The sequence below is a fragment of the Triturus cristatus genome, chromosome 4_1 (assembly GCF_964204655.1).
Source record: "Triturus cristatus chromosome 4_1, aTriCri1.1, whole genome shotgun sequence".
Classification (NCBI taxonomy): domain Eukaryota; kingdom Metazoa; phylum Chordata; class Amphibia; order Caudata; family Salamandridae; genus Triturus; species Triturus cristatus.
This window is the reverse complement of record NC_140585.1, coordinates 128,520,671-128,664,849: the sequence shown is the minus strand read 5'-3', so window position 1 is coordinate 128,664,849 and position 144,179 is coordinate 128,520,671. Positions and strand designations below refer to the sequence as shown.

The window sequence follows — 144,179 nt, the reverse complement described above, 5'->3', positions numbered from 1 at the left end:
TTTTACCCCTACACTATCCAACATTTACCTTAAATGCAATGTAATGGTATGCGTTGTAATGGTATGCGTTGTAAAGGTATAATGTGATGGAATGGAATGCGTTGTAAATGTAGTTTTAAAACATTTGTTGTAGTGGCATGCAATGTAAATGTAGGCGTTGTATATGATGTTGCGATGTAAAAACTGTGTTGTAAAGGCATGCGTTGTAAATGTTTGCATTGTAACATCATACATTCCTTTATTGAGCATTTTGACATCTATCTTTTTCAGTAAACTTGGCTGGTGGATCCCCTCTACTGTATAGGCTACCTAAACTATCGTATTCCAGCTATCAGTGGGGAAAAGGCTGACCTTCAGGGGGTTTGACAATCTGGGTTCGTCAAGCAAATGGCTTCGTTATCCAGGCACTCCAGACTCAAGAGGAAGGACATTCTTGAAATTAGGCTGAAGTGGGGTCAGCAAAGTATTATTGACATTTATAATGTCTATGTGAGAGGATCAAAGGGTAAAACGTCAGAAGTTTTAGCGGCTCTCGATGATTTAATAGACCTATATTCCTGGGATTCCCAAGTCCTAATTGCGGGAGACTTTAATTCGTCCTTTGAGCCTCTTGGTCGACAAATGGAATATCTCTCAGAAAGACATGGGGCTAACACATTTAATAATAGCAACAGTGCTAGCCGCATAGACTATCTACTAATCAACTTACAGCTATGGCAAGCTCTTAGCGATATGGTTGTGAGGGAACGTTTAGAGAGCGACCATAATCCCATATGTGCGATCTTTGATCTATTGCCACAGAGGGAACTTACACAGGCAGGTAGCAAACTGCTTACTCTTGACGTGGTCCACTTAAACGATATGAGATGACTAAAATGGGTTAACATTCTAGAGAAGCCTGATGCTCTAGCTACTATTACCAAGGATATTGACTGTGCAATAGTTGAGCTAGAGGATTGTGGGGCCAATTCCGTGGTTTCTGAGCTCATAACTTTTACTCATGATAACTTTTTTGCCCAGTTATGCACTCACTTCGTTAGGCAATGTACGGCTAAGGGCACTGAACTAAAAAAGGCGTGCCAGTGGTTCAGTGAGGAATGTAGAGTGGCGCGTGGATCCCTAGGGGATGCGATTAAAGTAGGGGAGCACAGCAAAGTACGGCTATTAAGGCAAACATACAGTAGAGCCCAGGAAAAGGCCAAGAAAGTATGGGACGAAAATAGATGGCAGGACCTCAGACTGGCATGTGCCAATAAAATTTCCAAGCAGTTCTGGAACATAGTAAAGTGGGACAGGGGTGACCAGCCATTACCGCCGCAAAATCATGTAACCCAGGACCAATGGGTCATCCATTTTAAACTTTAATATGCCCGTAGCTTAGATGAGGGTGTTATCAAGGCATGGTTTTTGATGAGGCTGATGTCAGCATCGCCCTAGGAGCAGTAATTGGTGGAAAGGCACTGGGCCTTGACAGTGTCCCGGCCAATATATTTCTTTATGACAAGACCAAATGGTGCCGGTACATAGTGCTGCTGGCTAATGCAATCGCCCAGGTTGCACCAGTCCCAGATACCTGGAAAGGGGCCGAGATATCCCCGCTTTTAAAAAAGGGGATAAATCTCACCCCCAAAACTATAAGCCTATCAGACTAATGGATTCTCTGCAAAAGACAATGGGGCGGTTAATTATAAACAATGTCCAGGATTGGATAGACGAGCAGGGTATTATATCCCCACTGCAGGCCTGCTTTCGGGCACACACCAGTACTATCGACCAGGTATTTCGATTCATCTTGTTATATTGGAAGACGGTGGTCCTAGACAAGGGCAGCTTGTATGCTGCCTTTGTGGAACTCAAGTCAGCTTTTGACCTTGTCCCCCGTAGCAAATTATGGAGATGGGGATGTGCCCCAAACTGTTAACCCTCATTGCTAGACTTCATGAGGGCAATTATGCCCAAATTCGATGGGGTGCACAGGGTAAAGTCACAAATCCTTTTCCCATATAGAAAGGTGTGCGCCAAGGTTTCAGTTTCAGTTTATTTTATTTTGCAGAGTTACTTAAAACCATTGCATTGCGTGCATGAAATAAAACCATATGTAAAATATTAATTCGCAATAATAAAATTTCATTACAATTAAAATATAAAACACTTCTGTTGCTTACAAGTTAAAAAATTCAGATTTAGACATGCAAGAGCAGCCAATATAAGTTGACCAGTCAGTGCAGCGATTGTTACTCCCCCTGAGAAAATTGATAATCTAAAGTCTCCTGTGCCCCAAAAAAGCTTTAGTGACAGTTTGGCATTTTTGCTCTGGCTGCTTCAAGAAATCTGACTAGTCTGGAGTTCAATTGAGGTGATGCCGGTTCGAAGCAAGCCAAAACTGCTTGCCTTCTTGTCCGAATTCCCCTTTGATTAAAGGGGAGTTTTAGCAGTTGCTTCCTTTCTTGGAGCATCTCTGTGCAAGAACAAATGGTGTGGATGATGTCGCCCTGGTGGTTTTGGTACAAACTGCATACTGTATAAGTCTGCACCCTTTTCCATGGTGGAAGATGCTGCGTTCATGGTATCACTCCGAGTCGTAGCTTTAGGAATTTTAATTTCTGTGCTTTTGGATAGCCCAGGTTAAAATATTGTTGCGGGGCTAGAAACTTGTAAGAATTCAGCGTCATCCAGGCATGTGCTCTGGCTGAAAAAGCAGCTTTATCCTCCACCAGTGACATTTATTTTCAGCAACTTCCAGCCTAATTTCTTCATAGTTGAATGATGGCACTGTGTATACCATAGGGGCGATAAGCCTGTGTTTGCCAGTGCCTCCTGAAGATACAATCTTGAGGGCAAATTCTCCCTCTGTTTTAGATCTTGCCACAGGAAGTAGTTTAATGAGTTAGAGGTTGATGTTTTAATTTTATTCCAACAGTTGATGTATGCTCCATATCTGGCCCAGGTTTGCTTTAACAGGCCAAACTCCAGTCGAAGTTGCGCCGGGGGAAGTATAGTTCGGGAGGCTAAACATAGTTCTGTATGCTTTTATAAGTGTTTTTTCCAAAAGATTGGTATTGCTCCCTCGCAGATCTTCACTACCATAGGTGATTGTAGGTAGAATTTTGGCCTGTGCTACCATTAAAAGAGGGCTCAACGTAGGGCCCAATTGTTTGGCTGATAAACCTTTCATGGTTAAGGCAAGGATCATCCCTTTCCTTTTGATCTCTTCTTGTTGGTGGGAAAATGATCCTTCTTTATCTAAGTAGACACCCAGATACTTATAAGCCTCCGCTGATTCAATATGTGTGCCGCCCAGGTGCCATAGGCAGCTCTTTTTTCGTTTGCTGTCAATTGTCATGGTCCTGGCTTTGTTTAAGTATATTGTCAGGCTATTTTCTTCTGCGTAGACCTGCAGACAGTTAAGAAGATGTTGCAAGCCAACTACCGTATGGCTAAGCAGGACTACGTCATCCGCGTATAGTAAGTTGGACAAAGTGGTACACCCAAGTTTGGGCACGTGAGAGTTACATGTGTTAATTGTCTGTGGTAAGTCTGCCATATATAAGTTTAATAAAATAGGGGCCAGCACGCAGCCCTGTTTAAGTCCTTTTGTTGTTTTTCCTTTTCTCGAGAGATGAGACCCTGATCCTAATTTCACCTGTACCCAGGTATCGGTATGTAAAAGCATTATCATTGATAAAAGGGTGTTTGGGATGCCCCATCCGGCTAGCTTATTCCACAGTATAGACCTCTCCACGTTTTCAAATGTGGCGCTAAAGTCAATAAAACAGACATGCAGCTGTGTTTTCCTAAATTTTGTTGTGTCCATTATCAACGAGATTGCCAGGAGGTTGGATATCGTGCCAGAGTTTTTTCGGAAGCCTGTCTGATTTAGCAGGATTATTTCATTATTTTCTGCCCAGGTTGGTAGTTCGTCTAGCAGTGTTCCCGCAAAATGTTTGGCCTCATTATCGATCAGTGCCACTAACCAATAATTGGCTGGCAAGGCCTTGCTGCCACTTTTGTGGATCGGAATAATCATTGAACCTTTCCAGGAGTCTGGAATGTTGCCCAGTCGTCTTACTTCCAGAAATAGTGGATGGAGATTTTTTGCCCATTCTTCCGGCCTTTGTTTAAACACTGCAGGCGGTATTCCATTCGGCGCCCGGCACTCCTTCCTTTCTTCCCTTCCTGATCTGTTTCTTGATTGTTAGATGCTCAGTGCCGTTTGACCTTTCCTACTGATGATGGATTAAAACAGGAGATTTGGATGTGTCACTTGCCATTGGTCGGGTAGCAGCGGAGCAGTCAGGGAGATTGTTGATGCCTCTTTCCCTTCTTCCGAAGTTGATATAATGTCCATCCGAGTCTGCTCTACTTTGCTTCAGTTTGGGCAGACTATTGCTTTGACTGTTAAAGTGGGAGTTTAAGTAGCTTGCCCAGGTTTCCTCCAAAATGTTGGAAGTAAGTCCCCCATGATGCGGGTGAATAATTGTGTTTACTGATTTCCAGAAGCAATCGCTGGCGTTATGCTTTAAATTGTGCAAGAGTTTTGCCTAGTCCTGTTCGTAGTTATTGCTAATGTTCCATTTCAGCTTATTTAGTTGAGTTCTTTGTTGCCGCAGGGATGAGAGGAGCAGTATATTCCCTGGATCGTGACGCAGAGATCTTATGGAGCCATTTATCATTCTCTTAAGGGCTTTTATTTGCGATTTTTTTCGCCTTGGCTATCTTTTTCTCTTGTGCAGGAACAGAAAACTCCTCTTTTTATGTCTGCAGCCTTTAAGTTGCTGAGGTTAATGGTGAAGCATTCCCAGGTTTGTATCAGGTTCTTTTCGAGCGGTTGTGCGAGTTAAAGATTGATTGCTGTGTCTCTTAAGGACTCTATGCTTTCTGTGGTGTACTTGATCCTCTTATAATTCATCGTATAGCTTTGCCTAAATGTGGAGCAGGATGAATGCTAGACGGAGCAGTTGCCGCTAAAATAGTCTCTTGTGGACGATGATCGCTGTCCCCTTTGTCGCCCATTCTGAAGCCTGAAAACAGCGAGAGACTAACAAACGTATAGTCTAAAAGCGAGCTTGTTAGTTCAGTGTAGTAGCTTGCCACTGGAGGAGTATCACCGACTGTTCTTCTGTGAAGGGCCCTAAGATTTAGATGCTCTAATTTTTCCGAAAGGAATCTGTTTTCCCTGTTAGGCCTCCCGTGCGTAAAGGTTCCTTGTGTTGGTATGTTTTAGTTTGAGGATTGGAGGCGAACTTCCTTTACTTTGGATGATCCCATTAGATATTGATTCAAATCCCCCGACAATATAAGGTTTGGAATTTATGCGCTGCTTAGAAAAGAAGTTATTTGATCGGTTAGCATTGCTGAATCACTTGCTGTCCGTTTTGGGTGGATATATGCGTTAAAAAAAGTTACTTTGTTTTGTGCCCCTGCCAGGGAGAGAGTAAGTTTGACTGCTAAAGCTTCATCTGTTTCTGGGCCGATTACCACCGCTGTTGGTATGGATATTGTTGAGATGTAGGTTGCCAGCCCCCCTGTAGAATGGCCCATTTTGCTAGCTCTAATGGCTGGACAATCAAAGCAGAGAAACCCGTGTATGTGTAGTGGTTCCATGAGACATGTTTCCTGTAGCATAATAATATTAAAGCTATTAAGATATTGCAGGAATTCTGGTTCTTGAATTTTCAAAGCTAAGCCATTAACATTCAAAGAGCAGAGACGTATCGCGCATTCTTTTTGTCTATTGTTGCCGGCGTCTAGATGGTTATGATGTCATTGAGTTGCTGTGGCAACGTTTATAGTTCTTATAATTGGGTCAGCATGCCAGGAGTTGCGTCCTCGTGAAATTTCAGCCCTAGGAGATCCATGTTGTGCGCCTTGATTGAAAGCCCTTCGTGGCGCAGAGTAGCCAGGTGCCCCTCTTAATACAGAAGTTGAGGGCCTTGAACAGTCCTTGGTACCTGTCCTTGGGCTTGAGTTTGATAGCGGAGCTGGATAAGCCGGAGGATGGTAGGGGGTGACTTGGATGCCCCAGTCTTTAAAGGTAAGGTGGTGATTTAATACTCTCTGGGCTATTGAATCTGTTTTCCACAATGCCCTTGTTATTTCTGGCTTGGCTGGATTATCTGGTGTAAGAAACTCTATTGCGAGTAAGTCTGTTGTGTTCAGGTCTGCTAGAGTGGGTATGGTCCAAAGTAATTTTAGAAAGTTGCCCCTGTTCAGCAAATCGTGACGTCCTTTTGAAATGTACTCTGGTTTGAGCAATGTGTACCGCAGGGCAGGTGGCAAATCATTTGGGGGATGAGTGGTGATTTCGAGTGGCCCCGTCCATTTGGCTGCGGGGTTTTGTTGTGTAAGCCGATGAGGCTCGTTCTGATCCAATTGCACGACTGCTCTTCTGGAATTAGGATCTATTTCCATATTTATTATTGAAGTTAAAGTTCAGGGTTGGCTCTGTTGTTGCCAGGGTTGAGAAGCCTGAGGCGGTTGGTCCGGGGCTGTCCTCACTTGCTTCTCTTCCCTTGAGGTTGCCACTGTCTGGGTTTTACAGAACATTCTCGATGTTGTTTGGTCATTTCTAGCTGGAGGAACAGTAGAGACTTGCCCAGTTTCTTGCGGGGTAGTCTCCCGGTTGCTATCATTTGCTAGGGCTGTAATTTTTTGATGATCAACGAGCCCAGCGGGCCAGTTTGAGTTGGATCTGGTGGTTTGTAGCGGAGGTTCGAGAGCTGAACTGGTGGCGGCTTTGACCCTTTCAGACCCAGGGGCCACCTCAACTTGCTTCAAAATCCTATCCCCTGTTCCTGCTGGAGGCCCTCCAAGGTTGTGGGAACAGGAGGGTGCTGCTGTGTCTTGACGGTTGTTAATTTGAGCCAGATCATTATCTTAAATGTCCCCCTCTTTTGATGCGATGATTGAATTAGGGCATTGTTTGTTGAAAATTGAATAGGTGGCTGCTTGGTTGAGAAGGAGTAATTTATGATTGCGACCTTTTCTTTTCAGCTGGCGACGTTGTTTGGCGTTAGTTTTTGTCTCAGTTGGAGTGACTAAAGCTGTCTTAGACGGATCGCCGCTGCCGATGATACCCACTCTTTGTTGTGTATCGGTTTTAGTGCCTTTACAGAACTGCTTGGAGTTACTGTCAGCTATTGGGAGTGCAGTGGAGCCGTCAGTGGAGCGACTAGCGCTGGTGGAGCAGGTTGATTTTTTCTTCAGCTCATTGAGCACGGTGGAAAGCATAGTCGGAAGGGTTGTCAGCTTGTCCACCATCTGGCTGCACCCGCAATGAATGTATGTCTCTGTTTGTGCCCTTCGTATTAGTGCATTGAGATCCCCCAGTTTTTCATCAATCCCTGAAGTAAATAATGCCAGAGTGTTTAGTAAAGAGATCTGTATATCCATCATGTCTGATTGCTATTGTAGCGCCTCCACTGACCGTGCATGGTTTTTAGGAGGGAGGCGCAAGCGCTCCTGTCATGCGGGTTTGGGTCCCCCCGCACCTTACGGCCCACTTTCTTCTTACCCCACGAGGGCTGATTGTCCGCTGAAGGCGGATGCAGGTGCTTCAACTCCTCCGTGAAAGGTCCTCACTGTTGGTCTAAAGAATATGCTGCCAGCATGTCCTCCCATTCTTGTGTTCCTAAATAGGATAAGGCAGCCCTTCCTTCGTCCTGCTTTGGAGATGTTAGATTAGCTGGTGGGGGCGTCGTCATAGGACTGACTTGGCTAATGGGGCTGAGTTTGCACTCAACTGTATTAACCATGTTGCCACTAGGTGAGTTTAGATCCTGGGGTCCATTGGCGAATCCTTCGGCTGTTCATAGGGAGTGATGTTTAGTCAGCTTATCTTCTAGGCTAGATGAATCTGGCCAGGCCTGCTTGCTCCGGTTGGTCTGTTGTTCTTTTTCCTTTGACAATGAATGGCCTACTCCTGTTAAAGTCGGCAGTACTTGCGCAGTCTGAAGTTCTCCTGATGTTGTAATTGGAGTTGATTCAGTTATTGAGTTGGCTGCAGTTATTGAATGCTGAGCTTCTGCTTGCAGAGATATATGAGGTCCTAGAGAGCTTATTGGTAAGACAGAACGTGATTGGATTCCTCCAGGGGATAGCGAGTCTCCTGTGAACAGCTCTTTCTGCGCCTTACGCTGCGCCGTAGGGCTGACTTAGGGACTAGTTGAAGGGGATTCAGCTGCTGAATTATTCTGGGTGTTACTCTTTGTTGTTTTATTCTGAGGAACTTCATTGATATATTCCACTGTCAATGATGTAGTTATAGTGATGCAGCGGTAATTTCACGGTAATTTCTCAATGCAAAACCTAATCTACCTCTCTTTACCGCTGTAAAGATGTTGGACCCTTGACACCATGTATTACCTTCAGGAGACTTTATATAAACATGAAAAATCAAAATTGCAATTAATATTTAAGCCAATAAAGAGAGTTGTGAGTATTTTAAAGAGTTAGTCAAATATCAATCAGGTTACAGAATTTGGAAATTAGGAAAATAGCATTAATACAGAACATATTTCAGTCTGCATATAAGCATCACATGTAGAAAAGAAAAATGTGGCGCAAAATGTCAGTCAAAACTCTTAAAGAGTTTCTAAGAAAAGAGTGAGGCCTGCAAGGCTAATCAATAATTAATAATGGCAAAAAATTCCCATAAAGAGAAATAAATTGTAGTGATGACACGATGTGGTATTTGTCCAATTCTTTATTACAGCGATAGAGATGAAACAGGCAAGCGCCAGGTAGCACGGCTTCCAGCGCCAGGCACCACCTCCGACTGAGTGCCTGAGGTTGGAACCCTTAGAATACAATGGCGTGTTTCATCTCTTGCACTACTCACGAGACATAAAGGAATACAACATCATGTACACATGAAATGTGCATCAAATAACAATTACAGGATAAAGGCAACAATAAGTGCAACACAACACATCCCCCTCCTTGGAACGGTAAAAAGGTAGGGTCACTTAAAAAGGAGTGAACGGAATGTAAGGGGAAGGTGTACGGGTACAAAAGAGAAAAGGGAAAAGAAAAAGGTGAATTAAATAGGGATATATGAGAACTAATATTAATAGTCAAACATATTAAGTTCCATCACATATTCTTTTAACCTTGCAGGAAGAACTCTCTTCCTCTTGTTATTGTCTTTCACAACCGAGCTAGAATTGTAGGTTCAACAACCTGTTTATCGTCATTGTCAGTACAGGAAGACCCTTCCCCCCTCTTCGAAGAAAAAGTAGAAGTGCCAGTGGTGACGTTAGTGGTGGGAGGATTAGAGTCATTTGTAATACCATGATGAATGACTTCAGAAGGTCGGTATACTTCAGAGCCCAAATGAGAATGTAAAGCACTATTTTCAAAGTAATCTTCCACCCAATCAGAATTTGAGGGACATTCATACTTCTGTTTGTTTTCTATACCATGATGATTAAAATCAATAGCAACATTTTTAAGGTTCCATACTCTACTATCCTTGAGTCTAATTGAATTTCGCAAAACATCTACCACTTGTTGTGGTGTTTCAAATTTACTTTCACCTTTAGGAATTTTAACTGTTTTTTTTTATGCGAACCCAGTCCCCCACCTTAATAGAAACTTCTTTTGTGCCATGACGTGCATCATAATATTCTTTGCTCTTAGTTTGTACCAATTCTAAATCCTTCCTCACATCATTAGGGGACCACTGTTGCACTTTGCCTTTCATAAGCCAATCGGGGTTGAATTTACAGTTGTGGTCTGTGTAGTGATCCTGTAAGCCCACACTGCCTTCTGTATTTCCAGTTTCCAATCTAATCCTTTACTCATAGCTTCTTGAACTATACCTTTAAGCACCCTATTGAAATGTTCCACAGTGCCATTTCCACTTGGATTATATAACGATGAAGTTTTGTGTTTCACCCCACATTTTCCAAAATAGTCCTTGTCCATGTTTGACAAAAATTGTACACCATTGTCACTCAACACACATACTGGTAACCCTTCCCACACAAATATTTTGTCCAAAAATGTTAAGACTACTTCGGTGTTCACATTTTCTACAATTTCAACAATGGGCCATTTAGTGAAAAGATCAATGGCTACTAGGCCATACTCCTTTGAATCCCCCACAGGTCCAAAAATGTCAACCGCAATCGTCTCCCAAGGAATACTAGGAATTAACCCCTCCCTCATCGGAGGTTTCAATGTTTTTAAAGACTTATCAGCAGAGCAGCAAACTGAGCACTCTCTCACAAAACTTTCCACATCTTTATCGATTCCCGGCCACCAAAATATGTCTTTAACAATGAATTTAGTCCTAATGATCCCAAAGTGGCCTTCATGACACAATTGTAGCACTTTATTGCGTAAGGTCTTAGGAGGAATGATCCTGTCACCCCTCATTAATACGTCATTCTCTAGAGACAATTCCATATGAATGTCCCAAAAAACGTTTAAAAACGCACTAATGTTGTTTTTCCTAGGCCACCCTTTGCAGATGTGATTGGAAACCATTTCTAAATCATTGTCCTTATGTTGTTCATCAAGCCATTCAGCTTTAGTGATGGCTGGTGTGGGGAACAACCTTTACAACGCAACTTTTACAACACACTACCATTACAACGAAACTGTTACAACGCGAGTGCATTGACAACGCAGGACATTACAAAGCAAGTCTTTACATCGACTTGCACTAGATGGCGTGTTAACATTAAAAATAGTGTAGTTTACTATCCCAATACCTTCCCTACTGTTACGTGGACTGGAGTTGGAATAGTAAATTACACTTTTTTAATGTTAGCACGCCATTTAGTGCAAGTCGATGTAAAGACTTGCGTTGTAATGTCCTGCGTTGTCAATGCACTCGCGTTGTAAAACTTTTGTTGTAACAGCATGCATTGTAACAGCATGCATTGTAACGTCATACATCCGTGGTCTGCCCGAGTCATGGATATAGGCTATGCTGAAATTTCCCCAGGGGTCGTCCTCACATTCTTCCAAAGGAATGGGTAACCTAGACAAGCAATCAGCAACCACATTGTCTTTGCCTGGTACATAAATTATGTTGTGAATATTCTCTTTCATCCTCATGGATATCCTAGCCAACCTTGCTGAAGCCCCAACACTGTCTTCAGTGGTCAGAATGCGTACTAAGGGTCGATGGTCTGTGCGAACAACCACAAGCTTGCCACACACAAAAGCACGAAAATGCTCTAGGCCCCAAGCACAAGCCAGTGCTTCCCTTTCAATAATAGGGTACTTGCTTTCAGTAGGGGATAAGGCTCTCAAAGCAAATAGAATTATTTTTTCCTTACCATCTCTTCCTTTTTGTGAAAGGCTTGCGCCCAATCCTTTGTCACTAGCATCAATAGTTAACAAGCACTCTAAAGTGGGGTCAAAGCTACTCAGAGCACTCACATGTTGTAAATCTCCCTTCATCAAGGTAAATTCTTTCTCACAGTCATCCGACCAATCAAACTTTACGTTCTTCTTAAGAAGAGAACGTATATTGTAAATTTTGGCTGCAAAATTTGGTACGAATTTAGCACAATATTCTGCCATACCTAGGAAAGATCTAACTTCCTCTTTAGATGTAGGAGCGGGTGATCTAAGAATAGTGTTTACAAGTGAAGGTTTTGGTTGGACCCCCTCTTCACTTATGATGTGTCCCAGGTATGAAACACTTCTTTGTGCGAATTTACATTTGGAGAGTTCAACAGTCAACCCAGCCAACTGTAGTGTCCTCAGTACTTTGTCTAAAACCAAATCATGGTGCTCTTTCCCTCCCGCGGCTATTAAAATATCATCTTGAAAAAAACGTACGTCCTTCATTTCACCAAAAAGCTTATGCATCAAGCACTGAAATACGCCAGCGGCCGATGCAAGGCCAAAAGGGATATGCTTGAACTGGTAACACCCAAAAGGCATGATAAAAGCTGTAAGCTTCCTTGACTCTGGTTCAAGCATAACTTGATGATAAGCTGTGGAAAGGTCTATGGTGGAAAACCAGGTTGTGCCCCTTAAGAAGGAGACCATTTCATTAATTCTTGGCAGAGGGAATCTCTCAATAGCAATGTTATTATTGAGATGGCGCAAGTCAATACATAAACGGATCTTTCCGTTGGGATTCCGTGCGACCACAACTGGAGAAATCCATTCTGAAGTGTCAATCTCTTCGATCACCCCTTTCGTTAATAAACCTTGTAGTTCTTTGTTCACTTCAACCCTTATTAACATAGGAATATTCCAGACCTTATACACTTTCGGTTCCACATTTTTTTAAGTACAATTCTGTGTTCGAATCCCATGAGTGCCCCTAAATCTTTCCCAAAAACCCCTGGAAATGTATTCATTAAGGCTGCTCCTACTTTGGCTGTCTCATCCATTATAAGCACTTTTTCCTCATTATTAGGATCCAGTATGATGTGCACATTTTTCTGATCAAACCAGCCCAGGAAAGAAGGTCCGAGTTTGGCAACATATAGTTTACCTCTGGCCGACCTTCCTTTGAACAGAAAGGTGAGCCATCTGAACCCCAACATATCTCTCTTTTCTCCAGTAAAACTTACCGGGTTTATTTATGTCAGGAGTTTCCAAATGGTTCCCAATTTTGCCCACACATCTTGTGTTCCATACTTCCTCATTTACAATAGTGTATGGTGAGCCTGAGTCTGCGTAGACATTTACCATCACACCACCTAACGATACTTTGCATATAGGTTTACCTTTCAACGAATCCTCACTAACGTTCAAAAGATAATTTCCCTGTAAATTCTTAATGCAACCGTCCTCAACCTCATGGTCCGCCACTGTGCCCTCCTCATCATTACATACATACTTTACATTGTTCCTCCTACGGCACATTTTTCTAAAATTACCCATAAGGCCACATATAACACATTTCTTTTTTTAGAGCAGGGCATAGTTTGCTAAACGCTAAGTGTTCTTTGCTGTCACATCGATAGCATCTTCTCTCTTCTGCTTTCATGTCTCTACTTGTATTCCAATGGGGTTGACTAACCCAACGTCCCGAACTTTGTTGAGTGTGGGTTTTATTTTGTAATTTAAAAACGCCCCTAGCAGCTTTTACAGTTTCTTTCCCTGATTCTTTGACTACAGTTGCGCATCTTCCCGACATTTCTGACTTCCTCATAATAGCTAAAACATCCTCAAGTGGTGCATCTCCATTCACCCATAAGCGATCTTGTATAGGTGAATTGTTATTATGCATGACTAATTGATCACGTATCAAGTCATCGTGTAAATCTCCAAATTTGCAGTCTATTGCTAATTTCTTCAGATTGTCCAGCCACTCATCTACCATTTCTTCCTTATTTTGCTTCCTCTGGAAAAATTTATGTCTTATAACTCCAATGCATACTTTAGAAGCAAAATATCTATCCATGTCATTGAGTGCGCATTGAAAAACGTCTAAAGCAGCATCTGTAATTTTTGTCATACGGGAATATGTCTTTAACCCAATAGGGCCTAGTGAGTGGAGACGTATTCTTTTTTTTTGTTCTGGTTTCATTTTTCCAGCCTCATCTATAGCACAAATATAATTCACAAAATATTCTTGCCATTCTAACCATACTATGTTTGGTTGAGAACCCACAGCCCAAAAGGGATGGGGGGAACTGATTGTAAATTATAGTTGTGCCATATTTTGCTCTGACCCTACAGCACCCTGATCTCCTTCATCCATAAGTAAGAAGGTTCAATATGTCATGAAATTGTCCAAGCAAGGAAAATTACTCAGAATGCACCAGAATGTAATAGAGTAGAAGAGAAGAGAGAAAAAAAATATATATATATTAAACTTCAGTCAATTACTGTGGTCGTGTCATGACTCTCTCACCTGTTTCAATTTATTACTTCATAATAAAATGCTTCTAATTACAGTCCCGTGTTGTAAGACTTGTATTCAAGCTCCGACCCCGTTACGAGCTTGACAACCTCTTGTTTGTCATCCGATGGAAACCGAAGGCTTCAAAAATGGCCGCTACACAAGGTCACGCAGCGTGACCTTGCGTGATGATAGCACCTCGTTCTCGGTGAAGTTGCGCATGCTCTGTGACGTGATTCGGGTCTCGCGTCTATGTTGGAACACTACCGCTGCTTAGAAGATGCAGCTGATGGCGGTTCCCCCCAACGGTCATGCTTGCAATCTTAAGGTATTCATATAAGATTATAATATCTCATCCAGGTTTTCAATTCAGTGGTTTCCGCGCTGATTTATTTTTAAATCCTCCGCGCGTTAGTTGAATTCAGCCATTACTCCTTCACTTTCCGATAATATAATGCACAAAAATGACGAGTCTGCCAATAGTCGTTTTGTTGATCAATGGTTAGTTTCTTTAGTCGTCGCCAATTGTAGTGATGACACGATGTGGTATTTGTCCAAGTCTTTATTACAGAGATAGAGAGGAAACAGGCAAGCGACAGGTAGCACGGCTTCCAGCTCCAGGCACCAACTCCAACTGAGTGCCTGAGGTTGGGACACTTAGAATACAATGGCGTGTTCCATCTCTCGCACTACTCATGAGACATAAAGGAATACAACATCATGTACACATGAAATGTGCATCAAATAACAATTACAGGAAAAAGGTAACAATAAATGCAACCCAACATAAATGAATAAGACAAATACATCTTTTTCAAAACTAATTAATTCTATCTGTTGCTCTCTCTGCCTTGATCTGATCAATCTGCCTGTCTGTGCTTAGGAGCAAGACAGCCCGCCCTTCACAAGTCCACAGAGGAATGTGATCTGCCTTGCCAAAAATATGACGTGCAAGGACTTTTCTGAAAAAAATATGAGCAAGAACCCCCACCTCCCTCTGTCTCTCCTTGGACGCAATCTCCACCCAGACTGCACCCACACCCATGATGTTCGCGTACCTAATCCCTTTGATGTCTGGCCTCATCTGCTGCCTCTCCTCTCCCCTAAAGCTAAGGCTTAAGGCTTAAGCAAACACACCGCCTATGGGGTCATTATTTATACTCTAATTCTTGGCAGACTACCCTAATAATTGTTGCATTTTTCAGTAAAGCTAGCACTGTGATTGGTTACCATAGATGACATGAGGGTCTCACCATCCTGTTATCATTGCAAATCCGGTTTTACCAAAAGAAGCGTTATTGATTTATTATACGTTTTAGCAACCTTTACTAGGAAAAATGTTTCAAACCAGTTTCCTGCTTTCTGTGACATCGCACGCAGGAAGGACACATTCCACAAACACTGATACATTGGCACAGTTACAAGAATGTACAGTTCATGGTGACCTTGAACCAGGTCTTCACTCGAGGCACTTGGCAGTATGTAGCTGGTTCTGCCCATGCTCTCTCATGCAATACAAGTCACAGCCTTGCTGAATCCACAGGCAGCCATTTTATGGTGGGCCCATAGACAAAAACAAACATAAAACAGTATTAATTTTTATGTAAATACACCCATTCGGTTTACCTCCCCATATTAATACCCTGTATAAATGATTACCTAGCAAAAGCTATTAATTTAAAGCAGCTTTTCTTAATATGTGTGCACAACATGCAAAAATGTGCAATGTACAACATAGCATACAACATGCACTAGTGCAAATTTCAAAGCGCACACACTTAATAAACACTCATAGCAACATGCTCTAATGTTTTACATAGCTTTTCATGCAAAAAGCGTGTGCCCTTGTGTAGTGATGGTGCATGGTTGTAGGAGAGTAGGATCTGCCTCTTATGTTGCCCCTACTTTTTCTGATGTTTACACTGGTTTCTGGCTATAGTCTGGCTAGGTCCCTGCTAATCAGGGCCCCAGCCTCTCTGTTCTCTCTAAACAACATGGTGTGCATATTAGGTGCACTAGTGATTGGATACTGTGGTGCCTTATGAGTCCCTAGTATATGGTACCTTAGGTACCAAGGGCATAGGTACTTCACAGGCCTACCAGGGGCTGAAGCATGTATTATGCCACCCCTGAGAAGCAGACTAAATCTGACACCACAGACCTGCTACTGCAGCCTGAGTGAGGTGGTGCTAGCACTCTTCACTGAGATATATTTTCACTATATCTCTCCTACACTCACATTTAAACCTATCAGTCACCCCTAAGGCAGGCCCTATCAATCCTGAGGGCAAGGTGCTTTGTTTCCATGTGAGGGGGTGCCTCTGCCTGAGCAGGGCCCCTCTGCAGCTCTCAGAGTCCATTCTCTGGGGCTGTTTGTGAATGCGGTCAAACCATATACTCTTAAGTGCATTATAACCTCGCGGTAAATGTTAACTTTGGAATGGCTGCATCAAAACATTTTGTGTTTAGTGTCAAACGCTTTGGAATCATACCCCCACACCAGTAACTGGTGTGGGAGTATGATCCCACCCTTCTAGAGGGATAGACATGTACCTACTGTGGAAACACGGTAGAATCCTGAAGAGCCCTGGCAACACAAAATGGATGCCACCAGTCACAGTCACTGGGCTGCCCTCCTACTGATGACCGAAACTCGCAGTGGAGGAAGCCCAACAATAGGTATCCTGTCACAGGGAGGTGTGACCACCTCCCAGACAGGGTTCAGTGTATTGGGGCTGGGTGGGTGCACTCCTAGAGTGCTTTGAAGTCCTGTACTGGGGGAGCAGGAGGCTCCTCTGTGCATGCACCAGTTCAAACCGGCTCAGGGGCTACGTGCCCTTGCTCTGGCGCGAAATTGGACAAAGGGAAGTGGGTGTAACCAACCACTCCCCTGACCCTCCCATAGGTGGGGTCATAGAGCTAGTCCCTCCCTTCCTTCCAGTATAAGTTAGGGAACCCTTGCCATCCCCTGGACGACGCTCTGAAGACGAATCCCGGACCTTCGATGTTCCACTACCTCTGGAAGACTGAAGAATCTCCCTTGGAGTCAAGGAGTGACTCCCCTGCTTGGCAGGCACCAAAAACTGCAATCCACGGTCGCAAACTCCACCGCTCCCGCCGGAGCCCGAAGTCCCTGCAGCCCAGGAAGAGGATTTCCTGACTTCTCCAAGGCTATCGTGAGTCCCCAGCGACGCTGGGGCAAGTGGACCCCACGAGTGACGAGGAACCGCAATCCCTGGGTACCGTGCACTATCTTCGAGGGCAACCCCTTCACGACGTTCTATGAACCTGTGCATTGGGGCACGTGTGGTCCAAGCCTCTAGCAGGGATCCCTCCAAAGATCAGAGGCCTACCCCATCCTGAGTGATCGTGGGCCCCTGTTGAGTGGATCCTCCTGAGGTGTCTTTGCGATCCCTTGCCAGCTGGCTTGTGGGTCCCCCGAAGACTTTCCTACAATTCCAAAGGGTTGCCCTGGTTGCTCCAGGTCTGCCCTGACTTACCCTCACTGGGTGAGTCTCCCAGACCTTGCTGATCTGCACCGCTGACTTTTTGTCCTTTCCACGAGACTTGCTGTTACCAAGGCTTGTTGGCTCTAATCTGGTCACTGACACCACAGTAAGCTGCAGACTTCGTGGGACACGCCGAATCCAGCTCCTGGTTGTCGTCGACACCTCCTGGACCTCGTGGCTGAAGAGTCAAGACACCTGTGAACTACCTGAAAACACCCGACAACTGTGGGCATCCATCTTCCTTGCCCCGGGTCACTGCCAAGTGGCTTTGAACATTGTCCCCTCTGCTTTCAGGTCTTCCTTCTTCTGAATCCAGGCTTGGATTCCACTGGACACTTCTTCTGTCTTCACAAGCAGCAAGTCTTCATTGGCTCCCATTGAAAAGGACGCCGCGACCCGACACCAAAAGACACCTATGCGGCTTCCCTGGGTGAGGTAACTCCAGCACTACGGTGCTCCTGTGGGTGTTGGCTCTAGAACTACTTACCCTGTAAGTGACTTGCTTGTAGCCTCTCCCGAAGTACCCTTAAACTCTTAATTTCCAACAGCGACTTGCGCCATTGAAGTCAATGGGGATTCGTGGCTGTGTTAACACACTGCATGCGTCCCTCGTGGGTCCTTTACTTGCCTGCTTTGGGTGGTTTCGGGAGGCTCCAACGCTTCTGAAGGCCCTAGGCCCTGTCCCTTTGCAAGTTGTTATCTCTAAGTCTCTTTTTTTGTATATGGTCTGGTACGCCCCTAGGGCCCCAGCCATATTTGTGCTTAATTTATTGTGAAACGTTGTTTTGTGCATATGTTCCTGACTTCTAATCTCATAAAGAGATTAGTAGAGAGTTGTTTAGAAATAAACACCTATATATTTGATATATATACCTGTGTGGTGTCCTTTCATTTGGTAATTCAGGAGGTTATGTGGTAAAACAAGCTGCTTTACATTCCTTCCAAGACTTAGCCTGAAGGCTGCTCTCCACAGATACCACTAGGATAGCTTTCTTTAAAGGTTGTCTTAAACCTACTACCATAAGAGTTGAATTGTACTGGTGCAAGGTGTCCACTTTAACTAGTGAACAGCATATACCAGGCCAACTTCTCACAATGGTTAATTAACACACATTAGAAAAAGATGTGTTATGAACTGAATATACATGGTCTAAATATGCAACAAAGCCAAAGTCTCTTGAGACAGGGAAGAGGGAGTGTAATTTACAAGGGAAAGAAGCTGGGAAGAGAGAACACATTCAGTTATTATTTTCACAGCTAAAGAGGAGTTTTCTCTACACTGCAAAAACACATGCAAATTCATCACAAGCATTTCAGACTGACTAGGCCTCATTTCATGTTTCATGTGCCATGTGTTTTCCACTTGCACCAAAATATGCGTCATTTTACATGCAGTCTGTCTGAAGCACAAAAATAAAGCAATGCCTAATCTCAATGAAATCTAGCTCTATCAATAGGTGTAGATGAAGATGAGGATGTTGTTGAAATCTCAGTGGATTGGGCCGAAGCTTGAGAATGGACTTGTGCTGTAATTTGCTGTTTCCGCTGTCCGCCAATGTCTTTTATGAAACTGAAGTTTGTATAAATTTTAGGTTGAATTAGGGGGCTTTAGGTTTCTCTCTCAACGACCCGCCAGCAATGGGTCACCTTCTGTCGAGATTGGAGCAAGTTCGTCACTGATCTGATCTTATCTGATCTGTGGAGGGACCAGTCTTGTCCTTTTTTCTGTGCCCTGAAGTCTTAGGACTGCTGATCTCCCGTACTCGGCCTGACCTCATGTCATGCAGCGGATACCTGGGCGAGCTGGGCAGGGTTGGAAGTGAAAATGAGGTGGAACAGTTCACAGTGCGAGTGCTTTATGCTGCTTTATCTGTTGGTGGCCAGCTCTCCCCCTGCACTCCGCTTCCTCCAAGGAGGCAGCTCTTTAGGCCTATTCAGGACTGGGCCAATCGGTGTCTGTCCCCAATTATCCATGCCTTGCTCCTGTTCCGATCAGAACATAAATCTACTGCGCCTTATCGAGACTTGGTCACTCAGATGGTTGTAATGGTGCCGAGATGCTTGTTCTCGCCCAGATGGAGCGGCTCCTGTGGTCTCGATGAGCCTTGTGCCTTGGGGCACATTCTGAACGCGTTCTAACTTTGAGTGGATGAAGCACCTGCGCACCAGTGAGAGGTACCGGACCTGATATAATGTTTGGCATCCTAGAGATCAGCACTATGTGCGCCAACCTTGGCGAAACATTCGAAAATATCGGAGCGAGCTACAAGAAACTGCATTTCCCAGAATGCCAGGGGTGAACCTTGCCTGAGAGGTCAGTGGTGTGCTCCCACATCCTGTTGGCTATTTAAAGTACTCCCGTGAGTCATGGAGCTGACGAGCTCGTGGATGAAGCACCTGCGCTCCAGTAAGAGGTACCGGACCTGATATAATGTTTGGCAGCCTACTCAGCAAACCCCAAAATACAAGACTGTATTCTCTACTGATGACGGTTAATAAACCAGAAACATGTGTCTATAGATCAGCACTATCTGTGCCAACCTTGGCGAAACACTCGAAAATATGGGAGCGAGCTACAAGAGACTGCATTTCCCAGAATGCCAGGGGCGAACCTTGCCTGAGAGGTCAGTGGTGTGCTCCCACATCCTGTTAACTTTGAGCAGGTCCCAAGACCCTCAAGCAGGCCTGGCGTAGTGGGTCTTTGTCTAGGGACTGTCAGGAGTAGTTGCTGTCGTTGTCACTGTTTCAGGGGGGTTGGTAATCATGGCTCCTGCCGCTGTTGTGCTGCTCCCGCTGCTCTAGCTGCTGCTGGGATGGCTGTTTCGGCTCCTGTTGGATGGACCTTGCGGCCGCTGCACAGAGGCCCTCCCAACCACAGCAGCCTCTCACTCAGCAGCCTCTAGCAGCCTCTTGCCACCACTGGCACCCCCACGCTGGAGCTTGCGGCTGCTGCGGGGAAAGGAACAACCCTCACCACTACTGCCACCTCTCACCGCTGCTAGGTGGGTGACGCGGCTCCTGCCGCTGCGGGGATGGATTTTTGCGGCTTTTCGTGGCTGCTCCCGCTGCGGGGAGTCTGCGGGGAGCCTGACACGGCTACTGTGGCTGCCGAGCTGTTCCCGCGGCTCCTGCCGCTATGCGGTGCCTGCCACTGCCGCTACTCTTGCAGGGTGCCCCCCACCGCTGCCGGGCTGCTCCCGCGGCTTCTTGCAGCTGCTGTGGTGCCGGGCTGCTCCCGCAGTCTCTTTCCGGGAGAGGAGAGGATGGAAAGCAGGTCGACTGAAAGGCTAGTAGGCTAGTAGGCTGGATGGTAGGCTGGCGGGGGAGCTGCGGCGGCGGGGGAGCTGCGGGAGAACTGTCCTCAGTGCCGCTGCTCCACCTTCACTGCCCGTGCCTACACCGTCTGCTACCTGCTGCTCCGCTCAACTTCACTCGCCTCCGCTCTTGTCGTCTGAGGCTGAGGCTCGAGCTTGGGCAGGCAATCCCGCCGGTCCCGCTGGTGCCGATGCTGGGGCCAATGCTGGTGCCGGGGTTCGGGAGCCTAACCGCGCCTGCACCTGCCGCCCGCTTGTCCGCTCCGCTCCACTCCTTCGCTGCCCTTCTCTCGCTGCTCTCGCCTGGGAAGCCTGGTTGCTCCAAGGTTGTGTAATGGCACCCACACTATTTTCTCTGTTTATCAATGGGATTGCAAAATTTCTGGAGTCTACTCCTACTGATGCCCCAGCCCTAACAGGTGTAAAAGTCCCGTTCGCGGATGACATGTTAACTATCTCAAAAACGTCTAACTGTCTCCAGCGAGCTTTGCTACTTTTTGAGGAGTTCTGTTGTTTATGGGGCTTGGAAATTAACATGTCAAAAACTAAATTTATGTCTTTTAATCCACATACAGCATTTAGAGGAGGCATAGTGTTGAACAAATGGCCCCTGGAACAAGTCAATGACTTTACATATTTGGGGGTTATTATGCAGAGGGACTTGATGTGGAGGCGACAGCTTGACATGGCCACGTTGAAGCACCGGCAACTAGCTGGAGCTTTGCAAACTGAGTTCAACACCTCTCTCACAAAACCAGTTAATCCGGAGCTGCAAATATATAACAAGAGAGTGGTCAGCTCCGCCCTCTATGGGGCTGAGCTTTGGGTGCATGAGAATGTGTCCAAGTTAACTGCAGCAGAAAATAGGTTCCTACATAAGATCATCAACCTCCCGCAAAGCACCCCAGTGCGCCCACTGCTTTATGATCTAGGCAGGAAAGGTCTGGCCGACATAGCGAGACTGCGTCCACTACTCTATTGGCGGAGAATCTGGTGTACACCAGAATTGGAAACCTATGCTGCAGGCCTCAAGGACCTAATTAGAGCAGACCGCTTTAACAAAATAAAATGGTTGCAGGAGGTCAGAGCCTTCCTAATAAGTATAAGCATGGTATCACTAAGGGAGAATCCAGCAGATATCCCATTCCCCTCCAAGGTGAACCTTAAATTAAAGTATTGGGAATGGGTCACCCAAAATGCTTATGGGAATATCGGCACGTCTTCACTCAAGGGAAGATTCCTTGAAGTTAAATCAGTCCCAAGCTTGGAACAGTACTGGGAAACAATAACTAAGTCGCACGATCGGAAGTTATACTTCCAATTCAGAGTGGGCTCACTACCAGTAAGATCATGAATTTAGAGGCTAACCCAAGAGCCTACTCGGTGCTGTATCGGGGGCGGAAACCAGACTGAGTATTATGGAGAAGATCCCCTTCCTCAATGGAACCTGACAATTGCTGGTTGACATACTTTTCAGCCGCTTGGACAAGAAAGGAAGGAGAGAGATAGGCCTATAGTTCGCTGGCTTAGTAGGCTCAAGAGAGTGCTGTTTTAGCAAAGGGACAACAGAGGCCTGTTTCCAGTTGAGAGGTACCTGGACTACCTAAAAGGAACTGTTGAGCAATTCCTTACGTACAGGAACAAGTTCCATGATACCACGCTCCAGGACACTAGGGGTATCCGGATCAAGAGGAGAGCCCGGCTTGATAGAGGACATGAACCCCTTTAACTCACTCTCCTCGATAGGTTTGAACTGGTGTAGGCCATTGCTTTCATTAGATGGCTTGAACCACGTGTCGCAAAGGCGGACACTTCCAGCTGCCTCCGAAAAGGAGGAGTATTTGGTGTCAAGTTTGGTAGGAAAGAAGTCTGCCAGTGTGTGGCAGCTCTCCTTAGATGATGGTGTTACTCGATCCAGCCATGTTGAAGCTTTAACAATAGAGAAGATCTCTTTGGAAGAGTTTGGAGCCATCTCGATTTTGTTGCATAAAATTCATAGCATAAAATTCACGCTGCGCTTGCCTGATGTGACCATGATAGATTTTTAGAGCAGATCGATACGCCTCTTACTGGCCTGATCAACAGATCTATGCCATATGCGATCACAGCACGTGCGGCTTTTTTTGGGCAAGGCCAGCTCCTCATTAAACCAATCAGCAGCGGGGCTGGTTCTACGGGCACTTTTTTCTACCACTGGTGTGATGGAGTCAAGTGCTCTAAAGATCCAGGGGCAGATTTACAAGCCCCTTGCGCCACTTTTGCGTCATTTGTCCGATGTTAATAATTATGCAAAAGTGGCGCAAGGGGCTTGTAAATCTGCACCCCAGTCTTCAACCTGATTGTGAGCTCTGGTGGGGCAGCTATCAAGTATAGGTCAGTTTGCAGCCAGTGTTGCAGTAAAAAACAATGAGGCAACCTTAGCCCATCTCTGAGTTGTCGACTTATCTCCAGAAGGAACTTTGGGGGAGAAGTTATAAGGGATCCAAAAGGGGATGGTACTATGATTGGACCTAACCAGTGGCAGGGGAGACCAACCTCTACTTCTGCTGTGTAGAAGCATCGAGTCTCTCCCCCTGCTTTACTGAACAATGAACCCAGGAGATGGAGAACACAGAAGAAGGGGCTGATAAACTGGGAATTAGCTTAACAGAGGGATAAGAACTGTTGAAAGTTGTAGATGCTGCATCTAGCAGGTGTCAGTCATCTGCAGTCATCCTGCAGATGACAGACACCTCCCCCCTGCTCCCTGCACAAAGGAGCCTCCTGGGCACCACACGAGGTCCAATGTCAAGAAAAGACAGAGAGTAAAAACGGATGACTGGTCTCACATCCGTTGGCTTCGGGGACACATTGCCTAAATTATTGATTATGTTGGATATTAAATTGCATGAATCAATGTTTGTTTTCCCTACCTGCACACCTACGGTAACAGCAGCCATTACACTGAACCCCTCATTCAGCTTTACGAAAAGCCCGGGAAGAAGCTGCATCTTACAGAACTTTATCTACTTTTGGAAGAACTAAAGACTCAGGTGTTTCACCTGCCATGGACGGAAGTAGGCCTGGAAGGTGCCCACACTCCTTTCAGAGCCATGGGCGGGTATTCTAGTGGCAGACAATCCACCTCACCTCGAGATGATGCCTCAGCCTTCCTTCTCTCTAAAAATATGTTGTACTCTTGGAACGTTTCAACATGATTTAACATACCAGTTAAATCCATAAAATATACAATTAATGGAAACTCACAATTACAGGTTAGAACGTATTCTTTTACTCCAATCTATCAATAGCTTCATAGTTTCAGCATGTGCTGCAGGGTCACCCCGGAGATATTTGTTTCTGCATTTTTGCCAAACCCGTTTTTGCTGGCTATGGAACTCTTCCTACTTTACCCTGTGAACCTATGATGACGTGCTTGTGCTCCTCCTTTCAACATGGAAAAACTGGCACACTCCAGGCTGCCACATTTAACTTTCTATTAAGTGTCTTGTATACTGTACCAAGGTGTACCCAGAGCCTGTAAGTTAAATGCCACAAGTGAACTGCAGCACCCATTTTGCCATCCAGTACAGTAAACATTTCTGAAGGCTGCCACCAGTACAGTGATGCTGTAAACATTACTGCAGGCTGCCACCAGTACAGTGACACTGTAAACATTTCTGAAGGCTGCCACCAGTACAGTGACACTGTAAACATTACTGCAGGCTGCCACCAGTAACGTGACACTGTAAACATTTCTGAAGGCTGCCACCAGTACAGTGACACTGTAAACATTACTGCAGGCTGCCACCAGTACAGTGACACTGTAAACATTTTTGAAGGCTGCCACCAGTACAGTGACACTGTAAACATTACTGCAGGCATGTCATCAGTACAGTGGCATTGTAAACATTACTGCAGGCTGCAATCCATAACAGTGACAATGTAAACAGGAATGAGGCTGTCACCAGTAGCCTGAAAATGTAAACAGTACTGCAGGCTGACACAAGCACATTGACATTGTAAACATTACTGTAGGCTGCCATCCAGAACAGTGACAATGTAAACAATATTGCAGACCTGCCACCACAAGCCTGACCATGTAAACCTTACTTCACGCTGCCACCTATAGCCTGACTATGTAAACATTACTGCAGGCATGTCAGCAGTAGCTGACAATGTAAACATTACTGCAGTCCTGACATTTGTACAGTGGCAATATAAGCATGACTACAGGTCTGCTACCTGTACAGTGACAATGTAAACATTACTGTAGGCCTGCCATCCAGTAGTCTGACAATGTAAACATTACTCAAAGCCTGCCACCCATAGCCTGAAAATGTAAGCAGTACTGCAGGCCTGCTACCAGTACAGTGACAATGTAAACTTTACTGCAGGCTGCCACCAGTACAGTGACAATGTAAACATTACTGCAGGCTGCCATCAGTACAGTTACTAAAGGCTGCCATTCAGCAGAGTGGCAATGTAAACATTACTGCAGGCTGCTGCCAGTAGCATGGCAATGTAATCATTACTGCAGGATTGCTATCAGTACATTGACACCGCAAACATTTCTGCAGGCCTGACACCACTACAGTGGTAATGTAAAGGTTACTACAGGCCTGCCACCAGTAGCCTGACAAAGTAAACATTGCTGCAGGCCTGCAACCAGTACATTGACAATGAAAACATTACTGCAGGCTGCCGCCAGAACAATGACAATGTAAACACTACTACAGGCCTGCCACCAGTACAGTGACAATGTGAACATTACTGCAGGCTGCCGCCAGTACAGTGACAATGTAAACATTAATGCAGGCCTGTCACCAGTACAGTGACAATGTAAACATTACTACAGACCTGCTACCAGTAGCCTGACAACGTAAACATCGCTGCAGGCCTGACACCAGTACAGTGACAATGTAAACATTACTGCAGGCTGCTGCCAGTACAGTGACAATGTAAACATCACTTCAGGCCTGTCACCAGTACAGTGACAATGTAAACATTACTGCAGACCTCCTACCTGTAGCCTGAAAACAAAAACATTGCTGCAGGCCTGACACCAGTACAGTGGCAATGTAAACGTTACTACAGGCCTGCCACCTGTAGCCTGACAAAGTAAACATTGCTGCTGGGCGGCCACCAGTACAGTGACAATGTAAACATTACTGCAGGCTGTCACCAGTACAATGACAATGTAAACATTACTGCAGGCTGCCGCCAGTACAATGACAATGTAAACATTACTACAGGCCTGTCATCAGTACAGTGACAATGTAAACATTACTGCAGACATGCTACAAGTAGCCTGGCAATGTAAACATTACTGCAGGCTGCCACCAGTACAGTGACATTGTAAACATTACTGCAGGCTGCCATCCAGAACAGTGACAATGTAAACATCACTGCAGGCAGCCGCCAGTAGCCTCCATGAGGCCACTGGTACAGGGACAATGTAAATGTTACTGCAGGTCAGAAACATGTCTGGTGGTGGCAGGCTGGCTAAGACTACTCAGACATCTTAGGATACAGTGAAGGCATCATGGAGCTAGGAAACTCATAGTGCTAAGTATCCAGCCCCTGTGCTCTCTATGGCTTCCCTATGCCCTTACAATACCCATGAATGGACTCAGATATTGTACGGTCATATCTGCTCATGCAGATATGTCCACATACGGGATATAGTGCACTCTGCCATAGGGATGCAAGGCCTGCAGTAGTGGTGACTTACCTACACCTCATGCAGTGGCTGTGTGCCATGTTGATTCCTCAGATTTCTCTGTATCAAGACACGCAGCTTGCAATGACAGTTTGCATGGTCTTGGTGAGGGGTCTCTGGGGTGGCACAATTTGCGCTTCAGCCCCAGAGGACCCGCTTGAGTACCAATGCCCTAGGTACCAGGGATACCACTTACTAGAGACTTACAGGAGTTGCTGAAGTTGTGCCAAACGTGGTACAGTTTTAGGGAAAGAACACTGGTGCAGGAAAACCTGGTTAGGAGTGAACCAGTAGACCACAGTCAAAGTGGCATCAAAAACAGTCAAAAAGTGGGGAGGGTACTGCAACAAGAACCCAGTTTCCCACACAGCTCTTTTCTCAGCTAGCGCACACCACATCGAGGGCTGTGTGGTGTCAACTCTTCTCTCAGCTAGCACACTCTATATTAAGGGCTACGTGGTGGAAGCTCCTCTCTCATGTAGCACACACTATATCGAGGGCTGTGCTGTGACAGCTCTTCTCTCAGCTAGCGCACACTACATTGACAGTTGCACGGTGGCGGCTCTTCTCCCAGCTAGCACGCGCTACATTGAGGGCTGTGTGATGTCTGCTATTCTCGCAGCTAATACGCACACTACATCTAGAGCTGTGTGGTGGCATCACTTCTCTCAGCTAGTGTACACTACTTTGCGTGCTGCGGGGTGGCAGCTCAATTCTCCTGTAGTGAACACTATTTTGGGGGCTGTGCAGTGGCAGCTCTCCTCTCTCAGCTGGCAATCACTGCATTTAGGGTAGCATGGTAGCAACTCTTCTCTCAGCCTGTGCACACTACATCTAGAGCTGTGTAGTGGCAACTCTTGTATCAGCTAGCACACACTTCATAGAGAGCTCCCTGGTGGATCTCTTCTCTCAGGTAGCGTACACTTCACTGAGAGCTGCATGGTAGCAACTCTTCACTCAGCTAGCACACACTACATCTAGGGACCGGTCTTTTTCTTTCTGTTTCCTGCTCTTGTTACTAATCCCAACAGGCAGCTCTGTGGGTTGGGCACTGGTCTACGGCCAGTTATGTGCAGGCTTATTAATTCCCAATATTTCATCATCATATTCCTGAGGTGCCCTTTTTATACCCTGGAGTCCTTCAGGAAGGTGAGAGAAGCTTCTAGACAGTGGCTGTGAAGTGCATGGAATTTCCTGACTCCCCTGCCCTGGCTCCAAGTTGGCTGCAATGACAATGTGAGGTTGTTAGGCCCTTTGTGTGAATGCAGAGCACAAACGATTCAGTTGCAAGTGGACCTTTGCTCAGCTCCTCCTACCATCCTGCCAGCAGATGGCCCATTGAGGCACACCTAATCCGTCTATTGTGTGACTGTATGGGAGGAATTCAAAAAGTCCAAGAGTCGTACGACCCAGGCCAGGCTACAGGTTCAAAAGGGCTAATGGCAGAAAAATACCAACTTTTTTAAAGGGCCATTTTTTTAATTGTTATGAAAAAACCTGACTTTACCATTAAATAGGGTATTTCACTACAGTCCCAAAGACACCAACCATGATGTAGATACCCACTTCCAATTGGAAATGACAGCTTATCAAAAGTAATAAGGAATCACCAATGTTATACCATGGAAGGGGTAGCCCTCACAGTAGTGAAAAATGAATTTAGAAGTTTTTCACTACCAGGATATGTAAAACTAGAAAAAAGTACATGTGCAAACTTCTAATTACACAGCACCCTGCCAATGGCTACCTAGGGGCCTACCTTAGGGGTAACTTATATGTAATTAAAGGGGTATTTAAGGGAATGCAAGGGGATTTAAATGGCAAGTCGACATGGCAGTGTGACACTGTATTTAGGCTTCAATGGCCGGCCTGGGACATGTTTTAAAGTGCTACTTAAATGGGTGGCACAATTAGTGTTGCAGGTCCTCTGGTATCATTTAATTTATGGGCCCTGGGTATATAGTATACCACTCTACATGGGACTTATAAGTAAATTAAATATACCAGTCAGTTATAAGCCAATCATGTTTAGGTGATTGAGCACAAGCACTTTAGCACTGGTTATCAGTGGTAAAGTGCACAGAGTTCTAAGGCTAACAAAAACACATTTCAGCAAGAATTGGAGGTAAGTAGGCAAGCAGTTTGTGGGAGGAGCACTATAAGGTTGACAGGTCTAACAATAATCATTCTGGATATAGCTATCATACCCAGAAGGGGATAATGTAAATATTGAAAAAGTGAATGTCAATCTTAATAATGATACATTCATATGTAAGAACGAAATCGCATCTCTGTTATCGAATATACCTGTCATGAACTCTCCATCAACCCCGACTCAATCCCCCAGATAAGTGCAGTGGCACCACAATAATCCAGGGAGATTGGCCCCAATAAAGTACACATAGCCGGAGGTGTGCGTGCATTCCCATAACACCATAAAGTCAGATGCCACATGAAGTTAGGAACACACAGTCAATCATGAGACAGCACACACAGCACACGCAGTGATGACGCGCCCTTCATGCCAGAGGTCGAACACGTTACCCATTGGCCCCCATTGTGCCCATGCAAGATCGAGGCCCGCCTGCTTTTGTTATCAGGGGCCCTATTTCTGAGTCCTAAGACAAGGCCTGCATTCTTTACCAAACAAGCATTTGAAATGCAGTAGGTCTCGCAATTGCGGGATTTGTAACTATTCGCATTGTAAATGACAATGCCTTTTATTTATATGTTTAAAAAGCCTGGAATAATAAAAGGCATTGTCATTTACAATACCAATAGGTCAAAGTTTGGAAAATGTGAGACCTATTCCATTCCATAGAGCGCGGTGTCCCTGAAGTGGATGCCACGCTCAGCATTAAAGTTTAAAGTTGAAAAATAAAAAAGCTGAAACATAGCGCAATGTCCCTGAAGTGCGCGCCGCGCTCAGCATTAAAGTAAAAAAAAAGCTAAAAGAGAGGGCGTTGTCCCTGAAGCGGGCGCCAGGTTCAGCATTAGTGTAAAACAAAAAAAACTGAAAAATAGTGCGGTGTACCTTCAGTGGGCTCCGCGCTCAGCCTTAAAGTTAAAAAAAAGCTGAAAGAATGCGCGGTGTCTCTGAAGAGGGCGCTGCGCTCAGTTTGAAAGTTTAAAAATCAAGAAGCAGCTGCCATTGTCCGTCAAGTGCTGTGTGGGGCAGCCAAATTTTAAAGTGAAAGCGCTCATAACGCTCCATACGATAAGTATGTGCGGGCGCTCTGCAAATACAAGAAGCAGCCGCCATTGTCCTCATTATTCATTAAACAAAATAGTGCTCACCGAAAGCAGACCGTGTAACAAGGCAAGTGAAAGATCCAGTCGTTTTGGGAGGTTACAAATGCAGACAAGGCGGTACCAAGGAGGTACTAGCAAGCCTAATAACGTGTTTACTAAGGACAATGAGACAAGGCAATTAAAAACATGGGCAGGTAGTGGGCGGGGCTTCAAAGCCATACTCAATACTGCATGCCTCGTAGCAGCGCATGCGCTGGCCAAGCTCGACCTAAAAAGGATTGAATGAAACATTTTATGATACCCAAAGAAATTTTAAAACCTTGCTCAGATCCACTGTATTTCGAAACTTTCCCCAGACACGCTTCTGTCATTGTACTCCCGGCCGAAGAGTTTAATTGAATCAACTGTTCCTGTTTCGCCAGACGCCTCGTGTCTTTTGTTTTTTCAAGGTACATTCATACTCGTGCAACAATGCGAGTGTAATAGTCAGGGGCGTAACACAGGACCGCGCAGCCCCCGCGGTGCGGGGGGGCCCCATGCTCCAAGGGGGCCCCTCGTCACTGCACTCTGGCCGGAGAGCTCCTAATTGAGCCCGGAGGGGGCCCCTCTACATACCGTGCAGGGAGGCCACCTCAGTTTTCGTTACGCCAGTGGTAGGAGTGCAGATTTCCACCGCGCAGCGATGATCTTGCCTTAGCGCCGACAACTTGACACCTTTCAAGCATGGTGCAGCCCACCCAGGTCCTGCTCCCGTGAGCGCCAGTCAGCCTCTCCCCCTGATGTGGCCCATGCTTTCCCATCCCTGATATCAGTCTGCCTGCTGAGGACCCCCTACTACGATGGGCACTGAACCGTTTATCCCCTTCTGCCCCCTGTGCTCTGTCTTCAGAGTCAAGTGATTGCAACCTGAAGCCAATGCACAACATATTCCTGCTACCTACTCACTGCACCCGCCTTAAAGAGCCATGTAATGAAGAGTCTTCACTGCAGACCCATGCAGAGCAGTGCCAGTCACACAGAGTCTACCTTTAAGTGAAACAGAAATAAACAGTAAACCCAGGAAGAGAACATTTCTGATAGCAGACTCCTGCAAGGCTGAAGGCATCAAGTGCCACAGCCCATCCAGGGACTTTTATCCCAGTACATTCCCACGTCCACAGGTCAGTGCCCCTTCCTCCCCAGACCAATCCTGCTCATCTCTGGTGGGGTGATCTTACAACACCGCCCTCTTTTATGACCTGTGAGTGACCAGGCTTAGCAGGACTCCCCAGCAGTACTGGTGACCATGTTTAGATATTGCTAGTCCAGCCACCAGGGACAGAAGCATCTTCAGTGGCATTTTCTTGGCCTCCTGTACTACAGAAAGTATTGGAGCAGGAGGCCCCATTGAGGTGCAGATCAGGGGACATGGATGGCCAAATAACCAAACATATTTTGGCCACTCTTGTGCCATGACAGCTAATCAGAAGTGGCAGGAAGTGTATGTGGATTGCCCTACCTGCTCTGCAGGGTTTCCCCAGGGGCAGATACTTGGACCTGATGGTCTCGTCCACCTGGATGAAAAGAATTGGAAGGAGAGGATCTATCACTGTGTCCTATAGAAGAACACTGTTTACACGTCACATAGATTCTCACTCATCTACAGGCAATCACAGCCACACCTCGCACTTCACAAACAGACCACACACAAAATTATAGCCACCGCATATAATCACAGCAGCACCACACAGAACCACTGCCACAACAACACATACAATCACTGCCACCCCCACACACAATCTCAGCCACATCACATGAAATCACAACCCCATAAAACACAGCAACCACACCACAAAAGTCGCAAATGCACTTCACACAGCCACAACCACACTACACACAATCACAGCCCCACCACACACAATCACAGTCACACCACACACAATCAAAGTTACACCACATAAAATAACAACCACATTAAACATAATGACAACCACCCCACACACAGTCCCAAATGCACTTCACACAGTCACAGCCACACCACACACAATCACATCCACACCGCACACAATCACAGCCACACCAGCCACAATCACAGCCACACCACACTAAATCACAATCACATCAAATACAATGACAAACACACAGTACACACTCAAAGCCACACCTCATACAATCATAACCACACCACACACAATAGCAAGCATGTATGCAAATGTTATATCTCTCTAATTATGTCACTTCTACCCAGACAAAACCAGATCGCATACAGTCACAGCCATTCCATTTACAGTCACAACAACATCACACAAACCTACACACACCACAAGCAGTCACAACCACACCACAAATTCACAGCCACACCACACACAGTCACCACATACACTCACAACACCACACACGGTCAAAACAACACAGTCAAAATACACTTCACACAAGCATAACCACACCACACAGTCACAGCCTCGCTACATACCATTATAGCCACACCTCATACAATGATACACAACTCTGCTTGTAAGACTCCCCTGCCACAGACACAACCATACCCCAGACAGTCACAGACAACCCACACTCACAGTCACATCCATTCCACATACAGTCTCAAGCACAGTACACACAACCACACCACATACAATAATAACCCCATCACGTGTGCCAATGATACACAACTCCACATGCACGTCTCATTTGCTTCAGTTATTCAGCGCCTCTATCACTGCCTGCACCTCATCTAGACTCGGGTGCCCACTGGTCACCGGCTACCTGAATTAAAACCCAGCCAAGACAGCATTCCTGGCAAGAAACAGCACAGATCTGTCTCAATGACACGAACCTTAACAGCCTCAAACCTGAGCTTGAAGTGTTGATAGACCCACAAATGGTATGTGCTTACGCTGCTTAGTATCTGTGTCGGTGGAACAGCAGCCGGTGCAAAGCTGCTCATAAAGTGGAGGAGAATCAAAGTCTTTACCTTACACAGTAAAGCTGCGCTCACTTAGACCCACAGGCACACTCTCATTGCGAACACCGGAAGCAAGCACACCAGTTCCTGCTCAGTGGGTGACGTCAGGTCCACAGGGACCATGGAGCCTGTTATACTTCTCAAGGCCTTAGGTTCGGGGAGAAATGAGGGCACACCCCTGCAGCCTGTGCGCATGGAGGTACAGATCAAGGCGCACTCTGGTCAGAGTTACACTTCCCCCCGCATCCACGGCCAGCAACAAGGAGCATTAACGGTCTGTACGTTTCAAGCAAAGCACGCGGGAGCTGCCTCCAGTGTGGTCTTGGTTTGATTGTGGTTTGCAGCTCCTTTCCCCCGGCGATGGTGCAGCTCACCACCAGCCAGATGCACAACATGATGGGCAGAAGCCCCAGGCCAGACCCACAGAGGGACCATTGAGCATAAACGAGGCAACAGCCCAGCGTGGACAGACTCAAGGGCTGGGCTTTTTCTGATCGCCATGACTTTGCAACCCACAGAGAGCACAGCTGCTTCCTTCGTGGAAGTCCAACATACAAGGATTAGCATCACCTGGGAGCCCTAAGGAGGGCTCAGAGCTCAGTGCCTGCTTAACTATCACACATGCTTCCTCTACTGCACTAGCACAGCTAGGGTGCAGGGGTCATCTTGACATAATCGTGTAAGCACTTTGCAATGGTCCAGTTTGCAGCTGGGCCTGAATGACTTGGCGTTTTAGCTCCATGTGTTCCTTGCTGATACCGAAGGCCGCCTGAGAAGCATTCTACATGCATGGCCCGCTTCCATCAGTTTTTATGTCATGCCAGCTCAGCGAGGGACTGGCAGGAGTCTCTCTCCGTCTTTAGGTAGGAGGCTGTCATGACTTGGGTGACCAGATTTAAAAATCAAAAACCGGCCCAGTCTTCAAGCATAGGACTGAAATGTTTCATTGACCGACGGACACTGAATGACTAACTGACTGTGCTCAGCAAGAAAGAAACCACAGGCAATAAGGCACTAAAAATAATACTAATGTATATGCTACTTTTAGGCGTAACATCATCAATGTTTTATTAAGTTTATGATAAGGTCTCACAACCAGTCCTGCTCAGAGAGACATGGAAACATTCCTTCCTAATTTGCATATGGTTGGGTACAAACTAGAATGGCATGGTGAGCAAAACAATGATGGATTTAGGCCCAGATCTCTGTACTAGGGTGAATGCATGACATTGTTCAGCATTCCGTCCATCAACTGTTCTTTTTACTTATGTCTTCACAGCCAAAAACAAAAAAACACAACAAAATGTTCCATTAAGTGCCCAGGAGGTGTCACCTGCCATTGATTTACAGGCATAAACAGTATTTTAATGTCCCTGCTGATACCAAAATTAGTAAAAACACCTGACACCGGTATTATTTCCAGTGCTTAATTTGAGCTGGTGGTTACAGGTGGGGGCAGGAGGGGAGGTGGAGGGAGGCACGGCGCTCTATTCTCTCCATCCGACAATCCCCGAGAGCAAAAGAAGGAAATACACACAAAGCGGCAAGAAGGAGGGAAAAAAAGAGGGGAAAACATCTCAAAAAGGATAAAGCAGGAACTTGCAAGAGTGGGATAAAGGGATAGGAAGTGTCTAGAAGTGAATTAAAGATGCATGAGGTGGATTGAAAACCCCGCAGCCTTGCATTATGCCCTTGGACATTCAATAACGCCAGCCGTGGGCTTCCAACCACATCTTTGGGCACCAATACTCATTCTTTTACAAATTAAGCACTGTTATGTCTCCTTATCAGTACATACATACCTAAAAAATAATGATCCCTGACTGTTAATTAAAGTAAACGAAGACAGAAAAAAACAAGTTGAAAACAAAAAAGGACAATTTAATATAAAGCCCTATTTAAGTATAATCTACACCTTTTCAGAATTTTAAAACATGAAACAATTGTCAGTCTTTTTCTCTGCGAAATGTGGCAAGTGGGAACCCTAACGTGTGTCCTTTGGGGTGCTTAAGCTGTTGCGTCTTAAGAACTCATGATCCAGGATTGTTCAGTTCTGGGCGACCCCAAGTGTGAGACCCTGTCCTTGCACGGTGTGTGTCTGTGACATCTAAAAACCTACATCTTTACGGGGGACAAAATGCCGGTCAACTCCTGCAGTGGCGGTTCTGTCAGTGGCCACCAGAGGGCGCTCCCTGCCTGCTGATGAAATCTACTGAGAAAATTGTATGAAAGGGAGAAAGGTTTCCTCTTCCAGGTCAGCAGAAGCAGAGAAAGCACCAGCAGCGGGTGCCGACATCACTCCCGGCCTCTCCCTCTATGTTCATCCTGCTGAAGAGGAAGGACTCTCTGTCTGTATGTGCAGTTATCTGCATCTTCAGACCCTCACTGACGCCCACCCCCCGATCTCCAGCTGCCCTAGGAGGAGGAGAGAGCCTGGAAATGCCTGTACAGGTTTCTGCTCAGGTAGGGGATTGTCAGCACCTTCTGATATGTTTGTGGGACTAGACCAAATAATCCTGGAGGAAATCACTGACAGGAGCTCTTTTATCCAGGGTCCTGGGAGGCGGGAGGTGGGGGTGAGGCGTTTCCCTTTCAGCTCTGGGGGTGTTTGTAGTCGTCATTTGCGTTAAAGATGTGTATGTGCCTGGAAAGGGATAACATGTTTGCATTACATGTGGACATTGGGGTAATCGAGTGTCTAGTACTGTCAGAATCTGTATAGTTTTACGTGATTTTTATTAGACGGCGGAGGTCGTCTGTGTCTGTTGTATGGTGCATCGCTGAGCCTACTGTGTACTATTTTGCTGATTAAGTTTTTGGGAAAAATGTTTTGTAATATGCTCTGATTACAAGAGAGGTCCACTACACACCACTGTTGTTTTAATTTGCTGTTATTATTTTTTTTGTTGTTGTTCTTGATTTGGATTGTAGGCTTTGTGTTAAAAAAATTAATAAAAAAAAAAAGATGTGTATGTGCACTGCTCTTCATCTTACTGCACTGTGAGGAATCTGTCCATGATGCACTGCATCTTACAGCACTATAAGGGATATGTGCCACTGCACTGCATCTTTCTGCACGATGAGGAATCTGTGCTTGCTGCACTACATTCTTACTGCACTGTGAGGAATCTGTGCATGCTGCACTGCATTCTAAGTGCACTATGAGCATGCTGTGCACACTGCACTGCATCTTCCTATATTATGAGGAATCTGTGCACACTGCACTGCATCTTACTACAATATGGGGAATCTGAGCACACTGCACCACATCTTAATGCACTATGAGGAATCTGAGCACACTGCCCTGCATTTAACTGCACTATGAGAAATCTGTGCACTGCATCCTACTGCACACTAAGGAATATGTGTGCACTGCACTACTGTTTACTGCACTATGGGTAATCTGTGCACACTGCACTTCATCTTACTGCACTGTGAGGAATCTGTGTACTGCACTGCATTTTACTGCACTATGAATAACTTTTGCATGTTTCCAAAACCCCCTCGCCTGGGGGTTGGCACTGTTGCAAGGATTCTGCCCAAGAACAGAACTATGCGTAGGATTATGGGACCTTAGTAAGTAGGGACTGAGTCATCCTACCACCTGAATACTCATAAGCCCAGGACCGACTAGCTATAGTGTCTCACTCCTACTCTCCCACAGAGAAACAAATGATTAGGCACCCCAGAACACAACACTACCTACTCTCTCAGGAATCGCGATGGCAAGACACACCCATTCGCTTGCACCTGTCCACCCTAAGATCTGACAGAGACACGAAAATAGTTTAAAATATTTATTTTAACTAACATGCCTTAAAATGCAGTGTACATGCATTCACGCGTAGTAACATGCGCAAAGCTCAGTGGTCGAAGTGGGCGGGATCAGAAGGGCACGGCGTGCCCCTACTTCTTTAATTTTATGAAATCCGTTCCCCCTACTTTTCTGTTTTTGGAAATGTGTCCCAGTACGGCAGAAATAGTGAAAGCCTATAGATAAGTCTTGGCTATTCATGGCCGTTCAGGGACGGGCGGGGTGGACAGAGCAGGAAAAGGACTCTGTCTCTCTTCCTTCTTGTCCAGGGAAGACAAGGACAGTGTCCGCTTCTGCTCTGCCGCTGGCAGGTGCCCCCATCTCTCTCACGTCTTCCTCTCCGTGCCTCTCTTTCTGTCTCGCACCTTCTCTGTTGCGGAAAACCGTGACTTCAAAAACGGCTCTTACCCTCTCTTTCCTTTATTTGTTCCCCTGTGAAATGGATCCAAAAAAGAAAGAAGCCCTTGTGCTGCAAATGTCTGTAATGAATTTAGTAGTTCTTTATTTGTAGGCTGAAGATAAACTGCGGGTACCAAGGGCCCAGGAGCACGAAAAACGGTAGCGATCAAACAGGCACAACAGAGTTCCGACCTAGAACATGAAGGGATCCAATAGCCTTACTAATTCCAATTTGCATAAAAATAGACCTAAACAGAGAAGAAATACTGACATAGCATGCCACAATGTCTTTTTCTGACATTTTTCTATTCCACAGTGCAGCCTCAGGGTGGAGAGAAAAAAGGTTCAAAATACAAAAAGTAACTAAATAAAGCAAGTCAGAGTGGTCTCGAAGTGGCCAGATTGGTTTTTCTCACCAAAACACATTAGGGCCCCTTTACAGAGTTTGCCAGTGAAGCTGCGTTTCCCCCTGCGCTGGTGATAATTTCAGTTGCCTATCGCCAACGCAGGCACCCTTGCACCATAGTGAATGGGTGCCTGCGTTGTGGCGGAATGATTGTTTATGTGCACGAATGTGTCCCTTCCTACACATAAACAATGTTAAATAGCGATTTGTAATTTCTATTAGTGCTGCACATATAGAAGTTGCAACGTGTCATTTTTTAAATGACTGTTTATGTGCAGGAAGGGGCACCCTACAGTACATAAACAATCATGCATGGCGTTTTGCTGTTTTTATGTGTGCTGCACAATGCAGCACACATGAAAACAGCAAAAACAAGGAGAAATAAAGCATTTCTCCTTGTTGGTCCCTGTTAAGACCACGTTGTCCCTGCTTACATTTCACATGTTTTACTTAATCTTGCATTCCCTATGAGTAATTGCTTTTTCCAAGATGTTATTACTTTTTTTTCAGGCAGCTTAATGCTCGTCTAGTGCATAATTTGAACTGAGTCACATCCAGGTGTTTATAGCGCAGCACAACTGGGTTATAGTTGAAGGCAGTGCGAGTTTCTCTCAGTGAGGCTTTATGATGTTCAGTGTGGGAGAGGATGTGGTACTATGGCCAGAGCTGCCGAATTTGGATCTGGGGAACAAACGTCAGCCTTCATGACCACTCCACCAAACCAATCTGCTGCAGGAGCATATTCCTGTGCTTGACCTTAGAAGGTCCAGCTAGATCTTAGAAGCCCTGGTGGCTTAGCACCAGAAGGTGGGCCCTATCAGGGGCAAGTGTGGGTTAACCTTGAAGGCCTATCCACCACAATCCATGAAGTTCACCTTCAGTCTTGCAGGCAGGCTAACGAAGCAACACACCCCAGAGTGACAGTGACTCGGTCACTGAGGTCACAGGACCCTTGAAGTCAGTCAGTCTCACCCATTTGTACCTCAATTGGCCTTGTTTCAGCAATAGTACTGCAGCTCACCAGGGATCGGCAATGCAGGATTTGCACGCACTCCAAACTAAGTTCGCAAACTTCTCGGCCTCTCTGCTTCATGCACAAGCACTTTTAACATGTGCTGTCTGCTTTTGGGCCAGTAGAATTATGCAGCAAGGGAGAACAAAATTATGCCACAGTGTTGACTAAATTATGCAGCAAACAAAAAGGCTGCAGTATAATACGGTATATTTTCTGATACTTTATTATTTTGACATTTTTACACGTACTAAAAGTCTCTGCAAATATTTTGCCTCATTCGTATCAGTGTAAAAGTCAAATGCAGCAGTGAGAAAGGTTACCAGTCAAACTTTGCAAAGGGCCCTCCACTTCGAAGCAACAGAAGTCACAGTTTTTAGTAACTTTTGATTCATTTGAGCTCAAAACAATGTATTAGTTAAAATCATCAGATTATGTAGCATATGGTGTATTATGTGGCAAATATGGCAGAGCCATAATTAGGTGAAAAACATTTGAAAACTGGGATATTTTGTCATTCTTGTTTGAACTGCTCTTGTGGAAAAAGGGAGGAGTAGTGCTGATGACAGAAATTGCATAGCTCGTAGACAAGTGGCTTGTACTACCACTTTTAAGTGTATTTGGGACATTCTGTGATTGGAAATGTATCCTACTTTGTGAATACATTTAAATGTCAATAACTCATATTCTTTTTTTCAGTTCAGAAATTTTTTATTAATAAAACGCAAGGTGTCACAACATAGTTCACAATGTTAAATACATTTCAGAAAAACGAAAAAGCTGCAATAACAATAGGCATTGATACAAATCGGACTCAAAGAGAAAACTAGGAGTAGTAGAATAATACAAATAAGGCATATAATAATAATGAAAGGACAGAATATTTAGGAACAATTAGGAGATTCAAGGGGGTTTAGAAACTTCCTGATGTATAGGTTGCATATGAAAAAACCTATGAGCACAAGCATCCAAGTATGTTGTAACGGGTGACCATAAGTCCAACCGCTTTGCCGCTAAGTGTGTAGGATACACAAAAGAACTATCTAAACTATGATTATGACATATAGCATACCACCATGCCCTGTAGGAGATTTTTGAAAAATCTTTCCAATTTGTCGTTATTTGCTGAAATGCAACCGCTAATAACAAATCAATGATTTTGATATTTAACGTAATATTCACCCAACAGTTTGAGAGACTGCCTAAGAAGATATGAGTATAGGAGAAAGGAAACTTAGTACCAAAAATCAAATTGACTTGGAACCAGACTTGCTTCCAAAAATTATGAACAGTAGGACACATAAATAACATATGGAATAAGTCCGCGTTTGGGGAGGAGCATGACCAACAGAGATAAGGTACAGTCGTAAATTGTTTACTTAAAACAGTCGGTGTAAACAAAAGTCTGTTATAAACAAAAAACAGTGTTTGTGTTATGCTAGCAGCTCTAGATGATTTACGAATTTTGGACCATAATTTGTCCCATGGGCACACTGGCCAAGAAGATGCAAAATCTCGTTCCCACGCCTCTTCAGTTTTAGATTTCTGCCTGACAGTATCAGTACTATGTAAGAAACTGTAGATGGTGAAAGCTCTGGATGCGGTTCTTAACAATGTGTGAAGACGCAAGGGGGGGGGGGCTGAAATGGTGGAAATATTCTGTGCAGCATGCAATCGAGCATGGGTGTCCATCACAGCTTTTCTAAGTAAAGTGTATTTATTAATAAATGAAGCCGGTAAATTGAATGATAGACTCAGTGAAGAGAAAGATATAAAGTCCGATTGTGAAAATAGTTGATGAATCCAAATTAATCCCTTCTGACGCCATGACTTCCAATAAAATGGTTTGTTCTGAATAAGCAAGTATTTGTTATGCCAAATAGTGGAATCTAAGAAAGAATCTATTGTGGCCGGAGGTAAGTTAATCAAAGGGAGCAAAAGTTTAGAGGTTAATTTAATAATAGGAGTCGATGGGGCTTGCGGCTTGCGCGAAAAAGATAGGTACTCATCAAATGAGAAGGGAGATAAGAAAAGACGTTCAACTGTTATCCACAAGGGACAATTTTCAGTGGAACCTCGTAACCAAAAAGAGGCTTGACGTAAGAGGAATGCTTTTTGGTATGTTGGAAAGTCGGGAAAGTTTACTCCTCCTTCTGATTTAGGACGAATCAGTTTAGCAAGAGACATGCGGAATTTCTTGTTATTCCAAAGAAATGAAGAAAGGGTGGAATTGATCTTCTTAAAACATTTTGTGGGGATAGAGACCGGCATATTGGCAATAGTATATATGATTATTGGTGATAGCATCATCTTAATAGTATCTAACCGACCCCACCATGATAAATAAAGGGGATGCCATTTAGAGGTTAAGTCAGAGATTTTTTGTATACATTTAGTCATGCATAGTGCTACCGTGTCCGAAATGGAAGACGTTACATATAGCCCTAAATATTTAATGTGATGAGGACTCCATGTAAAATTAGAAGCAATAAAATCTGATTTGAATGTATATTTTGTTAAAGGTAAAATCTCACATTTATCATTATTCAGTTTATACCCGAAGATGCTAGAATAAGCTTGTACCTCTGCCAGAAAAGCAGGGATTGACTCATTTGGTTTAGACACAAATAACAGAACATCGTCTGCATACACTGCCAATTGGATTTGAGAATTCAATGTGTGAAAGCCGTGTAAATTTGGATTTTGACGCAGCTTAGACAGAAAAGGTTCCAATGCCAAATTAAAAAGAAAAGGAGAGAGAGGACAGCCTTGACGAACACCTCTTCCTAGATCAAAAAATGAGGATATCAAACCATTAGCACAAACAGCCACACGGGGATTAGAGTAAAGGTGAGAAATTAAAGAAATTAATTTAGGGCCAAAACCAAACCACTTGAGAGTATGAATCAAATAGGTCCATTCAACTCTATCAAATGCTTTTTCAGCATCTAATGCTATCGCTGCAACGGAATGCTTAAAATGTGAGGATTTAGATAAAACGTTGAAAAGAAGTTGCGTATTATCCGTTATGAAACGACCCTTAACAAAACCAGATTGTTCTTTCCCCAAAATATCTGGCAAGTAGGGATCTAATCTTATGGCCAATGCTTTAGAAAAGATTTTATAATCAATATTAACCAAAGATATGGGCCTATAATTCTTGCAATAATTAGGGTCTTTACCGTCATTGGGGATAAGACAGATGTGTGCTTCTGAGAAAGAACATGTAGACCCACCTAGAACATCAAATGAAGTTATTAAAGAGTATAATTTGGGCAGTAGAAGTTTAGAAAAATGCAAATAGAATTCAACAGTAAAGCCATCAGGTCCCGGCGCTTTGTCTTTTTTGAGAAGGTGAAGGGCGTCAAAGAGTTCTTGCTGTGTTAGATCTAATTCCAGTGAAGATAAATCTAGGGGAGTGTTTTGAGGTGTTGGAATAGTGGAGAAGAAGTGCAATAAGGAGTGATCAGTAGCCTGTGTTTCAGAAGCATACAATGATTTATAAAAACAAGAAAATTCATTTAAAATGTCAACATCCTTAAACTTTAAATCTAAGTTTGCATCGTATATAGAATCAATGTTCAGCTTATTTTGCCTAACTTTCAAGTAATTGGCCAAAATTTTCCCGGCTTTGTTTTTCCCCCCATAAAATTTGGCACTAGACTTTAATAAATATAAAGAAGCATCTTCCGTGGATTTCTTATTAAACTGCAGCTTGGCATTTATAAGAGCATTTAAGCAATCTATTGAATGTGAGGTGTAATAAGAGTGCTCCAGTCTCTTAATTTCTTGAACGAGAGCTTTAGTTGATTGACGAGCAATGTTTCGTTTATTCGCAACAAAGCCATTTATGAAGTCTCATGCAGAAGCCTTAAATGCATCCCACAGGGTAGAAAAGGGTAGAGAATGAGTTTGATTTATCATAAAAAATTCATCAGAAAAAGTAATAAAAGAGGCAGTGAAATTCGGATCTAAATGGAGGGCATTGTTAAAACGCCACCGTCTAGGACCTGTATTTTTGGGTAAAATGTCTAGACCTATTAAAACAGGGGCATGATCTGACATTAAAATAGGACCAATTTCAGCATGTGTAAGAGACTGCGAAACATTATGGGATACAAATATATAATCAATCCTTGATTGGGAATGGTGTGATGGGGAATAAAAAGTGAATTCTCTGGTTGTCGGATTACATAAGCGCCAAGTATCAAGGAGTTTGTGTTGGGTTATAGCATGAACAAAAGCTTTATGGGGTTTATTGGGTATAAAGGAGACTTTAGAGTTCCTATCCACAAATGGATCAAAAGGCTGATTAAGGTCACCAGCTAAAATAAAGTTATCTTCCAGACAGTGGGTGATTTGCTTGGCGAGTGCAGGCCAAAAGGCGGGTTCACCACAAGTGGGAGCATAAACATTAAGAAGAGCGACTGGAACACCCTTTAGGAAAAGTTTAACATTTAACCATCTACCAGAGATATCTGAATCTTGAGATAAAACAGAGAATGAGAGGGATTTGCGACAAAGTATCATTACTCCGTTACGCTTACCATCTCCCGGAGAGGAGAACATTTCTCCTACCCAACCTCTTTTTAGCTTTAAGGATTCAGTATTTGAAAGATGAGTTTCTTGCAGAAAAACAATATCTGCACCTAACTTAGCTAAATGAGACAAGACTCTTTGTCGTTTAATAGGAGTGCTTAAACCCCTAACATTCCAAGACACTAGTTTCAATGACATGAGTTAGAAATAACTGTTTGAACCACAAAAAAGTAGTAAGAACCCAATTTAGTGCAAAAGCAATAAGAAATGAAGAAACAGAGCAAAGTTGAAGAGATAAGTGAGAAAATATCAAAGTCATAAAAGATGTGAAACTGAGGTAGGAAAAAATAATGAAGAAATCGGAAGCCAATAAATGGACACCAAGTAGCAGCAAAATAAAAAATGAATGAAACATAGAAGACAGAAAAAAGATAAGAGGTGATAGGAAGTGAACCTATGATAAAAAAGAAAAAGAGAAGATAGGTCAAAGAGTGATAAAAGAAGAAATTAAAACACATAATGGGCAGTTAGTTTTTGGATACAGAAGAATCATGTATAACAAAAATATTCTGACACAAAGGACAAACAACTTAACAAAAAACATACCTACAAAAGGGAAATATGGATTGGGGGGGGAGGTGAAACCACATGAAGAGACGGAACATCCGGGCGAGACCACACGGAGGACCTAGGGAAGCCACGCCGTAAGAGACAAAGGATCTCTAAAAGCGAAGATCGACAGTTGATTAGGTGAAAGAATAGAACACAATATACACAAGATATACTATAAAGCATAACAATCATTTTAAAACATAAGTGAGGTACAAAGTGAAACCAAAAACTTATCGATAATCGATGAATAACATCTTAAAACGAGTAAGTATCACCAAAAGGGAAAACAACCGTGAGAAACATGTAAAACAAAATACAACATTAAACATTGAATGAAGCTGAAGAAGTCGAAGAGTCCATGTTGGCTTGTTTGCACAAATTTATGAAACTCTGTAGCCTTGTCGGGTATTCATATTTAGTCGTCCTGTTATTATACGTAACTTTAAAAAGACAAGGATGAAAAAGTCCATATCTAGCTCCCATTGAACGAAGATCAGATCTCATATTGAGGAAAGCTTTACGCCTGTTAGCAGTAGCCTTAGCGTAATCCTGTGCGAAAAATAAAGTGGATCCTGACCATGTGATCTTTTGAGCAGATTTGACCGCTTGCAGAACTTTTAGCAAATCTGTGTATTCTAGGAAATATAAGATAACACCCCTTGGTCGTTGTGAAGATGAAACGTTGGAAGGAGCTCGACCTAATCTGTGTGCTCTCTGAATATTGAGCGTAGTACCATCTGGCATATGGAGTAACTTGGGAAGGAAGGACCTAAAAAAGGCGATGGCATCAGATCCTTCAAGTCCTTCCCCCAGGCCGTAAATGCGGAGGTTGTTCCGCCTATTCCGATTTTCAAGGTCCTCAACTTGCCTTTGGAGCGCAGAGATTTGAGTGTGTAGATGAGACACACTGGCACATGTATCCTTCAATGATGAAACATTTTGTTCAACAACCGAGACCCGTGCGTCTAGTTGAGACCAAATATCTGTAAGGACTTGCAACTTGACATTGGTCTCTTCCATAATCTGTCTGAGGGCTCTGATTTCTTCTAATAGGAGCTCCAAAGAGACCGGCGAAGCTGACTTGGGCAGAGAAGGAGGATCCTTTTTAAGCGCTTAGTGATAGACTTTCTGGAAGTGGTCGAAGAAGTCTCCATGGTAGCCTACAAAGTGTGGGGAAAGGACGATGAGGAGGCCTCAAATTTTGCAAACTCTGTGAAAAATGTTGCGTTCTTGACAAAAATATGTTTTTTTTTTAACCCGTAGAGGAGCGTGTCTTAATTCTTCCCATTAGGCATAGTATCGAGGGAAGATAAAAATATAACGTACAGGTAGCAGGAGAAGAGGAGGATATTTAAAATGACAAGTAAAATTTAGTCCCCTCTTTTTTTTTAAACTTGGAAAAGGGCTACCAGAACACCAATAAAATGAGGGTGAGCCCAGAGCCGTGAAGAAAGTCAGTATAGCCAGTGTGTTATATCTTGATTATTTATGTACTGTCATTTTAAATGTGTGTGTAGCCATGCTTGTGCATGCGCTATGCTATTATTTGTTTATAGTTCTAAATTCTGTGAGAGAGCTAGTGAGGGATTCTAGTTGGTTGGCAGTTTTGTCTGGAACTGCCTACCATGAAGATGTTGCCGTGCTGTCATGAATAAATCTACTTATGCACAACTAATATGTGTCTGAATGTAACATTGGCGACGAGTTGAACCTCCTTCGGGGACAGCACGGGAGAAGGAGTGTTACGTGGTCCTGCCATGCAAATTGAAAGAGTTTATAGAAATTCTGTAGTTACTCAAGATGGCAAACTGTGGAATGTTAGAAGAGTTGCCAAGTGTTGCCTGCACATGTATTCTAAGTGTCCTTCTGCTACAAATGGAGACTTAAGCTTGTCTAATACAAAATATTTGTCCGCATCTAACAAGACAGGCAAGGGTGACTCATTATCTTTCAATTCTAGGAAGTCTACCCGTCTTAGACAATTTCCTAAAAAATTGGATGATTATGTGTAACACCTTTGTTTGTCTTTATTTGTTGTTTTCTGGTTGAGGGGGATGTGTTATATCTTGATTATTTATGTACTGTCATTTTAAATGTGTGTGTAGCCATGCTTGTGCATGCGCTATGCTATTATTTGTTTACAGTTCTAAACTCTGTGAGAGAGCTAGTGAGGGATTCTAGTTGGTTGGCAGTTTTGTCTGGAGCTGCCTACCATGAAGATGTTGCCTTGCTGTCATGAATAAATCTACTTATGCACAACTAATATGTGTCTGAATGTAACACAGTGTTAATGCATTATAAAGGAATCCTCAAAAAGACCATCAAAAGATTTACTCCGCTAATGAAGGAACATTGTATGAGTGCGAGGGGAAAGAGATCCTCATCCCTTACTCATCATATAATAAGCGTGAAGCTTTCAAGTACTGGTTCTGGCCCAGAGACAGGGGGAGATGCCCCTTTCCCCCTAAATTGAAACTAGTTTTGAAATGGTGTGTCCGGGCTAGAGTTTTAATTTCCGTTGTTGGGGATAAAATCCAATTAAGACATGCAGATCCGGGTGAATTAAGTATTTTTTATTCTTTTTTGGGTAGCTGCAAACGAAAAAAGGATGGCACAGCCAACACGTGTTTCGCCCCCTAGTCGGCCATCAGGCCTGGGGCTTCCTCAGGGCTGTATATAGACAATGTTAAACCAAGGTAGGAAAAGGACATGGTGTCATAAGGCATGTGTATATTATATACATAGTGAGGGTGATTTTGGGAAGATTTATAAAGTTGTAGTGAGACGCAGCATTGAAAGGCAAAGTGTAAGTGAGAGAACAGAGAAAGAAAGTAAGGTGAGGAAGGGGTCAAGGTAAACGTGCGGCAGGTATGGATAAAATTGAAAGAAACAAGGTGTGTTGTCAGTGAGGGAGACAGGAAAATAGATAAGAATATGGTACAGAGTGTTATCGATTTGGAGGGAGAGAATAAGTAGTTGTGATTAAATAGTAAGAATTTAGAACACAAAGGTGGGTATAATTAGTGGAGAGTATTATACAAGTTTCAATTGGATGCACATTTTGCAATTATAAACAATACCCGGTATATATATAAGCAGGTGAGAGCAATTGTGAGTTACATTGAAATCAACAACCGTTCATATGTAGAAAGAATATAAGGAGAAAAGTGGATCACATAGTGGTATGATGTGCAGTTAAAATCAGCATTTAGACATTAGCATGGCATAGCGAAATTATATAAGATTGAAGTTACGCGATTTCGTTATTAACAGTTTTAAAGACAGTAATGCATAACCACAGTCGGTGTTTGTGAATTATTATTTAAGAATATAGTGTTATCAAAGATTTGAATGAATTTGTAGTTACAGTTGCGATTTATGAGGAGGCCGCATCCGGAGACCGGGTCAAGCACGAAGAAGAGGGAGGAAGGGTTCGCATTAGTCTAGGAACGAATGGGGATTTTGTGCCAAGAGTGAATAAGTGACTTCATATGTTTATAAAGTGCTGGTGCTTCCTAGGTCACATGGTCTAATTCATTGTTAATTATTAATATCGGAATTGTGGCAAGGCATATGACTAGTATGTTGTGTCAAAATTGTGAATCAGTAACCTCGTGAGGTGTGAGGTACTGCTGTGTCATGCCATATAAGAAAAATGTAGGCATTTTAGCGGGTGGGAAAAGGAGGCATTTAATTCCACAAGTGAAACTTCGGACGGTGCAGGTAGCGGTTGGTTGATAGTGCAATTTGTATAAAAATGAGTAGGAACTAGTTAATACGGGTGCAATAATTGCCGAGTGCGAGGAGTGCTTTTAGATGTTTTTATGCTTGTAAAAGTTCGAAGCCGCACGCGGAGGTTAATCTATACGGAGTCCAAGATCGTGTAGATAATGGAGTGAGGCATACGCATGCTCTAGGCGATCAAGTGTGCAAGTGTAAATGAGAAAATGGGATATGCTTAGGGTTTCCTTACCGGGTTGTCAGGTAATTCGGTATTTAGTAACAAGGGTTTAAATACCCGAAGAATTCTAAAGAGCGGAGTAAACACAAGGGGGAAGGAAGTGAAAGAGGAAAAAGTAAGCGGAAGGCATTATTTAAAAGCTGGGTGACAGGGAGGGGGAGCGTGGGAAGGAGTCCCTTACCTCAGGTCTCGGCTAATGCCAGGTGTTGCAGTTGTCAAAGTCGCGGTAGTAATGACAGCTCGTGGTAGCGAGCAAATGTAAAGGAGTCATATGAGAACTTCCGGTTCAAAACCCGGAAGTGCACGGGTGCTTTTGCTGAGCGCCATTTTGGGTTGGGGGTACATCGGGATTGGCGAAATTAGAAAGTGACGGTCAGCAGTAATAATGGGAACTGGGTGAAGTGCAAGGGGATAGCAAAAGGTTTTAGAGATCAATAGTAAGAGAGAGTAAATGAATATGCCAGACATTATAATTACTTAAAGCAATATGCTAGAACATAAATATAGAAATTATTAACAGTACATAAATCCATACACTCTGGTTCTATAGACTGGACGGTGGGCAGAGTAGTGTTAATTAACACAGAAGCGTCCAATAGTCACAATGTATGCTAGCAGGTATCCGTATATATTAATGTATAAATAACGATCAATTGTTTTTATAGGAACTGAGTAAGGGTGAAAAATTTGGCGGGGAAGGGGTAGAAAAACAATATCAAGAAAGAGTAAATGTGTCAGGTATTATAATCACTTAAACACGATTTGCTGCAAAATTGGTGTTACAATTAAAAATAGCACATATATCTCCAGGCTCTCAAAAGCTAAATCAATAGACTGGGCGATGGGCAGAGTCGTGTTAGGTCACACTAAGGCGCCCTTAAAGCACAAAGTATGCCATCACATATCGATGAACAAAGTCGTGTTGAGTCACACTGAGGCGACCTTGTAGCACAAGGGATGCTATCACATATTCCTACATATTGTTGTATCCTCTGAAAAAATGGCAAAAGTCAGGAGGGTATGCTGTATGTTTCTTGATGGTATTTGGGGAAACTTATTTGGGGTTATTGTAAACAACAGACACGTTGTGTTAAGCCTTGGGTAATAGGTGGTGCGGTTGTAGCAGTGTGTTGGGGCATCTAGTCGTCTCCCAACCATATATGCATTTCCGCATCCTTATTAAGCCCCAGATTGGTGGTTTTATAGTTCATTATTAGTTCACTTTCGCGTCTTCGGAGTTTGAGTTCGCGGTCCCCCCCTCTTTTAGCTTGGTGTACAATCTCCAAACCAAAGAAGCGGAAGTCTTTTTTGTGGGGATGATGGTCTTCAAAGTGTTCAGTAAGTGGATGGCCTGAATGATGTTTGTGGATGTTCCGGTAATGTTCCTGGATCCTGGTCCGTAGTGGTCTGATTGTACTTCCGATGTATGGAAGATTGCAGGGACAGATAATCGCATAGACACAGAATTTGCTGTTACAGTCAATCCATTCTTTTATGAAGAATTCTCTTCCTTCAGTTAGTAGGACTTTTGTTGTTTTGTTGTTGCTAAGTTTGCAAATATTGCAATTTCTGCAGATGTGGAATCCTGGAGGTCTGTCCAGGAAGGTGCTGACCAAGTTCCGTTTGTCCACAAATTCTGATTTGCACAGGAGGTCTTTCAGATTAGGGGCGCGTCTGAATGTTATCTCTGGATATGTTTTTAGGTCTTGATTAAGGTTTGGTGTTTGTTGAAGCAGATGCCAGTGTCTCTTGAGGCTTTGTCTAATTTGGTGGTGGCCGTTATTGTAGTCCGTTATAAAGCGTATTGCTGAATCGTTCTTTTGTACTTCTCCTTTGTTTTGTCTGAACATCTGTTTTCTTTCAATTTTGGCCACTGTAGTCATTGTGTTTTTGAGCATAGATTGTTCATATCCACGTTGTGTGAGTCTAGACACCAATTCTTCTCCTTTTGTTTTGAAGACCTCATCTTCACTGCAATTTCTACGTGTTCTTAACAGTTCTCCCTTAGGGATGTTTTTTATGTTGTGTCGTGGGTGGAAGCTATCGGCTCGTAGAATGGAATTGGCAGCTGTCTCTTTCCGATAAAGTTTGCTTTGCAGAGTGTTGTCTTTTACATAGAGAGTTACATCCAAAAAGTTGATCTCTTCCTTGGAGAAGGTATGGGTCGTTTTAATTCCCCATGGGTTTTGGTCTAATTGCTTCAGAAATCTTTTGAGCAATGTCTCATCTCCTTGCCAGATACAGAGGATGTCGTCTATATAACGTCGCCACATAACAATATGGGCGGTATATTCCGTGAACTCAGGGTCCCATAGCCAGAATTTTTCCACATGGCTCATCAGGATGCAGGCGTACGGCGGCGCAAATTTGGCTCCCATAGCCGTACCGCGTGTCTGTCGGTATATCTTTCCATTGAAACTGAAGACATTGTTTTTTAGGCAGAAGTCAAGCATTTCCAAAGTCATTTTATTGCTTTCTAGTAAGTTTGCCGGTTGTGTCCATAATGATTGTTGCACTGCACTGAGTCCGTCTTGGTGTTTGATAGATGTATAGAGACTGACAATGTCTATACAGACCAGTATGAAGTCTGGTTCCCAGGTGATGTTTTGTAATTTGTCAAGAATGTCCTTAGTGTCTTGGATAAAGGATGGAATCTCCTTCATAAGACCTTGTAATTTCCTGTCAACATATTCCCCAAGTCTGGAGCATGGTGAGTTGATGCCTGCTATGATGGGTCTACCAGGTGGGGGGTAAGTTCCTTTGTGGATCTTTGGGAGGAGATATAGAGTGGGCATCGTAGGGTGTGCAATGTACAGAAAAAGTTTTTCGGATTGTGTAATAAGTCCAGAGGTGTACCAGTTATTAAGCATAGTTGTAATTGATTTAAGTATGTCTTTTGTAGGGTCTGTTGTAAGGAGTTCGTAGCAGGCTGTGTCGGCAAGTTGTCTATTGGCCTCTTGGATGTAGTCGTCAATGTGGAGTGTCACGGGATTTCCACCTTTGTCAGCCTCTTTTACAATTAGGTCCTTTCTATCCTTAAGGTTTTTGATGGCATTTCTTTCTTCCTTTGTAATGTTCTGTGGGAGGTATTTGGATTTTTTGCGGTATTTTGTGTGTTTGTGTTCCAAATCATGCATGACTGCTAGGTGGAAGGCATCGATGCTGTTCCCTGCAGGTAATTGTGGTAAGAAGGTTGATTTTTTGGTTAGTTTGCTGTCGATTGAGTGATTCGTGTCAATTCCAAGTTCAAGTGCAGTTCTGGTTAGAGAATCTGGGTCATTGTTAGTCTCACTGAGGTTGGTCAATAGGACTATGTTCTCGAGTTCTTGAATTGAAAGTTCAGATGTTATTGGTGTGGCAGACGGCTCATGTCTCATGTATTGGTCTGCAAAAAACACTTTTAATTTTAATCTGCGGATGAATTTGAACAGATCTATTCGTGTTCTTGTTAGATTCCATGGGGCCGTTGGGCAGAAGGATAGTCCTTTGTTAAGAATGTTGTCCTCTTGTTTGGATAATTGAATGTGGGATAGATTCTTGACAAGATTAAGTGGTGTTATGTCCTTCTTTCCATCTCCTTTTTTCTTGATCTCGTAGTGACGCCCATTGTTGGCGTCTGCTGGCGTCCAAATTGTTGGGAACCTCCCATGGTTGAAGTATTTGTGATGTTTGTTGTTTTTATACCGAGTCGGTAGCGTAATACCTCCTCTAAAAAATTGACCTTGCATCTTGAGTTTTCGCCCTCAGGTGCAGGTGATGGTGAGTCGATGTCTGAGCTGGTAGTTGCTCCACTTGGTTGTTCTGTGGTGTTAGTTTTGGAGGTATCTTGAGGTTTGGTGTCGTATTTTTTAGCGAAGGTGTAAACTCTTCCAAATTGATAGTCTAGTTGGTCCCTCCTGAATTTGCGATTCTTTCTTTTGATAAGATCTTCTTCAAATTCGTCTATTATTTGATTGAGTATTTCGTAGTTCTTCCTTGTGAGATCTCCCCAATTAGAATCTTCTATGTGCTTGCTGAGATTGTCTACTTCAGTTTTCGCAAGGTTGTATTCTTCTTGTGAATGATCAATTAATTGTCTAATCATATTGTTGGAGCATTCCTTTAGGTTCTCTTCCCATTTTCCTATGTATTGGGGGTTGGTGGTGTCTGATGGTGGGAAGATAAGTATTCTAAGTCCCCGTGGGATCCGGTCAGCTTCAAGGTATTTTTTGAGTGATTCTGCTTCCCACCACTTGCTAGTTTCTCTCTTAACTGCACGTTCCAAGTTCTGGAATGTACTCCGTGCAGATGTTGGGTTGGGTTTTGGGTTTGAGTTTCTATTGGATACTGGTTCCGTTGAGAAGGTCTCCTCGACCCTAGTCGAACGTTGTGCTCGTCGGTCTTGGCAAAAAGCCATGTGATCAGAAGGTAGTTCTAAGGCCTTGTTCTTTTTGTGAAATCCGTAGAAAAATGAAGCTTGCTGATTATTCAGGGATGTGATCTTCGGGTTTGTTGTATGAGTGCGAGGGGAAAGAGATCCTCATCCCTTACTCATCATATAATAAGCGTGAAGCTTTCAAGTACTGGTTCTGGCCCAGAGACAGGGGGAGATGCCCCTTTCCCCCTAAATTGAAACTAGTTTTGAAATGGTGTGTCCGGGCTAGAGTTTTAATTTCCGTTGTTGGGGATAAAATCCAATTAAGACATGCAGATCCGGGTGAATTAAGTATTTTTTATTCTTTTTTGGGTAGCTGCAAACGAAAAAAGGATGGCACAGCCAACACGTGTTTCGCCCCCTAGTCGGCCATCAGGCCTGGGGCTTCCTCAGGGCTGTATATAGACAATGTTAAACCAAGGTAGGAAAAGGACATGGTGTCATAAGGCATGTGTATATTATATACATAGTGAGGGTGATTTTGGGAAGATTTATAAAGTTGTAGTGAGACGCAGCATTGAAAGGCAAAGTGTAAGTGAGAGAACAGAGAAAGAAAGTAAGGTGAGGAAGGGGTCAAGGTAAACGTGCGGCAGGTATGGATAAAATTGAAAGAAACAAGGTGTGTTGTCAGTGAGGGAGACAGGAAAATAGATAAGAATATGGTACAGAGTGTTATCGATTTGGAGGGAGAGAATAAGTAGTTGTGATTAAATAGTAAGAATTTAGAACACAAAGGTGGGTATAATTAGTGGAGAGTATTATACAAGTTTCAATTGGAAGCACATTTTGCAATTATAAACAATACCCGGTATATATATAAGCAGGTGAGAGCAATTGTGAGTTACATTGAAATCAACAACCGTTCATATGTAGAAAGAATATAAGGAGAAAAGTGGATCACATAGTGGTATGATGTGCAGTTAAAATCAGCATTTAGACATTAGCATGGCATAGCGAAATTATATAAGATTGAAGTTACGCGATTTCGTTATTAACAGTTTTAAAGACAGTAATGCATAACCACAGTCGGTGTTTGTGAATTATTATTTAAGAATATAGTGTTATCAAAGATTTGAATGAATTTGTAGTTACAGTTGCGATTTATGAGGAGGCCGCATCCGGAGACCGGGTCAAGCAGGAAGAAGAGGGAGGAAGGGTTCGCATTAGTCTAGGAACGAATGGGGATTTTGTGCCAAGAGTGAATAAGTGACTTCATATGTTTATAAAGTGCTGGTGCTTCCTAGGTCACATGGTCTAATTCATTGTTAATTATTAATATCGGAATTGTGGCAAGGCATATGACTAGTATGTTGTGTCAAAATTGTGAATCAGTAACCTCGTGAGGTGTGAGGTACTGCTGTGTCATGCCATATAAGAAAAATGTAGGCATTTTAGCGGGTGGGAAAAGGAGGCATTTAATTCCACAAGTGAAACTTCGGACGGTGCAGGTAGCGGTTGGTTGATAGTGCAATTTGTATAAAAATGAGTAGGAACTAGTTAATACGGGTGCAATAATTGCCGAGTGCGAGGAGTGCTTTTAGATGTTTTTATGCTTGTAAAAGTTCGAAGCCGCACGCGGAGGTTAATCTATACGGAGTCCAAGATCGTGTAGATAATGGAGTGAGGCATACGCATGCTCTAGGCGATCAAGTGTGCAAGTGTAAATGAGAAAATGGGATATGCTTAGGGTTTCCTTACCGGGTTGTCAGGTAATTCGGTATTTAGTAACAAGGGTTTAAATACCCGAAGAATTCTAAAGAGCGGAGTAAACACAAGGGGGAAGGAAGTGAAAGAGGAAAAAGTAAGCGGAAGGCATTATTTAAAAGCTGGGTGACAGGGAGGGGGAGCGTGGGAAGGAGTCCCTTACCTCAGGTCTCGGCTAATGCCAGGTGTTGCAGTTGTCAAAGTCGCGGTAGTAATGACAGCTCGTGGTAGCGAGCAAATGTAAAGGAGTCATATGAGAACTTCCGGTTCAAAACCCGGAAGTGCACGGGTGCTTTTGCTGAGCGCCATTTTGGGTTGGGGGTACATCGGGATTGGCGAAATTAGAAAGTGACGGTCAGCAGTAATAATGGGAACTGGGTGAAGTGCAAGGGGATAGCAAAAGGTTTTAGAGATCAATAGTAAGAGAGAGTAAATGAATATGCCAGACATTATAATTACTTAAAGCAATATGCTAGAACATAAATATAGAAATTATTAACAGTACATAAATCCATACACTCTGGTTCTATAGACTGGACGGTGGGCAGAGTAGTGTTAATTAACACAGAAGCGTCCAATAGTCACAATGTATGCTAGCAGGTATCCGTATATATTAATGTATAAATAACGATCAATTGTTTTTATAGGAACTGAGTAAGGGTGAAAAATTTGGCGGGGAAGGGGTAGAAAAACAATATCAAGAAAGAGTAAATGTGTCAGGTATTATAATCACTTAAACACGATTTGCTGCAAAATTGGTGTTACAATTAAAAATAGCACATATATCTCCAGGCTCTCAAAAGCTAAATCAATAGACTGGGCGATGGGCAGAGTCGTGTTAGGTCACACTAAGGCGCCCTTAAAGCACAAAGTATGCTATCACATATCGATGAACAAAGTCGTGTTGAGTCACACTGAGGCGACCTTGTAGCACAAGGGATGCTATCACATATTCCTACATATTGTTGTATCCTCTGAAAAAATGGCAAAAGTCAGGAGGGTATGCTGTATGTTTCTTGATGGTATTTGGGGAAACTTATTTGGGGTTATTGTAAACAACAGACACGTTGTGTTAAGCCTTGGGTAATAGGTGGTGCGGTTGTAGCAGTGTGTTGGGGCATCTAGTCGTCTCCCAACCATATATGCATTTCCGCATCCTTATTAAGCCCCAGATTGGTGGTTTTATAGTTCATTATTAGTTCACTTTCGCGTCTTCGGAGTTTGAGTTCGCGGTCCCCCCCTCTTTTAGCTTGGTGTACAATCTCCAAACCAAAGAAGCGGAAGTCTTTTTTGTGGGGATGATGGTCTTCAAAGTGTTCAGTAAGTGGATGGCCTGAATGATGTTTGTGGATGTTCCGGTAATGTTCCTGGATCCTGGTCCGTAGTGGTCTGATTGTACTTCCGATGTATGGAAGATTGCAGGGACAGATAATCGCATAGACACAGAATTTGCTGTTACAGTCAATCCATTCTTTTATGAAGAATTCTCTTCCTTCAGTTAGTAGGACTTTTGTTGTTTTGTTGTTGCTAAGTTTGCAAATATTGCAATTTCTGCAGATGTGGAATCCTGGAGGTCTGTCCAGGAAGGTGCTGACCAAGTTCCGTTTGTCCACAAATTCTGATTTGCACAGGAGGTCTTTCAGATTAGGGGCGCGTCTGAATGTTATCTCTGGATATGTTTTTAGGTCTTGATTAAGGTTTGGTGTTTGTTGAAGCAGATGCCAGTGTCTCTTGAGGCTTTGTCTAATTTGGTGGTGGCCGTTATTGTAGTCCGTTATAAAGCGTATTGCTGAATCGTTCTTTTGTACTTCTCCTTTGTTTTGTCTGAACATCTGTTTTCTTTCAATTTTGGCCACTGTAGTCATTGTGTTTTTGAGCATAGATTGTTCATATCCACGTTGTGTGAGTCTAGACACCAATTCTTCTCCTTTTGTTTTGAAGACCTCATCTTCACTGCAATTTCTACGTGTTCTTAACAGTTCTCCCTTAGGGATGTTTTTTATGTTGTGTCGTGGGTGGAAGCTATCGGCTCGTAGAATGGAATTGGCAGCTGTCTCTTTCCGATAAAGTTTGCTTTGCAGAGTGTTGTCTTTTACATAGAGAGTTACATCCAAAAAGTTGATCTCTTCCTTGGAGAAGGTATGGGTCGTTTTAATTCCCCATGGGTTTTGGTCTAATTGCTTCAGAAATCTTTTGAGCAATGTCTCATCTCCTTGCCAGATACAGAGGATGTCGTCTATATAACGTCGCCACATAACAATATGGGCGGTATATTCCGTGAACTCAGGGTCCCATAGCCAGAATTTTTCCACATGGCTCATCAGGATGCAGGCGTACGGCGGCGCAAATTTGGCTCCCATAGCCGTACCGCGTGTCTGTCGGTATATCTTTCCATTGAAACTGAAGACATTGTTTTTTAGGCAGAAGTCAAGCATTTCCAAAGTCATTTTATTGCTTTCTAGTAAGTTTGCCGGTTGTGTCCATAATGATTGTTGCACTGCACTGAGTCCGTCTTGGTGTTTGATAGATGTATAGAGACTGACAATGTCTATACAGACCAGTATGAAGTCTGGTTCCCAGGTGATGTTTTGTAATTTGTCAAGAATGTCCTTAGTGTCTTGGATAAAGGATGGAATCTCCTTCATAAGACCTTGTAATTTCCTGTCAACATATTCCCCAAGTCTGGAGCATGGTGAGTTGATGCCTGCTATGATGGGTCTACCTGGTGGGGGGTAAGTTCCTTTGTGGATCTTTGGGAGGAGATATAGAGTGGGCATCGTAGGGTGTGCAATGTACAGAAAAAGTTTTTCGGATTGTGTAATAAGTCCAGAGGTGTACCAGTTATTAAGCATAGTTGTAATTGATTTAAGTATGTCTTTTGTAGGGTCTGTTGTAAGGAGTTCGTAGCAGGCTGTGTCGGCAAGTTGTCTATTGGCCTCTTGGATGTAGTCGTCAATGTGGAGTGTCACGGGATTTCCACCTTTGTCAGCCTCTTTTACAATTAGGTCCTTTCTATCCTTAAGGTTTTTGATGGCATTTCTTTCTTCCTTTGTAATGTTCTGTGGGAGGTATTTGGATTTTTTGCGGTATTTTGTGTGTTCGTGTTCCAAATCATGCATGACTGCTAGGTGGAAGGCATCGATGCTGTTCCCTGCAGGTAATTGTGGTAAGAAGGTTGATTTTTTGGTTAGTTTGCTGTCGATTGAGTTCCCAACAATTTGGACGCCAGCAGACGCCAACAATGGGCGTCACTACGAGATCAAGAAAAAAGGAGATGGAAAGAAGGACATAACACCACTTAATCTTGTCAAGAATCTATCCCACATTCAATTATCCAAACAAGAGGACAACATTCTTAACAAAGGACTATCCTTCTGCCCAACGGCCCCATGGAATCTAACAAGAACACGAATAGATCTGTTCAAATTCATCCGCAGATTAAAATTAAAAGTGTTTTTTGCAGACCAATACATGAGACATGAGCCGTCTGCCACACCAATAACATCTGAACTTTCAATTCAAGAACTCGAGAACATAGACCTATTGACCAACCTCAGTGAGACTAACAATGACCCAGATTCTCTAACCAGAACTGCACTTGAACTTGGAATTGACACGAATCACTCAATCGACAGCAAACTAACCAAAAAATCAACCTTCTTACCACAATTACCTGCAGGGAACAGCATCGATGCCTTCCACCTAGCAGTCATCCATGATTTGGAACACGAACACACAAAATACCGCAAAAAATCCAAATACCTCCCACAGAACATTACAAAGGAAGAAAGAAATGCCATCAAAAACCTTAAGGATAGAAAGGACCTAATTGTAAAAGAGGCTGACAAAGGTGGAAATCCCGTGACACTCCACATTGGCGACTACATCCAAGAGGCCAATAGACAACTTGCCGACACAGCCTGCTACGAACTCCTTACAACAGACCCTACAAAAGACATACTTAAATCAATTACAACTATGCTTAATAACTGGTACACCTCTGGACTTATTACACAATCCGAAAAACTTTTTCTGTACATTGCACACCCTACGATGCCCACTCTATATCTCCTCCCAAAGATCCACAAAGGAACTTACCCCCCACCAGGTAGACCCATCATAGCAGGCATCAACTCACCATGCTCCAGACTTGGGGAATATGTTGACAGGAAATTACAAGGTCTTATGAAGGAGATTCCATCCTTTATCCAAGACACTAAGGACATTCTTGACAAATTACAAAACATCACCTGGGAACCAGACTTCATACTGGTCTGTATAGACATTGTCAGTCTCTATACATCTATCAAACACCAAGACGGACTCAGTGCAGTGCAACAATCATTATGGACACAACCGGCAAACTTACTAGAAAGCAATAAAATGACTTTGGAAATGCTTGACTTCTGCCTAAAAAACAATGTCTTCAGTTTCAATGGAAAGATATACCGACAGACACGCGGTACGGCTATGGGAGCCAAATTTGCGCCGCCGTACGCCTGCATCCTGATGAGCCATGTGGAAAAATTCTGGCTATGGGACCCTGAGTTCACGGAATATACCGCCCATATTGTTATGTGGCGACGTTATATAGACGACATCCTCTGTATCTGGCAAGGAGATGAGACATTGCTCAAAAGATTTCTGAAGCAATTAGACCAAAACCCATGGGGAATTAAAACGACCCATACCTTCTCCAAGGAAGAGATCAACTTTTTGGATGTAACTCTCTATGTAAAAGACAACACTCTGCAAAGCAAACTTTATCGGAAAGAGACAGCTGCCAATTCCATTCTACGAGCCGATAGCTTCCACCCACGACACAACATAAAAAACATCCCTAAGGGAGAACTGTTAAGAACACGTAGAAATTGCAGTGAAGATGAGGTCTTCAAAACAAAAGGAGAAGAATTGGTGTCTAGACTCACACAACGTGGATATGAACAATCTATGCTCAAAAACACAATGACTACAGTGGCCAAAATTGAAAGAAAACAGATGTTCAGACAAAACAAAGGAGAAGTACAAAAGAACGATTCAGCAATACGCTTTATAACGGACTACAATAACGGCCACCACCAAATTAGACAAAGCCTCAAGAGACACTGGCATCTGCTTCAACAAACACCAAACCTTAATCAAGACCTAAAAACATATCCAGAGATAACATTCAGACGCGCCCCTAATCTGAAAGACCTCCTGTGCAAATCAGAATTTGTGGACAAACGGAACTTGGTCAGCACCTTCCTGGACAGACCTCCAGGATTCCACATCTGCAGAAATTGCAATATTTGCAAACTTAGCAACAACAAAACAACAAAAGTCCTACTAACTGAAGGAAGAGAATTCTTCATAAAAGAATGGATTGACTGTAACAGCAAATTCTGTGTCTATGCGATTATCTGTCCCTGCAATCTTCCATACATCGGAAGTACAATCAGACCACTACGGACCAGGATCCAGGAACATTACCGGAACATCCACAAACATCATTCAGGCCATCCACTTACTGAACACTTTGAAGACCATCATCCCCACAAAAAAGACTTCCGCTTCTTTGGTTTGGAGATTGTACACCAAGCTAAAAGAGGGGGGGACCGCGAACTCAAACTCCGAAGACGCGAAAGTGAACTAATAATGAACTATAAAACCACCAATCTGGGGCTTAATAAGGATGCGGAAATGCATATATGGTTGGGAGACGACTAGATGCCCCAACACACTGCTACAACCGCACCACCTATTACCCAAGGCTTAACACAACGTGTCTGTTGTTTACAATAACCCCAAATAAGTTTCCCCAAATACCATCAAGAAACATACAGCATACCCTCCTGACTTTTGCCATTTTTTCAGAGGATACAACAATATGTAGGAATATGTGATAGCATCCCTTGTGCTACAAGGTCGCCTCAGTGTGACTCAACACGACTTTGTTCATCGATATGTGATAGCATACTTTGTGCTTTAAGGGCGCCTTAGTGTGACCTAACACGACTCTGCCCATCGCCCAGTCTATTGATTTAGCTTTTGAGAGCCTGGAGATATATGTGCTATTTTTAATTGTAACACCAATTTTGCAGCAAATCGTGTTTAAGTGATTATAATACCTGACACATTTACTCTTTCTTGATATTGTTTTTCTACCCCTTCCCCGCCAAATTTTTCACCCTTACTCAGTTCCTATAAAAACAATTGATCGTTATTTATACATTAATATATACGGATACCTGCTAGCATACATTGTGACTATTGGACGCTTCTGTGTTAATTAACACTACTCTGCCCACCGTCCAGTCTATAGAACCAGAGTGTATGGATTTATGTACTGTTAATAATTTCTATATTTATGTTCTAGCATATTGCTTTAAGTAATTATAATGTCTGGCATATTCATTTACTCTCTCTTACTATTGATCTCTAAAACCTTTTGCTATCCCCTTGCACTTCACCCAGTTCCCATTATTACTGCTGACCGTCACTTTCTAATTTCGCCAATCCCGATGTACCCCCAACCCAAAATGGCGCTCAGCAAAAGCACCCGTGCACTTCCGGGTTTTGAACCGGAAGTTCTCATATGACTCCTTTACATTTGCTCGCTACCACGAGCTGTCATTACTACCGCGACTTTGACAACTGCAACACCTGGCATTAGCCGAGACCTGAGGTAAGGGACTCCTTCCCACGCTCCCCCTCCCTGTCACCCAGCTTTTAAATAATGCCTTCCGCTTACTTTTTCCTCTTTCACTTCCTTCCCCCTTGTGTTTTCTCCGCTCTTTAGAATTCTTCGGGTATTTAAACCCTTGTTACTAAATACCGAATTACCTGACAACCCGGTAAGGAAACCCTAAGCATATCCCATTTTCTCATTTACACTTGCACACTTGATCGCCTAGAGTATGCGTATGCCTCACTCCATTATCTACACGATCTTGGACTCCGTATAGATTAACCTCCGCGTGCGGCTTCGAACTTTTACAAGCATAAAAACATCTAAAAGCACTCCTCGCACTCGGCAATTATTGCACCCGTATTAACTAGTTCCTACTCATTTTTATACAAATTGCACTATCAACCAACCGCTACCTGCACCGTCCGAAGTTTCACTTGTGGAATTAAATGCCTCCTTTTCCCACCCGCTAAAATGCCTACATTTTTCTTATATGGCATGACACAGCAGTACCTCACACCTCACGAGGTTACTGATTCAAAATTTTGACACAACATACTAGTCATATGCCTTGCCACAATTCCGATATTAATAATTAACAATGAATTAGACCATGTGACCTAGGAAGCACCAGCACTTTATAAACATATGAAGTCACTTATTCACTCTTGGCACAAAATCCCCATTCGTTCCTAGACTAATGCGAACCCTTCCTCCCTCTTCTTCGTGCTTGACCCGGTCTCCGGATGCGGCCTCCTCATAAATCGCAACTGTAACTACAAATTCATTCAAATCTTTGATAACACTATATTCTTAAATAATAATTCACAAACACTGACTGTGGTTATGCATTACTGTCTTTAAAACTGTTAATAACGAAATCGCGTAACTTCAATCTTATATAATTTCGCTATGCCATGCTAATGTCTAAATGCTGATTTTAACTGCACATCATACCACTATGTGATCCACTTTTCTCCTTATATTCTTTCTACATATGAACGGTTGTTGATTTCAATGTAACTCACAATTGCTCTCACCTGCTTATATATATACCGGGTATTGTTTATAATTGCAAAATGTGCTTCCAATTGAAACTTGTATAATACTCTCCACTAATTATACCCACCTTTGTGTTCTAAATTCTTACTATTTAATCACAACTACTTATTCTCTCCCTCCAAATCGATAACACTCTGTACCATATTCTTATCTATTTTCCTGTCTCCCTCACTGACAACACACCTTGTTTCTTTCAATTTTATCCATACCTGCCGCACGTTTACCTTGACCCCTTCCTCACCTTACTTTCTTTCTCTGTTCTCTCACTTACACTTTGCCTTTCAATGCTGCGTCTCACTACAACTTTATAAATCTTCCCAAAATCACCCTCACTATGTATATAATATACACATGCCTTATGACACCATGTCCTTTTCCTACCTTGGTTTAACATTGTCTATATACAGCCCTGAGGAAGCCCCAGGCCTGATGGCCGACTAGGGGGCGAAACACGTGTTGGCTGTGCCATCCTTTTTTCGTTTGCAGCTACCCAAAAAAGAATAAAAAATACTTAATTCACCCGGATCTGCATGTCTTAATTGGATTTTATCCCCAATGAAGGAACATGTCTGATGTAAAAGAGCATAAATCCGAACGTTCTCAAAAACCAAATGGCGTTAGTAATATGTTATAGAATTTGGCTGACTGAAAAAACTCAGAAGGAGTCTCATTAATCAGAGTAAAAGTGAGCCACCAATGCGTTATGGTATCAGGAAACCGTGAGTTTCACAGTCACAAACTGTCTCTAGCCTCACCTCAGAAGAGGAACGTTGCAATCCTGAGGAAAATCACTGGTACATTGTGACAGGAAAGGTCTGCACTTCGCTTTCCTTGCAGACCACAGAATAAAATACAGGCATTTTCCCACAAACGCAGGCAAAAAGTTGTGAAGAATTACCCTTTCATCGTGACTTTAATGAAGGGAAGCGGTTATACGCGAGACTGCCTCATTACCATAGAGCTCTGTTCCCGCATTGAGATGATGAAGAAAATGGCGGCCGCCAAAACGGAGCCTCATAGGGGAGATCTTCAGATGTGAAAATAAGCAGCATTCAAAGCGCGGACAGCAGCCACGAAGCTCGCGTCACCCTCCGCATACCGTCCTTCCTGAAAGAACTTCGCGGAGGACTGCAGACAGACGCAGCTTCACCTAAGTGCGCCGAGGACCGCTACGCGGGCGCCGCCATACTTCGTGGGCGTCAAGCCACACCCCCAATAACTCATGTTCAACCTTTAATAAAAATGTGTATCCATTGGTTGAATTAAATAATGTAATATGTTGTAAATGGTCAATGGAATACCAAACAAATGCTAAAAATTGGGATGTTTTCCTCTTTCTGACCACACCTCTGACTCCGCTCATTGACCAAGTCCACAGGTTAATCCCGCCCTCTGATTCTCCACCCACAGTTCCCCTACTTTTTTTACCCCCACTTCGACCACTGGCAAAGCTGCATCATTAAGGCAGGGCTCATGGTAACTCAGTGACGTCGACAATGTCCCCAACGGCCACTTGACAGCACAGATACATACACAGTCTGCAGGAGACAGACCACAAACTGTGCCACAGGACAGCTGACAGCCCTCTTCCTGCAGCCACTCAAGAGGCTTTCCCTCCATGGAGTCCTGCCTCATAGAACCCAGTGCACGCAGTACAACAGCTTCAAGAAGCCCCCTCCGCCAGCTCCACGCCTGAGGCTACTGCCTGCCTCTAACCTGCCTCCAAGAGCCCCGTGTGCGCAGTTCAACAGCTCCAAAGAGCCGTCTCTGCCAGGTCCTCATGTGAGGATACTGCCTGCCCCTGACCTGCCTCCAAGAGCCCTGTGCGGGCAGTTCAACAGCTCCAAGAAGCCCCCTCTGCCAAGTTCTTACGTAAGGCTACTGCCTGCCAGTCTCCTGCTTCCAAGAGTCATCTTTTGAGGTTACTGCCTGCCCGTGCTTGCAGCGCAACAGCTCCAAAAAGCCCCCTCTGCCAGCCCCTTATGAGGCTACTGCTTGCCTGCGGTCCTTCTGCCGTACTGACGCATGGGAAGCATATATTTTTGCGCTGCTCCCACTGCCGATATACGAGTGGGTGACTGCCTCTGTCCCCAGAATGAGCTGTTCATTAGGCAAAATAATCACATCTGGCGAGTGCTCGCCTACAGCTGTAGATCGGTATCAGCAGCGCATGCAGTTTGGAGGGGGACTTTGGGCTCGAGGAATGTGAGCAGAGTCCTGGGTAAGCAGAGCATCCTAAAAAGCCTGTGCCATCCCTTACTGGCAACAGAACACTATTTGGCACAGCAGAAACAACAGAACGTCTTTGTAAGGGAACTGACATAACTTCTGCCCAATCAAATGGTGTAAACATGGCTACCAAGCTGTGGGTGGAGCCAAAGCCCCTTTGCTGGTTGCGGTTCTTAAAGCCTTTTTTTCCGGTTGATCACATAATGTATCGCGACAGCTGCGCTGTCCAGCCAGACCTAAAAAGGCATAAGCCCGCTTCAGTCATTGGTTACTTGCCCTGTCATTTTAGTGGGTCAGTCCACAGGGCAGCATCTAAAGGGTGCATAACGTAAATGGCCACTGCTTATCCTTTTTTTTGTTTATATTGTAGTGAATGATTATACACTAGATGGCCCGTATGAAGTAATGAACGTCGTGAAGCTCGTGTTGGCCCTTAAGGGATTAGGACCAAATACATTTTTCTTTTACTGTAGACAGTGTGCCTCACCAGTTTGTTTGGTTGATAGAGAGGACAACGGAAATGCCTACTTCTGTCATTGGTTACTTGTCCTGTCGTATTACTTAGGACCAGCCCACGTGACAGCATTCGTAGAGCGGACCGTGGAATTACCCCCTGGCCTTAAATCATTGGTTACTTGTCCTGTCATTCTTGTTGTGGGGCAGCCTACAAGGCAGCGTAAATAGAGTGAACAGTGGAAATGCCCACCAATGTTGCCAGATTGGGCTATTTCCCGCACAATTGGGCGACATTTTTCCCAATTGTGCGGGAAAAACTCATAGTTGGCGGGGGCTACTTTTTGGGCTTATTTCCAACAGTTGTGTGCAATTTTTTCGGTGTGGCGGCGCCGACACTAAAGCAACTAAGACAACCAGTGGTGAGCAGTGGCATTGTCAGCAGCCAATGAACGCAAAGCGCGCTGCGTGGCTGAGACATCATTGGAGGTGGAGGCGGAGCATGCTAGACGTGAAGGCAGCAATGGTGTGTGTCTGTGTGTGCAGGTGCAAGCGCACCTGCTGCTATTGCCAACTTGCTGGACACAGTCTCTTTGGGCAAGCGTGCTGTCAATCTAGTAGCGCGGGAAAGCGCTACTAATGACGGCCCTGGAAATACTGGATAGCAGGAGCGCCCGACAAGGTGTGCAGCGGTTTCATTGGTGGAGCCGCAGCGCGGAGTTTAGCCGAAACCTCGAAGACAGTATTATTTCAACGGACTCCTGGCAACCCTTGCATATCTTTTGAGGTAAAGGCGATGGTCATCTTGATATGTAAAGCTGTTCTGTTTAGCACAGCGAGTTATTTTAAACGTCTACTAAATGGGTTGCTAATGCCCATCAGTTATAAAATTATTTTCTTTGGTGGTCGACGAAATTAAATGTTCAATTTGCCTTATTAACTAACATTCACGTACATAAAGTGTTAGTTCTGTCTAGAATTAAAAACATGTTTTTTAATTCAAGTGCATATATTTGTATTAGACACTTAGTTAAACGTGTGCATCTTTTCTTCTTAATAAATGTGTACACTTAGCCAAAATAATTGCAGACGAAGATGGCCGTTATGTTTTCTATAGTAGTGGCAACGCAGTCGCTTGCCGTTGGTGAAAGCGTCAGCCAATCGGCGTCCGGGGGGCGGGGCGCGCGCTCCTGTCACAGCTTCCCTCTTCCTTGCACAGTTCAGTGACAGTGAGATGCCTGTCCCCCGCGCGCTTTATTAAAAAAGTGACGCACGCTCGCCTCGCCGCTCTCTTCATCGGAATCGGCGGCGCGTAGGGCCTGATTCCTAGCAGTTTACCGGCAGCTATGTGCAGAACGAAGAGACCGACCAGCTGTCCTGTTCTCCAGCCTCAGTGAGTACCTGTCAAGCTGGAGGTTAGGTGGGGTGAGGGACTTTCAGTGAATATTAGAGCAGTTTAGGTGTGGTCGGGGACTTCCAGGGTTTGTTACACCGCTTAGAAGCGTTAGGAGTCAGTAGGATCAGGGGATTTGCCTCAGTTTCGTTGTCTTTTCATAGCTTGTCCTTGCTTAAATGAGTGTCATTTCTTATGTTTATCTGTTTATATGAACTTAATTTCTTGATTTTGCTCGCAAAAAAGTGTCACTCTTAGTGTCCTACATTTAACAGTTGAATGTCATTCATAAGTACTCTGAAACCTTGAAAATGTCACACCTAAGCACTCCTAAAACGTGGCAACTATGCAGTCTGTTTTCATGTTGAATAGTGCCCTTCCATTTCTGGTGCTTTACAATAGTTTTAAGATCTTTGTAGAGTTTCTCGTTGCTGAAATGGCTGTAATTTGTTATATATGTTTCCCTCATCTTCGTTGCTTGATTTTTGCTTGCGAGAAAGTGTCACTCATAGTCATTGAATGTCACTCATAATTACACTGAAATTATGAAAATATCACACATAAGCAATCTGAAACCTTGGCAGCTATGCACTGTGTCACTTTTCTCTCGGGTCTCAGACTGTCAGACCTGGCCTGGTGGTGCAGCCCTGTGCTGCTGTGGCCGTCGACTCGTGGGGCCTGGCCGCAGCATGTAGAAGCAAGCACAAATTGAAGTAAGTTCATTTATAGTAAGAGTAGGAATGAGTGCTATATGATAAGTAAAGCACTCTGAATCAGATGTTCTGTATAGACTTGTTATCTTTTATGTGAACATTTGCTGTTGTAAAGTGTTCTGATAACTTTGGATCTAGCTATTGCTATGTAATAATCTCAAATAAGTGGTTTCTGATGACTATTTCTGCATAATTTGAGAGTTGCGAGTTTGGGCTGGCTTTTGGGCTGGAACTGGTCTGGTTGGGCTTTTTTTGGGCTTCACTATGAGCGGCTTTGGGCTTGGGACGGGTCTAAAAATCTGGCAACACTGATGCCCACTTCAATCGCTGGCTCATTTGTCTACTCCCTTCCCTTATTGTCAACCCACAGGAACGACATTCAGTGTTTGACTCGCCAGACTGAGTGACAGCATGCTCCCTAGTCACATACACCTTTACAAGACAAAGGAGTTTCTCTCCATGTGCTGCATTGTAAGTCCAGCCAGTTATTAAAGCAGACAGAGTAAATTAATTGCTGGACTTCAGTGTTTCTCCCTTATTTGTGCTTCTCTGCGCATGCTCTGTTGAGCTATGATTTGGCGCAGGCTGTAGAAAGTTTCCTTTGCACTTGCTCTGTTCACCAGTGTCCTCTCCGCGGCACGTGTGCCAGAGCCCTTCCTGCTTCACACCGGTGCACAGGGTTGGAAGGGAGCCTCTTTATAACCCAGGTGCTCCTGCAGTCCCATAGCATGTGTGTAAATGCTACTTGGAGCTTCCAGAGTGAAAGTAACACCTCACTTTGTACTGCCAGAAGCGTCTCTTCTTCCACCCCAGCAGTGCACCACGACCTGTGCTTGGAACACAGCTCTTGGAAGCCTCTTTCTCAGCACTCTTGTAGTCCAGTGACTGAGGCTGTTGTCCGGTCTTCTTCTCCCTCCACATCAAGCGCTGCCTTGCCCAGTGTTACCTGATGCTCTGACCAGCTAACCCGGTGCAGTCTGGAACACAGAGAAACACGTTTTAATGAATTAATGAAAGATAAAATGTCACTTTCCCCCTTTACCAATAGGTTTTTAACGACGGTCTGGAACGTTACTCCAGTTTGTTTTGTTATACACTTTGGTGTTGCCCAGACATGCACACCACATCCCAACCCCTGCCCCATGGCTACAACATGGAGATCACCACAGTTTAGAGCCCCCTCACTTGAATTCTGAAACATTTCAACACATCTGGGCTTCAGTCTCCAAGCCACACTTTCTCTTTCCTATGAAAGACCAAGACACAAAGGATTTCAGCAGTTTGTGGGACGGGTGATTGTGTGATCAAGTATTATAAGGAATAACATACCCACTGCCATAAAGTAAAAGGATATTGCAAGTCACCTTGGAGTCCTACAACTTAATAAAGGGGACTTGGCCTACATCCTTATTCCTCTGTTGTGGTCATTGAACTTCTCTGTGATTGCAATATTCTTAGAGGGTACGGCAGGGGCTCCTTAATCCATACAGTGCCGCCTTTTGTGGCTCCTTACTGCTGTGCCACATTCAGTTTGATTAACGGTAAGAGTCTATTTACAGTGCTATAAGGCCTCTACGCATAACTGTGTATAACTGCTTTGTTTGTGTATATACATGAATGTAAAATCTATGTCAATGTCTGTTGGTGTGGTGATTCTGTGTGCATGTATAATCGGCAAACTAATTGGCTTTGCCAATACTTGTTCTTTAATAAGAGGAACGTTTAAAGCTTAAAGGGGAAATGTCTGCACTGCTTTTTACTGTACTCTGTATGTGAATCCTGCACACTGCACTGATTTGCACTACGCTATGTCTGTGAATCCTGCACACTGCACTAATATGCACTAGGCTATGTCTGTGAAACCTGCACACTGCACTGATGTGGACTACGCTATGTATGTGAACCCTGCACACTGCACTGATGTGGACTATGCTATGCATGTGAATCCTGCACACTGCACTGATTTGTTCTAGGATATGTCTGTGAATCCTGCCCATGCACTAATTTGTACTAATCTATGTATGTGAATCCTGCACACGGCTCTGATTTGTACTACGCTATGTATGTGAATCCTGCACAATGCACTGATTTGTACTACAATCTCTGTGAATCCTGCACACTACACTGATTTGTACTATGTTATGTATGTGAATCCTCCACACTGCACTGTACAACGCTATGTCTGTGAATCCCGCACACTGCACTGATGTGTACTGCGCTATGTCTGTGAATCCTGCACACTGCACTGATGTGGACTGCGCTATGAATGTGAATCCTGCACACTGCATTGATTTGTACTACGATATGTCTGTGAATCCTGCACACTGCACTAATTTGTACTAATCTATGCATGTGAATCCTGCACAATGCACTGATTTGTACTACACTGTCTGTGAATCCTGCACACTACACTGATTTGTACTATGTTATGTATGTGAATCCTGCACACTGCACTGTACAACGCTATGTCGGTGAATCCTGCACATTGCACTGATGTGTACTACGCTATGTCTGTGAATCCTGAACACTGCATTGATGTGTACTATGCTATGTCTGTGAATCCTGCATACTGCACTAATATGCACTACCCTATGTGTGTGAATAATTCACACTGCACTGTTGTGGACTACGCGATGTATGTGAATCCTGCACACTGCACTGATTTGTATTATGTTATGTATGTGAATCCTGCACACTGCACTGTACTACGCTATGTCTGTGAATCCTGCACATTGCACTGATGTGTACTACGCTATGTCTGCGAATGCTGCACACTGCATTGATGTGTACTATGCTATGTCTGTGAATCCTGCCCATTGCACTAATATGCACTACCCTATGTCTGTGAATCCTGCACACTGCACTGATGTGGACTAAGCTATGTATGTGAATCCTGCACATTGCATTGATTTGTACTAGGATATGTCTGTGAATCCTGCACACTGCACTAATTTGTACTTTCTATGTATGTGAATCCTGCACACTACACTGATTTGTGCTACACTATATCTGTGAATCCTGCACACTACACTGATTTGTACTACACTGTCTGTGAATCCTGCACGCTACACTGATTTGTACTATGTTATGTACGTGAATCCTGAACACTGCACTGTACTACGCTATGTCTGTGAATCCTGCACACTGCATTGATGTGTACTATGCTATGTCTGTGAATCCTGCACACTGCACTTATATGCACTACCCTATGTATGTGAATCCTGCACACTGCACTGATGTGGACTATGCTATGTATGTGAATTCTGCACACTGCACTGATTTGTACTATTTTATGTATGTGAATCCTGCATACTGCACTGATTTGTACTATGATATGTCTGTTAATCCTGCACACTGCACTAATTTGTACAAAATCTATGTACGCCCGCCGCATGGGACGACTCCTGGTGGCCGCCAGCCCTAGGCACCGCACCCAAGCCAACAGACCACGCACGCAACTTGGGCATCATCCTGGACTCTTCCCTATCAATGACCAGACAAGTCAACGCAGTCTCCTCATCTTGCTTCCACACACTCCGCATGCTCCGCAAGATCTTCCAATGGATTCGGACAGAGACAAGGAAGACGGTCACCCAGGCCCTCATCACCAGCAGACTGGACTATGGAAACACCCTCTACGCCGGAACCACAGCCAAGCTTCAGAAGAAACTCCAGCGCATCCAGAACGCCTCCGCCCGAATCATCCTGGACGTCCCCCGACGCAGCCACATCTCGAGCCACCTGAGAGACCTACACTGGCTCCCTGTCAACAAGAGGATCACGTTCAGACTCCTCACCCACGCACACAAATCCCTCCACGACCAGGGCCCAAGGTACCTCAACGACCGACTGACCTTCTACGCGCCCACCCGCCAGCTACGTTCAGCGAACCTCGCCCTCGCCGTCGTGCCGCGCATTCGGAAAGCCACCGCCGGAGGAAGATCCTTCTCCTACCTTGCGGCCAAGACATGGAACTCCCTGCCCACCCACCTGCGGCTGACCCAGGACCACCTCGCCTTCAGGAAACAGCTCAAGACCTGGCTGTTCGAGCAGTAGCAGACCCCCTTCCCCAAGCGCCTTGAGACAATTCTGGGTGAGTAGTGCGCGATACAAATGACTTGATTGATTGATTGATTGATTGATTGACTGCACACTGCTCTGATTTGTGCTACACTATATCTGTGAATCCTGCACACTGCACTGATTTGTACTACGCTATGTATGTGAATCCTGCACAATGCACTGATTTGTACTACACGGTCTGTGAATCCTGCACAGTACACTGATTTGTACTATGTTATGTATGTGAATCCTGTACACTGCACTGTACTACACTATGTCTGTGAATCCTGCACACTGCATTGATGTGTACTATGCTAGGTCTGTGAATCCTGCATACTGCACTAATATGCACTACTCTATGTCTGAATCCTGCACACTGCACTGATGTGGGCTACGCTATGTATGTGAATCCTGCACACTGCTCTGATTTGTGCTACACTATATCTGTGAATCCTACACACTGCACTGATTTGTACTATGCTATGTATGTGAATCCTGCACACTTCTCTGATTTGTGCTACACTATATCTGTGAATCCTGCACACTGCACTGATGTGTACTATGCTATGTATGTGAATCCTGCATACTGCTCTGATTTGTGCTACATTATATCTGTGAATCCTGCACACTGCACTGATTTGTACCACGCTATGTTTGTGAATGCTGCACACTGCTCTGATTTGTGCTACACTGTCTGTGAATCCTGCACACTGCACTGATTTGTACCACGCTATGTTTGTGAATCCTGCACACTGCTCTGAGTTGTACTACACTATATCTGTGAATCTTGCACAGTGCACTGATTTGTACTATGTTATGTATGTCAATCCTGCACACTGCACTGATTCGTACTATGCTATGTATGTGAATCCGGCACACTGCACTGATGTGTACTACGCTATGTATGTGAATGCTGCACACTGCACTGATCTGTACTACACTGTCTGTGTATCCTGCACACTACACTGATTTGTGCTACACTGTCTGTGAATCCTGCACACTTCTCTGATTTGTACTACACTGTCTGTGAATCCTGCACACTTCTCTGATTTGTACTACGCTATGTATGTAAATCCTGAACACTGCACTGATTTGTTTTATGTTATGGATGTGAATCTGGCACACTGCACTGTACTACGCTATGCAGGCCCTTGTGTTCCCGGAAACAGTTCTCCCTTTTTTGGCCCGGTACCGAGGCCAGTGTTGGACACTAGTCTGATTTGGAAAGATGCAAATGTTTTTGGGGCTGGAATCCCCCTGTAGTTCTCACCCTGGTCTGACTGTGTAGGGCCCCCGCCACACACTTTCTTAACCAATCCTCCTCTTCTACAAGATTACAAGGAATTGAGGGAGGCAGGGATCATTTCTATTTTTAAGTGGTTTATATTGTACACCTGTGTTTCATTCTTTTATCCTGAAATCTCCAATTGTCCGGTAACTGAGCTGACTCTTTTAGTAACTCCATAAGGTTCGTGCCCCCCTACCACTCTCCTTGTTGAAAATCCGGAAGTATAGCCATTTTGCCATAAGAAGCTTGTTGTCTACTCTAGTCTTTCTGTAAACTTGCTCATATTAATTCTCTAAGTTTCCCCACCTGACTGTGTCATTGGGCGAGCTTCTATCTGCCTTCATCATGTTGTTGAACCTTAGCTTCTCTAGAGAATTCTAGTAATGCCTGTGGTTTTCTGCCAAAGAGCAGTTCAAAAGAGGCAAATCAAACATTATCTTCGATTTGTCAACAGACACCAATCAAAGCCGATAGAAGCATCTCATCCAGTGCTCACCCAGCATGGCACAGGTCCTTTTAAGGGGTAACTTTAAGGGGCCATTGTAAGATCCTAGCGAGCCATGATAAGCAGAGGAGCGCACGTCATTGCCTAAGTCCTAACAAATCATTCCCAAGGGTTTGGGAATACACGGGTTGCCTCGATCACTGTGGATCTCCTGGGGGAAGCCTGCTTGAGGGAATATCTCTATGATAGTGCGGGCTGTCATCCCTGTTTAAGGGGAGCTGCTTCAGGACACCGTGTGGTGCAGTTGACAATGTGTAGAATGTATTGATATCCGTTGCTCGAATGTAAGAGTGGACGAGCCAGATCCATCAAGGCTCTTTGGAATGGAACATGAATGTCTGGCATCCTCTGCAAAGGTGCCTTAGGAACTTTCTAGGGATTACTATTCTGACATGGAGGACATTCCTGAAAATCTTTCTTGATTTGCCCACACATACCTAGCCAATAAAAGTAAGCAGAAATGTTTTTCGTATTTTCACAGGTCCGAAGTGTCCTGCACTAGGTGAGTTTGAGCCAAAAAGAGCACTTGTTCTTGAAAGGTTTGTGGTTCTTGCAGCTGTAGAGGGGCCCCTGGTTTAGCCATTCAGTGTAGACGGTTCTTCCAGATCAGAGAAGAAGGCTCCACCTGTTCACTTCCTGCTACTTCTTAGCTTGATCCCTGACATGTTGGAGGTTACTGGCATCTCTTTGGGCCTCAATAAAATCTCTCTCATCTCCTCATGGCTTTTTGGTAAGACAAGAGGGACATTCTTGAGGGTCTTTTTTCTCCTGTCTTAGATCATTTCTAGACGGAATAAGCGCGGTAACAGATCCAGATATTTATTTTCTTGCAAAGGGAGCTTCCTTTAACATGAAGAAATGTGGTTACATACCTGCTCCTCTGTTAACTAATCAAATTGGGGATTCTCTGTTCCAGTATCGATCATTTCTGGGAGGTTTGGGGTCCCTTTTATTTAAGGCTGCACCTGGACATTAACCCCACTTTTAACACTTACCTGTACTGATTGTTACTCTCTAGAATTGCCAAGGACGCACTTAATCGTGGAAATATCTGGTTAGGTTGAACAAAAATCTCTCACAGCCGACTACTTACAACCTGTGTCTAATAGTGAATCACTTGAGGGCCCATTAGACTGGCCAGGCAAGTGGTGGGATTTCGAGGGAGCGCCACTCTAACAAATGGAGCGAGAACCAAAATGGCGAGATCCATAGTCTCTTCATCTCCTTTTCTTCTTCTGGGACAGAAACAGGGTATGTGGATCTGGTCTGCACACAATGTTTTGGGGTCCAGAAGAGATAGAAGCGGGAGATTTCTTTTCATAGGTTCCTTCTGTCAACTCAGTTTGTGGCCCCGTCGGAAACCTCTGGAGGTTTTTAGACTTTGAGAGGGTTTGCAATTTTTCTACCATTTGAGTATTTACTTCTTGTGCTCTTGGGAAAGCTATGTACTTTATTGTTTTTTATTTTTCTAATAAATCTTTTTATTGAACAAATGCTTATCATACAATGTAGGGTGGAGAGAAACAGTAGTCAAGAGAATCTGGTACTGCACTGAAGTTAGCACACAATAAGAGTAACAAGCATTGAACCTTAAATCCCCTCTGGCACTTTCACGGCCTTATGGTATACCAGGTTAGACAACATCCATAGTACAATAAATTGCACAGCTTAAATTTTGTCCCCTCAGTCTGTCACCATATCAGTGTCCCTGAACTCTCACCAGGCTCCCCACACCTTGTCCCACTTTCTGGGGCATCCCTTGCCTAGATAGACCTCTTCCTCCACCCTTTGGCTCCAATCAAGGTCCATCTCTCAATCTGCAACACACAGAGGGAGACTCGCACATCATCGTCTTACGACATTGCATTTTGCCACTCCGACTGGCATTGTCAACCAAATCTTTGTATACCAAGACTAAACCTTCTCCGACTGCATCGCTAATAAAAGCCATTTGGCATCGAGAGGCATCTGTATGGACACAACCCGGGACATCACCCTCGTCGCCTGCCACCAGAAGCCCTGGATCACTGGGCACTCCCACAAGATATGGAAGAAGGTGCCCGCTTGGGCGCCACCCCCGATGCACTGCGATGTGTTCGTCACCCCAATCCTATGTAAAAGAGTGCATGAGTAGTATGACCTCTGCAGTATTTTAAGTTGAACTAGTCTGAACCAGGGTTGAATAACTAGTTCCCCTTGTGCCCTGTTGGACTTTTATTGTTGAGGTTAAGTTAAGGTTATCTTATAGTTTTACCCATTTTTGTGTGTGTGCTGTGTGCATATGTGTGTGTAGAGTTTATTATTTCTTGATGATGTGCTCTGAATTTGTCACCTGGTAACACTCTCTCTACTAAATCATAGTTAATATGTTTCTGTGTACATGTGTAAATGCTCTTTCTCTCCAAAATGGTAATTTTTTATTTCTGATTATGAAGTAATCTCTTAAAGGAATCGCTGATTGGTGCGCCGCATGGATACCGACAACGAGTAAAGGTCCCAAATGGTGTTTCCATAAAATTGCATTTTCTTAAAGTTCCAGAGTATGGTTCTACTGTGGGAACCCAACGCCCTTTGGCAAATACAGACTCAGTCAAAATATCAATTCTGAGATTGAGAACCTGGTGGACTGTAACCTATATGTCACTGTATTTAAATGACCGGAACACTTTCCCGGCAACAATCAGTCCTGTGAAACTCACAGGGATAAATATCAGATTCTAAACTCCCTTTCAGCATTAATAGACACACTCAAGAATAAGCACTAAGGAATATTTCAAATGATTTTATTTTGGAAAAAAATCTAACTTTTCTAGTGCTGAAAACAGTATAGTGGTAGCTTACAGAAAAACAGGCAACGGCGGACCTCGCCACTGCACCTCAACTATAGTTCGAAATAGTACGGTACGGTGCACTCCTCTTCCAATACCAGCCGTTGTTTGGTATTACTGCAGAAGCAGACGAAATCTTGACAGAGCAACAAAGCCGGACGCTGTGTTTTTGTTTCACAATACGGATTCAGGTATTGGATTAGGGGGTGACAATTATCCCCATAATAAACTAGTAGTGATTATGGCAGACATTTACGATGATGAATGACAAATATAGAAAATAATTGATGGACCAGATATAAGCCAAATTGATATACAACAACATATGAATACAAGCCCTGATGAAGTTCAAGACTGCTTGAACGAAACACGTTGATTGGATGCTTTTATTGATTGGATTTTACGACTTTGGTTACTGAATTTGAATAAAGCAGCAACTTTCTAATGGACCTAAAGACTCATTGATTAATTTGCTTACAGGTGCACCATTCCACTTGTTGTTCGATCAGTACAGTGGTAGCTATTTCAACCATTAAACAAACTGTAAGAAAAAATTGCAACATTATTCAGATTTTTAATATGGCTTTGTAATAACTTGCCAAACCCTTCTCTCTTCTCTCATTTAGGTAAACTATCTTAGCCAAAAAAGAAGCCTGTTATTGTGTTAAATGACCTTGCATTTGACACAAACCCTAACAGATCAAATAGGGATAATGCTCTGAATGCAGGGGCGAAATTTGCTTGTCAAAAGGATAAACCCAGCCTGTCTAATTTCGCTCACACCCCTCTGCTTCCATTAACTCTGAATCTCAATCCTACAAAATCTGTGGTCAATCTACAATAGGACTGTGGTTCTAATTATGTAAAAAATATATCCTGGGAGTGTGAGATAAGAAGAAATTAAAAGATCCGGTGCAGTGAAGAGTTTACAATCAAGACAGGGCTTCAAAGTGTTACAAGAGATGTGGACCATCAGAGAATCACAGAGAGGTTAGTGTTCTTGCAGATTAGTGCATGCAGATGTGCTAATGAAACCAGAATTGTCTTTTGTTGAGTAGCCCAGATGTGTTCTAGTAAAGTATTGTGCACACTTTAATACCACATAAGTGAGTTATGTTTTTTAGCAATCCTAGAAGTGAAAAGTCGTAATTGGCAAAGAAAGAACTCTGTAGTTTCTCATGTAAATTATAGATTGTCTCTTTCTTGTAGCTCATTATCTTCATTGATTTGTAATTGTTCAGGAGGAAGAAAACTGAGAAGTTGATAAGCGTCCAGAAGACTTTATGCATTTTGAGTGTTTATCACCAATTTAGTTGTATTAGCCTTCACATTTGCACCTACTCATTTTGTAAAGAATTCAAGTCTTCCTTTAACAGATTCAGAGCGAAGGGTATGATTGTTAAAATGGAGTAAATCAGCTTAGAAAGGGTTTGATAAGCATTGTAAATTACTTTAAAGGTCAAATTTATTACTTCATAATTAGTGTCTCAAATTCTCCCAGAAGCTTCCCTCCCAGAATATGCCTGCTCCTCTTTTACTGCAGCATAGGTCAATGTGGCAACCAGCAGCATGTGGTGAAATGTAAAAGTGGTGGGGTTTGAAATGATTACTTTTATTTTGCATGCAAGCATGATTTTTCCGTTTGGGTAGAGGCTAAAGGTGCATTGTATGTAGCCTGTAAGCTTTAAGACCAGTCTTTCTCAATGAAACCATGTTTAGCCTGGTCCCACTCTCAAAAAATAGTGCTTGCTCTCTGAGAATTAAAGGAATCATTGTATGCCCCACCACTTTTACACTTTACCAGCCACCTCTGGTGGCAACACATCTTTTATATTTCTCAGAATGTAATCCTATGAGAAAATCATTTAAATCTATATCTCCATTGAGATTTGACTGGTGTGTTCACAGCACTCAAACTATCCTTCGATAGCCATCTTTGGCACAACTTACCAATGCTGCAAGTAGTTCTAGTTCTGGGATAATCAGCATTGTATCTGTGATCTGTATTGTTTGCTCAGGGCTACTAGCTTTATACAGAAACTTACTCATACAGCCATCCGTATAAGTTGGACAAATGTCCATACCATCTGAATCAGGCAATGTTTCATTGTTATGTTATGCTATTATATGTCTATTTGTATAGCATGGTAAGCACCCATGAGGGCATTCAGGCACTTGGCAGATGGGAAGGCGGCTGTCTCCCGGCCTTCAGCTCGTTGCAGGACTTAAGAAGTGATTAGGAGGCTCTGATGTGCTGTGGGAGGTAGTTCCATGCTTTGCGGTGGATGTACGCGAAATCGCAACCTTCAGCTCTGTTTTGTGTATGCAGGGCATATGTGCTAGTGAGAATCCGGCTGAGCAGAGGTTCCTGAAAGTTTAGTGGCTGTTGAGGTAGACAGGGCATATTTTGTGTACTGCTTTTTATGTGAGGAGTTTGAACTGAGTGTGTTTGTGTATGGGGAGCCAGTGAGGTTCCTTGAGTTGTGGAGTGATGTGGGTGCAGGTAGGTAGATTGAGGATGAGTCTTGCAACAGACCTTTGGATGGTTTGGAGCCAGTTCAGAGCTGTTTGGTAATTCCTGCGTAGAGTGTGTTGCCACAGTCAAATCTGCTGGTTGTCAGGGACTGTCTGGTGTCCTCTGGTAGCCCCTTGAAGATTTTTTGCAGAATCCTTAGGATGTGGAAACAGGTGGAGGTCACCATTTTACCTAGGCTGCCATGTTGAGATTGTCACCTAGGATGATTCCTACGTTTCTGGTGTGTGCAGTGGTGGTTGGTGTGGAGCTGAGGTCTACCGACCACCAGGTGGAATCCCAAACTGTTTTCTTTCTGAAGATCACCACTCGCTGCATCTCATTCAGGTGGCTAACATGGTCATGTAGGTGGCGAAGTTGTTTATTGTCACGAGAATCCTGTCCGTCAGGGAGAGTATCAGTTGGGTGTCGTCTACGTAGGAAAATATTTTGATGCCTTTCGATCTGATGAGATTGACCAGTGGGGTCATGTAGGTGTTAAGCAAGGTTGGGCTGAGAGAGGATCTTTGGGGGCCTCTGCAGATGAGGTTCTTGGCTTCTGATGTGTAGGGTGGCATGCTGACATTTTGTGTTCTTCCTGTGAAAAGGGAGCAGATCCAGGTGAGTGCGGGTCCTTGGATGCCTGTTTCATGTAGTCTTCTGATCAGGGTGGAGTGGGAGACTGTGTCAAAGGCAGATGAGAGGTCGGGCAGGATGCTGTTTCTCCTCAGTTGAGGACCATCCTGATGTCATCTGTTGTGCGATGACGGTGGTTTCGGTACTGTGAATCGGTCTGAAACCTGATCGCTTGGTGTCAAGGAGCTGTGTATGTTGAATGTGTGGGTGAGTTGCTGTGTGAAGGCTTACTCCATGACCATTGCTGGGTAGGGTAATGGGGAGATCTGGCAAATAGTTTTCTAGCTTGGTAGGGTCTTCCGAAGGTCTTATTAGTAGTGCATTGAACCCTTCATGTTTTCAGGCCTCCAGGAATGTTGCAGTGATAATAGAGGTGTTCAGGATGAGGGTGGGCACTTCACTGATTAGGGAGGTGCCCCTGTTGTAGATGTGGTGGGGGCCTGGGGATGTCAGTGCCCTCGAGTGGATGGTTCTCATGATGTTGGTTGTTTCTTCTGTAGTGATAGTTTTCCATGTAGTCTGGATGTTTACGTTTTTTTTTTGGGTAGGCTGGAGGTGAGGCTGCCGGGATTCGGTTGAGGCTCACAATTGGGGGTTTTTATTTGGGTAGGATGGAAGCGAGGCGGTCGTGGTTCAGTTGAGGCTCACAATTGTTGTAGATGGTTTCGATTTTGTTGCTGAACAATTCCCATAGGTTATTGAATAGGTCTTGCAAGCGGGAGATGCTGATTGTGGTGGATGCAGTGTAGTCTTTGGCAATTACAAAGATTTATTTTCAGCTATTAGAGTTGTTTTCTATGAGCTTTGCCAGGGTTGTCTTCTATGGATCTACTCATCTGATGGTGGTAGTGTCTTGGTGCAGATTTGTAGGTGTCCTTGTCTGTTTCTTTGTGATTTGTTTTCCATCTTCTTTCCAGTTGTTTGCTGTGTTGTTAGGTTGAGCAGAGTTCCTCAGTGTACCAGCTGGCCTGATTCTGGGTTCTCTTTTAGTTGTTGTGTTTACGGAGTACCAGGGAGTTTGCGCAGTCTGTTATCCACTTGTTGAGTTCTCTGATGTTGCGGTTTAGGTCATCGGTGGGATTTGGCTAGTTCATGGGCAGGGTGAGGGACCAGTTTGATTCTGAGATGCTGTTCCAGCTGTGTTTGGCCATGCTGGTGGTTGCGGGTTTGGTTTGACAGGTGATGTTGATTTGGAAGTGGATGATTGCGTGCTGGTCCAGGTCAGAGGCGTAGTAGTGGTGATTTTGATGCCGTTGATAGTGGTGAAAATGGGTTTAAGGGTGTGTCTGGTGGAGTGTGTTGGTCCAGCAACGTGTTGTTAGTCAGAGGTTTCCTGGGCTTTGAGGGAGTGCGATTGAGCTGGGATTGCTCCAGTCTTCCAGGTGGAAGTTGAGGTCTCCTAGTAGGATGTAGACTTTGGTGTTGATTGTGAGAGTGGTGACGAAATCTGCAATGTTGTCGGTGTAGTTAGCTCGTGGTTCAGCCGGGCAGTAGATGAGGGCTCCTTTCAGGGTGATTATTGCTGAGATTCGCAGTTTGAAGTGTATGTGCTCCAAAAAGATTGGTGTTAGAAATAGGTTCTTTAGTTGGCAGAGGTTTCAATCCACTCCAAGCAGGGACCACAATCTTAGTCAGGTTAAGCTAGATACACACTTTAGATTAACCTGTGCTCACCCTCTGGTAGCTTGGCACAGCGCAGACAGGCTTAATTTAAGAGGCAATGTGTAATGTATTTATGCAACACAAACAGTAACACAACAAAAGTATCCCAAAAAGGCTTCACACAGGTCTAGAAAAATAGAAAATATTTATCCTAGTAAAACAAGACCAAAACGAAAAGAATTCAACCAGTAGTAGTTGAGATATGAATTTTTAAAGAATAAATGCAAAAATAGTGCTTAGAATTCACTATCGGTCAAAAAGTTACTTGAGGTGGTGAGGGACCGGTACAAATCCAAAGTTCAGGCCGACCACGAAGGAGGGCAGGTTGACTACAGAACCCATGCAGGTCCAGCTGAAACAGTACCTTGGATGAAGCAAGTGTCGATGTCAAGAGGACAGTTTGTCGGTTCTGATTCACGCAGTGGGTTACTGCGTCGTTGTTGAGCTCCGTAGAGATGAAGCCATTATGTCGTCGTCAAGCAGTGCAGAGCTTTGTTGTCGGGCCTCGCAGGCTGTGAAACCTCTGTTGTCGAACAGCCTCTGCGCCAGCATCAGAGAGCAATTTGTCGGTTCCAACCGGCGCAGCAGTCATGATGAGTTGGTTTTTGTAGAAAACAGCAGCAGAACCCACTTCTGAGGCCCAGGACTGGAGGGGGCCCCTCAGGCAAGGGTAGGACTCACAGATTGCAGAGTCCAGCAGCACCAGCAGGTTTGCAGGCAGTCTTTTGTGTCCCTGCGACTTTAGAAAACAGGAAGCAAGCCCTTGGAGTCACTCTGGGTTCAAGTGAGATAGGTCCAGTCGTTGTCCTCAGAAGGGCAGAGATCAGCAAGCACCAGGGCAGCTCAGCAAAGCTGAGTAGCAGTTCCTCAGAACAGTCAGTCAAGGCAAAGTGGAAATCCTTAGAGTACAATAGTCTTCACTCCAGCAGAGTTCCTCCCAGGTCCAGTTGTGTATTGATTTGGTACGGTCAGAGCCTCAGTACTTCTACCCAATAGTACCTTTGAAGTAGGAGGTGACTTCAAAGTAGCTCTCTGAAGTGCACAGGGATCCCTTTCAACCCAGTCCTGTCTGCCAGGCTATCTGTGGGGTGGGCGATACGTTAGTGCTTTGTGTGTGGACAGTACACTACCTAGTGAAGTGTGTCAGACCCTCCCATCCCTCTCTGCCCTGGAAGACCCATCAGAATGCAGATGAGCCCCACCTTCCTGTGTTTGTGGCTGTCTAGAGGGAATGCACAAAGTATAACTGTCACCCAGCCCAGACGTGTATGGGAACAGGCTGCAGGCACACAGAGGAAAGTTAAGAGCAGAAAAATGTCCACTCATTAGATAAAGCGAACCCTTTTGTCTAGTCTAGCTCTCTTCAGATGAAGCTTACCATTTTGTCTATTCTAGCTCTCGTTAGATGAAGCGTACACTTGTGTCAAGCAGCTCTCTTTCAGTGAAGTGAACATTTGCGTCTAGGCTAGCTCTCATTAAAAGAAGCATATCTTGTGTCTAGTCTAGCTCTCATTAGGTGAAGCGTACCCTTGCATCTAGTTTAGCTCTCATTAGGTGATGCACACCTTGTGTCTAGTCTAGCTCTCAGCGCCATTGTAGTGCACCCTACAAAACTTCATTCATTTATTAATGCACCATCTTTTGCCATTCATTTCTCCCTTTCTTATTTCCCTCCTCTCCACTTTCAGTCTCCACCTCCTCTTCATCTGTTCCCCCACTGTTAGACCTGGCCCTTTTGACAGGTTTTACCTTTTGTTGGCTATAGGATTCTGGGCTTTTTACCACTACTGATCAGTGCTAAAGTGCATATGCTCTCTGTGTAAATTGTGACAATGATTGGTTATCCATGATTGGCATATTTGATTTACAGGTAAAGTGCATGATGTGTGCCAGGGTCTGTAAATCAAATGCTACTAGTGGGCTTGCAGAACTTGTTGTGCCACCCATGTGAGTAGTCCTGTAAATGTATCTCAGACCTACCACTGTAGTGTCTGTGCATGCAGTTTGTAAACTGCCATGTTGCCCTGGCAAGTGCACCCACTTGCCAGGCCCAAACCTTCCCTTTCCTTACATGTAAGGCACCCCAAAGGTAGGCCCAAGGTACCCTCATGGGTAGGGTGCAGTGTTTGTGAAAGGTAGGACATGTACTAGTGTATGACATGTCTTGATAGTAAAATACACTGTATTTCATTTTTCACTGTTGAAAGGCTATCTGTCTCATAGGCTTTTAATGGGTTTGCACAGTACCATGTTTACATGTGTAACTTTCCCTAGGGACAAAATAGGAAAATCATGTTTGGACTCTGGACTCCGAACTAATTAACACACCTTTTGGTAAAGGTGTTTTTTAAATCCTGTGTTTGAAAATGCCACTTTTAAAAAGTGAGCATTTTCTTACATCACTATTCTGTGGGCCTCTGGCTGTTTGTGGATTCAGCGTCTGGTGTGTGTGTGACAGGAGCTGAGATGTGGATTCACTCTAGACAGTCACTGAGGGGGTTGAGGTGTGCCCTGCCTTGCCTGGGTGACTCCGCACAGGGCTGACTATACCTGGTCTGCATTTAGAGTGGTGGTCCTCACTGGCAGAACGCAGCGGGTCAGACTCCCTCCCTTCCTCTCGGACCCTACACCGACCACCTGCGCAGTCCCCCAAGGATCCTCCCTCAGCCCCACGTTGTTTAACATCTACATTGCTTTGCTCGCCCCATCGTCAGAACCCACAGACTCAACATTGTTTCAAACGCAGACAACACCCAACTCATCCTCTCCCTATCCAACTAACCCAACGCAGCCAAACACAACTTTCAAGAAGGCATGGAGGCAGTCGCCAAATTTATGAGGAGCAGCTGTCTACAAATCAACACGTACAAAACAGAAGTACTCATCATGGGCCCACACCCCGGCCCTGGTAGCCCCCCGTCCTTGGAAGCCCACCCACCCCCAAGGACCAAACATGCAACCTAGGAATCATCCTGGACTCAAAATGGACCGCCAGATCAACTCCGTCGCATCCTCCTGCTTCCACACTCTCCGCCTCCTACGCAAGACCTTCAAATGGATCCCCCTCGAACACAGAAAGACAGTCACTCACGCCCTCGTCACCAGCAGACTTTACTGCGGCAACGCTCTCTACGCCGGAATCAACAAAAACCTCACCGCAAGCTTCAAAACATCCAGAACGCCGCCGCCAGATCTCAACCTGCCACGACACTGCCACATCACCCAGTACCTGCACACACTCCACTGGCTCCCCATCGAGGCAAGAATCACCTTCAGGATCCTCACCCACGCACACAAAGCCCTCCACAACACCGGACCAGCATACCTGAATAGCCGACATTCCACGCACCCCAAAGGACTCTACGATCAGCCCAGCTCTCCAACGCTGTGGTACCTCGCACCAGGAAGTCCAGATCGGGAGGCCGCTCCTTTTCCTTCCTCATGGCCAGAGCCTGAAACGCCCTCCCGCTCCACCTCAGACAGACGACATCACTTCCCAACTTCACGAGGGACCTCAAAACATGGCGCTTCGATAGACCTCCTCCTTGATGGACAAGACCCTGCGCCCTCCCCACCAGCACCTTGAGACCCTTACGGGTGGGTAGACGCGCTTTAACAAACCCATGATTGATTTTTTTTTTTTAACAGAGTTTTATATAGCGTGAACTTGACCCGAATCGGGTATCAGAGCGTTTTATATAGCACCAGTTGCAATACATGAGGACACATTCATTTTTGTTAGGCACTGAGAGATTAAGTGATTTGCCCAGAATCACAGGATGTTCAGCTTCATTGCCGAGACTCAAACCCAGTTCCTCAGATTCTAGGTCGACTGCCCTAGCTGTTAGGCCAACACCTTTGGGAGGAGAGTTATTTACATCTGAATAGGCTGTGTCTCCTTTTGCACAATGTTGTCTCCGCCCCCTGAGGTCATGCTGCACCAGTGAATGCAGAACTGGTTTGACTGGGTTCAGAGACCCTTGCCACAAAGAGAGCAAAGACATTTGGGGGTATAAGTATTAGACCAAAAACCCCAAGACTTAGGATTACATCAAGGATCAAGAGGACCCTGCCAAGAAGAAGAGCGAAAAGACTGTTTGAGGAGTGCTACCTTTTCTGAGTGAGGGGTGGGTTGGCCGGCAGTTGTTGCTTCTGTCTGCGGTGGAGGAAAAGGACTGACTCTTTTTGCCCTGCTGTGGTATCCTGCTTATGAAGAATCCCCAAGGGCTTGTGTGCACTGGCCCCCTTACAATCCCTGAGGACCAGTTGGGGGAAACCTTGGACTCTTCTGTCCCCCCCAACAAAATGATAAAGGAGAACTGGTGCAGGGAGTCAGGAGGACCAGTTTTTGGAAGACTGCACCACGTTAGTGGTAAAGAAGGTTGTTGCAAATTACCCTAGTGGATAGAGCTCTTCGCCAGGAGTAAAACGAGCCCAAGATCGTCCACATCAGCCAAACGGGGCCCAAAGTTATGCCCTTTTAAAGTTTGGTAACCTTTGACTTTTCCTCACCTGGAGCGCGTGGAGCTCCATTGCCATTCGATTGGATTCCCTGGGGTGGTCCAGGGCCCGGGGGAGAGCTGCTGAGCTAACATGTTATGTTGGGGGATAGGTCGTGGTGTGTCCCCCCTCCCCGTGCCTCCATCTCGTCCAGGGACCCCATCCCCCGGGCGGACTTATAGTAAAGGGGGCCGGGACCCCATCCCCGGACCCCTGTGTGCTTTCTGATGTTGAAACGAGAGTAAGGACAGGGGAGGGCAGCTGACTCCCCCACGTTGTCCGCTCTCCGTGCTCCAGGTGCCTGTGTCCGGGGGGGAGCGGGAGGCGAGGACAGCCGTGGGTGGGCTCCCTGTGCTGGTCTCCACCAAGGATAACTATTGAGGTGCCCGGAGGGATGGGCACCTCCATCAGACCCAGAGGAAACTATTCCTGAAGGGCAGCGTCTTTCTCCGGCTCAACGGGAGAGCCGATACTATAATATTCACTGCACTTGGGAATCTCGCCCCATAATTCTTTGCGGGCCTTTGGTTTCTATTGTATTTTTGCCCATAACTTTGCTTGGGGTGGTCCTAGGAGGATGGGACCATCCCCAAATAGTTCAACATGAGGTGCTCTTTGTGTTTAAGTCATCTGCTTGGTCCTCGCCCTAGGTTAGGGGGGATCCCAAAATCATCAACTCCCTCACAGTTTCACTCATTTCCAAGCTCACTTATGTTGGGGCTATATGCTATTCAGCATGTAAGGTAGGTTTGCTTTACCAAAGGTGTTGGGAGGTTTTCAGTATTGCATTTTGTTTTGGTAAAATTTACTTTTATTGGGGTACAGGCTAACTAAGAGCTATATTGACAATAACTAAGTGGTTTAAGCAAAGTTATATTGTAAATGACATATTGGTTTATGTGATCTCACATTAAAAATAACATAATGTTCTATGTGATGTCATAACAAGCACCTAGTGCAGTGGGGTCTGATGTATTATGTGCCTTCTTAATGACAAGTGCCTAGTGGGATTATGGTCCCATGTGGTTTAGTGCATCTTTGTCAAGGAAGCCACTGGTCAGTGTGGAAGTAGAACGCAGCTAATTTCCCAATGCCCACTCCAGAACAGACGTCTCCTGAAATTCACTAGGAGACGATCTGATCCATAGGGGGAAAGGGGAATGGGATTGGAAGAAGAGACAGCCAAACTCTCCTGTCGCCTCGTCTGTCTGCTGCTCGTCTACTAGGCTCCTTCAGGGGTTCTCCTTATCTGCAAAACACATGAATCAGTTTTCTAAACAGTTGCTATCTTACTCTTCTACTCTTTTTAATATTTTAATTTGACCTTTACTACTTCAGCTGTACGCCCCTCTTCTTTCTAGATGATTACAATTTATAATATGCAAGAATAACCTCAATGTTTGGTTGAATCGTATTTATCTTTCTTGTTACATTCCTCTATTGTATGCATGCAATTAATGTCCTTTACTTATTTATTTAATTTCTTTGTTGTTTCAGGTACTTGTGTGACCATGGAGCTCTGGTGGTACTGCAGCCTCGCAGGGTAAGAATGGTTCTCCTTCTTGTTCTTCTTGTGCTGCTGTAAATTCAGTTGAGGAGAGTACTGTTTCTCAGAGGAAAACTCGGTAGAAAAATGATTGCTCACCTCTGTTTCTTTCTCTCAGTTATTGTTATCACTAGTAACCTTTAGACAAGCTAGGCGGTTGTTAAAGCCTTCCTAATACTTAAATTATCTTATTGAACACACGGAAAAAAATACAAGGGGAATCTGGTATTTACTTCTTGTGCTGACTCTGCCGCAACTGACTGAGAAAACGGAGCTCCATAATTCTCAGTCAGTTATGCTCCTTGTGAAAGAGCAGAATGCTGTCACTCACAGTGAAGCCAGCCGATACAGAGAGAGACAATTTTAATAAACACAAAAGGTCATGGTTAACGCCAGACCAAATTAGTGGCCCAATTATTAAAGAAAGTCTCAAAAGTGCACCCTTGGTATATTTCCTTGAAATAAGTGCAGCTATATGGCTTTCGTGAATTCACAAGAATTTACAGAAGTAGGGCAAAAAATTGTCCTCCTAGAAAATATTTGTGAACTGAGTTTTAGCATGAGCAAATATGCATGTGTAGATTTGCTCATGCAAAAACCTGATTGTTTGCAAGTTCATTTTCCCTCCAACTACTTTTTTCCCAACTCTGGAAGAAGGTTTACGCCTGCCATTATCAGGACTAAATTTCCAACATTTCTCAGTATGGGAAAATATTAGAGAAGTGTTGCTGAAAACCCTTAAAACATGCAAGTTAGTAGGTTTGCACAGACTTAAAAGGGCATTCCAACCCTGGAACTATTGTTTACCCCTACCTTCAGTCCCAGTATGTAGATCTGCCGAAACGTGGCAACATAACGGGATTGCTAGTATTCAAACAGTACTATGGTATGAGCCCTGGCATAATCCGAGAGGCTATATAAGAGCTCTTATATAATGAGATTGCTGCCATATATTGTCACCGAACAACATAGCACGAAAGGGACAAGTGGATTTTGTTACAGGACAAGTAGATTTATGAAGCAACCTGCCCCATGGACAAGTAGATATTTAAATAAATTCCACACCCCTGCGGAGGAAAAAGGAAGAGAGAAATAAGAACCCAGAACAAGTAACCGTTGAGATAATGGAGGGACCCGCAGGAAGAAGAAAGAAACAAATAAGAACTCCAGAACAAGTAACGGTTGAGCTAAAGGAGGGACACCGAGGAAGAAGGAAGAGAGTAATAAGAACCCAGAACAAGTAACGGTTGAGATAAAGGAGGGACACGGAGGAAGAAAGAAGAGAAAAAATAAGAACCCAGAATAAGTAACGGTTGAAATAAAGCAGGGGCCCGCAGGAAGAAGGAAGAGAGAAATAAGAGCCCAGAACAAGTAAAGGGTGATTTACAGGAGGGATACGGAGGAAGAAGTTAGAGAGTAATAAGAACCCAGAACAAGTAACGGTTGAGATAAAGGAGGGACATGGAGGAAGAAGGAAGAGAGAAATAAGAACCCCGGACAAGTAACGGTTGAGCTAAAGGAGAGACTAAGAGGAAGAAGAATGAGAGAAACAAGAACCCAGAACAAGTAACAGTTGAGATAAAGGAGGGACTAAGAGGTAGAAGGAAGAGAGAAATAACAACCCCAGAACAAGTAATGGTTGAGATAAAGAAGAGACACGGAGAAAGACGAAAGAGACAATTAAGAACTCCAGAACAAGTAACAGTTCAGATAAAGGAGACACACGGAGGAAGAAGAAAGAGACAAATAAGAACCCAGAACAAGTAACGGTTGAGATAAAGGAGGGACACGAGGAAGAAAGAAGAGAAAAATAAGAACCCCAGAACAAGTAACGGTTGAGTTAAAGGAGAGACTAAGAGGGAGAAGAATGAGACAAATAAGAACCCAGAACAAGTAATGGTTGAGATAAAGGAGAGTCACGGAGGAAAAAGGAAGCGAGAAATAAGAGCCCAGAACAAGTAAAGGGTGAGTTAAAGGAGGGACACGGAAGAGGTAAATAAGAACCTCAGAACAAGTATTCTTTGAGATACAGGAGGGAAAATTAAGGAAGAAGGAAGAGAGAAATAAAAACCCAGGCCGAGTAACAGTTAAGATAAAGGAGATACACAGAGGAAGAAGGAAGAGAGGAATAAGAACCTAGAACAAATAACGGTTGAGATAAGGGAGGTACCAAAAGGAAGAGAGAAATCAGAACCAAGAACAAGTAAAGGTTGTGTTGGAAGAGGGACACAGAGGAAGGAGGAGGCAGAAACGTATATACATATGCTGCTTTTGTGGATTTGGTGGCGTGCAGGAAGAAGGCGGTACCACAGAATGCCTTTAAAAACTACAAACAATCTTCTCCATGTCAAGGAAAAGCCCGCACTCGAATACTTGGGCAATTGGCATTTAATTAGCAGACAGCAGTTGAAGACAGGAACAGTGTTTTGGCTGTTCTCACAGCCTTTGTCAACCTCAAAGTGAGACATTTTTGCTTCTTAATTAATGTGTGTGCAAAAAACAGTGTGAAGGAGGTACCAGAGAGGACTCTGTCACAGTGGATCGTGCACTAAATTAAGATGTGTTATGCCCTGATTCACAGGAACTGCTAGAAAGAGTCTGGGCTCACTCACCCAGAGCAAACGCATGGTCCGTCATGTTGCCCACGGGAGGTGCCCGCATAGATATCATGTGGCGTGCATTCCTTCCACACATTTATGAAGCGTAATTGCTTGGATTTGAAAGTGAAAAGAGATGGACATTTCATCCGTTCTATGCTGCAGGACTTTATGGTCTGACAACACCTTCCGTCCCACCACCTGGGAGGGGGTTCTGCAGTAGTATCAATTCAAAGGTGATGAGTATCTATCAGAAAGAAAAGTAACTTACCTTCAGTGTCGATCTTTGCAACGGATACGCTGTCTAGCTACAGATACCGCACTGGTCCCACCCATCTAAAGGAAGGTCAGGCATCTAATTGATAATAAGGTTTCCAATGTAGTACTTTTCAATTCCGTATTCACTGTCTGTGTAAGCAGACCTCGTCTCTGCCTCGAAGTGATCGAAAACAATTGACAGGAACATCTCTGTTGTAACCAATTTTGAGAGGGAGCTAACGCCACCTACTACAGCAGGTTAGCTATTGCAAAATTTTCCACATCCAATTTTTTTGCCTAGGAATATTAAACAAGTGAGCAATCTATATAGATCAAGGGTCTCCAACAAGTAGCTCGGGAGCTACTGGTAGCTCGCCAGTAACTTCAAAGTAGCTCTCAGAAGAGAAGTCAAGCCCAGTATCAAATTCAGACATTAGGTGCCTATTAAAGAAGGCAGCACCGCTCATGTCAAGACCCTTAGAGTGACGGCCAGCCAAACCTAGGGCAGTAACGCATACTAACACTGTATTCAGTCTGTATCAGATCTCAATATAACTAAGCCACGAGGAGATTGGCCATGTTGTAGTCCCTGCTTTCTCTGTCACAACATGTGTGTGAACAGTGGAAAAGAAGTACGGCAGTAGTACCCTGAGCAGTAACCAGTGATGACCCACCAAAGTGCGGGACTGCCGGGTTCAGAGTGAAAATGTGCCAGTTGGGTCCATGATCAACAAAAGACATTCGGAGAAGAGGGCTTGATCCAGACCATAAAAAATTGAGAGACTTATCAGCATTCATATGCGTCCATATTAAACACTTTTGCTTCCTGAAAGCTACCCCTGGTGTCAAGGACCACCAAATGTGTATGCTAGCCCCCATCACAAGGGTGTTATCCCTGACATAATTGGGCCGGTTCCTGGCATAATAGTGGCAATGGCATAATAATGGTCATCCTTTACTATTTTGGGTATTTTTGTTCTAGTTGTGATATACTAGCAGCCCTCATTGAAATATTAGGAGCATGACTGGCCTACATTTACCTATACCTGGCATTATAATGGTCATGACTGATATACAGTCACTGGGTTTTCTACTGGAAAATTGAGTTTGTTTGCCCACAGTGGAAAGTGGTATTTGATACAAAATGTGCATTTTCAGAAACAAATGAATGATATTTCAAGCTTGAGCTGTGGAGACCTACTACTGTACTTATGTCCTTTGTGCAGTAGGGCATGTCAAGATTTAGTTGTTACTTCATAAGTCAGGTGGCAGCATTTTATATTAATGAACGATTTCCCGGCATTTCTGCTGGTAACCGCACCTGGAATACTTGGGTTGTAACTACTGATAATCCTGCTTAGGGTGGTCAGAGTGTACTGTAGTCACTATTTAACTGTTATAACATTTGCTAGTAGCTCAGGAAAGCTTTCCTTGAGCAGAAGTAGCTCTCACTACAGAAAAGGTTGGAGACCCCTAATTTAGATAGTATGACCAAAAATTATTCCGGAGCATAAGTAACTTATGCTGCTGGAAGCAAATACTGAGACCACCTTACTGCTTTGCTGTCAACACTCCAGCAGCTTCTCACTGAAGCTATAACACAGTTAAAGCCGGCTTGCATCACCCACAAAGCAGGGACGTGGCTTCACCTATTTATTTGTCAGAAAATGTTAAATGCTTGGTGGTGAGCAACTCTTGTGCAGCGCAGAATCTCTTTTCCTGAACTCTTCCGCCTTCAAAATAGAGCATTTAGCACAGGTGATGACTCCAGCAAAAACCACATACATGCTCAGTCAATTCCTGGCAGCACCAGGAGACTCTGAAACACACTTTCACCTGCTCTGTGACCACGTCCTGTCCTGTAATATATAACAAGCATTTGCAATGCAATAGGTCTGGCAATTGCGAGATTTTGAGCTATTGGCATAGTAATTGCCAATGCCTTTTGTTTATGTGTTTAAAAAAACCTGCAATAATAAATGGCATTGTCAGTTACAATACCAATAGGTCAAAGTTTCTAAAAAGCGAGATCTATTGCATTTGTGTTGTTAGAGGCCCCTGTTTCAGTCTTGTCTGTGATCCTTACCACAATGACCCCCTTTTGGATGATTGCTGTGGTTTATAAACTCCTAGATTAGGCGAGATTACTCAAAAATAAAAAAATACACCGCCCTACATAGAACTTTAAAGAAAGAGCTCTACGGGTAATAATCATCTCCTTTATGCTGTACCGCGATTTTAGATTACAAACTTGCACCATGTTAAATTAAACTGACTTCATTTTTCAGAGATTACCTTTATACCCGTATGATACCAGGCGCTTAAGGTTTGAGCAGCCGGTAAAGGCGCACTTTGAGCAGGAGCAGCAGGTCTTGGTCGTCAACAGACTCCTCTCTGTAAAGGAAAGTGCGGCTGCCAAACTGATGAACGCATGCCACAGAAGACGCTGTGAAATCAGCTGCTTGCTGTCAGTGTTACGATGTTTGTGTTGGATCAGGAAATTATATAGCGCCTAAAACTGCTGGGTAGACACTTCGATGCGCTTTTCTAACCTTGTAGTGAGCTTCCTTGCATGCCTGTAATTACGTCTCTGATAACTGACAGCCCAAGTTCCCTGCGCGGTATGATACAACCACGCCATTGAAAGAAGGGTTAAAACCCACGCCTTGTCAATTACCATCCCATAATGCATGTTTTCAATCTCTGCAGCTTGAGGTGGAAGCCCCTTATCCCCCATTCCCCGCCAGCATGGGATTAGCAAACCTCCAGCTGCCAGTATCACCACACACCTTTTACACAGGCTACCCTCCACTCTTACCAATCTCCAGCTTGGCATTCTATGTCCCTTAAACACCCATTAGGGGTCCAGAGACTCTCTGGGATTCAGGAAGACTGGAGCTGCCGGTTGCTTTGGTGCAGCATGTGCACAGATATACCGAGCAATCGTGTAAAACAAGGTGCAGGCCTGGGAGCGGGGTGCGCGCTGTGCCCGCGCGGCCGCCTGTGCTTCGGTACTTGTTGGAATGTGCTGCTGTCTCCCTGGTAAAATTAAAATGGCCAGGCTGCAGTGCACCCACTCGTAACGGGTTTATATGTAGTGCTTAGTCAGAGTTGGCTCTAGCTACAATAGCGCCCTGGGGGCAAAGAAATATGCCGCCCCCGCTAGTGCCAATGAATTATACAAGCGTCCGCCATTACCAAAGCCGTTGTTCCGGTTTTCTTTGCTCCTTGTCTGGAAGCTGGCAATGGCGGTCGCTTGTTTGTATTTGTAGCACACCGTGCGCGCTTTCACTTTATGAAGCGAGTGGTGTGAGGGACTGCTGCTGTTTGAAAGTGAAAGCGCTTATTGCGCGCTGCAAATACAAACAAGCTACTGCCATTGTCCCGGCGCAATAAACAAGCATTTGTTTACGAGGCCGGGGAGACCGAGAAGATGAAGTAGTCCCAAAACGAAAGAGATACCGACCTACAGTGTAACTAAACTGTAGTTGGTTAGTGCTGCTTCCCACAAAACGGAAGGGGCATATGGATGGCCAGCCAATAATGAGCCAGCGAAGCAGAGCAACCCCAGAGGGAACCAATGTCAAGCGGCAGACGAGACAACCCTCCATATTCTGTTTACTTCAGGTCTTGCGACCTGAAACTGCTTCTTTTCCAATGGTTTTGAGAATATGGGCCAAATGTGTCCCTTTCTTATCATTTCAACTTTCAAGATGCCTGATATTTCTTCACTGCATGTTTTGAATTCTCTTTCAATTGCAGTTGCTCTAACCGCCTCTGTCCTACTCCCTTCTCTGTCGTGTACATATTTGGGGTTTCCTACTTTCCTTGTCTTCTCTTTTGACATTCCCGGCTCATTTTTCCCTCTACCCTAAACTCCCTCCTAAGTACTGCTCTTAATCACTGTTCTTTTACTTTTTACTACATGGTGTCTCTAGAGCTTGGTCTTCTGCTACTGGCCTTTGTACCTTGAATTCACTGATTTCTTTTTCCAGTACACCATGTTTATCCAACAATTTGTTCTATTTTAACATTGCGCATTTGTACATTATCCTTAGCTGGTATACGCTTTATCCACTGCCATTGAAGTGTCTGCGTGGTACCTTTTTGTTTTATCTATATTTATTTTCCATGTTCTACGTTGTAACTACTTTAAGATAAGGAGATCTTTTGCTCAAGGACCAGGTTTGAACTACATAAACTGCACAAATAATTGTGCATGATCCAAAGCACCCAAGAATCAATTGGGAAAGCATGGAGCAAAGAGACGGACACCTACTCTTGTAGGCTGCCTTGTGAAAATGCTTTCTTGTTTTCAATGTTTGGCATCTGGGTGGGTTTAGTACTTGGACTTTCATAGGTAAACATCTCCAAGCACCTCACACAGGTCTAGATGCCTTGCTCAGTGCGAGCAATGAGCATACTGTCTTTCCCGCTTACTGTCCAAATAAACTCACTGCCATCTCTTCACGAAGGTGCAGTGGCGTAACGAAAGTACCTGCAAGGTACATGGAGGTGGCCCCCCATTTTCCGCGCCAGTCAAGAGATCTCTGGCCAGCGACCTGCCATACTGCATTTTCTCACCCCAGCCATCAAAAAAGGATTCTGGTTCCTCCATTGGTCACATTCAGCCTGTTATCAGGCAATTTACATACGTCAGTAAATACTGCTGCTGCGCCCTCCAGCAAAGTTGTATAACACTGCCTCCAGCCGGCCCACCAAACACATCCTCCTACTTGATGACCCACCTCCAAGCGAAGCCCTCTCAGTTAACCACCTCCAAACACAGACCACTGCCGTCGTGCCGGCTATTAACGCATCCATTACACTCTACTCCCACCCCTACAAAACCCACAGTTATGCTTTTCCGTCCGCCTTTAAAACCACGCCTCGGAAGTCACTGCGAATCCGTGACTGCCGCCCACTGCTCCCCTGTCCACCACTGACAGAAAGACTGATGGCCGGTCCCATCTAACCACGGCCTACCAGTACAGACAGAGCCTTTCAGCTGCTGCCATCCCCAATGCCACTGTGGTAGATAAAACATGTTAAACAATCTCTTCAAATGACCACCCCAAAACAGTTCTTGCTGCTAGCCTCTACGGCACCAAAGCCGTTCCTGCTACTTTTCATCCTCTGCATGATGCACACAATAATATAAAATGTACAATGGGTCCGATTTTTGTTTCCTCACACCAACATTAATTTACACTATGTACCCCACTAAACCATACCTCCTGTTGAAGGCAAACCATATGTAGCACCAGTCAGCAAGTACCCCAAGGACAAACACCGGAGAGAATGTGCGATTCATGTAATTAAACATACAGTGACAACGTAGCATATACCCACCCACTGTCAGCCCAGCGAAGTCTGCAACCGCACAGTAGCCATCAATACCGGCAACGTCTAAAGCGCATTTCCACTTCCTTTTATTGGAAGCTCCTGATACATATACCTTCTGGGCGGCATCTACCACAGACCACAGCATTCTTTGTCTCCCTAAGACTAACCGAATACTGTTGGTGAACACTTCTCTTCCTCCTTCCTTACCAACAACTAATGGAGGATAACGAGAAAAAAATATAGTATTTTCTTATGCAAATAGCGTATCAAGCACTTGCTGCCCGCAGTCCACACCTGATACACAAGTATCATTATTCTGCTATCGCACCATCCTGTCAACCCTATTATAATCTGTAGATGTTTTGTATCCCTTCCGCGAACTGGGAAAAGCAATACCGTGCACGAAAACAAGTCCCTTTGAAACCTTTGCTATTTATACAGGTTTGCAAAGCATTTTTTTTTTTTACTAACTGTCGTTGTAAAGCAAACAGGTAACTCATTCTAGGATTGGAATTACTGCTTAGAAGTGTGGAAGTTAATACTGAGACGTAAGATGATTTTTTGCATGTCTGCCAGACACTAGTTCTTCCCTGCATGTGCACACAATGCAACAATACAATTTAGCTTAATACATTGTTCATAAATGTACCGGAAGGTAAAGAAACAGCCCATATTATTTTTACAAAGAAAAATAGACAATCATCAACTTTATACCCCATGACATAAAAGCCTTAGCGTGCACAGCTTGTCCAAATCCACGCCACCTAATTCTACCACTCACAGCACATTTGAACATCTCATAATTCCATGCCACACAATTCAACTATAAATAATTTAACTCTACAACATTCCATACCACATAATTACAATCCTAGCAATTAAAAAACACATATTTCCACTTCACTCCATACCACATAATTCCACATCACATAATACCATTCCACGTAACTTAATACCACTCCAAACCACACATAATTACACTCCACACATCACGATTCAACTACACATAATTCCACTTCATCCTATACAATTACACTTCACACAACATATACCTTCCATAAAATACAACTCTGCAACATGCTGCATAATTCCACTCCGCACAATTATACACCACACCATGCCACATAATTTCACACGTCACACAATTCCATAATTCATCCCCACACAATTCACCACACAACATAATTGCACTCCACATAATGCCACTCAACACCACATAATTAACCTCCACATAATTAAGCTCTACTCCATAATGCATAAATACACTCCACATAAATCCAGTCTATGCCACGTAGCAACACTCCACATAACTACACTTCGCACCATGCCTCATAAAACCTATCAACATAATTTTCACTTAACACCGTACACTTCCACGTCACACAATTCAACTCTACACATTTCCATCCCACACTACATTATTCAAAAACAAACTACATAATTCAAACCAACAACACAATTACTCAACACACCACATACATCCAATATGCACCACAAAATTTCACATCATGCTACAATATTTAAAAGCACACCACATAAGTAAACTCCACTACATACCACCCCACAACACAAAATACAATTCCAGATAATCCCATTCCAAGACACACAATCCCACTCCACATAATTGTGGTACACTCAATACCACATAATTACACTGCACACCATGCCACATTATTTGTTTACACAGATCCAATCCACACAACACAATTCCACTACAAACAATTCCAATCCAAACCACATATGTCCACTTCAAACCACACACATTCACTCCACTACAAACAGAAAACGCATAGGTAAAATACATTGCCCTTTACAACGTCAATAGCGCTAACTCTCACAAATGCGAGACCAATTGCATTGCAAATGCTTGTTTACCTTCCAATGGGTCCCAGCAGATCCTGTTCCTGGAGCTGCAAACATTCTCCTGCCCCAGTCAGCTCTGTGCTGCCTCGTCCCTTCTCAGAGGAGCAGTGCCCTGTGGAGAAAGCTCTCTCTGATGGCCCCACCCCCATCCTTTTTCTGGGCCTGGGCCTGGCTCTGACTGAAGAGAAACAATGTACCTTGTTACTTTGTTTCTCTTCAGTCCTGGGTCAACCCGAGGAGCGCAGAGGAGGCTGCACACTGCAGCTGCTTTAGAGCAAGACGCACACAGCTCTCTGCTGAGGGGGCCCCCTTCACATTCTGAAGACTAGGGGCCCCCCGCACTGCGGGTGAGGGGGTGTTATGCCCCTGCAAAGGTGTGAGTTGTGCATCTAGACTGGACTCTAAGAAGTAAGCCCTCATTTGACATAGACATCCACCCTCAAAGAAGCATGTGAGCTGTCAGGACCCCAAGATTACAGATAGGTTTAATTGCGCTTCGAAGATTCAAAGTTTGTACACCCCGAGCAATGGAAGGTACATGGGTGGAGCTGACTCGGAAATGGCGCCAGAAAAGGCCACCAGAACCGAGTAGCTGTTAGCGTTCTAGTGTTTGGCAGAGAACGCGCTGGAATCATAGGTGAGGCTTGCGCTGCTTAGGAACTGCGCACTTCACCAAGAATTCTAGAGAGTCAGGTGCGCATTTCAGAGCGCGCTGACAATAAGTGTTTCAGGTTTCGTTCGAAGGCTTTTCAGAATCTAAACTGAAGGGCTTTCGGAAGTCAGTAGATACAAGTTTGAAATCCGAGTTCAATGAAGTAAAGTGACTTTTGAGGAGAACAGCAAATCTTAGTTTGTGAAGATTTCGCACCGAGTAGTCAGGGAGAGGAAGCAGCGTCAACAGGAGCATCTGAAGGAAGAAAAAGAAAAACGAAGCTAAGTTAACGAGTGTATATTTGTCACGTCAGAGAACTGAAGTAAATTACTGATATCAATAGAGTCATAGAACTTACTGTGAGGAAAGTGGCTTTACTGTAATTCTTCACAGAGGTAACGAGTAGTAACAGCAAGTCCTGAAAAATCGAAGAGAGAATTGCAATACAGGTTAGAACGCTTGAGCAACTGCAAATAATTAGAATAAGATAAAACCATACTTACCACAGAAATAAGTGGTCGAACAGTAGCTAAGTACAGAGAGTAAAATACCACCACGAAAAGAAGAGAAAGCATTAAATACACAGATGAATAATTACCAATAGGAAAAGACCTCAAACTCAGTAAGTAGAATACCAAATTAAAATAGATAACACCTAGTTAAAAAGAAAGCAGAAGTTCTTAACAGATAAATGTAAATATCTTGCAGGTGTGCAAAAAGAAAAGGAAACTGTGAATTAAGACAGATACCAAGGAAGATAACACATAGGAGAGTGAAAAGAAAAATAGGAAAGTAAGTGAGAAGCACAGAGAGAAAGATTTATATGAGGCAGATAAACCTTGGGTTCTAGCTATTTCCTTTTTAATTGCAGACGAAGAATATAGTTAAGGAAATAGAAGCACACACAGAAAAGAAATAGACGAGAAGCTGAGTTCTGAAATTGGCATGGTAAGGAAATAAGGCAATAGGGGTTAAGAGATAAGAGAGGTTAAGGACTAAAAGTTTATGATAACAATAACTCTTGTCTACAGGTTATCTCTTCAGCAAAAGAAGTCTGCTGGACGGACTCCTGAAGGAAGCCGCAGAACAGTCTCTTCTCTCTTTTGTTATTTTATCCACTTTCCCCCTTCCCCCTAGATAGCCACTCTAGAGACTTGTCACACTAAGCTCTGGATTGCTGTCGGGTGGATTTGGGAACTAGCATCTCTGTTCCTGTGTAAGTTGAGTACCGTAATTAGAGTCTGACAGAGTGAAGTGCCCACGTTGCATTTTACACCCAAACAGAGATGGCTGAGGGAATAGACGTACAAGGTTTAGGAACAATATTAGATACCATACAAAAAGAGTTAAGTGCAGTCTGAGAGGAAAACCAGAGCCTCAGATTAGAAGTAGTAAATTCTAGAAAAGAAACCGCAGAATTGGCGCAAAGGCTTAGACAACCTTTTGGTTCAGGGTCGGACGCTCAAGCTTCATTGACAGAAGGGACAACTCAGGTGATTCACTCCCTCTAACCTGTCATTCCATTAGCGGCACCCGAGCGTTTTAGTGGGGATCCGCAGAAGGCTCAAATATTCATTACGCAGTGCTCATTACACTTCATGTGCCGCCCTTCCATTTTTCCAGATGCTCAGTCTCGAGTGGCCTTTGTGTTGTCATACTTAAGTGGGGATGCAGCATCCTGGTCTTTGCCTCTGATTTCAAAGGACGATCCCATATTGCGGAATTATGAGAACTTCAAAGAAGAGTTCCTTCGAATATTTGACAGAAGGCGGATATCCCAAGCCGTAGACAACGAGCTACTCGACCTGAAACAGGGGAACCACGATGTGGTCTCTTATTTGGCTCAATTCAATAAACTAGTGGTGGAAACCAACTGGCCTGAGAGTAAGAGAGCAGTGGTGTTTTATCGAGGTTTAAAAGATGAGCTAAAGGATGCATTGGCCGGAATACCCAATAGAGCCACAGAAATCTCAGCGTTGGTGGATTTAGTGTTGGAAATCGATTTCCGTCATGGGGAAAGAAAAGGTGAAAAAAGGAAAGATTTCAAGTCAGTGATTCCACGATTTGATCGAGTAAGGTCGGAAGGAGGACGAAGCAATGAAGGTCAGCAGGGCATCGAACCAATGCAGATTGGTACAATACGGGGTCCTCTTTCCAAAGAAGAGAAGGAAAGAGAAGAACCAACAACCTATGCATGTACTGTGGATCGGGAGGTCATTTTGTACGTGCGTGTCCAAAGAAACCCAAGGGAAGTTTCAAGCCGAAGGAAAAACTAAAGGCACCATCTGTTGGAGGAGTTGAACAGGTGGATGCGATTTTCGATCAGACTCCAAAAGAACATAGGGTGGCCAATACTCTACAGTCTGCAGCGCCACATCTAACTTTATCAATGGAAATCAGGTTTCGACACGTGACGCTGAGGGAAGTCTCAGTGATGATCGACTCAGGAGCCACCGGAAACTTTTGCGATCTAAAGTTTGCGAGCAAGGTGGGAATCGAAGCCATCAAAAAGTTAAAAGCTGAGCCCGTTAGGGCTGTGGATGGAACCAATCTGTCCTCAGGTCCAATAATCAGTCACACAGAATTAATTCATCTGATCTCGAATGACGGACATGAGGAGAAGATCCAGTTTAACTTGATCGATGCCCCCCAATTCCAGTTGATCCTTGGGCTTCCCTGGCTTACTGAACATAATCCAACAATCAACTGGAGTACCAGAGCCATTAAGATGGAATCAGATTATTGTTTGGGAAATTGTTTCAGAGGCCAGCTGCAGGAGCAAGAGATGAATCCTGCACATTCGTTGTTTCAGACGGGAGGATCAATTTGTGTAATCCATGTACAAGACATACCAGAGGAATATCGAGATTTTGAAGACGTATTCAATGAAGTGGAGGCAGAACAATTACCACCCCACAGACCTTATGATTGTAAAATTGAGATAGAACCCGGTTAAAATCTACCTAGCAGCCGTGTGTATGCCCTTATGGAAAAAGAACACCATCACCTAAAAGAGTATTTGGATAAGTATCTAGCAAACGGCTTCATTCGTCCCTCGCAGTCCCCAGTATCCTCGCCCCTATTTTTTTGCCAAAGAAAGGAGGAGATTTGAGGACTTGCATCGACTACAGAGCCATCAATAAGATTACAAAAAAGAACCGTTATCCATTGCCGCTAATATCTGTTTTGCTAGATCAAGTGAAAGGAGCAACAATTTACACGAAGTTGGATCTGAGGGGAGCGTATCATCTGGTGAGAATGAAGAAGGGCGATGATTGGAAGACAGCTTTCAGAACGAGGTTCGGCCTATTGGAATATCAGGTTATGCCCTATGGGCTATGTAACGCTCCCGCAGCCTTTCAACACTTCATTAACGATGTATTGAAGGAATTCATCGACCAGTGTGCACTGGTGTACATCGATGACATCCTTATCTACTCTGAGAACAATGAAGAACATCAGGATCAGGTTAGAAGGGTCTTACAGAAGCTGAGAGAAAACAGACTGTTTGTAAAGCTAGAGAAGTGTGCTTTCAGTGTCTCTCAGGTTGAATTTTTGGGCTTTGTAATTTCACCAATGGCCATTCTTATGGACCGCAAGAAGATCGAAGCGGTGATAAATTGGAAGTCCCCCGAGAGCGTCAAAGAAGTCCAAAGCTTTATTGGTTTTGCAAATTTTTACCGGAGATTCATTGGAGAATTTTCGCATAAGATTTTACCACTCACCCGTCTATTGAAAAAAGGGGTCAAATTTGAATGGACAACTGAAGCTGAAGAAGCCTTCCGATCCCTAAAGGGAAGTTTTACGTCAGCCCCAATCCTACAACATGCAGATCCGACTGAACCATTTTATGTGGAGACCGATGCCTCTGATCAGGCGGTGGGAGGAATTTTGTCCCAACGAAGCAAGCAAACGGGGCAGCTGCATCCAGTCGCCTATAGGTCAGGAACATTGACTCCGGCAGAAATAAACTATACCATCACAGAGAAGGAGCTATTGGCCATAAAAGACGCATTCAAAGATTGAAGACATCATTTAATGGGGGCACAGCATCAAGTCACAGTATATACAGACCATAGAAATTTAAAATTTCTAAAAACAGCCAGAACCTTAACACCAAGACAATTGCGATGGTCGCTGTACTTTGCTGATTATGATTTCGTCATTACTTATCGACCAGGGGCCCAGAACGGAAAAGCAGATGCCTTGTCTAGGATAGACACAGAAAATCAAAAGACACCTCTAGGAAATCAATCCATTATCCCAAGTGAGAAGATTATTGGAGCAATCACTTCAGTTGACCTTGAACAGGGTATCTCTGACGCAATGGATGAAAAGACCTTGAAAGAGTGGGCGAAGAAGGAAGGAAGAGAGGTTCGTAATCAGTTGCCCTACTTCCAAGGAGCTCTGTATATTCCCACTAAAGAGTTGCAGCAACAGATTATCAAGGAATGCCATGATGCAAAGTTGGCAGGACATAAGGGAGAGGCAAAGACCAGAGAACTGATCCAGCGACACTACTGGTGGCCTGAAATGTCGAAGAGTATTGAGCAATATGTTAAGACTTGTGAGATTTGTGCTCAGGGAAAATCCGAAAGGCGGGCCCCAAAAGGTTTACTTATGCCCTTACCCACTCCACCTTATCCTTGGCACACTGTTACATTAGACCTTATAACTGACTTACCCCTTAGTCAGGGCTACAATACCATCTTAGTAGTAGTAGATTCCCTTTCTAAAATGGCTCATTTTACAGCTTTAAAGGGAGTGCCAACAGCTAAGCAGTTGGCGACTCATTTTAGTGCTCAAATAGTGAAAATACATGGAATCCCTAAAATAGTAATCACAGATAGGGGTCCACAGTTCATTTCCCACTTTTGGAAATCTTTCATGGAAGGGTTGGGTACAGAAGTCCGTTTTTCCACCAGTTACCACCCGGAAACTGATGGTCAAACCGAGAGGGTGAACCAGGAACTAGAACAGTATCTGAGATTGTTTCTTTTGAAACAAGAAGGAAATTGGTCGGACTATTTGTGGGCAGCAGAGTTCGCCCATAGTAATGCAAAGAATGTTTCCACTGGGTATTCCCCTTTCTTTATGAATTATGGAAGACATCCCAATTCGACCCTCAGGCAAACCGAGATCTCAGTTCCGGCGGTGGAGGAGATCGTAACACAGTTAGATCAGGTACATAAGAGGGCAATTGAAAATCTTGAACTAGCTAAAGAAAAATATAAGAGTTATGCAGACAGAAAGAGGCAAGTAGGCCCCTCATTGGAAATAGGAGACAGGGTTTGGTTGAGTACTAAGAATTTGAGATTGAAAGGTAATCGGAAGTTTCAACCGAGATTTATTGGTCCATATCTGGTAGAGGAGAAGATAAATCCGGTGACTTACCGAGTTCAATTGCCACCAAAGTTGAAAATACATCCAGTTTTCCACATATCCCTGTTGAAGAAGGCTCCAGAAAATCTACGAAAAAACCTGCCTCCAAGGCCTCTTCAGCTAGAGACTGGTACTGAATTTGAAGTCAAGGAAATTCTAGACTCCAAAATACAAAAAGGGAAGTTATACTATTTGGTGGACTGGAAGGGTTATGGGCCCGAGGAAAGGTCTTGGGAACGAGAGGAAGATGTCCATGCTCCAAGATTAGTTAAGGCCTTTCACCTACGATCACCAACTAAACCCCAGAGGAGAGAACCTACCTTGTTGGAGGGTACTGTCAGGACCCCAAGATTACAGATAGGTTTAATTGCGCATCGAAGATTCAAAGTTTGTACACCCCGAGCAATGGAAGGTACATGGGTGGAGCTGACTCGGAAATGGCGCCAGAAAAGGCCACCAGAACCGAGTAGCTGTTAGCGTTCTAGTGTTTGGCAGAGAACGCGCTGGAATCCTAGGTGAGGCTCGCGCTGCTTAGGAACTGCGCACTTCACCAAGAATTCTAGAGAGTCAGGTGCGCTGACAAAAAGTGTTTCAGGTTTCGTTCGAAGGCTTTTCAGAATCTAAACTGAAGGGTTTTCGGAAGTCAGTAGATACAAGTTCGAAATCCGAGTTCAATGAAGTAAAGTGACTTTTGAGGAGAACAGCAAATCTTAGTTTGTGAAGATTTCGCACCGAGTCGTCAGGGAGAAGAAGCAGCGTCAACAGGAGCATCTGAAGGAAGAAAAAGAAAAACGAAGCTAAATTAACGAGTGTATATTTGTCACGTCAGAGAACTGAAGTAAATTACTGATATCAATAGAGTCATAGAACTTACTGTGAGGAAAGTGGCTTTACTGTAATTCTTCACAGAGGTAACGAGTAGTAACGGCAAGTCCTGAAAAATCGAAGAGAGAATTGCAATACAGGTTAGAACGCTTGAGCAACTGCAAATAATTAGAATAAGATAAAACCATACTTACCACAGAGATAAGTCGTCGAACAGTAGCTAAGTACAGAGAGTAAAATACCACCACGAAAAGAAGAGAAAGCATTAAATACACAGATGAATAATTACCAATAAGAAAAGACTTCAAACTCAGTAAGTAGAATACCAAATTAAAATAGATAACACCTAGTTAAAAAGAAAGCAGAAGTTCTTAACAGATAAATGTAAATATCTTGCAGGTGTGCAAAAAAGAAAAGGAAACTGTGAATTAAGGCAGATACCAAGGAAGATAAAACATAGGAGAGTGAAAAGAAATATAGGAAAGTAAGTGAGAAGCACAGAGAGAAAGATTTATATGAGGCAGATAAACCTTGGGTTCTAGCTATTTCCTTTTTAATTGCAGACGAAGAATATAGTTAAGGAAATAGAAGCACACACAGAAAAGAAATAGACGAGAAGCTGAGTTCTGAAATTGGCATGTAAGGAAATAAGGCAATAGGGGTTAAGAGATAAGAGAGGTTAAGGACTAAAAGTTTATGATAACAATAACTCTTGTCTACAGGTTATCTCTTCAGCAAAAGAAGTCTGCTGGACGGACTCCTGAAGGAAGCCGCAGAACAGTCTCTTCTCTCTTTTGTTATTTTATCCACTTTCCCCCTTCCCCCTAGATAGCCACTCTAGAGACTTGTCACACTAAGCTCTGGATTGCTGTCGGGGTGGATTTGGGAACTAGCATCTCTGTTCCTGTGTAAGTTGAGTACCGTAATTAGAGTCTGGCGTGAGCTTTTGTTTATTCAAAAGCTGTATGACGACCGTACGCTTGTCGGGCATGTGTGAGAGTTACACAAGGCACTTTATCTTTACGTTATGTGCAGCGGTGAATTTTCCAACTTGAATGAGCACAATTCAGTACGTTTCCATTAAATGTGGGCCCAGTGGTTTGTACAGGTGATGTTGTAAAGTGTGAGTAGGAGGGGAGACCTACGACAAGTCATGGGAATCATGTGGTTAGAAAAACTCGGCCACAGGCTTCGGGCTGGACAAGGAATATTGAGTGCAGGACCATCTGAAATGCAAGTGAAAAGCCGATGAATAAATGTAAGAACAGATCTTACCTTGATGGTTGAAAGTTTGGAGAGCAGCAAAGGTTTAGGAAATGGGGACCGAGCCTTTTGACTGAAGAGATGCTGTGTTTTAGGTGCTAGGCGCGGTTCGGGAGTGGAAGGGTGCAGATGAACTTGTCTTTGCGGCATCACTAGTGCTCTCGCTACACCGACACACCTCAGCTTTCAACCAATAAGATGCCAAAAGGAGGGAAGGTATGATCTGATAAAACGCTAGTGTACTCTGTCAACAAGCACTAAAGTTAAAGATGGGACAACTAAACAAAATACTATATAGCCCACCTCAGCCTCCTGGTCCAGCTGGGGAGCTCCCATTCCAGGGGATCAAACTGAGGAACTAATAGCTAAAAGATTTGAAAAAAGTGAAACCATGAAATAAATAAAATCAATGAACCGCTGCTATGAAGCATATTGTGGGAACAAGGAATGAAGTCAGGCACCTCTGTGAAGAGTAATATTTGATGTATGGCACAACATTCTGATGTGTTGTCTGTAGTCTTGTGCCTTCCTGATCCATTTCTTATTTTAGGAGCTGTTCTTGCGTTAACACAATCTTGACCATATGCATTGGCCTGAATCGGCACCTATAGTTTGTTGGTGCCCCATGCGTGGTTTTTATTTTCTAAGTTACTCTGCGAACACTGGATACGATGTGACATCTTAAACAGAGCCTTTAGTTAAATATCTGTGCATGATTGGGGGCATGGCCTAGCGATCCATAATGGTGGACGCGTGTTAGGCGAGCTCCGCTCAGTCCTATAAAATATCCTACATTTATCCTGCCTCATTGGCCGCCTCACCCCTGAAATGACTCCCACTATAGTAGCAGAGATGGGTGGCGGTGATTGCGGCGAATAGGAGTGTCGACAGGAGCTCCGGCGGCGGTGGCCCACGGGCTGAGCAGCCTAGTGAGCGGTATCAAGGCGGAGCTTCCAGGGTGGCTGCCATAGGCGAACACGGTGGACGCGGCACCGATGAGGGAGCCACAAGTGTGAGAGCTGGTTGGGGCCCACAATCGCCTCTGGGGGCCTGACCAGAGAATCGGCAACAGCAGAGATGGCATATGTGAGGCCGGAAGGATTCAGGCAATGGCTCGGTGGGTGTCCTCCTTTCCCCCCCCAATCGATTGCCTCAACCCGGCGGCCAGATCGGGCCGCGTGGGTGGGTCGACAGTGACATGCAGAGGGATCGGACTGGGTCGCTGGGGGCTGTGCTGACCACTGTGTGGCCTAGAGGGGGAGAGGACCCCAAGTCAGAGAGACCTGACGTACATCTGTGATCATACCAGCCGGCCTGCACTGGATATAGGGCCACGGGGACGACGCTGCAATAATAGCAGTTGGGGTCCATAAGAAGTAGTGTCTTGCCTGGTGGAAGCGGCTCATAGACGGTGCATGCTGGACCGGAGCACCACCCTTATAGTTTGGGAGCGGTGAGCAGGCAGCGAGCAGGACACCCACTAGGATGGAAGGAGGTACGACTGCCTGCAGCAGCGGCCAGGTTAGATCCCGGTCCGGCTTGTGGGCTGGAGGCCTCAGCCCGGGGCCCGCTACCCTAGGAACCCGCACGCAGAGATGGACACAAGAGTAAAAGAAGGGAAGATCCCCACACCGCAGGATAAACTAGAGCGGTTGTGCTGAGGGCCCGACTCGGGCGTGCTAGTAGTGTCATATTGAGGGGTCTAGTGTCAAGTGTACATCATGACGAAGGACGCTGGGAGGGTCCTCCAAGCAGAGTACCCTGTATCGCTACACCAGAGCGGGAGCCCTGCCACCAGAACAAGGGGCGCAGCGAGAAGCATGCCAGATAACGTTGCACTAATGGCGGCTATAACGCAGTCTAGAATCGCCTTGGATGCGAAAATTGGAGTTGTGTGCTCAGACGTTATGCTTATTAGACAAGATCTCCGGAACGCGTTGGAGCGTATCACTGAGACTGAGACCAGGATATCGGAGGTGGAAGATTCGGTCACTACTATAAAGAAAAAAGTGGAATCCTGGGAAACCATAACCAGAGGTCTTGCATCTTGTGTGGAAGATGCGGAGGGCAGAGTGTGAAGGGGGGATATGGAACGGTTCGTGACCCAGTGGCTCACAGACTGACTCCCCCTGGAATCGTTGTCCCACTGTTTAATCATAGAGAGGGCTCATATGGCCTTGATGCAGAAGCCGCCCCCAGGTGCCAGACCGCGGAAAGTCATCGCAAAGATCTTAAATTATCACGAAAGGGACACTATCTTAAAGCAAGCCAGACCCAAGGAACCCTTGACCTATGCCTCCAATTGTATCCTTATATTTCCAGAATATACGCGACTAGTCCAGCAGCAGCGACAATCATTCATGGCAGCAAGAGCCCGCCTCCAAGAACTGAAACTTCGGTATGCTTTGCTACACCCAGCCAGGCTAAGGGTGGTGTACCAGTCACGTACGCTATTCTTTAAGATGCCAGAAGACATTTTCAGCTGGACGGACGAGATGATGAAGACTTGCCCCATACGTCGTCCAGGATGGAATCTGACTCGTCATCTAGTGACCCCTTCCAAAGATCACCAAAGCCCAAACCTAAAGGAAACAAATGGTCAAGATCCAGACGGCGATCCAAGTCCCGTAGTGACAGGTCCACATCGATGCCTCATCAAGGGACCTCGGCCTCCTAGCCGATACAAAAGACGGGGGTAGCTGGAGACACATGCTCAGGCTAATTAGGCAAGAGGGGGGCTAGTACCTTAGTGAGACTCTCTATAGTTGAGGGGAACACCTGTTGATTATGGGCTGGTTATTGGGGAACCAGTGGTGGGTCAGGCAGGGGGCTCCTGTTGGGGTCCGCAAGCCATCCTCACTGTGACAGGTACTTCAGCAGTTTTGAGGTATTGGGGGAAAGGGGGAAGTTGGGGAACACGTTGTCTATTTGGGCTGAGTCACTGCCCTGCATGGCCACTGCTTACACGTTGTATGATAAACGTCCCACATGCCAGAGTTCCCGGATCTACCAATGGCGGTCCCCATAGATAAAGTGCGGGCTCCTGTGGGCGATCTTCGAATAGTGAATTGGAACATCAGAGGGGCGTTAGACAAAGTAAAAAGAGGGGCTATACTTCAGCAAGCCAACCGTTATCATGCGGACATCCTGATGCTCCAGGAGACTCATCTAATGGGAACTAAAGCGTTGTGTCTTCTTAGATATGGCTATACTCGGGTGTTCCATTTCGGTTTCACCAGGAGGTCTCGGGGGTCGCGATCCTGATTCATCGTAGGATCCCATACGCACGTTAAGACTTGGACAGACACTCAGGGGAGATACATCTTCATTACGGACTCCTTATACGAGGAACGGGAACGGGTGTTGCTGGTTTGCGTGTATGTCCCCCGCCGCTGTCGTGGGCCCTAGTTGAGTGCCTCACGACCCTGTGTTCCGACATACTGGAAGGGTTAGCGTTAGTAGGGGGGGGGGATTGGAATGATGTAATGGACCTGGCTAGAGATAGATGGAGAGCTGGAGGCTACTCTAATGCTCACCAAGTTACCAAACTGAGCTCCCTGGTGGTGGGGCTGGGCTGGACGGATCCTTGGAGGCGGCTACATGGGGAAGAACAGGGGTACATTCATCTCTCGGCGACACTCGACTCATACTCCCGCCTGGATTATATATTCGTGCCTACTGACGCCGCCAGTAGAGCAAGGTCTGCTGAGATTCTCCCAAGGGGTCTGTCGGATCATTCCCCGGTGGTCCTTATGTGACAGGAAGGCCCCGTGAGACAGGCCATTTGTTGGCGTCTCTCCCCATCTGCAAGATGAGACATATCGGAACCATATGGAAAAGGCAATTGAGCAATACTTAGACGTTAATGTGGGATCGGTAGAGGAGGCAGAAATCCTGTGGAAGGCTATGAAGCCCACCCAAGGGGTGTCGACATTTCTTATTGCACTGCAGCGCGTAAACTCCATAGGGAATCAATCCTGAGGTCAGAGGCCCAAATGATAGAACTCGAGCAGCGTAGTACGGGGGATGGAGGGGGTCTGGTGCGCCACCAGCTGTTGTTTGCGCAGCAGACTCATTCTAGTATCCTGATTGATGAGGCCCGATTGGCATGGCTGGCATCCCGTAGCAGAATTTATCAATGGGCGACAAGTCCAGCAAACTTCTGCATAGACTGTGTCAAGGGGCCCTGCACCTCCAGGCTGTTCCCAGTATACTGGGCCTGGATGGGAGAGTTCTAAGTAACCCCTCCTTGATAGCAGGGAGCTTCGCAAGCTATTTCGCAGAGCTCTACACCCCTAAGGAACTCCTGCAGGAAGACACGGTACAACGTTTTATAGATGCTCTACCACCTTGAGCCCTTTCAGATGAGGCAAGGGCGGACCTTGACGTCCCACTCACCATGGAGTAGCTTTGCGTGGCACTGGAGGATTTGAACTCTGGTAAGGCGCCGGGTCCTAATGGATTCCCGTGCAAATTTTTAAAGAAATATTTCCTCAAATCAAGACCCAATTTTCTCAGGGTAGTGGACGAGGCGACAAAGCGGGGTCGCTTTCCACGGGAGTGGAGACACACTGAGGTGGTTGTTTTTCATAATCCCGGCAGGCCTCCGTTACAACGCGCATCATAAAGCCCCATTTCGCTTTTGAACGCTGAGGCCAAAACCTTGGCCACAGTGCTGGCCAATTGACTCCAATCACATATAACAAACCTGATCCATCCCGATCAAGCGGGCTTTACACCTTAGAGAGCTATGCACCATAATATCCGACGGGCCCACATCGCTATAGCCTCCTTGCAGGGAGTTGGGTAACGGGCCGTCCTGTTATTGGCAGATATGGAGAGCGCGTTCGATTCCCTCAGCTGGATATACCTGTTCGCGCTACTAAACCACCTCAATATCGGGCCACTATTTTTGTCATACTTAAAATTGCTGTATACAGACCTTACGGCATCAGTGCGAGTTGCAGGGTCCACCTCCTGCACATTTTCAATTGGAAGGGGCACGCGCCAGGGGTGCCCCTTGTCGCCGTATTTATTTGCCTTAGCAATGGAGCCCTTGGCGGCATGGGTGCGGAAGGATGCACAGGTAAAAGACTTTGAGTGGGCTCATAAACTCTCAGACCGCATCGCACTATATGCAGATGATGTTTTATTCTTTTTAACGGACATCAGCAGGACGGGGCCTAGACTGATCCGTATAATGCAAATCTTTGGGGAATCCTCGGGCTTATTTATGAATCCCTGTAGGTCTACCCTATGAGTACTGGGGAGGAGGGCTGGATTGGTGTCCTGGGCATCGGCGGTACAGGTAACAACGGAGGGGGTAAGGTACTGGGAGTCTTCCTTTCGCATACACCGCACATGAAATGGGACAGAAATATTGCTCTGACATTGGGCGCGGGTGCGAGAGGAGATGAAAACTTGGTCACACATGCCCCTCTCCATTCATGACAGGTGCGCTATCTTTAAAATAGTATCGCTGCCACGCTTGCTCTACCAGTTGCAGAATCATCTATTCCCGATTCCTCATACTTGGTTTCGCCAGGTCAATGCGGCTTTGGGCCAGTTTCTAGGGGCGGGGGGGTCCCCAGGGTTGCGCTGCGGACTTGCTTCCAGTCCACGTCTTGCTGGGGGTTGGCTACATCGGACATCCAATCGTGCTATATGGCATCCCATTTGCTGGTACTGAATGAATGGTGGTATGGGAATAGGCGGGACCCCGCATATGCAGTGGAGCGATGGCACATGGGAGAGACTACCCTCCATACCATCTTATATTCAGCATCTCTGTGCAATTCTCTACCGCCAGCCATGCGGGTGGTATTCCAGCTCTGGAAGCAGTCACTCCTCAGGATGGGGTGGTGGGGCAAACTAACGGGGGAAATGCCACTATGGCGTAGTGGTCGACTGCCACAATTGGCCGCGCTCCCTGGGTTTCGTGGGTGGGATAACATGGGGATCTCTACATTAGGAGATGTGATGCGAGGCGATGTCCTGAAATCCTTCCAGGATTTACTGCGAGAATACCAGATGCCTAAATCCCAATTTTATAAGTATCTCAAATTTTGGCATGCTATCTCTCTTAGCATTTCAGAGATAGAGGTTCTCCCCAAATGTAATCCTATTGAAGCTAAGGTGTTTATGGGTGATCTACACAGCCATAAAATTGCAAAAATCTACCAATCACTGGTGACAAACTTACAGAAGCATGGGTGAGTGATCTTGGCCAAATAGATGGATGTTTAGACGGAGGCGCTTGCCTCCCCTCGGTGGGCAGCGATAGCAACTCGGCTATGCTTTATCCAATTTAAATACCTGCACCGGGCTTACTATACTTGGCAACGGCCGTGGAGAGCGGGCCTGGTGTCATCCCCGATATGCTTGCAGTGTAGCCGGGAGGAGAGGTCCCTCATTCATACGATTTGGCTCTGTACAGCGCTCACAAGGTTTTGGCGGGGCGTCCTGACTTGCCTGGCAGAGGTGTTGGGGTGGGAGCTCCCCATATCTCCAAGATTGGTAATTCTAAACATCATGGAGGGTATTGGGGCAATATTTATAAAAGCCACTTGTTACTGCTGGGGCTTACTCTAGCTAAAAGAGATATTGCAAGATTGTGGAAGGCATCAGCCCCACCTTCTGTATCGGCATGTAAGAACGGGCTAGATTTCTGTATGGGCTTGGAGGTACCAATATTTAAGGCAAGGGGATGACCGCAAAAGCACCCCAATATTTGGAAACAATGGGCGGAATACCGGGGTCTGTACTTGGAGACGGTGCCCCCTACGGATGCGTCTCTCCTTCACTGCCATGGGGGGCCATCGGGTGAGGAAGCGATCATGTAGCTATGGGATTCATTTGTTGGGGTGGGCGTTATGGTGGCAAAAGAGACACAGCCGTGGAACAGTGCAAAGGGAAGGGACTCAATATGTTCATGTTGTTTTGTTCTGTGTATTCTCTATCTCGATACTATGTAATCTAAATGTCAATGACAATGCTTTGCAGTATATGATATGGCGGATGCCCTTTGTATTAGGGGGCTCTGCCCTATGTTTGACTATTGACACAATAAAATTTGTTTATAAAAAAAAAAATCTGTGTATGATGAAATAACGCTTGATAAGTTTCAATGATAGTAAAGGGGAGATGTCTTTTATAGCCAGGTAAATATTGTGTATTCATATTCCATTACGTTTCCATTTAATAATTTTAAATCTTTTTACTTTCCAACAGAAAAAAACCTTGAATGCACAAAATGTTTATGAATGATGAAGATTATACTGTAAAATTGCAAAATACCATAATAAATAATGGGCTCCAGTATTCAAGAAAACATCGGCGCAGTCAGAGACGGAGGATCCTGAACATAAACTGACAAATCCTGGAAGAAACAGTCAAGGGCGATTCAGCGAATGCAAGAGTCTGAGATACGCACCTTCATGCCACAAGACTAACAAATGGCATCTAGAAAATGAAGGCAATAACAAACCACCTCCTGTATAAACTGATGTCCAACACAAGCTTTGATCATGGGATCGGTATGGTGCTGTAACAGCAGTGCTCCAGTTACAGCAGTGCTCTGCTTCCTAAAATGATAACTGACCACCATTAAGTGTTCTAGGTGTATTGTAAACTCCTTTCGGCCAAACCACAGGAACCAGAGAAAAGACAGCTGAAAGGTAAAGGAAAGGGCAGTTCTTCTGTCTAAAATAGAGAGTCACTGCCCAAATTTGCACTGACCAGAAGGAGGCTAAATCTTCACCCGCAAGCATGCAAAATAATTATCCAAACTAAAGACAAAATCATGCATGTAGAATCCTCGCACATATTTTGAGTGTGGCAAGCGTTTAGTGACCATTGTACTTTATTCTTAAACTGTAAATTCAATGCATGAAATAACACACATACAGGGAATGTGAGAATAACAGCCATGTTGGCCCATCAGGAAACACAGTCATGGGATGTAGAAAAATATATACCCGACCCAGAGATATTTACCAATAGAGAAGTATCAGACACATGCAGTGAGAGCTTTAGTTTGTCATCATTACTAAAGAGCACTCAGCAAAGAAACACAGGAGAAAAACCGTTCAAGTGCAGTGAATGTGTGAAGAGCTTTAGCCAATTATCAAACCTACAAACACATCAGCGAACACACACACAGGAAAAACCATTTGAGTGCAGTGAATGTGTGAAGAGCTTCAGTCAGTTATCACACCTCCAAATACATCAGCGAACCCACACAGGGGAAAGACCCTTCAAATGTAAAGAATGTGAAAAGAGCTTTAGTCAGTTATCAAACCTACAAAGACACCAGCGAACACATACAGGTGAAAAACCATACCATTGCAGTGAATGTGGAAGTAGTTTTAGTCTTTCTTCAGTATTAATGAATCATCAGCGAACACACACAGGGGAAAAACCTTTCAAATGCACTGAATGTGTGAAGAGCTTTAATCAATTAACAGATCTCCAAAGACATCTGCGTACACACACAGGGGAAAAACCATGCCATTGTAATTATTGTGGAAGTCGTTTTAGGGATTCCTCAACATTAATGAATCATCAGCGAACACACACAGGGGAAAAACCTTTTGAATGCACTGAATGTGTAAAGAGTTTTAGGCAGTTACCAGCTCTCCGAAGGCATCAGCGAACACACACAGGGGAAAAGCCATACCATTGCGGTGAATGTGTGAAGAGTTTTTGTCAATCATCAGAGCTCCAAAGACATCAGCGAACACACACACAGGGGAAAAACCATATCATTGCAGTGAATGTGTGAAGAGCTTTAGTTGGTTATCACAGCTACAAAAACATCTATGAACTCACAAAGGGGAAACACCATAGCATTTCAGTGAATTTAGAAGTAGTTTTATTGACTCTCCAGCATTAAGGAATCATGGGCAAATGCACTGCTGAGGCCGGGGCAGTTTCTTAATGTGGGCGTGTTGGCCACCTGCCCCCAGGCACAATTTTAAATGTTTTTATTTGCTTCAACAGTGCACAGTATAGTGTGGGCAAAGTTTGTTGTTCTGCACTAGTCGTGGAAGGTGAGGGCAGCGGAGTCCGATGTGGGTGGGGGTGTGGCTTTAATAGTTGCGTGACATGCACAGCTGAGGCCTCTTGGGGGGAAGGCCACATGTTGGGTTGGACGGGTGCCTTCCTCTGACATGCGCTCTTGAACCCTCTCCTATCTTGATAGGAGCACAGAGAGGATTGCACCCACAGCCCACAATTGTCTAAAGGAGTGTTGCAAGCCCCTGACCCAGCAAATCCTTGTACTACTGTCATCAGCAACATGGCAGTGCAGCGCGAGGATTGGCTTAGGAGGTGGGGGCAGGACTGGAAGATCTTTGTCGGTGAGCATTGAACCGTGCTTGTGAGCGTCCAGTGTTCTCAGTTCCGCGTTTCTGTGGGGCACTGTTCTGTTTATGTATAAATAGCCTGTCCAATGCTTGGGAGACATTTCTTTTGATATGCTCCCTTAAATAAATGTTCACTTTGAGGAGTCGTTTTCTGCCCACAGAGCACCATTGACACAGCGTGCGCAGGGCTTCCTGCTTAAAGAATTAAACAAATGTATTGTGGGTGATAAAGCTGTGAGGGAGCCACCAAGTGAAGTTGTTGGAGGTCAGGCGCTTGGGTGCATGCAAAATCGGCCTGGATAACTTCACTGCCACTAAGTTACAGCACTTACAGCTCGTGCTGTAAAATTTGAATAGGGATGCATTGCGCCTAATGGGTGAGGCGATAATGGAAGGGAACTATGTACTGGTAGGGAATTACAAGCATTTGCCATTTTCTGTTGACAAAAAAAAGCCAATTGAAATATTTCACAAGTGAAACTAAACACCTTAAAGTGTTCGCAAACATTGGCCGTGGACCCATTTCCCTCCTTGCACCCGTGACACACTGGCTGCGCCTCTGCATGTGTGGTGCTCTGAGGCAAATTACGCCATATTAGGCTCCTGCTGCTAATTTTGTACAATAAGGTAGTGACCAGTTTTATCTTAGATCGCGTATTCGAGTAATAAATGCTGTGAATGTGCTGAAATTAGTGCATCGTTATGAGAGTGCAGTATAATACCCAGTTACTTGTTACATTTAGCTGTGTTAACATAGTTCTCCTTTAATTTTGTTTATATCCTTGGCTGTTTACCATTCCGATCTTCTAACTGGGGTTGTAAATGTGTGAAAACTTAAAGATGCCATTTTCTTCCCATTTGTAATTGTTGGACATATGTGAATTTGTTTAATGTGAAAAATATCCTTTTTAAAATGTGACTGTGCGCCATAAAGTTACGTGAATAATTTACCTAGACCACCTTCCAGCAAGCAGTTCTACCGCTCCTATTTGTTGCTTTTACCCCTTCCAGTGCTTAATTTGTAAAAAATGAAAATAAAATAAGTGTCCGGGTTCTCGTTAGGAGGACACTGCAGCTTGCACCCCACATTGCCCCTGCCAGCACTACCAATGATAGTAACAACACAACTACTAACCATCACACTCCTACAAGTGTGCCAATAAAGACTTTTCCAGCACCCTAAAGCTACAATAATGGCTTGTGTGGCAGGTAATAGTAATTTTCGATGAATTTTACGCCTCACCATTTTTAAATGGCACCAGCCACCCCTGGCTGAGGCTCAGAGAAAATCTGAGCTGCGTACATCCAGAGCTGCCTGCACACCACCAACAGTGTATTCACATGCCTGCCCGAAGTGTGATAGGACGTTCAATGCCAGAATCGGATTACTCGGGCATCTTTGGACGCACAGATCTCTGTCATCCAATCTATGAGATGTCAAGGCTTCATCAACAACAATGGACAAACATCAGTCCGTTGGTGCTCAGCCACAAGTCCTGCATTTTGTTCAGTTTGTTTTGTACTGTTCTGTGAGAGTTGATGAAGGCAGCCTGCTTTCCCGCTGAGGATGAACCGTTATGAGGGGCACAAAGCAGTCGGTGCTTTTCAGCAAGTAAGGCCTGGATTTCCACATCACTTTCATCAAATCAATCTTGATGCCTACGTATGAAGGGCCCTAATACCTTCGATGCAGCTGTGTGGACAGTGCTGCTGAATCGCAGTAAGTGTTTCTCCCTGTCATCCGCAAGACTAAAACCAACAAGCTGATTCTCTAGGTCTTTATCAGTGATGCTTCTGTTCTTCAGCTTCAACACATTGATCCTTTTGATGGCCTTACACTCTTGTGGTCATCTCTTTGGCATGATACGGAGCTTCATTTTGGATACTATGAGCCTGTGATCCGTCCAATAGTCCGTGCCGCATATAGCCTTTGTCACCTTGACATCCCGTCTGTCCCTTCGCCTGATGATGACATTGTCAATCTGATGCCAGTGCTTGGAGTAGGGATGCATCCACAAAGTCCTGTTGCTGGGAGGGAGATGAAAGATTGTGTTGGTGTTCAGAAGGTCATGTGCTGCACAGGTTTTCAGGAGTTGCAGGCCAGGCCTCGAGCCACCCTTCTGTCATGAAGTCACCGTACCATTAGTATAAATCTGTCAGGATAGCCAAATGTTAACATGACAGTGTCAAACGCTTTTGTGAGGTCCACTAAAGTTCTGTATGGTTCACAATTCTGCTCTTGACAATTTTCCTGTAGTAGACACACGGTGAAGATCATGTCAGAGGTTCAACGATCCTTGCAGAAGCTGCACTGCATTTCTGGCTGTAAGCCCTCCTCTAGGCGAGTGATCGGATGGTTTAGCAGAACTTTTTCCTCTGTCCAGAGCAGTGAGATTCCATGGTGTATGATGGTGCATCTCTCAGTTCCTGTGGAGTGAATCTTGCTTCCAGTAGGACTGAAACAGTTCAGTGAGTTTCCTTAGCAGCACAAGACCACTGACTTTGTAAACTTGTGCTAGTATGACATTTGACCCTGAGGCTTTGCCGCTTGACAGCTGATTAATGGCTTTCTTCACATTGTCTATTACTGGTCTATTTCTGGTGGAGCATCCATGGAGTTATTGACAGCAACCTGGGGCCTCCTGTTGATTGCCTCATCATTGATGACTGAGGAGTGATTCAGAACTGCTTCAAAATGTTCAGCCCATCTCTAGAGGCCGGAAGTACAGAACTGACAGGGAAACTCTTCAATTTGAGGCGACTGCGTGCCGTCACCAAGGTGAAGTAAACTGTGATGCAGGACTTTCCCTTTGCAAATGATTGTGCTCTGAATGCTAGTACAGAGGCAGAAATACAAGCCAGTATAGACAAGTTTTAATCTGCGTGCAGCAACTTCAGTCTTGCCATCAACATCAAGAAGACTGAGGTCATGTACCAGCCAGCTGCCTACGCTCCGTACACAGAACCATCCGTCGCTAATTGAACTGAGACTGCAGGCAGTGGACCACTCCACATATCTGGGCAGTAACCCTTTCCCCAACAGTGTCAATCAATGCTGAAGTAAACTGCAGAATTGTAAAAGCCAACTGTGACTTCAATAGATTGTGCTCCAATGTTTTGGAATGTTGAGGGACCTGGCTACCACAAAAATTGAAGGTATACAGAGCAGTGGAGCTTCCAACTCTGCTGTACGCCTTCCATAAGGCTGTCTACCAAAGTCATGCACAACAGCTCAATCACTTCCACATGTCCTGTCTGCACAAGCATCTGAGAATCAGATGGCAGGACAAGGTGCCTTATACTGAAGTCATTTTCAGAGCCATTCTGCCGCCAGTTCATACACTGCTGATGAAAGCCCAGACCAGATGGGCTGGGCATGTTGTCAGAATGTCAGACAAGCACACCCCCAAACAGCTCTTCTATGGAGAATTCACTCAGGGAAAGTACTTCCACGGGGAACAAAAGGTGTGGTTTAAGGACACGCTGAAGGCCTCCCTGAAGTCTCTCAAGATCAACACCGCCACCTGTGAAACTCTCGAATTGAACCATCTGTCATAGTGCAGTCTCATTCACAAAACCTGCCAAATCTCCCAGGCGAGACGCACTGCTGAGGCTCAAAGAAAGTGCGAGCTGCGCAAGTCCAAAACTGCCCGAACATCACCAACAGTGTGATCACATGTCTGATCGACATTTGACAAGACCTTCCATTCCCGAATCAGACTACTCAGTCATTTTCAAACACGTAGAGCCCTGTCAAACAATCAATGAAATGTCGACATCTTCAGCGCCAACGGTGGACAAACATCAGTTTTAGGTACTCTTCATCATTGAGGAATTTTCAGCGAACACACATAGAGGAAAAAACATACCATTGCAGTGAATGTGTGAAGAGCTTTAGTCAGTTAAAACAGTTCGAAAGACATTAGCAAACACCATAAGCAAAAACTCACATTTACCATGAACTTAAAGATTAAGCGAATCTGGCAAGAGCTTAAATACCTTCTCTGTTTTCATGCCCCTGCCCCCTCATGCCTGTTCTTCATGGTCAGCTTGATGACCGTGTCCCTTCCTCTTCCCCTTCCCCCTCACCTGCACTCTGTTCTCCGTGAGTGTGCCCCCGCCTCCTCCCATCCGGTCTCTGTGGTCCATGGGTTTGCCACTGCCACATCTGCTTGCCCTGTCTGGCGCTGCCCTCCATTGTCCGTGTACTTACCCTGCTGTTCCCTTCTCCTCTCCTCTGTCTATTGTGCTCCCATCTCCCCTTATGCCTGCCCCGTCTGGTCATCTTGCTGTACTGCTTTCTCTCTACCTCCCCCCTCCTCCCTTTCTTTTGCTCTCTCTCCACCATTTCTCGCTCCGCTTCTCACCTCCCTCTCTACGATTGCCTCCTCCCTCCCTCTCTTACTATCTCTTTCCACCATCTCTCTCCCCTTCTCTTTTCCATACCATTGCAGTGAATGCATGAAGAGCTTTAATCAGTTCCCACACCTCCAAGGACATCAGCGAACACACACGGTGAAACAACCTTTTGTATGCATTGACTGTGGAAATAGTTTTAGCACATCTTCACATCTAAGAATTCATCAGCTAACACAAACAGGGGTAAAACCATTCAAATGTACTAAATTTGGAAGTAAATGATGGTATTTTTCAACATTAAGGAATCATCAGAGAACATGTACAGTGGAAAAACGATATAATTGCAGTGAATCTGGAAGTAGTTTTGTTGAGTCTTCAACTTTCATCAGCAAACGCACACGGGAGAAGAACCATTTGAGTGAAGTGAATGTGTGAAGAGCTGTAGTCGATTATCAGACCTAATACACCATAAGAGAATACACACAGGGGAAAATCGCGCAAATGCAGAGAATGTGAGAAAAGCTTTATTAAATCAACACAGCTAAAAAATCATCAGAGAACACATAGTAGGGCAAAACCATATCATTGCAGTGAATGTGGAAGTAGTTTTAGGGACTCGTCTACTAAATGTGACAAGAGCTTTAGAGAATTATCAAACCTACAAACACATCAGAGAACATACATAGGGGAAAAACATACAGGTGTAGGGAAAGTGGGAAGAACTTTAGTAAATTATCATTCCTACAACACCATAACTAAAAATACACCCTCATTTACCACAGATAGAAATGATCCTAAAGATGCAGTGAATTTGGCAAGAACAACACAATAATACACATGTGGACATACAGAGGAGCAAAAAAGAAGCATTTATTGTGAGATGGAAAAATTTCAGAAAATTATAAAATTAGAATTACGTGGTACATTCAAATACCAAATGATAAAATGTAGATGATAAAAGACCGGACTAGCGGGAGAGAAGAACAAAACCAGATATTTACAGAATTATAAAAATGCCTGTTCCCAGCGATTGTTCATTTCTCCACACATACAAACACATGAGATGCCTGGAAATTAACTGGAAGGCAAGCACAATGCGGACTAAAATAAAAGAAAAGTTGTTTTTTATTTAATGAAACAGACCATGAAGAAAACTGAGACTAATCAGGATAGTTTCAGCTAACTTTAGGGATTATAACCTATAAACCCAACACACTCAAACCTATTCACCTAGATTCACTAAACTGACCCCCAAACTCATCAACTCCACAAAATCAGCTTAGGATACTTATAGACAAAAACATGGGCCAAAACGCTCACATAAACTTTTACTGCAAAAAGTGCAATATGTAACCTCAAACTCCTCAAGAAAGTTAAACCAATCAAACCAAATTAATGCGTCCAGAACGTTGTACTATCCCGAGTTTTGTCAAGATTAGACTGTAGCAAAGGAACTCTTACTTGCACCCTGAAAATCCTCCCAGCATCTTTAAGGGTTAGTCTTGGAGTAGGAGAACAACGTTACAAACACTACACCCCTAGTATGATTAATCTGGAATGTCTCCCAATTGAAGCAAGATGCAATTTGAATGACAGCGTGCATCACACACAAAGCCGTCCACCTTGTGAAATAAACTGTCAAGTTCAGGAGAGACACGTGCCGAAAGGAGCACAGACACACTAAATCTGACACTGCCTAAACTCAAGAAGGATAGACGTCTCGCACAATCTTTCTCGAGGAACACACTCGGAATCTGAAACTGCTTGCTTCCTGAGATATTAGCAGATCATTGCTCTTGGCCCTCCTTCCGTGCCAACTCGAAAAAGGTCTCGCTCCTTTGGCTTCTCTTTTGGAGTACACACTTACACATGGAGGAAAGAGCAGGTTGTCGCAAACACCACATTTCACAATTATGGGACTTCTTTCTAGAGGGGTTTAAATCCTTAATCAAGGATGATGACATTCCCCGATCGACCTTCCTTCTAGATGTTCATTTACAACTAGTACTGTTACATGCAACCTTGCCTTTAGTTTATGACATTCAGTATTGTCATATGAGGGCCTCTTTACATTGTCTGACTCCTGCTAATACCTGAGCTCTTCTTACTTTTGAGCTATTCGTCCCCATTTGCAGTTTCTTTCTGTACTGGTATTCAGCTCCTTGACAAGTTGTATGAGTAATGTGTACTTTGGCAGCTGTTGAAGGGAGTAGGATGGGTTTGTTTTGTTCTTTACATTTGCTTTGTTATTGCTATTAAAATGCATATTATCCCGTTGATGTACAATGGCCCAGTCCGCAACTGTTATAGCCAAGTGTAATGGCTACTGTTCTTTGCTCCTGATATGTGCCAATGAAAGCGTGTTTAAAGAAAAATTACTACTCCTCAATAGATACTTAGGCACTGATTCACCTCCCACACTCACTATGTCTTCTACATAATTGTATATTATGCTCTAGTAATCTGGTTAGGACAACAATCATCCAACTACTATCTATTTGTTTCCTCATCACCTTGTAATGAGTTCCCTGCCAAACTTATTCTCAGAGCAGGAATTGTCAGGTCTCGCATGAGCCCTGTGCTGTTTTCCGAGATCAGCACAGAAACGGCTCAAAGACTACATGTCCCATGAGCACTGGCGGCAGCGCGGCAAGCACGCACAGCACACTTCCGCCCTTGCGGCGTTGACGAGTATTCCGTATGCAGAGACGCGAAGAGGTCGTTTTGCATTTGCGCTCCTTTGTTCCTGATCTTTCCGTAGCTCGTGGATGGAGTTCAGCGGCAGGCGCCTCCGAGCAGAGATGCCGCCTGGTACCCCGTGTGGAGTTTCACAGCCATTAACCCGGTGAGGGAATACCGGTCCTGGAAGGCCATCGGCAACCACGAGAGTGGGTCCGGTAAGGGTGCAGCTGCACCACTTCTGATACCGGCAAGCACAGTTTGGGAAAGTGCCTATGGTTATTTAAAGGGCCGATTGAAATTGGATCACATATCCCTTGAGGTCTTCGCTTTTGGATACAAGCATTTGGTGTGTGTTCTGTGGCAAACCCAAAGCATTAGGTGTTCCTCCTCGTTGGCGAGACACACGTTTGTGGTCTTTTGCGAGTAGAAGGGACACCAGGGCAAGGGTGTATGGTAGGAGCTATACCATACTCCTACAGACAGTTTGTGTTATATCTTGACATTACCACCAGGAGTGGATAGAGAATGCTTTTACTTTGTGTTGTGGAGCATTGAACCTGACATATCCTTGTGGAATTATAATCGACTCAAGGATTTGAGTTTTGCTAATTGTGTTTTATGAATGTGTATCAATTCTAGCAGGGGATTGTGGATGAGCCAAGTCTGTCTCATACAACCTCTGTGATACCTGACCAGAGGAGAATCTGGGTACGAGCCCCTTCATTTTTTATTAAGCTGTGAGGGGTGTTACTTATAGAGAGGATACCACGCACACCTCATATATCTAAACCAAGTATTATCTTCTTCTCTAGTGTTTCATATATGTCCCTCGTTGTGACGGGGTCTTGCTTTTACCTGCCTCCTGTTCTTGGGAGGAGCACATTGAGTTGGACCCATTGGGACAACACACGTCCTTCTTTTTCTTTACAGGTAATTATTTCTCTGTAATACCAGGCCATCAAACGGGGCGGGGGAAGAGGATGAAGTATATCAACGGATGTTGATTATGTGCTTGCTTTCATGTCATTTCAGGTCTCCTTCCCTGCTGTTCCCTCCCTTGTTTGATCGCTTCGCTGTTCTGTGCTATAATAGCACTCAGACTCGAAGCTATCAAGAGGTGGACCATAATGAGCATCGTTCCGATCCTGAGGAGTTGAGGAGCGCGACAGAAATCCTCCATAGCTTCGAATGCACTTATGCAGCAAAAAGCTTGCATGTATATATATACCCAACCAAAACAGGAGGCATCCATTTATATAAACTGCAAATAGGTAACCACAAATACCAACCTGCTTATGGAAAAATCTCTGTATGCAATTTGGCCTGTAAGAGGTACACAATGTGGTTAAGTTCTCAGGCTGTGTAAGCACCAACTCTGGTGAGAAAATACCGATGCACTCTGACACCCTTGGGTCAAGTTTGCTCCATAGAAAACTCTCAAAATAATCAATTACACAAGGACACACTGATGAATATTCATAGCTGAATGTGGCGTTTGGTCATGTTACGCAACTTTTATGGTTCAGTGACAGCGGCTGGAGAACAGTGTATAAAAGTATGAGAAGTGAAAGTAGGAAAATATGAGCAGTAACTCTCAGGGATAAGGCCAGAGGTGTACAACATTTACCTCCGAAGCCCTGATGCAGGAAAAGTGATGCTCATTTCCATCATCACATGCATCTGTAAATGCACCCACCGTAGTGGTACTTCCCAGAGGTGTCCAACGTTGAGCTTGGTTCTTGAGAGATTTGCCCGCTCACCACAGACTGTGTAAATGATTCTCAGTCAGATTCATTGTATATAATTATATTTTATGAGTTTCTTATTTCCAGAGCATAATTGAACTAGATCCTAACCAGTGAAAGGACAGAATCAGTGTATGATGGTAAAAGTATTGGTAATAGAAAGAGCTCTTGAAATATTTAATTCTTTATCAGTTTCTGAAAGGTTGATGGTTGGGTAGAGGTTGAATCTTGAGCAGCAAAGTTTCCAGTTCTTGGGAGCTAAAATCCAACATTATCAACTCTTGGCTTTACATTCATGGAACCATGTAACTGGAAAAGAAATTTAGATTCAGAAGTAAAGGAACACAAATGCTATTCAGGCTTGTGTTTACAAGCAAAAAGGAAGCCTCATTTTATATAAACTCTTTTGCTGAATACATGTTGAGAGTCCCCACACACCTGAAAACCAGGTACTACAGGAACAGAAACAGTCCATCCTCTTACCTTGTGACTAACACTCCACGCGGACTGGAGAACAGCTGTAAGCTGTAAACCACCAGGGAGAAGGAGGAGAAAAATGGTGAAAAGTACGAAGGATTTCTTATGGGGAGAATAGTCGCCTTCTCAGGGTAGAGGCTCAAAACAAGTATCGCTTACTTCAGAAAAGAGTAGTCAACTGTATTGCCATTGAAAAGAAAGAAACAACACATGAATAGAGACTAGAAACATACTGTGCTCTCATACCATTTATGATGGTTGTATGAAAACGTCATGCTCACCCAATAATCACTCTGAACATTCAGAACCCACAATAGGCCAATCAGGATTAGAAGTAGCTCCCAGTAATCCATAGGAGGGGAACCCAACATGGTTCCTATTAACGTCATAAGAAAGGCATCAGGCAGGGAAAAATAATGTATTTTCTGATTGTAAGGAAGGGGTTGGTATATAGGTATGAATTGAAAAATAAGAAAATACCCGAACACAAAAAATTGGAAATATATGCAAGGAATCTGCAGGAAGCCCAATAGTCAAAGTCACAGAGTAGGCAACATCCAGGGAAGAAGGAATTTCAATAATAAGGCACGGGCAATGAGAGGGTACAGTGCACTGACCAAAAAACCTGTAGGAAGGAGATAACCACAAAAAAATATGAAATGGGCTTACTTGTCCTACTTGCAGGAACCAGATGGCAGGACCAAAAAGCAGCAGTTTGAGGCAGACGCCGCGAAGAGGCTCCATATTGTAGAAAGAGATGAGGCCTATGAATGATCCAATGAAAACCGGCATCCAGGAAAAAATACACAAAAACATCACGGTTACGTACCAAAATCGGCAGAGGAAATCCAACATGGCAAGGTAAGGCTGTGAAAAAACGGAAGCTCCGGCGAGCTCAACATCCTCCCCTAATCCAGGAACTGGAAAACAAAACCAAGCGTCAGGGTGACGGAGGACGTTCCTGAAGTAGTCCTCGCTTCCATGTGTGATGACATTTTCTAATCACCTGTCCACTCTTCGTAACCTTCAATGTGGCCGTGACACTCCTGCCACTACGGAACAACGAGTTGGAGAGGGAGTGCGGATTAACAAGGACCACCTAAACACCAACGGTGAGTCCCCAATATTAGAAGGTACTAAAGAGGCCACCATGACCCGTTCATCCCCAAAAACAACACATGTCAGAAACACTCTGTTAGACCTGACATCTTTTAGCATGTTTCCCGTGACTTTTTGCTTTCTGACCTCCTGGTTTTGACTCTGTTTTTGCTGGTTTTGTGTCTCTGCACACTTTCTCACTGCTGTCTAGAGTTAAAGTGCAAGTGCGCCTATTGTAAATTGTATTATGGATTGGTGTTTCCATGATTGGCATATTTGATTTACTGATAAGCTCCTTGTAAAGTGCACTGAGAGTGCCAGGTTCTGTAAATCAAATGCTGCTGGTGGGCCTGCAGCATTGATTGTGTCACCCACACGATTAACCTTTCAAAGGGTTCTCAGATCTGCCACTGCTGTGTCGGCGCACAGTTTTTACTACCATGTCAACTGGGCAAGTGCACCCACTTGCCAAGCCCTAACCTTCCCTTTTCATTACATGTGAGTCACCGCTACAGAAGGTTCAAGGTACCCCTGTGGGCAGTGTATTTGAAAGGTAGGACATGTACTGGTGTGTGTGCCATTTCCTGCTAGTGAACTACAGTGTTATTCATTTTTCACTGTTGATAGGCTATCTGTCCCATAGGATAGAATGGGGAATACTCTGTAACATTTTATGAGTTTATCTTCCCATCGGGACAAGATGGAGAAATAGTGGGGCCGATTCACAGAACTAACTTAAGACAAAATCCTAAACTTACTACTTTTGGTATTCACAGAAGTTAGGATTTTGTCTTAAGTTTGTCTTAAGACATACTTAAGACATACTTAAGACAGACTTAAGACAGTCTTAAGACAGACTTAAGACAGTCTTAAGACAGACTTAAGACAAACTTAAGACAAAATCCTAACTTAAGTCTGCCTTAAGTCTGCCTTAAGTCTGTCTTAAGTTTGTCTTGAGGTTGTCTTAAGACAAACTTAAGACAAAATCCTAACTTCTGTGAATACCAAAAGTAGTAAGTTTAGGATTTTGTCTTAAGTTAGTTCTGTGAATCGGGCCCAGAGTTTAGTATGCCTGAACTCAGAACGTAGAAAAGCATCTTTTAGTAAAGATTATTTTTATTTTCTGTATTTGAAATTACCACTTTTAGAAAGTAGGTATTTTCTTGCTTAGCCATCCTATGTGCCTCTGCTAGGTTGTGTATTGACTGTCTGGCTTTGGAGTGACAGGGGCTGGGGATGTGCATTCCCTTCAGACAGCCACTGGGGGGGTCGTGGTGTGTCCTGCCTTTCCTGAATCAGTCAGGGCTGGGCTGAATAGACCTGGGCTGCATAAAGAGTGATGGGAGGATATTTCCTTGCACCTGAATGGGCCTAGTCTGCCTTGGACAACGCTGTCCCTACCTTCTGCTGAAAAGTTGTGCCAGAGGGGACCAAACTGGTTTGGACTGAGCACAGATACTCTCTGCCCAAGAGAACAAAGAGAAATGCAATATAAATATTGGGGCCCAGACCACATAACTTTAGAACTTGCTTGGATCAAGGAATCTGCCAAGAAGAAGAGCTGGAAGAGCTGCCAGGAGGAGTGCTGCCCCTCTGCTGTGTTGTTGCTTTTCTGGGTTGGGCTTCAGTTGCTGCTTCTGCCTTGGGCAGTGAGAGGACTGGACTGAACTTTCTTTACTTGTCTCCGAGTATGTCCAAAGGCTTGAAATTGAGCTTGCCTACTGTTCACGAAGTCTCAGGAACAGCAAAGACTTCACTTACCTCTAGGTACCGCAACTATAACCGTGGGTTTCAGTTGCCACAGAGGGGTAAAGCAGCCAACACGTTACGACACCCCTGCGGGCTCCGTGTCCTGAAGGCACCACAGAGGGCACCGCCGCACTTCGCATCGCAATCCTGGTCTCACTGACGACAGCGACCGCCGTTGCCACCAAACCGCAGCACCTCATTTCACTCTGCCGCCCCAGTCTCACCAATGACGTTGCTACCCGCTGACCGCGACCGCACCGTGGCTTGGAGGCACCGCTCATAAGTCACATGACACACCACCCCATCCCACACTGCAGTCTGAGCCGATCGACGCCAGCTCCCATCAACCGGCACTGTCGCTTGCACCATGACCAGTTAGCACCGCCACGAGCACTGTCTCACTTTGCACCACAGCCCTGGTACCAGCACTGCCGCTGGACGACCGTAATCGAGCTGCTGCTTGCACTGCGACTTGAGGGCACCGCACGCCGCACCGCTACGCTTCACATCACAACCGCAGCGGTTGCCACGACCAGCCTGCACCAACGCGGTCGGCAGGAACCAAAGGTACTGTCAATGAGTCTGCTGACACTAATTCCAGTCCACACCGACGCGATCGGCCGGAACTGTTGTTTTCAGCACCGCGGTAGCACCTGACATAGTTACTGACTTCAAGGAACTGCATTTTAAGTCATACTTGCAAAGTGCCTATTTTTGATTACTGTATGTTGGTCTTTTATCGTTTTGGTCTTGTTTGCACAGATAAATATTGGTTATTTTCCATGCAAATGCTTTACACGCTGCCTCTGAGATAAGCCTGACTGCCCGTCCCAAGCTACCAAGGGGGAGAGGAGGGGTTATTTCATTAGTATATCCCCCTTATCCTGACTAGAAGGAAGGGTCCCTATGTGAACAAAGGTGCAAACCATTGCCAACTAGAGACACCCATTTGTAACATTGGTTGTCAGCGGTGAAGATAGGACTTGCATTTCTAACACACTCCTACCCAAAGCCTTTGAATACCTAACTTGGGGAGCACTTCTGTCCCTTAGTCTGGGACGTACCAATGCACACACTTAAAAAGCATTGGCAAAGCCTATCAGTCTGGTGTTGACCATTAGGCTTTTTGCAATTCTTGTATTTTATCTAAAAAAAATAATTTGAATAAAGGCAAAAATGTTGTTGGGTCTCAAAAATGCACACATGACCATAGTGCTCCCTGGCACTGAAGGGAATTACTTTGCGTGTTAATGTGCTCCTTGTAAAAGGACAGCATGCTGTAACTCATAGTGAAGTCAGCCAATGACTGTAGAGTGCTGATACATTGCCCCATGATGCATACTAAGGGGGGTGGAGAAAAATAACAGAACCACAGACTAATTGATGATGTGCGGCTCAAAACCCCTATAAGTAACTACGACATAGATATAAGTTTAGTAAAATAAAAAAATCTTGGCTAACACAGACCTAAAAAGCAATTCGCTCTGCCATTGGCTTCCAGCCTCTTGCCTTTGAGAAAGAAAGAAAGAAGGGAAAAATGGAAGTAAGAAGGAAGGAAAGAAAGAAAGAAAAAATGAGGAACAAAAGAAGAAAGAAGGAAAGAAACGAAGGAAAGACCAAAAAATGAATAAATAAATAAATAAAGGAAAGAAAAGTGAGAGAAAGAAGACAGCTTGAAAAGAAGAAGAGGCAAGAAGGAAAAAAAGAAAAAAGAAAGAAATAAAAAAAAGAAGAAAACAAAAAAAAGGAATGAATGAAAACAATAAGGAAAGAAGGGAAGCCGGAAAGGAAGAAGGAACAAAAGAAAAAGGAAAGACGGAAAGGTAAGAAAAGCAAAAATAAGATAAGGTGGGAAAGAAAGAAATAAAGAAAGAGAGGTAGCAAGAAAGGTAAGATAGAAAAGAAGAGAAAGAAAGAAGGTGAAAAGAAGAAAGGAAAGAAAATGAAGAAGGTAAGAAAGAAAGTATAAAATAAATAAAAAAGTGTTACAAGTGCTGCAAATTAAACTCAAATTTTCTTCCTGGGCAAAGTTTATTAAGGAACCATTGGTGAAATTGAGTCCTGAATAAACGTGTTCTGAAGAATGATCTGCTTATGAATTCACATATATAATCTTGAAACATCCAGTGTGTGTACTGCATGCATAGAAAACAGAGGCTAACTTAATACATAACACAATCTGCTATGCTTTTACATACCAACAGTCAGATAAACAAACAAAGTACACTCCAAAAGGAATTTAAAACGCCATTGACAGGTGAAGGGATAAGTGTGGAATATGGCCCGTGTTCACATCTGTTATAAAAATCTCTTACTTTCACCTTAGACTCTAAACACAAAAGCAACACTAAAGTAATGATAACAGAAAAACAAAAACATTGGCACCAAAGGGAACTATCTTGTGTGCGGATGTGCTCATTGTGAAAGAGTAAAAATGTGAATGACAGATCAGACCATTGAATGAAGAGAGGTGGTATAAAAAAAACTCCATTAAGTAAGTAAATTAAAACAAGTGTACTCTTTTGAAGAGGGTTTTGGGACTTTGAAACACATACACCCCACCAACTTTTCTTTACCCCTACTTGGACTCCCAATAATAAAGGGAAACTGGGCTGGTCATAATGTAATTTTATTCTGTAGACCCCAGTTAGGTAATGTCTAAAGTACTCCCAGAATTATACTTGAGCCTATTCTGGTTTATAGAGACCCGGCTGAGACCTGATGGTGAGGCATGCCAGCAATAGTGTGAGTGACGTTCTTAAAAAACAGTCAACGGGATTCCATGTTGGGGGTCTTTCCTTTATTCATGTTCTCAAAACAGTGTTGGCCTCAATAGTTTAGGACTATAGTATACTTGAATACATTGATGCAGTTGAGACTCCCTCAGACCACAAATAAGACTGGTGCAGTTTGACTCATCTGATATTTGATTTTGTATTGCTGGAGCTGCCAGATACACAGGGCCATATTTAACTCCTTCCGTGCTCATGACGGAACCACGCCGTCATGAGTCACGGTTGCCGTGTGCTCATGACGGAGTGGTTCCGTCATGCTGCGGCCGTTGGCGGCCGCGCCGCCCACGCGGCGCTAATTCCCCGCCTGTGCGGGCGATTAGCGCTGTGGGCGGAGTCATGACGGAACCACTTCGTCATGAGCACAGCCCAACCGTGGCTCATGACGGAGTGGCTCCGTCATGAGCACCGCGCCACCGCGCTGCCCCCCCACACCCCTTAGCGCTGCGGCGGAATTTCCGCCGCAGCGAAGGGGTTAAAAGGAGCTGGCACCACAGCTGCATCATCTAGGCAGATGCGTCATAATTCGTAATGATGCATTGTTTTTTTCCATTGTGTGAATCGGCTGCTTCTCATTACAATCAAAATATGCAAGGTAGGCGTACCTTAATAAAATCTGCCTTAAAACTGATGTAGTGGTATTTATGACTTTTTCCAAAAGTCACGAATTGTTGGGAGGTGGCTGCTGTTCTTGAGATGCATTAAATTCCTATGCCTCTAAAACCCAGGGGTGGGAATGGACACATTGGGTATTGCAGAGGAATTTGACCAGCTGAAGTGAATTGAAACGGTTCAATCTGCAATCAAGTCACATCCTCTCAACACGTAAGGGCACACATAAGGTATGTAACACAGTAAATTACACATTACACACCCTTAATGACTTGTGTCACATGTTAGAATAGAAATTGTTTACCATATGCTGTTTCTAATTGAGTTAGCATTCGCTGCTCCAGTTTCTATGTGGGTGCCATGTTAAGCTGTTCCAAACTGATCTAGTTCAATTCCGAGAAATGCTTCTACATTAGGCTTGTTCCCGTAATGAGTGCACTGTTCTTATTAGCGCCTATCTTTCTCACTAGATAGAGGCCTTGTTTGGTGGCAGTCCCTGGATGGAATGGCCTTGTGTTTTGTTACTTTGTGTAAAGATATGGGTGCTGAAACAATTTTTTCTGTATTTCGCTGTTTAGCTGCACCTGCTTGTAAAATGTCATTGTGGCCGTGTTTTCGCCCAGTTATGAAACGTACATAATGTATCTTCATGCTTGTTGCTTTCAGTTCACTGTGTAGCACTCCTAGCGTCTGGGCAGATGGGGCTCCCCTCTGTGTGTATATGAATAAAAAGTTATTGGTTTGTATTCTCTATTGTCTGACCGACTCTGCATTTGGTATGGAAGGCTGAGAGGTGGTCATCAGTGACCCAGGTGACCCTAAACGGGTAACTTCTTTCAGTTGGCGTCTGAACAGGGACTCCTTCGGGTGATTGATCCATCTCTTTTCCACAGACGGAGGGGAGGCCAAGGCCCTAGTCGGGTTGGACTGACAGCCCAGGGATCCCCACACAAAGAGTTTTTATTATTCGCAGCTGTCCCTTCTGTCCCGCCAGACGGTGCCTATCCCAGTGGTCATCCCGCCTGGAGTCCTGAAAGGCGAAACCCTTGGATCTGACCATTCGATCTGAAGAGTCGGCAGTGGATAACAGGTTTGTTTGTACCACTGATATCAGGTGAGTTTTTTGTGTTTTTCTGGATATGGTACCATTGTGATTTGAGTTTGGTATGGTCTAAGGACTGTTTTGTTGAAAAAGTATTGGCAAATATTTTGGCAGGAAAAGTTTTTTTTTAAAAATCTTTTTTATTCAAAGAATAACATAAAATATAAAGAGACAACCAAAACAAATGCAGTACAATGCATTGATCAGAACATTCAAGAATGGCAGTACATAATACACATATAGGTTCAGGCATTGGCTTACTGACAAGAAGCACATAACATTGTTCCATACTTTAGATCATTAAATATCTTCATCGTCAACAACAAGGGAGGGAGGGAGGCTGACCGGAGTACACAACAAACCTCTATCTTCATTCCATGGGCCCCATATTTTTGTCCATTTATGTGGGCAACCCCTACTCTCATAGACAACCCTCTTCGCCTTCATGAACCAATCCATATCCGACTCCCAGTCAGTGTACCTGGGCTGTGTTCCTCCGTTCTATGTTCTAGCTATATTGTGCTTCACCACCAAACAGCCCAAGGTAACCCATACCTTCTCAGTATGTGACAGATCTGTGGGATCCCAGATGTTTAACACACATAACCGGGGGGAAACATCAACCGGTAACTTACACATTCAGGACATTCCAGTGATAACCTCCCAATACTTCTGGAGGATCGAGCCGTGCCACCATTGATGTATGTAGGTACCAACATGACCACACCCACAGGACAGTTAGGGGAATCCATTACGCCCATCTTGAGCAGTACCGAGCTGGTGTAGTAGGCCCGATGTTGCAATTTAAGTTGGATAGGTTTAAATCAGGAACGGATCACGACTTCGCAGAGGGAGACCAATGTCTCCTGCCAGTCGTCATCATCCAAGTCCCCTACGTCATCTGCCCACTTTATACATATTTTCTCCTGGGCGTCTGGAGTATGAGTGAGAATTTTACGGTAGGTCAATGAGATGGCTCTAGGAGAGATAGTCATCTAATAATCTGTCTTCCAGAGGCGAGGAGACCGGCATTTCCGAGTCCCTCGGAAAAGCTTTGTACAACGCGTTTCTGGCCTGTAGGTAGCAAAAGGTTTCCCTTTCGTCCAATTGGTAGTCCCTTTGCAGGTCGCTAAATGGAATCACTCTACCCTTCACCCACATGTCTCCTACTTTCGAGAGACCAATCAAGTCCCATTTGTCAAATCCTGGTTGTTTCGATAGCGTACCTAAATGGGCTGTTTCCAATAACAGAGTAAGTTGTGTTATTTTGTCTTTCCATCCCAAAGCACGTACTGCTTTGAGCCATAAAGCTACAGTAGAGGACGTAGGAGTGATCGAGGCATGTACTTTGCCCCCCCCCCCCCGTGAAGCACCCTTAGATAAGTGCCAGGAAGCTTGTTATGTCTGTCCATTCTGTAAGCCGGGTCCGATATGAGTCGGTGGACCCAGTGATTCATAAAAACTAATTGTGAGGCCCAGTAGTAAGATCTAATGGCGGGTAGGGCAATGTCTCCATCATGCCAACTTTTTGTTAGTTTAGTAAGGGCAATACGGGGAGTACCCTGGTTCCAAAGCAGAGCCCATACTTCAGAATCTATTAATTGAAAGTAAGGAGTTGAGACTAAGTATGGTGCATTTTGCAGGGCATACAAAAAGCACAGGAGTGCCATCATCTTGTAGAGGGCCGCTCTACCTAAAAGTGTAAGGGGTAATGCTTTCCAATGGAGTACATCTGCTTGGAGGCGGTGCAAGGGGGGCATTAAGTTACGCTCATAGAAAACAGAGGGGTCTGGCATAATATATATTCCTATGTATTGAAAGCCGTTTGTTACTATTTGGGCTTTGCAACCCGATGTTAAACTCGGAGGGTCCCAACTCAAGACATAAATTAGGGATTTATCCCAGTTATTAGTGTACCCAGAATATTTTTGAAAGAGAGCGAAGATGTGTAGCATTCTACGAATAGAAAAGGGAGGTTTAGCCAAGTATAGCAAAATGTCATCAGCATAGAGGGAATTCTTATCCATCCACTCCAACGACCAATTGAGGCCCCTAACAAGGGGGTCTCCCCTTATCCAAATCGCCAGGGGTTCCAGGGCCAAGGCACAGAGCAGGCGTGAAAGCGGGCAACCCTGTTGCATGCCCTTCCCCAACTCAAAGAGCCTGAACTTGCTCCATTTACCCAAATCCTCGCCAGGGGCTCAGAGTAAAGAAGGCGCACCCAAGACAAAAAACAACTACTGAATCCATATTGTTCAAGTGCAGCGAACAGAAAGGGCCATTCGATCATGTCAAAGGCCATTTTGGCATCAAGGGACATAATAATGGAATCTTACTGTATAGTGGAGGCTCTGCCTAGGACATCGTATAGACGGTGGAAATTCAATGCTGTATTCCTGGTAGGCATGAGGCCAGATTGATCCAGATGCACTAATTTGAGGAGGAATGGGGAGAGACGTTGTGCTAGAATCTTAGCTAGGATTTTAACCTCCGGGTCCAATAAAGAAATAGGCCGATAAGAGCTACAGTGTTTGGGGGTTTACCCTTTTTATGGTTTACCACAATATTAGCTAGTCTTTGCGTCTCAGGCAGAGTACCCTGAGTCGCGCTTTCCTCATACATTTGCACTAAGAATGGGGCGATGGTCGTGGCGTTAGATTTATACAGTTCAATTGGAAGGCCACTTGGGCCCATGGCCTTGCCGGACTGCAAAGAGCAGATTGCTTTAGATACCTCTTTGGCTGTCAAAGCACCATCGAGGTCCTTAACGTCTTGGGCATCTAAAACAGGCAGCGGCAAATTAGCAAGAAGTTCCGCAGCCTCCACCTGGGTAGACTGCTGCAGAGATGTATATACCCGTTCAAAATGATTGGCAAACGCTCACGCTATATTAGTTCTGTTGTGTATTTTATCATCCCCCGATCAATGATCTGAGCCACCCACCTATTTGCTAGCTTTCTTTTATCTAACCAAGCTAATAACTTGCTGGCTTTGTTCCCTATATCGTAAATACGATGTTGAGTGGCCCGGTATTGTGTCCTAGCCGCCTCCTCAGCCACATCCCTATATTCCTTTAGTTTTATCCACAGTTCTGTGCAGTAGCAGGCATGTGCGAGGCCACCAACTCGCCTTCCATTGTGGCCACCTCTTCCTCCAACTCTACCAGTTGTTTATGTTTCTCTTTTCTGTGACCCGCAACCGCTGCCACCCCACTACCTCGGATTACAACCTTATAGGCCTCCCATAATGTTACCTCCGAATTCACCAAACCATCATTTTCTGCAAAGTTATTTGGGAAGATTTCACCAATTTGTCTCTTATCGACGGCACTTTGAGATACCAAGGGTTAAGGACCATTTTGTGTCAGGTAGGGGGAGGAACACTCCCATAAAGTGTCATGATCGGGGAGTGGTCTGAGATACCCCTGGGAAGGAAGGAGGCCCCCTCGAACATGGGGAGCTGAGAGGCTTTGCAGAAGAGATAATCAAAACGGGACAGACTCCCATGCACCCCAGAGTGAAAGGTGTATTGTGAAGAGGTAGGATTTCAGGTCCTCCATACACCTATCAAACCCAGTGCCTCAAGAAATTCTGCCAGTAACTTTCCGGATGTCTCTTTCCCCCCGGGTGGCAAACGATTCAGGTCTCTGTTGAGAGCCGCATTGCAATCGCCCCCCACCAACACGTCGATGTCTGGCAAGCTCAGCATATGTGGCCCTAAGGCAGCAAATGTGACGGAATGAAGCCTGGGGGCACATAAAGAGAGGTTACATTATGGGGCCTCCCTTCCCACTGCCCTGAAACCATGACAAACCTGCCCAGTTGATCTCGAGTAACTTTCTGTATTTGGAAAGGGAGGGAACTGCGTACCAGAATACCCACTCCTCTCGACCCTCTTGCATTACCGGTATGAGCCACCAACTTGTAACCCCACCTATTAAGAGCGCAATAGGAGGTACCCTGGATATGATTTTCTTGGAGCAAAACCAGGTCAGGGGCCTGTCCTTTTAAATATTGCAGCACTATTCCCCGCTTGATGCGATTCCCCCAGGCCATTCACATTCCAAGAAAGTAGTTTAAGGCGTCCCAAAAGCGGGGTTGGTCCTTGGTCAATACTCATTTATACAACTAGTAAAGGGCCCTGATACATGAAGGATAACTGAGTCGTAATGCTGATGGATCCTCCCACCCCCTCTGCCCCTGTCAGCGCTAGAAACAATAAACACATGATATGTGAAGTATGGAAATCAACATCAATGACGACCCAAAGTGCCATGAAAGAGACCACATCTATTAGGTTGTACTGAGCACACATACAAAGACGGCAACACCACCCATTAACACACCCTGGATCCCACCCCCCACCATGCCTCCCTGCAATGTGGACTTTTTGCAGAGCGCCTGTAAACCCAATGCAAATCTACTCTATAGAGGAAAGCGTTACACAGCCGAACTACCCAAAAGGTTACGTTACCAATTCCCCGGATTGGGCAATGTAGACGCCCTTAAACATAGCACTGCAAGAGCCAGCGGCCAGTCCATACAATACGACCCATCTGCTGCTCTGCCCCCTAACAATGGTTCAATGCTGTGCGCCGACATCACTACCAGCCAGTCTATGAGTCCTTGGCCTCGCAGATGAAAAGGCTTGCCACCCCAAACTCTATATCTTGCAACATGTATGGACCCCTGCACTCATAAGACAGTCAATACTCATCGTTCTACTGCTTGGAGGGGTTCCTCCCAGGTCCGGCGGGTGAGTCAGGTCTTTAGTGTGGGAGAATTGAACCATCAATCATTCACTGTCACTGCAGCCATTTCTTTCTAGCGGACTGTCCGGTCTCGACCCTTGCCCCGGAGAAGATCACTGACGAGTATTGGAGGAGCGCCAGTCCCAGGTCTCCTCTGGAGTCTGGAATAACCACGATTTCCACTCAGCGAGCACCTTCAACTTGGCCGGAAAGAGCATGGCATATTTTAGGTCGTGATCACAAAGTGCCCGCTTTACTTCGAGGAAGGATCTGCATCTCTGTTGTACTTTGTAGGTAAAATCCAGAAAAAAATGTGATGGTAGAGTTTTCGAATTTGAGTGGTGGGACAGTTCTTGCCGTTTGAAGAACGATATCTCGATCACGAAAATTAAATATCCTAGCCAGCAGGGGTCGCGGAGGAGCGCCTGGCATTGAGGGGCCCCCCGGCACATGATGTGCCTGTCCCATCGAGAAGTATTTTGACATGAACCGGGGCTGTAAGTGCCTCTATATTAATTCTTCAACTAATAAGTCCGCAACCTGTCCCTCTGACCTTTCGGGAACACCCAAAATACGTACGTTGTTTCTTCGTGCTCGCACTTCGTAGTCCTCCAGTTTAGCCTCAAAGACCGATGCTTGGGCCTGTAGTCGCTTGACCGATATTTCGTGGGACTTTGTTGAGGTCTGAAGTGTTTTCATAGAGTCTTCGGTCTCCTTGACTCTATCCCCCATGTTGCGGAGGTCGGCGCATATGAGGGTAACTTCCGTCGTCACCATATCAATCTTTTGCTCCAACACTGATCGAACCCCATGAATGGCCTCCATAACGCCAGTGAGAGACTGGCTCTCTGTGGCAGTTTATAGTTTTGGTTCGGCCTCGGCTTGCTTCTCATCCGATGTGTCGGCTTTAGAGTGAGCAAATTTAGATAGTTTCAACAGGCTGCATAGCCTGGAGCCTTTATTGGTAGCCATTTCGTTGGATCAGGTCAGAAAGGCAGTCCCCAATTATAAGTAGTAGAGGGACGCGTATACTGGGGGCAGATTCCAACAAAGATCTGGAAAGGTCCAATTGCTCTGTGTCCTGAACAAACCCCCAACGGAACTGCAGCTCGCCGAGGGTCACACGGAGACAAGTTCTCACTCTTACCGCATCTGCGCAGTGCCACCGTACTTCTGGGGCAATGGAAGAGTCAAGGTCGGCAATAAAAGTACACACCTACCAACGGTGTGGAACCAGCTGATCCCAAGGGCTTAGATCCGCTTGACAATTGCTCCTCTATGTTCCAGCTCCATGCGTCTCCGCCAGTCGATTACAGGACAGTTTCTCAGCCAGAATGGGGGAGGGGCATCACACAGAGACACATTGGCGGGCCCCGGCGGCAAGTAATGGCAAAATGCCCCAGTCGATCTTGAAGTTATCGGTGAAAGGGGGAGGGAAGCCAATTTCACCGCTTCCAGTCCCCGCAGCAGTACAGGAGGCAGTCCGATGCCACCTTCGCACGTATCAGGTCCCACTCGGCACAGCGTAATGTCCCCACTCACCACTCGGCACAGCGTAATGTCCCCACTCAACTTCATCCAATGACGAGCGAACGGGGACACACAAAAACCAAGGCGCGTCCCTCTTTGTGTAAGGGCCGTGGCGCCGAGAGCAGAACGCTGTCCGGCGATCGCAGGCCCTCGCTGCAGCAGTGGATGTCGCGTAGAGCGGCTCTGGACATCGTCACGGCCAAAGCGTCCTCCTGGTCCCGGTCTGGGGTTCCGGCTTGTATTGCACCAGACAGAGTTGGCGGGTCTTCTCTGTCGGCAGACCGGGTGACTCCGCAGCTCAATGCGCACCGAGGCCAATTTTTTTTGTCGGGCTATCCGGATATTGTAGCTGATTTTGGGGTAAAATTATTTACTGGAAGCTCGGAGCTTCACTCCTTTGCGGCCATTTTGGGTGTCGGCTAGCCACGCCCCTTCCTGCCAGGTAAAGTTAACGATTTTGTTCTTCTTTTGAAATGCCTGGCCTAAGCAAACTTTGGAATCTGTGTTTCCGTTTCTGTTCTGCAGATGCCCGGTTAGAGGAAGCTCAGCCGGCGCCTATTGAGGGCAGCCCTAATTTTGTATGTAAAACATGGCCTTGGCCCTATCATGTTTAGTACAATGGCACACATATACGTGGGACAATGCTGAGTTGCAGTGGCCTTTAACAGGCACCTTTGATGAGCAGAAGATTGGGGTTTTACAGGAACAGTTGTTTAAGAGACGAAGTAGGCAGTCAATGTTTGATTCTCTCTGAACTTGGCAGAAGGAGTTAGGCAGAGGCGGCTCAAGATGGAGAGATGCGCGGAAAGGAAGAATGCAAACATTGATACAGAAAGCTGTTGCATATGATAAAGAAAAACAGGAGACAGGAATAGAATGTGAAGATAGAGGGTTTTGGTTGCACATTGAGAAGTCTTATTTGCCCAAAGAGGAAAATTACACTTTTGTAGAGGAGTTGTTAGATACTCAACCCCCTCTCTGTGGCCCGCAGAGGATATAACCCACTGTTCCGTTACAGTCACAGCAGCATGTTTCATCTGCTTCGGTTGTTCCTGTGTCTTGTTTCCACAGCTTTGGCTACGGCACCCCCTGCTCCTTCTTTGTCCCCACCATCTTTAATGACTGTGACCTCTGGTACCTCCACTATTTCAACTCCTGTGTCCTCTGTTTCTTCTCCTCCAGTGCAAGCATTAACTGCGGTTGTACCTACAACTTCTGTTGTTTCTCCTCCTATGGTTATTGATACTGCAGTATTTTTGGATGCTGGATTGCCAGTACTAGGGTTTGAGGACAGGGATTGGGCAGAGTTTAGAGAAAGAATGTGTCCGTTGGTGCGTTCTGGAGTGCATGAGGTTGAGAAAGATGTATTAGCGAAACAGGCTATGAAGTGGGCTAGTAACCCTTTTTACAGCAGCATGTTCTTCAACACATGTCCGCTACATTGATTGGTCTTTGGTGCACACACATCAAGATGGAGGCCCCACAAGTGTTATTTGAAATTAAGGATTGTGTTTATGTCGCTGATTTAGCTCCAGGTCAGGTGCTTGCAAATATTTCTACTAATGTTTCTTACAGAGGTCGATTGTATGATAAGAGTACCACTACAATCACTCAGTTCTCTATGCGTGAAGTCCACCCAATTTATCATCCAGAGATACCTGAGTTAACTGATCAGCTCAGTAATGTCACTAGAGCAGGCGTAGCTGCTCCTTTCCAGGAGCAATGGATTTATACTCCATGGAAAAGGAGCGAGGGTTTAGCTCTTAAGACTACTCTGTCCGACCATAGGAAAAATCCTACAGCTTATTATAAGGAATTAACAGTGGCTTCTTCTTCTACTGTAATGACTCTTGCCAATATTCAAATGTTTTTTGATCTTCTTGTTCCAGTCGATATTTGGAGACAGGTGCAGACTCAAGATCATGTTGTAGAATTGGGTGGTACATGGGATGTGATTAAAGGATGGGATCAGGAAAGGAAGCCGGGCGATAAACCCCATGCTGAGATACTTGCTTTGCCAAGTCGTATTATTACATACATGCACAGGCTTATGCCACCTAAGAAGGTTAGTTGGGACAGATTGATGGCCTGTCGACAGAAAAAGGATAAGAGTGTGTCTGATTTCTTTACTCAATTTGAAGATACCTTTTTGGATTACAGTGGGCAGGATATGTCCGTTTATTTGTTGTCAGATTTGTTACTAACCTTCTTCCTGAGATACTGACTCATTTGCAGGCGTCTGAGAGTATGTGGTCGATGTCTTCCCCCTCTGTTATTTTGAATATGGCTCAATATTATGAGCATCGAGAGCAGGAGGAAAAGGATAAAACAGATAAGAAACATGAAGATTTAAAGACAAGGTGTTGTTGCAGCAAGCGTTCACGGGAAATAATAGGGTATGAGGAGGTCCTTATTGACAACTTCCATGTACTAGGCAGCCTTCGACTACATCTTTGGGTCAGAATCAGTGTGCTTATTGTAAGGAGGAAGGATATTGGTGCAGCCAGTGCCCTGTGCTTTTACAGAAGGTTGCGGCCCCTAGAGGACAAGGTTCTGGTGGTAGAGGCTGTGGCACCAACAGAAATCAGAATGCTGCCGCTCCTGGGAGCCGTTCTGACAATAATTATTTTGATGACCCAAGAGACGGACAGTATTATGATGATTATGACACGGATGATGTGACAGGTATGTCTTACAGCTAGGACAACCAGGGACAGGGTGAGGGACCAGTTCAGATACCTATAGATCAGCGTAGTCCTTATGTCACAGCGGATTTGCAAGGTTCGACTAAGGATTTTTTGGTGGATGCAGGTGAGACAAAGAGTTCTGTTTCTCGACATATGGTCCCCGGAGCGGCTCTCTGGCCATAATAATGTTTTGGTAGGTTTTTCAGATGTATCGTTTGTAAGCCCCATCTCCCGACCCCTTGCACTGACTATTGGTCCTTTTACTGTAGAATGCCCGTTCTTGTTAACGTCTAATTGTGGTGAAAATGTTATGGGTCTGGATTGATGAAAAAATTGCATGATACTATCTATTGTTCCCCAGTAGGCATTTATCTTACAATGGGTCCAGATGTAAGTACTAAACAGTGTTTGTCTCACGATGCGCCCCTCCCGGCTGAATTTGCTGAGGTCCCACCCACTCTATGGGCCACAGGTGATACGGATGTCGGTTTGTTGCATATATCACCAGTTTCTATCCAAGTTAAGGATAATGCTGTTCTACCTCACATTCCTCAGTATAAAATACTGCAGGCAGGAGAATGGGCTCTTCTTCAGATTATTTAGGATTTGATATGAAAGCGAGTAGTTGAAGAAACGTCTGCCAACATTTGTAATAGTCCAATTCTTCCGGTCCTCAAGAGGACACCCTTGGGTTCCTCTGAGACTCTTGATGATGTTTACCGCTTTGTAATTGATTTGCGCGAGGTTAATAAAATAGTAGTTCCACAGTTTCCGGTGGTTCCTGATATCACTACGCTTTTAATGATGATTCCATCTACTGCTCAGTTCTTTTCTGTCATTGATCTGAAAAATGCATTCTTTAGTATTGGTGCAATATGTCGATGACCCATTGATTGCTTCTGATACGGACCACGTTTGCAGAGATAGTCGGGGGAAATTTTTATTCCATTTGGCACATCATGGTCATAAGGTTTCTCTTTCCAAATGTCAGTATTGTCGACAGGAGGTCACCTATTTAGGTCACCTACTGTCGAAGGAGGGTAAGAGAGTGACTCCCGAGCGTATTAGTACTATTGTTAAAATGCCAATTCCACAAACTCAGAAAGATGTACGTGCCTTTATAGGTATTACTTCCTACTGTCGCCAGTGGATCCCCAACTACTCGCTACTAATCAAACTTTTGCTTGTATTAACAACAAAAGCAGTGCATGAGCCTATGCCTTGGATGTCAGAATGTCAGCAGTCTTTTGAGCAATTAAAAACTGCGCTTTGTTCGGCTCCGGTGCTTGGCACACCAAATTATAGTAAGCCGTTTGTGCTCTATGTTCATGAAATGGCTGGTTACGCACTTTCTGTCCTATAACAGAAATTTGGGGATAAACAGAGGCCTTGTGCTTATTTTTCTGATATGCTTGATCCTGTCGCAAGAGCCCTCCCAAGCTGTCTGAGAGCGGTCGCGGCTGTGGCCACTTTAATAAGACAGTCGGCTGGACTTGTACTTGATACTGACCTCACAGTTATGGTACCCCATACTGTGGATACACTTTTGAATAAGACCAAGACACAGCACCTCACCAGTGCACATCTTACTGGCTATGAATTTACATTGTTTGCTAAGCATATTACGCTCAAAAGATGTGCCACTCTGAATCCAGCCACGTTACTACCAATGTTCCCTCTAATTTATTTCCTCTGTGTGCGGCAGTGTAGGGTCTCTGTGCGCTGCAGCCATGGCTATGTGCGCCAGGAACCAGACCGCACATGTGTGCAGTGCCAAATATCCCTCCAAACTTTTGCTTAAAAACTGAAATGACGGTGCATTTTCACACATACAGCACCACGTTAAGGGTCTTAAGATTTGCAATTTGGATACAAACACAATGACATGAATGGGTTACACGGGCAAGTACACTTCAGGTTTACAAAAGCATAAGACTCCAACGGTGATACCATCATAAGATTTTCCTAAAGATTCTTAACTGGAGCACTGTTCTTTGGGTGGGGAAATGTTGAGAGCCTATACAAGATTACATATACACAATAAGTTGTGGAATGGAATCTTCTTTCTGTAGTCTGCAGCGTTCATCTTCATTTGGCAACTTCAACTATTGCCAAGTACTGCAGGAAATAGTGCTTAGTTTGTAAAAGAATAAGTGCTGTGGCTCAAAGCTTAGCTCAAAAGATGTGCGTTGTTTTCAGTTTCTGTCTGTGGCCCTGGATGCTAGTTTGTCGAGGAAAAATATGTAACGGTCCCCAGGGTGCAGTAATGATGGAATCCACAAAGGTTCCGTGGACTCTGGTGCCCCAGAGCTGTCTCTTAGAAGTTCTGGAAGGAGAGCTATCCCACCTGCTTACGTAGGGGAGTATTTAAGATAGATATACTCTTTACATATTAAGAAACATGCAACATGAAACCTTTTTCACATTTATCTTTTCCCATGTATGTATATATATTTGTTGTGTTGTGGTTAAAGTTATTAAGGAAGGTGAAGGTGTGGCATTTTAGATGCCTATGTTTGTTTACATATGCTGAGTGAAGGTAACTATGGTTATGGAATGAGGCTATGTCATCTAGAATGCCTAGGGGTTTGGATACTGGCATATGTGGCTAGCAGCTGATGGGAACAGCTCCTGTACTTCATATGCAAAGGTCTACCTTGATGGACCCTGCTAAACTTTTATGTGGGTTGATCAATGCAAGATTGCTGATAAAACACTCCCTGGAAAGCAATATGATGTTAGAAACGAATGATTGGGACGCACTATTTTCGACAGAAACATGGGCCTCGCTAGACTCAGCTATAGATTTTGCCTGGGCTTGTCCTCCGGCCTATAAAGTTCTACATAGATGACGGGAGGCCAGGAAAGGGGGGTGAGTGGCAGTAATTTTCAAAGAAAGTTGAAATATTGCCATTTTTAGAAGGCTCAAGTTGTATATTCTCTTGAATCTTACATTACCACCCACAAGGCTTGGTGGGCTCTTAACTACAATCATAGAGCTTGTTTCACACATGGCCCTTACACATTCAAACTTATTCATTCTGGGGGACTTTAATATGTGTGCAGAGGAGGAACCGTCACAATCTTTTAGAGAATTGCAAGGATCCTGTGAAATATTGGGGCTGCAACAACTATTTCAAGGGCCAACACATCAGCGAGGACATACATTAGATCTATTTTCTCACCAGAAGATCTCATTTTGGTTGAGGCTATTACTCCTTTGTGTTGAACTGACCATGCATTGGTGGCTTTTCATATGAAGGGAAAAGAACTCCAAACCCAGAACGGGGACTTCGCCATGGCGAGGATATCAGGGCTTGGCAGAAACTATACCAAAACAAGGGAATGTTTTCAACCTGGTAATATGCTTTGATACCTTGAAGACAGTGGATAAGAACTATGACTCCATATACAATAAGATCTTAGAGAAACTAGAAAAGGATATACCCTTCAAAATTAGAAAAACCCATCAAAGTGCTCCAGCACCTTTGAAAAAAGAACTGTTAAAAGTAAAAAAATAACATGCAAATGTTAGAAAGGAAATGGTGCCAATTCTACCTAGAAGAGGACAAACAATTATTAAAGAGCACCATAAATTAATACAAAAAAGATGTACGCAAGGCAAAAGCGAATTACTACACTACAGTAATTCTAGAAACATTCGAAATCATGCACAGACTAACACATCCAGGCAAAGGTTTAAACCTTCTCAAGCACTTTGTAATGATCTAGCTGTGTTCTTTGCGGACAAGATGAAAAAGATACCAGGGAATATTATTAATACTCTCCCAATAAAAGATCATGGTTTTAAAGAAGGCCTATTGAAAATTAGAAATAGTATTCCAAGTTCTGATCAGTCAGTGCTGAATGGTCTCAGTACGGCTGATATTTCAATTAGTCACCCCAACAAACTACAGTTTTTTGACTGAATGACAGAAGAAATGTTATAGTAATAGCAATGTCTACCTCATTAGGCTCTCAGGTAGATCCATTACTGCCTAGAATATGGAAGAACGTGGCTGAGGAGCTAATTTCACCACTATTACAGATTTGTAATCAATCATTGGAATCAGACCTAGTTCCCCGGGCCTGGAAAAAAGCAATAGTAACCCCCTATTAATAAATCCCACAGAGCACTGTGGTGTTTAGTAATTTTAGACCAATATCTCTACTACCCTTCCTGTGGACATTCTGGAACGATCCGTAGATAGAAGATTGTCAACACAAGATCAAAATTCCTAGAAGAGAAGCAATTTGATTTTATGCCAGCATATAGAACAGAGTGGTACAAAAGGGGGTGGTGATGGACGGAGCATCAGAACCAATCAAACACTCTCACCCAGTCAACAGATCTGGGTTTGATCCATCACCGTTCTTTAGCCCACTCTGCCACCCCAGTTCGGACATGGCCATATGCAAATCAGTCTGACCCTGTGCCTCATGGGAACAGTCTAGCCCGAACTGCCAAGCCATGCCTTCCCTGGACCGGAAACAAGCTTCCTAGGACCGGTTTCTGGCATTTCAGCTGTCTTCAGCCAGGCTTGCTTGAATCCAGTGGCAAAGTGAGCAAGGGACTCACGTCTGAGCATACCCTGCCAACTTATGGCGAACAAAGCGGTACAAAAGGGGGTGGTGATGGACGGAGCATCAGAACCAATCAAACACTCACACCCAGTCAACAGATCTGGGTTTGATCCATCACCGTTCTTTAGCCCACTCTGCCACCCCAGTTCAGACATGGCCATATGCAAATCAGTCTGACCCTGTGCCTCATGGGAACAGTCCAGCCCAAACTGCCAAGCCATGCCTTCCCTGGACCGGAAACAAGCTTCCTAGGACCGGTTTCTGGCATTTCAGCCGTCTTCAGCCAGGCTTGCTTGAATCCAGTGGCAAAGTGAGCAAGGGACTCACGTCTGAGCATACCCTGCCAACTTATGGCGAAAAAGCGGTACAAAAGGGGGTGGTGATGGACGGAGAATCAGAACCAATCAAACACTCCCACCCAGTCAACAGATCTGGGTTTGATCCATCACCGTTCTTTAGCCCACTCTGCCACCCCAGTTCAGACATGGCCATGAAACCCCGAAACCGGTCCTAGGATGCTTGTTTCCAGTCCAGGGAGGACCTGGCCTGGCAGTTCGGGCTCGACAGTTCCCATGAGGCACAGGGTCAAGACTGATTTGCATATGGCTGGGTTCAAACTTGAATGGCATGGTGAGCAAAAAAACTATGGATTTAGGCCCAGATCTCTGTACTGGGGTGAATGTATGACATTGTTCTGCATTCTGTCCATCAACTGTTGTTTTTGCATTCAGCATATAGAACAGAGCCAGCATTGGTTCTAGTAATGGACATACTCCAGATGACAGTGGATAGAGGGCAAAGGGCGGTCTGAAACTACTTGATCTGTCAGACGGTTTTGACACGGTTATTCACTAGATACTACTGTCAAGATTGGTAAAGAGTCTAATTGATGAAACAGTTCTGAACTGGTTAAGTTCATATCTGCATTGTAGATGTTGAACTCCATATTGCTCTGAATTTAAGCCATGGTACACTGCTAATAAGTACAACACTGTGCCCGCT

The 144,179-nt window shown here is 44.5% G+C and overlaps 1 pseudogene across 1 annotated transcript; it reads left to right on the top strand.

Moving 5' to 3' along the window:
• The first annotated feature begins 34,808 nt into the window (after positions 1–34,808).
• LOC146847630 (uncharacterized) lies at positions 34,809–114,189 on the top strand (annotated as a pseudogene). The gene is made up of 3 exons (XR_014981136.1): positions 34,809–35,002; positions 85,411–85,456; positions 110,876–114,189. The product of XR_014981136.1 is annotated as an uncharacterized LOC146847630 (transcript).
• Positions 114,190–144,179: the final 29,990 nt, after the last annotated feature.